Source organism: Sus scrofa, chromosome 1, assembly GCF_054392235.1.
Source record: "Sus scrofa isolate SSC_HxYL_T2T_F1_AM1 chromosome 1, Sscrofa_HxYL_maternal_Yorkshire_Landrace_v2.0, whole genome shotgun sequence".
Lineage (NCBI taxonomy): Eukaryota > Metazoa > Chordata > Mammalia > Artiodactyla > Suidae > Sus > Sus scrofa.
This window is the reverse complement of record NC_139383.1, coordinates 16285917-16409031: the sequence shown is the minus strand read 5'-3', so window position 1 is coordinate 16409031 and position 123115 is coordinate 16285917. Positions and strand designations below refer to the sequence as shown.

General features: G+C 40.7%; 4 protein-coding genes across 20 annotated transcripts; 2 read left to right on the top strand and 2 right to left on the bottom strand.

The window, feature by feature from the left end:
* The first annotated feature begins 14444 nt into the window (after positions 1–14444).
* On the top strand, positions 14445–34197 carry GINM1 (glycosylated integral membrane protein 1). Of its 3 annotated transcripts, XM_021086898.2 has the most exons (8): positions 14445–14649; positions 21934–21993; positions 22163–22259; positions 25271–25422; positions 26542–26698; positions 27715–27848; positions 30110–30273; positions 33190–34197. In XM_021086898.2, the coding sequence occupies exons 1-8, from the start codon at positions 14530–14532 to the stop codon at positions 33299–33301; spliced, it is 996 nt and encodes a 331-aa protein (XP_020942557.1). In that variant the 5' UTR covers positions 14445–14529; the 3' UTR covers positions 33302–34197. The 3 variants fall into 3 exon arrangements, with proteins under 3 accessions (XP_020942557.1, XP_084880125.1, XP_084880119.1); XM_085023999.1 differs by lacking the exon at positions 22163–22259; XM_085023993.1 differs by lacking the exon at positions 27715–27848.
* Positions 34198–35546: 1349 nt separating this feature from the next.
* KATNA1 (katanin catalytic subunit A1) lies at positions 35547–65770 on the bottom strand. 11 transcript variants are annotated; one of them, XM_085023918.1, is made up of 12 exons: positions 65491–65770; positions 65099–65202; positions 60745–60919; positions 58468–58625; positions 54639–54819; positions 43931–44052; positions 41803–41908; positions 40247–40405; positions 39210–39336; positions 38368–38502; positions 37295–37421; positions 35547–35897 (listed from the first exon to the last, which is right to left on the bottom strand). In XM_085023918.1, exons 3-12 carry the CDS (start codon positions 60910–60912, stop codon positions 35699–35701), a joined length of 1482 nt encoding a protein of 493 aa, XP_084880044.1. In that variant the 5' UTR covers positions 60913–60919; positions 65099–65202; positions 65491–65770; the 3' UTR covers positions 35547–35698. The 11 variants fall into 11 exon arrangements, 9 of the variants coding, with proteins under 9 accessions (XP_084880044.1, XP_084880101.1, XP_020942535.1 ...); XR_014844714.1 differs by lacking the exon at positions 65099–65202 and having other exon boundaries at positions 39127–39336; XM_085023975.1 differs by lacking the exon at positions 65099–65202 and having other exon boundaries at positions 41803–43149; positions 43425–44052.
* Positions 65771–75660: 9890 nt separating this feature from the next.
* LATS1 (large tumor suppressor kinase 1) lies at positions 75661–121691 on the bottom strand. Of its 5 annotated transcripts, none has more exons than XM_085023827.1 (9): positions 121474–121691; positions 113549–114023; positions 106313–106460; positions 95444–96954; positions 92355–92937; positions 88974–89156; positions 88671–88777; positions 79391–79854; positions 75661–78219 (listed from the first exon to the last, which is right to left on the bottom strand). In XM_085023827.1, exons 2-9 carry the CDS (start codon positions 113888–113890, stop codon positions 77976–77978), a joined length of 3582 nt encoding a protein of 1193 aa, XP_084879953.1. In that variant the 5' UTR covers positions 113891–114023; positions 121474–121691; the 3' UTR covers positions 75661–77975. The 5 variants fall into 5 exon arrangements, 4 of the variants coding, with proteins under 4 accessions (XP_084879953.1, XP_084879968.1, XP_005659206.2 ...); XM_085023842.1 differs by lacking the exon at positions 75661–78219 and adding an exon at positions 93970–94032 and having other exon boundaries at positions 79144–79854; XM_005659149.4 differs by lacking the exon at positions 75661–78219 and having other exon boundaries at positions 79203–79854.
* On the top strand, positions 120607–122152 carry LOC146405941 (uncharacterized). The gene is made up of 2 exons (XM_085012902.1): positions 120607–120615; positions 121223–122152. Exons 1-2 carry the CDS (start codon positions 120607–120609, stop codon positions 122012–122014), a joined length of 801 nt encoding a protein of 266 aa, XP_084869028.1. The 3' UTR covers positions 122015–122152.
* The last annotated feature ends 963 nt before the right edge of the window (positions 122153–123115 follow it).

Sequence of the window (123115 nt, the reverse complement as noted above, 5' to 3'; positions counted from 1 at the left end):
ATCTCTCTGCTTGAGCTGAGATTCATCATTGCCTGCCTTTGGTCATCAGAACACCTGGTTTCCTGGATTTCAGACTCAGCCCTTCAATTCTCAGGCCTTTAGATTTGGACTGAATTATACTACATGATTCATGGTTCCCAGCTTGCAGAGAGCAGATTATGGAACTTCTCAGCTTCCATAACAACATGAGCCAACTCCTATGATATCTCTATACAGATCGATAGATCGATCTCCTATTGGTTCTGTTTTCTCATTTTCTTTGGCATTTTTCAGTCACATCCAAGTTGTAACAGGACCTCATTTCCAAACCATTAGGGATGTTAAGTCTTTTTTTTTTTTGGCCACAGCGTGGCAGCAGTTTGATGTGGGATCTCAGCTCCCAGACCAGGGATTGAAGCCAGGCTGCAAAGGTGAAAACACTGAGTCTCAACCACTGGACTAGCAGGGAATTCCTAGAACTGTTAAGCCGTTAAGTCAAAACAGAAAGAGGGGAGTTCCCACTGTGGTGCAGTGGGTTAAAAATACAACTGCAGCGGCTCAGGTTGCTGTGGAGGCACAGGATTCTTCACCAGCCTGGCACTGTGGGTTAAAGGATGTGGTTTTGCAGCAGCTGCAGTGTAGGTTGTGGCTGGGACTCAGATTCAATCCTTAGCCCAAGAACTTCCATATGCAGCCATTAAAAAAAAAAAAGGGGGGGGGAGTTCCCATTGTGGCTCAGAGGAAAAGAATCTGACTAGTAATCATGAGGTTGTGGGTTCAATCCCTGGCTTCGCTCAGTGGGTTGAAGGATCTGGCACTGCTGTGGCTGTGGCGTAAGCCGGCAGCAACAGCTCCAATTAGACCCCTAGCCTGGGAACCTCCGTATGCTGCCCTAATTGCATTGTTATTGTCTACAAGCATCATGCCCAAAATGAGGAGACACAGACATTCCATTCCATTCAATAAATGATAAAAAAAAATGTTAATAAGGAAGATCATGTAAGATAATTATAGGAATTTAGGATGTAATTGTCAAGAACTGTGAAAGGTCTGAGATTTTTTTTACTCCTTTCAGACTAATAGGTTAGCCTGCCACAGTTTTATGGATGCTGGTAGATATATGAGACTCCTGGGTCAGAGACAAGAGATAATTTATTACTCAGCCCAGCACATTAAGTGAGTACCAGCTTGTCTGTGTCAGTTCCATTGGCTCAAAGTCCTGCAGAGGCAACGTGAAGGGCCCAGATGAACCCACACGTTCCTGAGCTTAGTAAGGAACCTGACCTTCTCTAAAGGGCATAAACTTGCCTGTTCTTTGCTGTGAAAAGAGACCACTCTTTCTCAAGTTTTGATATGTGTGTTTATACAATCTCCTTGAATGATCGTCTGGAAGAAAATGCAGTAAGTACCTTCATCACAAGATATATGGAAACACTATAGTGAATTAGCTTCCAGTAGTAATCTTGCAGAATCTAAAGAAATTATTTTTTCCAAAAATCTTTGAAAACTGAAACATGAGTTCATCCTAATTGCTTGAAGAATTCAGCTCCAGGTGGGGTAGTCTTAAGCCCAAACTAGAATAACTTATTCATTACTCAGTGTGTAATTTACTGTATCTTTATTTTAAATCTATCAATCTATATCTATCTGTCTATCCTGATATATTATACCACTAACTATCCAATACTCTCCCTTAATAGAAAATATATTATTTTATGATAATTATATACATCATCTTATTACACTTTGAGTTTATTTTTTAAATTTTTCTCAAAATATAGTTGATTTATGATGTTGTGCTAGTTTTAGGTGTATGGTAAATTACTTTAGGTGATTTATGTATGTATTCCTTTTTTTAACATTCTCTTCCATTGTAAGTATTACGAGATATTGAGTATAGTTCTCTGTGTTAAAAAGTAGGTCCTTGTTGCTTATTTATTTTACTAATAGTAGTTTGTATAATTTAATCCCAATATCCTAATTTATCCTTCTCCCCTCTCCCCTTTGGTAACCATAAGTTTGTTTTCTATGTCTGTGAGTCCATTTCTGTTTTGTAAATGAGTTCACTTGTATCCTTTTTTAAGATTTCCCACATAAGTGATATCATGTGATATTTGTCTTTGGTTTACTTCACTTAGTATGATAATCTCTATGTTGCTATAAATGGTATTGTTTTGTCCTTTTTATGGCTAAGTAATATTCCATTGTACATATGTACCACATATATACATATATGTGCCATTTCATTCATCTGTCAGTGGGCATTTTAGGTTATTTTCATGACGTCTATTGTAAATAGTACTGCTATGAACATAGGGGTAAGTTATCTTTTTGAATTATATTTTTTTCCAAATATGCATCCAGGAGTGGGATTGCAGAATTATGTGGTAGCTCTATTTTTTTAAGGAACCTCTGTATTCTTCTCCATAGCAGCTGCACCAATTTATAGTCTCACCAACGGTGTAAGAGGCTTCCTTTTTCTCCCACACCCTCTCCAGCATTTAACATTTGTAGACTTTTTGGAGTTCCCGTCGTGGCTCAGTGGTTAATGAGTCCAACTAGGAATCACAAGGTTGCAGGTTCAATCCCTGGCCTTGCTCAGTGGGTTAAGGATTCAGCATTGACTTGAGCTGTGGTGTAGGTTGCAGATGCGGCTCGGATCCCGAGTTGCTGTGGCTGTGGTGTAGGCCGGCGGCTACAGCTCCAATTACACCCCTAGCCTGGGAACCTCCATATGCCACAGGAGTGGCCCTAGAAAATGCAAAAAGACAAAAATACTAATAATAATAAAAAAATTTTTTTAAATACTTGTAGACTTTTCGATGATGGCCATTCTGACTGATGTGAGGTGATACATCATTGCAGTTTTGATTTGCATTTCTACAATAACTAATGATGCTGAGCATATTTTTCTGTGCTTTTTGGCCATCTGTCTGTCTTTTTGGAGAAACGTCTATTTAGATCTTCTGAGCCTGAGAGGTCTTGAGGTGACAGCAACGGCAACTGCGACTCCAGCAGGAGGAGGATAAGACGGACAAGAGGAAGGCCAGGCAATGGCGAACTTCATCCGAAATCGTCACAGAAGGAAAAAGGAAAAAGTCTTCATCTTCGAAGTTACATAAGGGCCACACCCGGGGCATATGGGAATTCCCAGGCTAGGGATTGAATCAGAACTGCAGCTGCCGGTTTACACCACAGCCGCAGCAACATAGGATCCGAGCTGTGTCTGAGACCTACACCACAGCTCAAGGCAATGCTGGATCCGCAACCCACTGAGCAAGGCCAGGGGGCCTCGTAGACACCAGTCAGATTTGTCTCCAATGCGCCACAACAGGAACTCTTGGATTATCTTCTTTTTTTTAAAAAAAATTCATTAAAGTATAGTTTATTTACAATGTTAAAAAAAATAGATCTTCTGTCCATTTTTTGATTGGGCTCTTTGTTTTTTAGATATAAAACTGCATGAGATGTTTGTATTTTTTGGAGATTAATCCTTCGCCGGTTGCCTTATTTGCAAGTATATTCTTCCATTTTGTGGGCTGTCTTTTAGTTTTTTTATGGTTTCCTTTGCTGTGCAAAAGCTTTTAAGTTTAATGAGGTCCCATTTGTTTATTTTTGTTTTTATTTCCATTCTTCTAGGAGACGGATCCAAAAAGATATTGCTGCGATTTATGTCAAAGAGTTTCCCTGCCTATGTTTTCCACTAGGAGTTTCATAGCACCTGGTCTTACATTTAGATCTTTAATCCATTTTGAGTTTCTGTTTGTGTATGGTGTTAGAGAATGATTGAATCTCATTCTTTTACATGTAGCTGTCCAGTTTTCCCAGACCACTTATTGAAGAGACTACCTTTTCTACATCGTGTATTCTTGCTTCCCTTGACATACATTAATTGACCATATTGTGTGGGTTTATTTCTGGGCTTTTTATCCTGTTCCATTGATCTATCTTTCTGTTTTTATGCTAGTACACACTGTCTTGATTATTCTATCTTTGTAGTATAGTCTGAAGTAAGGGAGCCTGATTAATCCAGCTCAGTTCTTCTTTCTCAAGATTGTTTTGTCTTTTTGAGGTCTTCTCTGTTTCCGTATAACTTTCTTTTGTTCTAGTTCTGTGAAAAATGCCATTGGTAATTTGATAAGAATTGCATTGAATCCGTAAATTGCCTTGGGTAATATAATCATTTTGACAATATTGATCCTTTCGATCTAAGAACATGGTATATCTTTCTATTGTGTCATTTTTTATTTCTTTCATCAGCATCTTATATTTTTTGGAATATGGGTTTTTTGCCTCCTTAGGTAGGTATATTCCTAGGTATTTTATTTTTTTTGATATAATGATAAATAGCATTGTTTTCTCTCTTTTTTTAAACTACTCAATGAATTTTATTACATTTATAGTTATGCAACAATCATCACAACCAAATTTTATAACATTTCCATCCCATACCCTCGGTGAATTCCCCCCCCGCCACCTGTCTCACTTGGAAACCGTAAGTTCTTCAAAGTACGTGAGTCTGTATCTGTTCTGCAAAGTTCATTGTGTCCTTTTTTTATTTTTTTAGGGCCGCACCTGCGGCACATGGAAGTTCCCAGGCTAGGGGTCTAATCAGAGATGTTGCTGCCGGCCTATGCCAGAGCCACAGCAATGCCAGATCCGAGCCATGTCTGCAACCTGTACCACAGCTCATGGCAACACCGGATCCTCAACTCACTCACTGATCGAGGCCAGGGATTGAACCCACAACCTCATGGATACTAGTCGGACTCATTTCCACTGTGACACGATGGAAACTCCTTGTGTCCTTTTTTTAGATTCCATATGTAAGTGATGGCATTTGATGTTGGCATCTCATTGTCTGATTGACTTCACTTAACATGATAATTTCTAGGTCCATCCATGTTGCTGAAAATGCCATTATTTCTTTCCTTTTAAAGGCTGAGTACTATTCCATTCTCATATGTGGTATTCTTATATGTACCACATCTTCTTTATCCACTCCTCTGTCACTGGGCATTTAGGTTATTTCCATGTCTTGGCCTTTGTATATAGTGCTGCAATGCACGTTGGAGTACATGCGTCTTTTTGAGTCGGTTTTCTCTGAATAGATGCCCTGGAGTTGGATTGCTAGATTAGATGGTAATTCTATTTTTAGTTTTCTGAGGAGCCTTAATTTCTCTTTATGACTTTCCATTGTTAGTGTATAGAAATCCAACAGATTTCTGTGTATTAATTTTATATCCTACAACTTTACCAAATTCGTTGATGAGCTCTAGTGGTTTGCTGGTAGCATCTTTAGGATGTTCAATGTATAGTATCCTGTCATCTGCAAAGGGTGACAGTTTTACTTCTTTTCCTATTTGGATTCCGTTTATTTCTTTTTAGTCTCTGATTGCTGTGGCTACGACTTCCCAAACTATGTTGAATAAAAGCAGTAAGAGTGGACATCCTTGTCTTGTTTCTGATCTTGGTGGAAAGGCTTTCAGCTTTTCACTATTGAGTATGATGTTAGCTGTGGGTTTGTCATATATGGCCTTTATTATATGGAGGTAGTTTCCCTCTGTAACAACTTTCTGGAGGGTTTTCATCATCAACGGATGTTGAATTTTACTAAAAGCCTTTTCTGCATCTATTGAGATGATCACATGGCTTTTATTCTTCAGTTTGTTAATGTGGTGTATCACACTGATTGATTTGTGGCTATTTAAAAAAATCCTCCGAGTTCCCGTCGTGGCGCAGTGGTTAACGAATCCGACTAGGAACCATGAGGTTGCGGGTTCGGTCCCTGCCCTTGCTCAGTGGGTTAACGATCCAGCGTTGCCGTGAGCTGTGGTGTAGATTGCAGACGCAGCTCGGATCCTATGTTGCTGTGGCTCTGGCGTAGGCTGGCGGCTACAGCTCGGATTCGACCCCTAGCCTGGGAACCGGGAGCGGCCTAAAGAAATAGCAAAAAAAAAAAAAAAAAAAAAAAAAAAAAAAATCCTCGCCTTCCTGGAATGAATCCCACTTGATCATGGTGTATAATTCTTTTACTGTATTTTTGGATTCAGTTGCTTTCTCTTTTTTTAGGGCTACACCTGCAACATATGGAAGTTCGCAGGCTAGGGGTTGAATTTGAGCTGCAATTGCCAGCCAATGCCACCGCCACAGCAACGTGGAATTCAAGCTGCATCTATGACCTATACCACAGCTCCCGGCAATGCCAGATTCTTAAACCCCTGAGCGAGGCTAGGGATTAAACCAGACACCTCGTGGATGCTAGCCGGGTTCATTACTACTGAGTCACGATAGGAAATCCTCTATTGTTTTTTTAGTCTCTATTTCATTTATTTCTGCTCTGATTTTTTTTTTTTTCCCTTGGGCTACTCCCACGGCATATGGAGGTTCCCAGGCCAGGGGTTGAATCAGAGCTGTAGCCACCGGCCTACTCCAGAGCCACAGCAACTCGGAATCCGAGCCGCGTCTGCACCGCAGCTCAGGGCAACGCCGGATCTCGTTAACACACCGAGCAAGGGCAGGGACCGAACCCGCAACCTCATGGTTCCTAGTCGGATTCGTTAACCACTGCGCCACGGCGGGAACTCCTTTTTTCTTCTTTTTTAGGGCAACACCTGAGGCATATGGAGGTTCTCAGTCTTGAGGTCGAATCAGAGCTGTAGATGCCGACCTATAGGACAGCCACAGCAACGCCAGATCCAAGCCATATCTTCGACGTACTCCTCAGCTCACGGCAATGCCAGATCCTTAACCCACTAAGCAAAGCCAGGGATTGAACCTGCATCCTCATGGATCCTAATCAGCTTCGTTTCCACTGTGACACGACGGGAACTCCTCTGCTCCGATCTTTAAGATTTCTTTCCTTCTACTAACTTTGGGTATTGTTTGTTCTTATTTCTTTAGTTGCTTTAGGTGTAACTTTATGTTGTTATGCTTTGAGTTTCTAATGTTGTAAATATTTAAGGCGTCTGTGCAGTAGTCACAAAGGTGAACAGAGTTGAGATAGGTTCTTAACTCCACCAAATGTAAATACTAAAGTAGATTCTGTCTGGAGGACAAGATTAGTCAACTTTTTTTAGTGATTTCCAAACATGAACATCACCAACCATCATGACTAATTTCTCATATCGACATCATAATACCTAATACGCTCTTTTCCCCGCTTTTTCTCCGGAGGCCCTGAGGAATCCAGTTTGGTGAACTGGGATTCATCCTATTCACTGTTGCCCATCATGTTTATAGTGGGGTATCTGGAACAGTGCAGGTCCAGGGGTTTAGAGGACATTTTGGCTGTCTGGGCATTCTGCCCTCTCTGGAAACTATCTTCGCCTGCTTCTTCATCTGGCGGGACTTGTCGAAGATTATAATTGCTCTTTCTTAATTGTGATTATTTTATTTATTTGTTTGTTTATTTATTTTTAAATGTGACCCCGCCTGCAGTATACGGAAGTTTCCAGGCCAGGGATCGAACCAGACCCATTGCATAGGCAACACCATAAAGAGTTATGATGTGAGCCACAGGGGAAGTCCTATTGTGATTATTTTAGCATGACCTTTTCTGTAGATATCAGTATGATGTTTTAAAAAGTGAGTTTTCTTATTATTCACATATGGTAAAACCAACAGATCAGGTGACAGTTTGCCATTGAAAAGATAGTTTGGGAGTTCCCACTGTGGTATGACAGGATTGGCGGGTCTCTGGAGTGCTGGGATGCAGGTTGGATCATGGCCCAGCACAGTGGGTTAAGGATCTGGTGTTGCTGCCATTTCAGTGTAGGTTGAAACTGCAGCTCAGATTTGGTCCCTGGCCCAGGAACTCCATATGCCATGGGGTGGCAGAAGAAAAGAAGGAAGGAAGGAAGGAAGAGAGAGAGAGAGAGAGAGAGAAAGAAAGAAAGGAAGAAAGAAAGAAAGAAAGAAAGAAAGAAAGAAAGAAAGAAAGAAAGAAAGAAAGAAAGAAAGAAAGGGGGGGGGGAGGGAGGGAGGGAGGGAGGGGGGGGGAGGAAGGGAGGAAGAAAGCAAAGAAAAGAAAAGAAAAGTTTGTTACTCATATTTTCCAAGAGGAGCGGGGGTCCACCTTGCCCTGAGGGGCCACATGAGAAAGCACCAGGACGGGTCAAAAGGCTGAAGAGCAAGAGGAAAGCAAAGACAGAAGTCTTTACTGTGATTTTCAAGGAGAAGGCAAGACAAAGCAGCCTAAGCAGACTTAGAATAATTTCAGGCTTATCTCTAGTTCTCTGGTACTTGCCCCTGGGATGATGAGGGCAGAGGAACATTGCCTCCTGGAGTTTAAAAGCCTGATCCTGCAGGTGATTTGGAGCACAGGCTCTGGCTTGGTTGGTTTACATGAGAAAGGCAGACTCACAGGGGAGAGGATTACTGTCTCTAGAAGTTAGCTAGCCCTGGGAGTCTCTCCAGAGTCAGCCAGGCCCCAGACAAGAGCATCAGGAATACAGAAAATAAGAAAATAGAGTTTATACACGTAGATTATGAAGTTGCCCATCATTGTGGGTCCAAATGAGATAGAGGAGTGAGGCTCCTGTGTTCTGGTGACTCAAATCAAATAAAACGACTCAAAAGAAGAAAACCCACTCACAAATACTGGAAAATCAATGAAGGCAGAGGAAAGATATCCAGCAATTTGGTTCTGCTTCCACATTAAAAAAAAAAAAAGTCTGTTCCTAAAAAAGTCTTTAAAGGTCGATAAAGACAAATAAAGATGGGGACTTACCACAAAGTATTACCTACCTATCTGTGTCACTGAATATGAAACATCCTTAAATAGGCCCTCAAAATGGTTTCTGCCTCCACCACTGAATTCTTCTAGCAATGTTTGTCACAGGTGTTCTATATTTTTGAAATTGGATAATATTTTTGAATATTTTGGATGTTTATTTTTATTTTGTGTGTGTGTGTGTGTGTTGTCTTTTTGGGGCCGCACCTGCGGTATATGGAGGCTCCCAGGCTAGGGGTCACATTGGAGCTACAGCTGCCGGCCTACACCACAGCCACAGCAACACTGGATCCCTAACCCACTGAGCAAGGCCAGGGATTGAACCCACATCTTCATGAATACTAGTCGGTTTCGCTAACTGCTGAGCCACGACGGGAACTCCTGGATTTTTTTTTTAATCTTTTATTTCCAGAATTGTTATCCAAGTACCAATCAAACTTTAATTTAATATACATTTTTTAACATCCTTCGACACAGATATCTCTGCACACTTTCATCTCTTAAAATTTAATTTTAATTTTTTTATTTTTTGCTTTTTAGGGCCACACCTGTGACATATGGAAGTTCCCAGGCTAGGGGTCAAATCTGAACCGTAGCTGCCAGTCTACGCCACAGCCACAGCAACGCGGGACCTGAGCCACATCTGCAACCTACACCACAGTTCATGGCAACACCGATCCTTAACCCATTGAGCTAGGCCAGGGATTGAACCTGCATCCTCATGGATACTAGTTGGATTTGTTTCCCCTGTGCCACAAATGGGAACTCTACTCTGCACCCTTTCAGAGTGTTGGAACTGGTTAGCTGAGGGAGCAGGGAGCCGGAAAGGCCTCTTGATCCAGGGGCTGCTCTGGCTACAGCTGTGGTGGAGAGGAGGCAAAGATCTCCCACACTTTCCTGTCTCTTTGTTTCTCTCAATCCAGCTCATGTTTTTACAAAGTCCACTTAACAAAACATATTATCATAATCTCCATAAACATATAAAAACAAACTAAATTGCAGTTCCCTGGTGGCCTAGTGGTTAAGAATCCAATGTGTCACTGCTGCAGCAGTGGCGTGGGTTCAATCCCTGGCCCTGGAACTTCTGCATGCTGTGGGCACAACCAAAAAAAGAGAAGACCAAATTTGGAGTTCCCACTGTGGCGCAGCAGGATTGGCAACATTTTTGTAGCAGCAGGACACAGGCTTGATTCTGTTCTGCAGCACCAGGACACAGAAACGGTGTGGTAAGGGATCTGGCATTGCCACAGCTGCAGTGCAGGTTGCAACTGTGGCTTGGATCTGAGCCCATATGCCACAGGGTGGCCAAAAAAGAAAAAAGGGGAAAAAAAGACCAAATTATGGATTTTACTTTTTAAAAAATTTTATGAACCAATAGAACATGTTCATTCAGAATAACAATATTAGGAGTTCCCGTCGTGGCGCAGTGGTTAATGAATCCGACTAGGAACCATGAGGTTTCGGGTTCGATCCCTGGCCTTGCTCACTGGGTTTACGATCCGGAGTTGCCGTGAGCTGTGGTGTAGGTCGCAGACGCGGCTCGGATCCTGCGTTGCTGTGGCTCTGGCGTAGGCTGGTGGCTACAGCTCCAATTCGACCCCTAGCCTGGGAACCTCCATATGCCGTGGGAGCAGCCCAAGAAATGGCAAAAAGACAAAAAAAAAAAAAAAAAAAGGAGTAACAATATTAAAAACTACAGCTCCCTCCCTTACTACTCTGTAACTCAGGGCAAAAAGCCTAATCTCTATAAATACACAAACAAGAAGGGTACAGTATAAGCAGTTTTAAAATATATTAAAAGAAAAATAAGGTAAACTGTGTGAATGGATTTACATAAACTGTGTAAATCTCCTTTTTATCATTTCCTGAGGGTCTTCAGGAAGTTCGAAACTATGTAATTGAGTAACTCTGGAAAATAATGGACTGGATTGTGTTGCAAGAGAACTGCAGTGACTCACTCACTCCCAGAAATTGGAAACAGACACAGACCATGTCCCAGATTGTCCTTTGGTGCTAAGTCTGCTTTTGGACTACAGAAAAAGAATTCAAGTTTTGATTGTAAGAGTGATAAAAATAATGGAATCAGTTGCTGCAAAAGGAAATATGTCAAAGTTTGGTGTCAAAAGTACTATTTTGTGTGAGAATAATGATAATTTTTATTTTTATTTTTGCTTTTTAGGGCCACACCTGCCGCATATGGAAGTTCCCAGTCTAGGGGTCAAATCAGAGCTCCAACTGCCGGCCTACACCATAGCCACAGCAACTTGGGTTCAGAACCATGTCTACAATCTACACCGCAGCTCAGGGCAAGCATGGATCTTTAATGGAGGAGGCCAGGGATTGATGGAGGCCAGGGATTGAATCTGAATCCTCATGAATCTTAGTCAGGTTTGTTAACTGCTGAACCACAAAGGGAACTCCCAATGATATATTTTTTTGTTTTGTCTTTTTGCCATTTCTTGGGCCGCTCCCACGGCATATGGAGGTTCCCAAGCTAGGGGTCTAATCGGAGCTGTAGCCAGCGGCCTATGCCAGAGCCACAGCAACTCGGGATCCGAGCTGCATCTGCAACCTACACCACAGCTCAAGTCAACGCTGGATCCTTAACCCACTGAGCAAGGCCGGGGATCGAACCCGCCGCCTCATGGTTCCTAGTTGGATTCGTTAACCACTGAGCCATGACGGGAACTCCTCCCAATGATAATTTTTAATATACTTTATACACTTTGTTTTCTATGTATAAAAATTTCTTAGGAGTCCCCTGGTGGCCCAGCAGTTAAGGATCCAGTGTTGTCACTGCTGTGGCACAGTTTCCATCCCTGGCCCAGAAACTTCCACATGCCACGGGCAAAGCCAAAAAAACCCATTTTTTAAAAGAGAATATCTTCTCCTATCTGAAAGATTATCTTCAAAGAACATCAAGCATCTAATGTGCACAGAAATAAACTGTTTGGTTTTTGGCCGTAGCATTCAGCAGCTTGATGTGGGATCTCAGCTCCCAGACCAGGGATTGAACCCAGGCCACAGGAGTGCAAGTGCCAAGTCATAATCACTAGACCCCCAGGGAAGTCGCCACGCTAGGCTTTGACAGTTCTGCTAGATTTGAACTCTTTTGAAGACAAGTGAAAGAATAATGGAACAACATGCAGGCCTCTTTGGGGAGATACAAACTATGCCACCAACTTCCCCACCTGCTTTTCCTTTCAAATATACTTTGGAACCTAATACATATATTACTAATTCAAATTACACAGATGCACATATGGCACAGGTTCTGACCGTCAGATTTGATTTGTGTTTAATCCCAGCAGTTTGAGACAGAATGAAAAGGCCAGTGATTGCAGTTGAAACCCACCAGCAGGTGAGACATCATTGCACAAACCACTTGCCCGTTCTTAATATTGTTGGGTATCTCAGAGTAGGCAAGGAATTAGTTAAATGACTGCAGTTTACTGTTCAAAGATCTTGTAGTTTACCCTGGGGGAAAGGGTTGTTAAGAGGAAGAGGAACTAAAAGAGAAACAGAGATTTGTGTTTTTAACATCAAAAGTTTTATGTTTTATTTTTATTTATTTATTTATTTATTTTTGTCTTTTTGCCATTTCTTGGGGCGCTCCCGCGGAAAATGGAGGTTCCCAGGCTAGGGGTCGAATCAGAGCTGTAGCCACAGCCACAGCAATGCAGGATCTGAGCTGCGTCTGCAACCTACACCACAGCTCACGGCAACACCGGATCCTTAACCCACTGAGTGAGGCCAGGGATCGAACCTGCAACCTCATGGTTCCTAGTTGGATTCCTTAACCACTGAGCCATGGGGAACTCCCAAAAGTTTTATTTTAAAGAAACACTGTTTCTAACTCTGCCTGAATGGCAACACCTCCAAGTTCTTCCCTATGCAATCCTGTTAACACGAAATGCCTAAATTTCTTGGCATTTTCTCTGTTAACCTTAAACATAAAATAGCTAGTTATTTTACCATCAAAATGAGTTTATTTAGAAATAACAGAAGAACTGCAGTAAAGGCCTTGCAAAGTAGGTGAACCGGAAATTACATTGCAGAACAAAGGAGAGGGACTGGCTTTTATAGAGGAAAGGGGGAAGTTGGGAGGGGCTATTTTGAGTAAAAGTCCTTCGGAACAGAGCAGGAGTTCTAACTTTTTTTGGGGGGGGGCACACCCATGGCATATGGAAGTTCCCAGGCCAGGGAATGCGAGGCTGCAAGACCTACCTGGATCCTTTAATCCATTGTGCGCAAGGAGGAAGGAACCTGGCTGTAGAGATGCCACCACTCCCATTGTGCCACAGCAGGAACTCCTCTCAGGCTTTATTTTAAATGGAGTTTCTCCTATTTATTTTCACATCTGCTTTAAAGGGTTTCATAAAACAATTTTTCAAAATTTTTATTATAGTTGATTTACAGTGTTCTGTCAATTTCTGCTGTAAACTGACCCAGTTATACATATACATACATTCTCTTTCTTACATTGTCCTCCATCATGTTCCATCACAAGTGATTAGGTATAGTTCTCTGTGGATTAAAAAAAAATTTTTTTTTTAATCTGATGGGGGGAAGAAAAAAATCTATCATCTCCAATTTATAGATTAAGAAACTGACCAGAAAGGCCCTGAGAGCTCAGGGGGCCCAGCTTCCAGTGGAGAGTGTTGTTCCCTTGGGTTGCCAATGATCCTCAACCTTGGCACAATAAATCACTTGGGGAAATTTGAAAACTACCAATGCCCCAGTGGCAGCCCAAACTCATTAAATCAGAAGCTCCAGTGCCCCCAAAGACACCAGCATTGGTAATTTTTATTTGTTTATTTATTTTTTCTGCCTCACCTGAAGCATAAGGAAGTTCCCAGATTAGGGGTCCTATCTGAGCTGCAGCTGAGGCCTAAAGCCACATCTGCTGGATCCACCCCACGCCCTCCCCCTATGCTTTCCGCCCCCAGCTTTTGGCTACACTGGATCCCTAACCCACTGAGGGAGGCTAGGGATGGAACTTGCATCTTCTCATAGACAACAGTTGGTACTTAATGCGCTGAGCCATAACAGGAACTTCTAGAATCAATTTTTTTTGGGGGGTGTCTTTTTAGGGCCGCCCCTGAGGCACATGGTGGTTCCCAGGCTAGGGAGCTGTAGCTGCCGCCTAAGCCAGAGCCACAGCAATGTGAGATCTGAGCTGCTTCGTCTGCAACCTACACCGCAGCTCATGGCAACACCGGATCTTTAACCCACTGAGAGAGGCCAGGGAGGGAACCAAGTCTTCATGGATGCTAGTTGGGGTGAGTTAACCGCTGAGCCACGACGGGAACTCCCGGAATCAGTAATTTTTAAACGTACTCAGGCAATTACCAAGAGCAAACAAAGGTGAGAAGTACCTATTTAATAAAATTTCTCCTCAAACGTGATATACCTTTATTAATATGTTTACAGCAGTGTTCTCATATATTACCATATTTTCACTTTATAGATATGGATAAATACACACAGACATAGCTATATCCATATACAGTATACATTAATTCAAAAATAATGGCAACGAAAATGTTTACACTCAGTTAAGGAAATTCTCTCCAAATCAGAGGGCTGGTTTAAGGGCAAAAACAGACTTTCTGAGACTTGACCCCGCCCCTAACGTTGCATCGTGGTCCTGCAGCCCCGGACCTCTGAGGCTCTCGGAGTCTTCCGGTCCCGCCTGGCTCTCGCCCCACCCCCTCCAAGCCCCGCCCCCAGGAGAGGCTCCGCCCCTCGGGCCAGCTCTGCCCTCGGCTCCTTGTTGCCCGCTGACCCCGCCGCCCCCCACCGGCCGGTCCAAGATGGAGGGCGCTTCGCGGGCGCCGCTGGCCCTCCAGCTGCTCCTCCTCGCGGCCCTGCCGGCCGCTTGCTGGTTAACCAGGGGGACCCTTGAGCCGCCGCTGCCTCCCGGAGCCCTAAAGGTAGGGCCAGGCGAACACGGCTCGGCCGTACCTCCCCCGGGATCCTGGGAGGAATCCCGGGCCGGGTATGTGGGACTGCGGCGTCCCCATGGACACCCTGCACCTCTGGCGGGCGGGCCTGGCCTCGGGGACCGGCCTCCAAAGAGGGAGCGGGGAAAGGCGCCCCAGGAGATGGGGACGGCGGGGGAGAGGCGACGCGAGAGAGCCAAGGGGGCTCTTTAATGTGTGGTTAAGTCCGGCGCAGCCGCACTGGTTGTTACTGCAGTCCAAGTTGTCGCCATCCGGAAGGGGTTTTTCTGTCCAAAGTAGCCGATCAGAAGTGATCTCGACCTTTTGTAATGGCGCCTTCTTGGGGTAGAGCCAGGCTCTGGGGCAAGGCAGTGTTTATGTGCCGAGGAAATGTGGAAGTTGCTCAATGAGAGGGCGTGAGAGCATTTCCAGGCCACCTGTCTGCTCCCACGGGTGGCGGGAAGGGATGCTTTCCCCCGGCGCGCCGGGCTCCGGGGTGCAAGCAAGCCGGGTCGCCCGGGCGGGAGAGGGGCAGAGGTTGAAGACGCCAAACTGACCCCGACGCCGTCCCTTTGGCGGGTGGTGTTAGAGGCATGCCTTGGGAACCTGGTAGAAACGGACTCATCCGAGCGCTGGGTGGGGACCCAGCCATCTGTTTCAGCAAGGTCTCCAGGTGATTCCGAAGCCGGCTAAAGTCTGAGAACCACTTCGTGCTTGTACTGAAGGGTGGCTGGTTCTCACTGCTTTCTCCATGCTTTCTTACTGCTTTTTCTCACTGCTTTCTCATTGCTCTCGCCATGTGGAATCCGGCTGTTCTTAACCAATATTTGCCTTTTCATCAGTTGAATGTGTGGTAAGGAAAAGTCTGGACTTTAAAATTCGATTTTCCCAGAGAAAAGATACGACATTGGTGCACCTTTTCTTACTCATCAAGACTTGAATACTCAAAACTCAGGAGTGGCGGACACCATAAATACCACCTTTTTTACTTTCAGTGTATTAGAGTTTCGTCAGCCTCTTGGGTATAATAATAGTATATCTGGGTTTCAGTTCTATTGGGACATTCCAAGAAGCCACACCATCCTAAGCTCGAAGAACCACTTGTATCTGAGATATGTCACTGCTGTTGCAGCTGTTCAGAAATATGAATGTGAGACCAAATAAAAGTGAAGTAATTTCCTAAAGTTCTGGAAATAGAGACATAGTTTTCCCCTTTAACAGATTTTAAACATTCATCACAGTGAAAGACAAATGTCCCTAGAATCTGAATGGAAAAAAAATGCATTTTGACTGCAAGCTGAAAATACACTACATTGTGGGTTCTTAGCGAGTTTCATTTCAGTTCTCCTAGTGACTTTATTGCACTTTTGGAAAGTCCAGACTTACACTCAGAATTTCATAGATTAAATGAATGTTCTGCAGCTAGAAGGAGAATCTCATTCCTTGGGAATGTGTATATGGGAGGCTGAGACCTCTTGATCTAGACATTTGTTAGTGTTTGTGAAAATTTTCAAAGGTGCAGAACATTGAAAAGAATTTCACAGGAGTTCCCATCGTGGCACAGCAGAAACAAATCCTACTAGTATCCATAAAGATGCGGGTTCGATCCCTGGCCTTGCTCAGCGATCTGTACTTGCTGTGAGATGTGGTGTAGGTCACAGAGGAGGCTCATATCCCTGTGGCTGTGGCTGTGGTGTAGGCTGGCAGCTGTAGCTCTGATTCAACCCCTAGCCTGGGAACTTCCATATGCTGAGAGTTTGGCCCTAAAAGGCAAAAAAAAAAAAAAAAAAAAAAAATTACAGTGGTCACCCATATTAGATTATAGCTGTCCAAAAAATGGAAAAAAAATTTTTAAGTAGATAAGAGCTGTCCAGTTGACCTTGGTACAGTGATGATATGTGTCTGCTCTTTCCATTTGCAGTAGCCTCTAGACTGTTGTGGTTTTTGAATGTTTGAAAAGTGGCCAGTGCAATGGAGGAGCTGAGTTTTTCGAACGTTATGTAGTTTTCATTAACTTAAATGTAAATAGCCACATGTTGTTAGTGGGTACCATGTTGAATAATCAAAAACTTAGACTCCATTTATATCACTATACTTTATTACACATCTGTTCACTTGTTCATCTCTGTATCCAGCCTGATCTAAGTGTGTAAAAAACTGGTTGAAGTGAGGAAAATATTCCCTGTATCTTTTCAGTGACACAGATTTACTGAATTATAAGCACTTTTCTGTTTTGTTTACATGTGTAGTCAAGTCAGAAGTTTAGTTTACACACATTGTGAAATCATACAAGTTTTTTAGTACATTCTTCTAATGTTAAAATTACTCGATGGAATTCCCCTTGTGGCACAGCAGAAATGTATCCACGAGGACATGGGTTTGATCCCTGCCTTGCTTAGTGGATCAAGGATCTGGTGTTGCCATGTCCCAGACGCAGCTCAGATCCTGAGTTGCTGTGGCTGTGGCCTAGGCTGGTGGCTGCAGCTCCAATTTGACCCCTAGCCTGGGAACTTCCATATGCCACAGGTGCAGCCCTTAAAAAAGCAAACAAACAAAAACCCACAAAAAACTTGATCACCAAAGAGATATCCAGAGAACACTTATTTTCTTGTACGTGTAAATCTTTATTTCCTATATTTCCCTTAGACTTAACTTATTTTAAACCGGGTATCTATTACCTTTGTCCTTAGAAAGCCATTTTGTCCCAGATGGGCATCCTGGGAATGAAGGAATTAGGGAATTGAAAATGAGCAGGGATGGGAGTTCCTGATGTGGCACAGTGGTTAACGAACCCGACTAGGAACCATGAGGTTGTGGGTTTGATCCCTGGCCTCGATCAGTGGGTTAAGGATCCGGCATTGCTGTGAGCTGTGGTGTAGGTCGCAGATGTGGCTCAGATCCCGCGTTGCTGTGGCTGTGTTATAGGCCAGCAGCTATAGCTCCGATTCGACCCCTAGCCTGGGAACCTCCATATTGCCATGGGAGTGGCCCTATAAAAAGGGGAAAAAAAAAAAAAGAGCAGAGAGAAACTTCCGTTCTGCCACTCACTTGTTAAGTATACACTGCCCTGGCCCACAAGCCTGAACTTCCAGTTCAGTCAGAGGCTCTTAAGAACAAAAATTATGACCTGGCTCTGAACTTTGCGTCAGGAGGCAGTAAGGGATAAGAGTTTCTCCTGATATGAAATCATTCAGCAGGACCAAACGAATTTAATTGAACTTGGTTCTCTGGAAAATATAGTGTACCAGTGTCTGAATTGTCTGTCACAGATTCCATATTCTCCTGGGCAGGTGATCCATGTAAGTAATCAATTGCTAACAATATAGTGTGTGTTCTCTACTGAAAGGCAGAAGCTGTAAAAAGGTTTCTTAGAGCATATCATTTGAGAGTTAATCTGTGGGCTGTTAAAAGAACGACAGTCCAGGAGTTCCCATCGTGGCGCAGTGGTTAACGAATCCGACTAGGAACCATGAGGTTGCGGGTTCGGTCCCTGCCCTTGCTCAGTGGGTTAATGATCCGGCGTTGCCGTGAGCTGTGGTGTAGGTTGCAGACGCGGCTCGTATCCCGCGTTGCTGTGGCCCTGACGTAGGCCGGTGGCTACAGCTCCGATTCAACCCCTAGCTTGGGAACCTCCATATGCCGAGGGAGCGGCCCAAGAAATAGCAACAACAACAAAAAGACAAAAGACAAAAAAAAAAAAAAAAAAAAAAAAAAAAAAACGACAGTCCATAGTTAACAGATCCTTTAGCTTGAAAAGAGGAATGAATTCTTGGCTGGACTTTGGGCATAAAATGATACAACCACCAACTTGGTGGTATATTGAATGTTGGTTTGTTCTAGCCCACACTTCATTCTAGGTGAGGGTGGGCCAGGCGAAGGCCAGGCTGGGATCTGCAGACTCACTAGTCTTTATGCTTCCTGGGCTCCTGTGGGAATTGAAAAGTATTCCAAGTCATCTAAATGAATGGTCTGGGCTTCCATGTTAGAATCCTCGACCTCAGGTTGTCCCAGAAATCAGTCGACCTCATAAAATTGCTTCAGTCTTAGCCTCTCATTTGTTAGAAATATAGAAGGCATTAGGGTTGCTCACCATGCCAAGAAACACACCTGTATATTAGTTTGATGTTTATGAATGATTTTTCTCTTTTTGAAATTAAGAATGTCCACTGAAAAATTATTTAAGAGGAGTCTTGTTTTTATTCTAGGATAATGTCTGTCTGTGAATAAACTCAGGAAAGAATTTGACTTACAAATGACAAATTATAGTTCCTGTGATCCTGAATACTTAAAATAGTACTTTCTTCTCTGTAGGAAGTGTATCATGAATAAACTTAAATATTTGACTGGACTTTTGAGTATACCAATGAGAGGCACTAAAACTGATTGTTTAGGTCCTTGTCCATGGGCGGGAGGGGACACAATTAAGAAGAGTTGGAGCACCTTTGTGTATGAAAACAATAAAGTTGGAAACATTTTGAATGTTTCAAATGATAGTGGAACAAATGAGTAAATTGATGGTATATTACATCAATATAATATGCATCACACAATTGATACGTTACACACACTGTAAATAAATGTCTATAGCTGCAGGCATTAACTTTTATTCTATTATAGTTGATTTGCAATGTTGTGCTAACTTATGCTGTATAGCGGAGTGACTCGGTCATACATATATACATTCTTTTAAAAAAATGCATATATAATTTTCTATCATGGTCTCTTCCAGGAGATCGGCTATAGCTCCCTGTGCTATATAGTAGGACCTTGTTGTCTATCCATTCTAAATGTAATAGTTTGCATCTACTTATCTCAAACTCCCAGTCCATCGCACTCTCTCCCCCCTTCCCCTTGGCAACCACAAGTCTGTTTTCCATGTCTGTGAATCTGTTTCTACTTTGTAGATGGGCTCATTTGTACCATATTTTATTTTTTTATGAAAAAATTTTAAATTATAGTTGATTTACAGTTTTGTGTCTGTTTCTGTTGTACAGCAAAGTGACCCAGTCATACATATATGTACATTCTTTTTCCCATATTACCTTCCATCATGTTCTGTCACAAGAGACTGGCTATAGTTCCCTGTGGTGTGAAGTAGGATCTCATTGCTTATCCATTCTAAATGTAATAGTTTGCATCTATTAACCCCATACTCCCCATCCATCCTACTCCTCTGCCCCTCCCCCTTAGCAACCGCAAGTCTGTTCTCTATGTCTGTAAGTCTGTTTCTATTCTGTAAATAGGTTCATTTGTGCCATATTTTAGATTCCACATATAAGTGATATTATATGATACTTGTCTTTCTCTCTGTGATTTGACTTCGCTTAATATGACAATCTCTGGTTGTATCCATGTTGCTGCAAATGGCATTATTCCATTCTTTTTATGGTTGAGTAGTATTCCATTGTATATAGGTACCACATCTTCTTAATCCATTCGTCTGTCAGTGAATATTTAGGTTGCTTTCATGTCTTACCTATTGTGAATAGTGCTGTAGTGAACATAGGGGTGCATGTATCTTTTTGAATTCTGGTTTTGTCTGGATATATGTCCCGGAGTGAGATTGCTGGGTCATATGGTAGTTCTATATTTAGTTTTCTGAGGACTCTCCTACCGTTTTTCATTGGTGGTTGCACCAGTGTGCATTCCCACCAGCATTGTAGGAGGGTTCATTTTTCTCCATACCCTTTCCAGCATTTGTTACTTGTAGTCTTATTAACAATGGACATTCTGACCAGTGTGAAGTGGTACCTCATTGTAGTAGATTTGCATTTCTCTAATAATTAGTGATGCCAAGCATATTTTCATGTGCCTACTGGCCATCTGTATGTCTTCAAAGAAATGTCTATTTAGGTCTTCTGCCCAGTTTTTGATTGGGTTGTTTGGTTTTTTTGTTGTTGAGTTGTAGGAGTTTGTATATTTTGGAGATGAATCTCTTGTTGGTTACATTTTTGTAACTGTTTTTTCCCATTCTGTAGGTTGTCTTTTAGTTTCTCTCTCTCTCTCTTTTTTTTTTTAATGGGTTCCTTTGCTGTGCAAAAGCTTGTAAGTTTGATTAGGTCTCATTTTATTTTTGTGTTTATTTCTATTGCTTTGGGAGATGGCATTAACAATTTTAAATAAAAGAAGTTCCAGAAGAATACATACTGTATTATTCCACTTACATAAAGTTCAGGAACAGATAAAACTAAACAATATGTTGTTTAGAGACAGGTACACAGGTGAAGTATTAAAAAAGCAAGAAATGTTAACAAAGAAGATGATATAGGGATTCCTTCTGAGGCGCAGGAGGGAAATGTGGCAGAAAAGCTTATGCAGGAGTTCCTGTCATGGCTCAGCGGTAACGAACCCGACTAGTATGCATGAGGACGTGGGTTCGATCCCTAGCTTTGCTCAGAGGGTTAAGGATCCAGCGTTGCCATGAGCTGTGGTGTAGGTCGCAGATGCAGCTCGGATCCTGAGTTGCTATGGCTGTGGTGTAGGCTGGCAGCTGCAGCTCCGATTGGACCCTTAGCCTGGGTTCTTCCATATGCCTTGGATGTGGCCTTAAAAAGACAAAGGAAAGGAAGGAAGAGTAAAGGGTCATGCAGGGAACATGTAGAGTGTGGATGATATTCTAGGCTTGAACTTAAGTGGTAGATGTGTGAATGTGAATCTTTTTTGTTTTTTAATTATAGTTGATTCATAATGTTGTGTCAATGAATCTTTCCTCGTAAACTGTATTTGCATATTATATGCTCAGGTGTGTGATATATTTCATAATTAAATGGAAAAGTATATAGATTATGGGAGTTCCCGTCGTAGCACAGTGGTTAACGAATCCAACTAGGAACCATGAGGTTGTGGGTTCAATCCCTGGCCTTGCTCAGTGGGTTAAGGATCCGGTGTTGCCGTGAGCTGTGGTGTAGGTTGCAGATGTGGCTCGGATCCCGCGTTGCTGTGGCTCTGGCGTAGGCTGGCGGCTACAGCTCCGATTCGACCCTTATCCTGGGAACCTCCATGTGCTGCGGGAAGTGGCCCTAGAAATGGCAAAAAGACAAAAAAAAAAAAAAGCATATCTTTAGAAAAAAAAGTATATAGATTATGAAAAACTGGAATTGTGAATAAAGGCATTTAAAAGACTGCAAAAATGGAATTGATGAGTTTTTAAAAGTGTTCTGTTAATGTTGCTGTAAGTGATCTACAGTAAGTGTAACTGAGGGAGAAGAAAAAGACTGAATTATTCTCAGTTTGGGAAATACATATCTATCCAGTTGTGTGATGCTTGTTTTGCAGGACAGCATCAGGATTAACGTAACGACCCTGAGAGACGATGGGACGGAATCCAAAGAACAGGTCTGTCTCCTTTGGTCGTGTTTTTATTCTTTAGCTAGGTACTATGCAGCCTCTTTTCTTTTTTTTTAATCTGCATATCTAATTTAGTTAGATGTTGTGTTTTTGACATGAAGAGTTTGTCATCATTTGTAAACCACTGGAATTAATGAATATGCTGCTTTATTTTAAGGTTGTTCTTAACATAACCTATGAGAGTGGACAGGTATATGTAAATGACTTCCCTGTAAATAGAGGTGTAACCCGAATAAGCTGTCAGACTTTGATAGGTAAGTACTATTACTGAATTACTTCCATAATTGTTTTGTTTTTAGTAACACTAAATTAGTGAAGCACAATTTTTTGATGTTACATATTCCCACTTTAAATTAATAATATACACTGGGAGTTTCCGTTGTGGCTCAGTGGTTAACAAACCCTAGTAGGAACCATGAGGATGCAGGTTCAATCCCTGGCCTCGCTCAGTGGGTTAAGGATCTGGCGTTGCTGTGAGCTGTAGTATAGGTTGCAGACGCGGCTCGGATCCTGTGTTGCTGTGGCTGTGGTGTAGGCTGGCAGCTGTAGCTCCAGTTCAACCCCTAGCCTGGGAACTTCCACATGCCACAGGGGCAGCCATAAAAAGACAAGATAATAATAATAATAATAATAATAATATACATAATTACTAGAGTATATAGTAACACTAATGTGTTTAAAACTTTTCCCTTTTACATTGGTTATTTCTGGCGTATTCGCATTTTCTCTGTCATAAGATAGGTATTGCTTGGAACTGCGTGTCTGGGAGGTTGATAACAATGTGAGATGTGCCTATAGGTAGTAAATGGAGCTTTACAAGCAGGAGGCAAAACCTCTGGAAGTATGCTTATTACAGCTGTAAAAGATAAAGAGAAAAGTGTACCGTCTTTCTGATTCTCTAGTTTTCAATTCCTTCTACCTTTATGTCCATATGTCCATATATAACATTTTCTTTTTTAACTTTTTAAAATCTTGAATTGTTTAAAGACAAACAAACAGGTTACATTGGGATGTACTATTATTTGAATGAGATAAAGAATATGAGAATTTTGTATAGTATTCTTTTTTTTTTTTTTTGGTCTCTTTCAGGCCACAGCCGTGACTATGGAGGTTCCCAGGCTATGAGTCAAATTGGAGCTGTAGCTGCCGGCCTATACCACAACCACAGCAACGTGAGATCTGAGCCGGGTCTGTGACCTACACCACAGCTCATGGCAACGCCAGATCCTTAACCCACTGAGCGAGGCCAGGGATTGAACCTGTGTCCTCATGGATACTAGTCAGATTCATTGCTGCTGAGCCAGAATGGAAACTCCTTGTATGCTATTCTTATTATCTGTTTTGATATACACATTTAAGGTGGTAAATGTTTCTCTGAGCACTTGTATCCTATACTTGATTCATTATATATCTTTATTATCATTCCATTTATGGTGCTTTCTAAGTATTTGTGATATTTCTGGAAGTATATTGTTTAATTTTCAAACAGTTGGGGACTTTTTTTTTTAAACTGATTCTACCTCTATCATCAGAGATATATTCTGTATAATTTTAAACCTTTGAAGAGACTTAATATATGGTTAGTTTTAGTAAATACTGCTTTCCATGTATACTTGCTTAAAAAAAAGAAAGAGGCATGAACTCAGAATTCCTGCTAGGCGTTGTTGGTTAAGGATCCAGCATTGTCTCTGCAGTGGCTCAGTTTGCTATTGTGGTGTAGTTCAGTCCCTATCCTGACACAGTGGGTTAAGGATCCAGCATTGCTTGGATTGGATTCTTGGCTGGGAACTTCCACATTCCATGAATGTGCCCCTCCCCCCAAAAAAGGCAGGAACTCAGCATTGTAGGGCCATGGTATCTAGAACTTCCTAAATAGGAGTTTTTAAAAAAATCTTTGGGGAGTTCCTGTTGTGGTGCAGTGGTTAATGAATCCATCTAGGAACCATGAAGTTGCAGGTTCGATCCCTGGCCTTGCTCAGTGGCTTAAGGATCCGGTGTTTCAGTGAGCTGTGGTGTGTAGGTCGCAGATGCAGCTCAGATCCTGAGTTGCTGTGGCTGTGGTGTAGGCTGGCAGCTGCAGCTCTGATTAGACCCCTAGCCTGGGAACCTCCATATGCCGCAGGAACGGCCCAAGAAATGGCAAAAAGACCAAAAAAAAAAAAAAAAAAAAATCTTTAGGAAGAGGAGTTCCCTGGTGGCTTACTTGGTTAAGGATCTGGCATTGTTGTGGTTTAGGTCACTGTTGTGATGCAAGCTCAATCCCCACAGGTACTGGCCCCCCCAAAAAGCAAATAAAATGTATGGGAGGAGCAGTTTAGATCAAGGGAATAGCTCTATAAAGGCACAGAATCAGTTTAAACAGCTGAATTTCCCAGCACAGCGTCCATCTGGGCTCCTTTTTGGCAAATAATCCTCAGATGACAACATTTGAGGGACAGAAATAAAATACTTCTTTTGCAAAGCAGTTTCATTGGTTTATATTGCTTTATCATTTTCTATAGCACTTCCAGCTTTTTTTTTTTTTTTTTTTTTGATAGAAGTTCCTAGGCCAGGAATTGAACCTAAGCCTCTGCAGAGACCTGAGGCACTGCAGTTATATTCTTAACCCACTGTGCCACAGCAGGAATTCCTGTTTTCATAGAGTAGCCATTGGCTTTGCAGACCAGCTGCAGCTGCTACCACCCATTGTCACTGGGGCGAGGGTGGGAGTTTTCAGCAAGAGAACATGGCCAGTAGCTAACCCTACCCCCTCGTCCATTCGTGAAGAGTAGTTACAGGGCTTTCCCACCCACTTCCCCATGCTGCCCTGTTGACAGTGATGAGTACTGCCTGGGCCCTTCTACCACTGGCTTTTGGGGATGAATGGATGGGTGGATGGATGGAGGTCCTCACTTTGCTAAAACATGGGATTCTGTCTTCTGGCCTGCTTTTTTTTTGGTAAATAGTTAAGCCTTGTAGGTTCATTGACAGCCTGTTTAAGAGAGTGGGAAAGATGTTGCCAGGGTGGCGTTCTTTACAAGATCTACAAACCATCCAACATTTTTCCCTTTTCAGATGAGTATAGGCATTGTAAGGCTTTGTCAGGTTGTCTTTGTTTTCATAAATCTGAAACATCAGTGAGGTCCGAGAGGAAGAAGGCAAAGATACTGATGTGCAGCTGTCTTGTTCCACGTAAACATCATCAAAATAATCAAATTCAGTAACTGATTTGGTGGCGTTTTTTACTCAAAGCTGTCACTCCTTTTTGTTTTTTTTTTTTTTATAGTGAAGAATGAAAATCTGGAAAATTTGGAGGAAAAAGAATATTTTGGAATTGTCAGTGTAAGGATTTTAGTCCATGAGTGGCCTATGACATCTGGTTCCAGTTTGCAACTCATTGTCATTCAAGAAGAGGTAGTAGAGATGGATGGAAAACAAGTAAGATGGTATATTCTTATTAATTGGGAATTAAATTATAAAGATTTGTGTTCAGTGTCAGGCATGTGTTCAGTTATTTTGTTATTTATTTCTGACTTGATAAGGAAAAACGTCCACTAATGTCATCTGTATCCAATCATTTAGAACTTTTTACTTGTTTTAAAATGGCATTTACTTGTTTATCATTAAAGTCCTAATTTTTATTTATTTATTTATTTTTAGGGCCACACCCCTGGCAAATGGAAGTTCCCAGGCTAGAGGTTGAATCAGAGCTGTAGCTGCCAGCCTACAGCACAGCCACAGCAACGCCAGATCCGAGCCACGTCTGCGACCTACACCACAGCTCATGGCAACGCCAGTCGAGGTCATGGATCGAACCTGCTTCCTCTTGGATACTAGTCAAGTTCCTTACACTGAGCCACAACAGGAACTCTAAGTCTTGATTTTTTTTTTTTTTTTTGTCTTTTGTCTTTTTGTCTGTTGTTGTTGTTGTTGCTGTTGTTGCTATTTCTTGGGCCGCTCCCTCGGCATATGGAGGTTCCCAGGCTAGGGGTTGAATCGGAGCTGTAGCCACCGGCCTACGCCAGAGCCACAGCAACTCGGGATCCGAGCCGCGTCTGCAACCTACACCACAGCTCACGGCAACGCCAGATCGTTAACCCACTGAGCAAGGGCAGGGACCGAACCCGCAACCTCATGGTTCCTAGTCGGATTCGTTAACCACTGCGCCACGAAGGGAACTCCTAAGTCTTGATTTTTTAAAAGGTCATATTTATACATGTTTTAAAATATTGCGAACACCATTAACCAGAGCAAGTAAGTGAAGAGGCTGAATTTGGTTGGTAGCTCTGCTACCATTTCCTCTGGCTGAGTCTCTCTAAGTCAATGAAATGGAACTGAGAGCAAGCTTACATAGTGAGAACCAGAGCACACAGGCATATGATTCAAGTTGCAAATTAAATGCCTTAAATGCAGTGGAGGGTGATAAAGAGGAATTGTGTGAATAGGACAAGTTTTTCAGTTTCAAAAATCAGGGAGGAAAGTTCAGTTTTTTTAGATTCTTACCAGATTGTGCCATTATTTAAAATAAACTGTTAATTGCCTATCCTTTTTTCATAGGCTCAACAAAGAGACGTTACCGAAATTGATATTTTAGTCAAGAATCAGGGAGTACTCAGACATTCGAACTACACCCTGCCCCTGGAAGAAAGCATGCTACACTCGATTTCCCGCGACAGTGATATTTTATTTACCCTTCCCAGCCTCTCTAAAAAAGGTACTTTAAAAGACTGTTATTTAAAGTATTAAGGAAATTATTGCTTTAGTTGCTAAGTTTTTAATCCTAGTGAATATGTTTGGAAGTAAGCTTCTTTTAGAAATGCTTTAGGGAGGGGGAGGGCGTGGGATGGTCCAGGAGTCTGGGGTTAGTAGATGCAAAGTATTGCATGTGGAGTGGATAAGCAGTGAGAGCCTGCTCTGTAGCACAGGGAACTATAGTCACTTATGATGGAGCATGATGGAGGATAGTGTGAGAAAAAGAATGTATATATGTGTGTGACTGGGTCACTTTGCTGTATAGTAGAAAAATGACAGAACACTGTAAACCAACTGTAATAGGAAAAAACTCATTTTAAAAAAACAAAATGCTTTATTATAACATGTATCGCTTTACAAATCCATCTGAGGCCCTCATAGATTGTGATCAATGCTGATTACATAGCGACATTTTGCTGTAATCATCTGTCTACTCTTACTTGGTAATGATCACAAAATACATGGTAAGAATATTGCTCATTTAGAGGTGGAAGTATCCATTTTTTTCCATTGAAAAACAGAACTTTAAAAAATTTGACTTTCTATGTGACAGAATTGTGGCTGCTGTAGCTCCCTAATAACTGTCTTAATTTGGAATTCCTTTGGGGCATTTAAATACAGACCATCAAATGTTTGTTTTTCTCCAATGGAAAAAAGTATGTTCTTGCTATACAGTAAATGCCATTGGGGAGTTCCTGTTGTGGCTCAGCGGTCAATGAATCCGACTAGCATCCATGAGGATGCAGGTCCAATCCCTGGCCTTGCTCTGTGGGTTAAGGATCCTGCGTTGCTGTGGCTGTAGTGTAGGCCGGCAGCTGTAGCTCCAATTAGACCCCTAGACTGGGAACCTGCATATGCCATGGGTGTGGCCCTAAAAAGCAAAAAAAAAGAAAGGTCATTGGCATAGTGACCTTGGGACTAGTGGGAGAGATTCCAGCACGTGCCTAGCGTTTTGATAACTCGGCTCTTTCTCCTCAGGAGAAAGTGTTAGTTCTTTGCAAACCACCAGCCAGTATCTCATCAGGAATGTGGAAACCACTGTAGATGAAGACGCTTTACCTGGCAAATTACCTGAAACTCCTCTTAGAGCAGAGCCTCCGTCTTCGTATAAGGTAAATCAGGTATTTGGGATTATCTCTATCTGCATTACAAGCATTTACGGTTATAGTAAAGAACATTTTTTTTTTGTCTTTTTGCCATTTCTTGCGCCGCTCCCGTGGCATATGGAGATTCCCAGGCTAGGGGTCGAATCGGAGCTGTAGCTGCCAGCCTATGCTAGAGCCACAGCAACTCGGGATCCGAGCCACATCTGCGACCTACACCACAGCTCTCTGCAGTGCCAGATCCTTAACCCACTGCGCGAGGCCAGGGATGGAACCTGCATCCTCATGGTTCCCAGTCAGGTTCGTTTCCACTGTGCCACAACGGGAACTCCGAAAATAAATATTAGCATTTAAAATGAGGTGGAAAGTATGAGGATTGGATCCAGAGGATATCGCTAATAGTGAACTCATCAGTGTTTTAATGTGATGCTTTTAGGTATTCCTGTTTTGAAGTTTCACTTCAAAATGATATAGTCAGATAATGATTATCAAGGCAATGGATTTCATTTTGTTTGGGGTTTCAAAGTCTTTCTCATATCCCCATTTGTCTGTTTATTCTGTAACTTCAAACACACACACACACACACACACGCACACGTGGTCCATTCAGCATCTTTTGCAGTGACTAAGCAATTCTTGGGCTAGCAATGTGGGGTCCAAGCTGTGTCTGCGACCTACACCACAGCTCATGGCAACACCAGATCCTTAACCCACTGAGCAAGGCCAGGGATTGAACCCGAAACTTCATGGTTCCTAGTCGGATTCATTAACCGCTGAACTCCCCCCTAGCCTTATTCTAACTGCAGTTCCTTACCATACGATGGGACCCACACTCAAGTGAGCAGGATCTGTGGTTGGTCTCAAAGGATTCCAGAGCTGGTTCTTTGAAGAGGTTCTCACTGAGGGTTAGGATTACTTACTGGGGCTGCTGGAGAAACCTGAGTCACTTTTTGCACCAGAAGGATAGTGCCCTCTTTGTCCCCATTTCCCTCAGAGCAAAGCAGCCCAAGAACAGATTCTTCAAAGCCCATGCCAGCTGCAGCTCCACTTCGACCCCTAGCCTGGGAACCTCCGTATGCCACGGGTGTGGCCCTAAAAAGCAAAAACAAACAAAGGCAGCAAAAACAAAGCCCATGCCATCACTGCATGCCTGAGCTTCCTCTGTCACTCTTTAAGTATAGAAATACGTTTGGCGCACAGTGAAATCTCCATCTGTTCCAAAAGCTACTAGTTTCTTTGTGTTTCTCACCTTCTCTTGCACTCTGACTATTGGAAACACATAGCTGATGGGTCCGTTTTGTGTAAGTGGCCACCCTTCTTGTGAGTTAGCGATTATTTTCTCCGGGTTTATAGTTAGACCACAGTGTAAATAATTGTAAAGGATAGTAACATTTCTGTGCCTGTCTTGTTACACATAATTTTAAAAATTGTAAATAGCTTTGAGGTACATTTGAAAATAAAATGTACCCATTTAAATGGTAGGGTTACCTTAAAAATAAAATGTAGCCATTTAAATGGTAGGGTTAGATGAAGTGGCGCAGTGGAAATGAATCCGACTAGGAACCATGAGGTTGTGGGTTCGATCCCTGGCCTCACTCAGTGAGTTAAGGATCTGATGTTGCCGTGAGCTGTGGTGTAGCTCAAAGACTCGGCTTGGGCGGCTTGCATCCAGCGTTGCTGTGGCTGTGGTGTAGGCTGGCGGCTGTAGCTCTGATTAGACCCCTAGCCTGGGAACCTCCATATGCTGCAGGTGCGGCCCTAAAATGACAAAAGACAAAAAAATAAAAAAGAAAGGTAGGGTTAGATAAGTTTTGTCAAGTGTAGACATCCAGGTCACCGCCAGGATAGTCAAGATATGTGATATTGGAGTTCCTGTCGTGGCTCAGTGGTTAACAAATCCAACTAGCATCTATGAGGACTCGGGTTCGATCCCTGGCCTCGCTCAGTGGTTTAAGGATATGGAGTTGCTGTGAGCTGTGGTGAAGGTAGAAGACGTGGCTCTGATCCCACGTGACTGTGGCCGTGGTGTAGGCCGGTGGCTACAGCTCCGATTCAACCCCTAGCCTGAGAACTTCCATATGCTGAGGGTGCGGCCCTAAAAAGACAGACAGACAGATACACACACACACACACACACACACACACACACACACAAAAGATATGTGATGTTATCATCACCCCAAACAAGAAAATAATTTTTAAAATTTCTTAGAGCTGAAATGAAACTTGCATATCTAATCAAAACTCTTTTTTTTTTTTTTTTCTTGTAGGTGATGTGTCAGTGGATGGAAAAGTTCAGAAAAGATCTCTGCAGGTTCTGGAGCAGTGTTTTCCCAGTATTTTTTATGTTTTTGAATGTCATGGTGGTTGGAATTATCGGAGCAGTTGTAGTAATAACTATCTTAAAAGTGCTTTTCCCAGTTTGTGAATACAAGTAAGTATTTCTTATTTTTGAACTACATTAGTATTTTTAAAGATTAAAAAGTAATTATCTTTACTATATTTTAGAGTAGAAAATACAAAAACTAGGAGTAAGACAAGTGGAAGGGAAAATAATCATCTTTTTTTTTCTGGCCCATCTTTCAACTTGAGCAAAATTAAAAGACATTTATTAGATACCTATTATGGTCAAGACACCTGTCTTGGGAATTCAAATATGGGTGGGCAAACTCTACTCTGTAAGAACCTAGTTTATTAGAGAAAAAGGAAACCAACGTCTTTAATGGAAAACACAGTGTGTCTAATAAGGAAGAAATGAAATAAGAAGGTTCCCTCTGTATTTTCAACCTCAAAGTGTCAATTTAAAATGATATAAATTTTTGGAGAGTAGCAGGATATTCACTGCAGCACTGCTTGTAACAGAAAACAAAAGCAGAAGAGGAAACTCTGAACTATGTATCAATGAGGGCTGACAACTAATGGTTCACAAATAATATGCAGTGGGGATTTCGTGCAGCTTGTAGGAGAAAGAAGTCCAAGATGTATTAATTAGATGGGAAGAATTCTGTAACTTGGGAGTTCCCATTGTGACGCAGTGGAAACAAATCTGACTAGGAACCATGAGGTTGTAGGTTTGACCATTGAGCCACGACGGGCACTCCTAAAGTCTTAAAAAGTTTATCTTCTCTGTGGTGCCCCTGGGAGCCATCCCAGGGGTCTCAGTGCAGTCTGGGAACTGTGGCTTAAGATCTTTTCCTTTCAGAACATCTGTGGGCTTATTCATTCTCTTTATGGCTGCGTAGTGTTTCACAGTATGGCTGTGCCATAAACCATTCCTCTACTAGACATTTGGGTCATGTCCAATGTCATTTAACTTCTACAAATGCTCTAATGCATATTCTTAATGTACATATATCTCTGCACAGGTACATTAATGTAGAATAGAGTCCTAAAAAGTGAAAGTACTGGATCAAAAAGTATATGTATTTAACATCTTCTCAACACCTGATAGCAGTCTTTTTTGCTTTTGTAACTGTGGGGAAAAAAAAAATCTCATTTTAATTTCCATTTTCTGGAGCTCCTGCTGTGGTGCAGTGGATTAAGCATCTGCAGTAGCTCAGGTTGCTACAGAGGCACGGATTCAGCCCTTGGCCTGGTGCAGTGGGTTAAAGGATTTAGCATTGCCACAGCTGCGGCATAGGTCACAGCTGTGGCTTGGATTCAGTTCCTGGCCTGGAAACTTCCATATGCTATGGATGTGGCCATTGAAAAATAATAATAATAAATAATTTCCATTTTTTTCTTAATGGCATCTTTCCCTATCTAGGTCTAGCCAAGTCTGTCATCTTTGTAATAGTTGGCTGTGTGGATTTCTCCTGTGACATGCCTATTGATATATACCTTTGCCCATTTTTCAGTTGTATTGCCTTTTGTAATTATCACTATGTAGGAGCTCCTTTGTCTATTCTACATACATAATATATATTGCAGATATACGTATATTTTTAAATCCCAGATTATGATTTGCCTTTTGCTTTTATATATGGTATTCTATATTACACAGAAGTTTTTCATTTGGAGAAAAAGCAATTCATGTTGTTCCTTTATGGCTTTTAGGGTTTTAATTTTTTTTTTAATAGGCCTTTCCCATTTTAAAATTACATTGTTTTCTTAAAACTTTTTACCATCACTTTTGTGTACAGTTTGAGCTAGAGTTGATTTTCTGAGGCCATTATTCTGTTAGTAATTTGCCTGTTGACTTGGAATTTACTGTCACCTACATTCCTATGTGTTAGTTTTGTTTCTGTGCTTTCTTCTTCCACTGATCTACTTGTCTGTTCCTGTGCCAGTACCATGGTTTTAATTACTATCATGCTTTAACAAAACCTCTGATAGCTGCTTAGGTCTGCTGTCTTTTCACTGCCTTTTTCTTTTTTTAAAAAATGTTATGGGAGTTCCCCTCGTGGCGCAGTGGTTAACGAATCCGACTAGGAACCATGAGGTCGCGGGTTCGGTCCCTGCCCTTGCTCAGTGGGTTAACGATCCGGCGTTGCCGTGAGCTGTGGTGTAGGTTGCAGACGCGGCTCGGATCCTGCATTGCTGTGGCTCTGGCGTAGGCCGGTGGCTACAGCTCCGATTCAACCCCTAGCCTGGGAACCTCCATATGCTGCGGAAGCGGCCCAAGAGATAGCAACAACAACAACAACAACAACAAAAAGACAAAAGACAAAAAAAATGTTATGGCTATTGCACAGTTTTTTCTTTGTGAAATTTAGAAATCAGCTTGTTTGGTTCTATAAACAGGTAACTTCTGTTGATGTTTTTGTTTTGACGGCACCCATGGCACATGGACATTCCCCAGCCAGGGATCGAACCCACCCATAGCGGCAACCCAAGCCGCTGCAGTAACAATGCCAGATGCTTAACCTGCTGTACCACAAGGGAACTCCTATTGATGTTTCGATGAGGGTAATATTGAACTTGCAATACAAGATTTTGGATCCAATCCAGAGGTCTCCCTGATCAGGTACTTCAGCAGCAGAAGGAAAAATGCTGTCTAAAGATCTGCGTAAAGGCTGCATTCCAGAGGAGTGGTGCTTAGAAAGCTGCTGGGGCTTCGCCTTTTTTGCCCAGCTTGTGCAAAACAAGGTCTTTGTTTGCCTTGGGGATCTTTACCTCCCCTGTCCTCTTGTCCTCTTGTAAGGAGCTCCCTCTTTTTCCTTTCTGTTCTCTCAGTTAGTTTGGTTAAAGTGAACTTTGGACCTAAGAGTTTATACAGCCATCATAAACGAAACCAAAAGAAGCAAACGCACCTACCCCCAGGTATAAACTTAATTATAACCTCAATGTAGCCCTGTTTTACTGCCAAACTAGACAGAAGAAACATTTAATTTTCCTTTTTGTATTTCAGAGGAATTCTTCAGTTGGATAAAGTGAATGTTATACCTGTGACAGCTCTCAACTTATATTCAGATGGTCCAGAGAAAACAGCAGAAAAACCTGGAGATAAAACATGTATTTAAGACACCACCTCGAATCATGGACTCTGCATTAGACTGTTGGTTCAGATTTGCCACTCGAATATAATTTTCTTTAAATCATTAAGAATCAGTTTGTATACTAGAAAAATCCCTAAACTCCTAAAACTGCCAAAAACTTGACCTTTAAAGTCACAAAGCTCATCTTATTCTATAATAGGGCTGGCTGTTCAGATGATGAATTATTAAGGGAAATTAAAATGAAATGGAAGACATGAAGAAACTCGAAACAACCAAAAAAAAAAAAAAAAAAGGCAAGACAAATGCCATGTGCCAATACTTTTCAAGGTGCCTTTTGTTAGGGAAATTATATCCACTTAATTACTATAATATATGACTTTATGAAAAGCACTTTATGAAATTCTAATTTAAAAGCTCAAGAACTTAACACTTATTTTTTTATTCAGTAAAATGTGCCTTTATATTAAGTATGTGACTCAGTATAAAAGCATTGAAGCGTATCATGATTTGATTGTATCCTGTACCAAGACTACTTACCTTCAATGAACCAGGATTTTAAAACAGTGACATGTTCTCACTCTAAAATAAACTTTTCTTTTTTTTTGAAGGAATAAAAAAGTCTTTTTGGAATAAAAACTTTGCCCAGGTGACAATTACATATATAACAGCTCCTTTCACATAACACTGGCTGAAACCAAGTTTCAAATTAGTTAATGAGTCCATCAGTGTCATGGAATTAGAATGTGCCTTTGCTCCTGTGGTTCCAAGTATAATCCTATTGACCCTACAGTGGTGTTTGGTTTTTTTTAAACCATCACCCATATTGATGTATATTTTACAATGTGATCTGGTACATAATACATATCTTTACTCCATGTGATAGATACTTTGTTTTAATAAAAAAATTTTTTTGATTGCAACCTTTCATTTAAAACATTGTTTAGGGACTTCCCATTGTGGCTCAGCAGTAACAAAACTGACTCATTTCCATGAGGATGGGTTTCAATCCCCGGCTCTGCTCAGTGGGTTAAGGATCTGGCATTGCTCTGAGATGCAGTGTAGGTCACAGATGAGGCTCAGATTTGGCATGGCTGTGGCTGTGGCTGGCAGCTGCAGCACCGATTTGACCCCTAGCCTGGGAACTTACGTATGCCGTGGGTGCAACTCTTAAAAAAAAAAAAAACACACACATTGTTCAAGAAAGAAATGATTGGGTTTTAAAACCACCTTAGATTTCTGCTAAATAGGTAAGTATAGAGTGGAAGAAGGATGGCAGGTAGTAGAGGGAGGGAGGGAGGTTTCATTCTGCTTGTTTTTGTTGAGGAATAATAGCCCTGTGTGATGGACTGTCTCAATATTCTAGATGAATAAATAATAGTATACCGTTCAATTTAACCCTAAAGTCACCTAGCTAGTAACACTTTTTCCCATGTCCTTCATCATTCTCTAAGTTGCTAGAAATCACTAGTTCTAACTTTAAATGATGGCAGAGTCTTGGTTAATCAGTTAAGCAGGAGCTTGTAGACTCTTGGAAGAACAGTGTAGGAGGTTTTCCTTGGAGAGTGCAGGCTTGTGGGCAATGATTCCTATCCCTCCTTCTCTCCTTAGCTGTGAGACCTGGGGCCTGGCCAGTCTCCCCGAGGATCTGTTTTCTATGGCTGGGATGACACAGTATTTTCTTTTTTTTAGCAAGTAATTATAAATGGAAATCCTTCCTAAAATTTTATACCATACACTTTATCTCATTTATTAACTTTCACTTGCACCCTTAACTATTATTTTAATTACGCTTTGTATCTGTGAGTGATGGGTTAATGAGTGCCATTAGAGTACAGCCAACAGCATCCACCTGCCTACAGTGCAGCCTCTTACTCAGGCAGAATAAAGTCAGACGGATAAGGCTGTGTATAAATGTATTTTTTTCCTTCCTTTTAAAAGCACAGGAAAATGAAGAGCCTTTTCAAGTTCTCTCAGGAGGAGGAGGAGGAAGTTACCACAACACCAGGCAGGAAGGAAAGTATGCTGGGTGTGGTTTATACATCAGTTGACTGTGTGTTAAAACGTTCAGGAATTTTCAGTTATCCACTAGCACCTAAGGAGCTAGAGCCAGTCTTATTCCCTGGAGGAATGGCGGGCAGTGGAAGAGAAGATGATATACTCTGAAGTGCACATAAAGACAGTTTTCCAAGCTAAGTGATAGAATTTATGGCAACATCTGTCGTCAGTGAAAGAGAAATAGAGTAATGCTAAAGTAAAACAAATCTACTTCTAGCTTTAAAAAATTGTATTTATTCAGAATCATACTTTGTTTTTTTACTCCTACCATTATGAAAGTTTAAAAAAATATAGCGCTCGGTGCAACGAAATACTAATTTTAATTATTATTCAAACACTTAATGCAGGTTTCCCACATGTGAAAATTCAGCATGATCCAAACTCATATATCCATTTCTCATATCTTTCAATGTCTGCAGCAGACACCGATTTAGAAACCTTTTTTAAAGCCATTTCAAAATCCTCCATAGTTGTAGGCATGTGCATTTCTTCTTTTGAAAGATTTCTGATTTCTTCTGGGGTCAAACCTTCAATACGCCTTCTCATTGCCATCAAGGATGCATCCCTGGGTTTTAAATTAAAACAAAAATGGAACAAAACCAAGAAATCATAAAATTACGTTTTGCTTGAATAAAAACCTGTGAACAGAATTTTCCAGTGTGTGTGTGTTCTTCTGTAATTATCTTATTACACACACATATGTGGTACTGCAGAGAATCCAGTGTTGGACTACAAAGCGTGTTCTGAGTTATTTTTTTTAGCAGTTCAATCTTCCATTATGAAATGCTACTCATTTTAAAGAACTGACACTGAGCCAAAAGCCCAAGAAGTAAAAGGATATAATAAAGAGAGCAACTGAATTTTATTAAAAGTGTAACATAAAGTAATGAGCATCACAGAGACAGTACAGAATCTGTTAGCTAGAAAATTAAATATTTCCTGGAGTTCCCATTGTGGCTCAGTGGTTAACGAATTCGACTAGGAACCATGAGGTTGCGGGTTCCATCTCTGGCCTTGCTCAGTGGGTTAAGGATCTGGCGTTGCCGTGAGCTGTGGTGTAGGTCACAGACGTGGCTGGGATCTAGCGTTGCTGTGGCTCTGGTGTAGGCTGTTGGCTACAGCTCCGATTGGACCCCTGGCCTGGGAACCTCCATATGCCGTGGGAGCGGCCCAAGAAAAAAAAAAAGGCAAAAAGACAAAAAAAAAAAAAAAAAAATTAAATATTTCCTACTACATGTGTAAGAAAAGCTGATCAGGTTAGGAGGTCTCTCCCTTCCCCCCTTTGTATTAGTGCTATTTTTTCTTAAAGGAGAAACTTCAGATTCAACTCTTTTCTTTCATTCAGTTTCATCCTTAACAGCGGTCACCATTTGTGCAAAAGGACGGCAACAAAGCTGTTTCATACACGTTATTGCTAGTCTTAACAGCCCTGCATGGTACACTTAACTTTAGAGATGAATAAACCAGTGTAGTCATTGCTACACATTGCTAATAGGTGCCTGAACTAATACTTAGAAAAAAACCTACCTGAATCAGCTGGATTAGAGACTGCCTTTCCTTTTTACTGCTGTTCCTATTACATTTGGGACACTCACTGAAAACGAGATTGTATTCCCCTTCAATATGCCACATCAACCTATTTCAAATTATATTTTCTGTGTAACAGTGTGCTGAATGAATGCACTAACATGAATCTTTCTGATCCAAGACAATTATTTTCTAAATTTTACACCAATTGTTCAAACATTAGGTTCTTGAACTTGTAGCTTTTAAACTGTAGCTACTTCACTGACATGCAAGACACCCAAATGACCTATCAGCACTACCTGACCCTAACTTAAAACCAAAACTTAGGTCTCTAACTAGATTATAATATGGGTCTTTATTCTTCATCTTAATTCAGCATGAAAACTATTGTGAGTTTATACCCACAAAAGCCTATGCTTCCAAAACAGTTCATACCTGCACACGTTGGTAATGTCCGCACCAGAATAACCTTCCATGTTTTCTGCTATACTTGCAAGATCAACATCATCAGCCAGTTCCAGCTCACGCAGACTGATTCGTAAAAGCTCCTCCCTGCCTTTTGCTAATGGTAGAAACAAATTTTAAAATGTAAGCCTTCAACGTAAGTAATGTTTTACTTTTCTCCAGTCCACCTCGAGAATTTGTCTTCCAATTCTTACAGCTTATTTGCTTCAAAAATTTAAGAGCTGTTCCTCAATGAATTTATTTTAAAATTTTTAATTAATTTTTTTAAATAGAATTATTTCATTGAATTTTATTTTTTATTTTATTTTTTTTAAATGTTATCTGTCTTTTTTTTTTGTCTTTTTGCTATTTCTTTGGGCCGCTTCCACGGCACATGGAGGTTCCCAGGTTAGGGGTCGAATCAGAGCTGTAGTCACCGGCCTACGCCAGAGCCACAGCAACGCGGGATCCGAGCCGTGTCTGAGACCTACACCACAGCTCACAGCAACACTGGATCATTAACCCACTGAGCAAGGGCAGGGACCGAACCCACAACCTCATGGTTCCTAGTCGGATTCATTAACTACTGTGCCACGATGGGAACTCCTTTACTGAATTTTAAATTCCCTAGTATCAAGGCTTTAGGCTCCAGATATAGCCAAACCAGTTAATATAAGGAAAGACATCCTATATTTGTCTTTTAAAGGAAAGTTCAGAAATTCCCTTTGTGGTACAGTGGAAACGAATCCAACTAGGAACCATGAGGTTGTGGGTTTGATCCCTGGCCTTGCTCAGTGGGCTAGGGATCCGGTGTTGCTGTGAGCTGTGGTGTAGGCTGCAGACATGGCTTGGATCTGGCATTGCTGTGGCGCTGGCGTAGGCCGGCAGCAACAGCTCTAATTCGACCCCTAGCCTGGGAACCTCCATATGCCGCAGATACGGCCCTAAAAGGACAAAAGACAAAAAAAAAAAAAAAAAAAAAAAAAAGTTCATTAATACCAAAATTCTTAATTTCTAAGCAAAACTAAGAGTTAATATGAGCTTTCTGATTCAAATGAAGATACCTGATGGTAATGGGATATAGATTCTTTTTTCAAGACGTCTTCTTAAAGCCTCATCAATATCCCAGGGAAAATTAGTAGCTGCCAGAACCATAACCATTTTGGAAGGGTCATCATTTTCAGAAGCACCTCCAACACCTTAACGAAGGGTAAGAATATGGTAAAACAGACACAAAACAAAGCTCAACTACTTAAAGATCATCAGATACTTAGCACAACAATAAAAGGAGTATAATCATCAAGCCTCCTTAAGACTTAATAAAGCTAACTAGTACATAAATGAATTTGTGGTCCTGAGAAGCATAAGTTTTTGTAAGTATGCGAAAAACATGACTTAAAATAGTTTTAATCAAAAGACTAATTCATGAGTTCCCACTGTGATGCAAGGGGTTTGGTGGCCTGTCTGCAGTGCCAGGACACAGGTTTGATCACCAGCCCGACACAGTGGGTTAAAGGATCTAGCATTGCCACAGCTGTGGCATAGGTCACAACTGTGGCTCAGATCTGATACCTGGCCAGGGAGCTCCATATGCCATGGGGCAGCCAAAATAGGAAAGGAAAAAAAAAAAAAAGGCCAGTTCAGCTTAGTTACACAGCAATTTAAAAAATTATTCAAAACCAAAACCATACATCTCCCTTTCTAAGGCCAATTTATCTGCATTTATTTCAATTTCATGGCTAAAAATGAGATCAGTGTGTGTGTCCTATGAATGAAGAGCCATTATTTCCGGTGTGTCACCGCTGTCCATCTCCAGGACCTACTTGGCAGCCCCTCCCGTTATCTGGATGTGTGGGTTGGCACTAGGAGGAGAGCTCAGTCAGTTCACGCAGATACACATGCATACCATCCATCTGAACCAGCAGCTCGGCTTTCACCCTTCTGCTTGCCTCGTGCTCTTCAGAAGTCCCTCTGCGACTGCAAATGGAATCTATCTCATCAATAAATATGGTGGCTGGAGAATAAAATCGAGCCTAAAGAAAGAAACCAGGTTTTTATTTCATTCAAAAGTAACCTATAGGAGTTCCTGTCGTGGCGCAGGCGAAACAAACCTGACTAGGAACCATGAGGTTGCGGGTTCGATCCCTGGCCTTGCTCAGTGGGTCAAGGATCCGGTGTTGTTGTGAGCTGTGGTGTAGGTCACAGACATGGCTCGGATCTGGCGTTGCTGTGGCTCTGGCGTAGGTTGGTGGCTATAGCTCCAATTAGACCCCTAGCCTGGGAACCTCCACTGCCTCGGGTGCAGCCCTAAAAACGCAAAAACAAAACAAAACAAAACAAAAAACCCCCCAAACCCAAAAGTAACCTATAGTTTAGCAATTAGAAAACAGCTCAGGAGTCTGCCACACTGGGCAGCTGTCTCTTTTGTCCTAATACTGGGGAGGGAAGACAGAGCTGGAAAAGCTAAATTACAGCTGCTAAGGTGGACTTATTATATACTTAAATATTAATGGCACTTTTTGTGCTATTGAATACTGTAACTGGTTCTATCTATTTGTTTAGGAGTCATAGGAATACAGGATTATCTGTATACTACAGTGACAGGGATAACAATGGTGGGAAGACATTTACAGACACTGCTAAGTGTTCTGAAGTTCCAGGGAAAAATTTGTTAAAGAGAACCACTACCTTAAATAAAATCACACAGATTCCCTCTAAGAAAGTTTAATTACATTCATTTTTCTTTCTTTTTCTTTTCTTTTTTTTTCTGTCAGCACCCAGAGCCTGTGGAAGTTTCCAGGCCCAGGACAGAACCCGTGCCATAGCAGTGACCCGAGCTGCTGCAGTGACAACACTGGATCCTTAACCTGCTGAGCCACAAGGGAACTCCACTTTCTCCCCTTTTAGTAGTAAAGAATCATTAGCGCCGTCTCAAACACTTGCCATTTCGAACAGAAGACGAACAAGCTTCTCAGACTCTCCTCTGTATTTGGAAGTCAGGGTTGATGACGAGACATTGAAGAATGTTGTCTTGCATTCCGTAGCCACCGCTTTGGCGAGAAGGGTCTTTCCTGTACCAGGTGGGCCCACCATCAACACTCCCTGTTGGAAATAGAAGAGCATCAGCAAAAGATTTATCCACCATTGTTCTAATTCACAGGAATTCCATTACTAAGGATCAGTTTTCAACCAACTTACACATAATATTAGGACAAAAGACAAAGAAGGATACTTTATCACAAATGTAATTTTTCCATTATAAAGGCAAGGAAGTCATACATTATTATTAATAATCTGGAACTAAGAGAAGAAATATAATAAGTATTAATGTACTGATATTATATCATACCCTAACACAGGTGCCATTAGTATCTGGATCCATTTCCTACTAGTCTTTTCACTCAAACAAATTAGATACTGTTTTTTTTACTTAGTTGGACTCAAAGTAGGTCTATAATTTTGTATTCTGCTTTTCACTGAACATTTCAAGAATAAAAAATAAGTACAGGGAGTTCCATGGTGGTGCAGTGGAAACAAATCCGACTAGTTAGTATCCATGAGGATGCAGGTTCAACCCTGGCCTTGCTCAGTAGGTCGGAGATCCGGCGTTACCGTGAGCTGTGGTAGACACAGCTTGGATCCCGAGTTGCTGTGGCGTAGGCCAGCAGCTACAGCTCCAATTCAACCCCTAGCCTGGGAACTTCCACATGCCGTGGGTGTGGCCCTAAAAAGCAACCAATCAATCAATCAATGTACAGCGTTAGTCATTAGCACATTTCCCAAATCCAAGAGTGTTTTGGAGAGTCTTTTTTTGGACCAGCACATGGTTTTTAAAAAGTACTCATGAGGAGTTCCCGTCATGGCTCAGTGGTTAACGAACCCAACTAGGAACCATGAGGTTGTGGGTTCGATCCCTGCCCTTGCTCAGTTGGGGAAGGATCCGGCGTTGCTGTGAGCTGTGGTGTAGGTTGCAGATGCAGCCCGGATCCCGCGTTGCTGTGGCTCTGGCATAGGCCGGTGGCTACAGCTCCGATTCGAACCCTAGCCTGGGAACCTCCATATGCCGCGGGAGCGGCCCAAGAAAATGGCAAAAAGACAAAAGAAAAAAAAAAAAAAAAAAAGTACTCATGAGATCCAAATATGTCTTATTAATTTCTTAAGAACAATTCCAAGAAATACAGATATAAGTTCTACAACATGACACATAAAATGGATTATTTTTGGATTAGGCAACGTGTTCATATTTGCAAATATAAGTTCATTATAAATCTGCTGTGTGTCCAACTTTCCAAAGACCTCACTCCACCTGTTTCTTATTCTGGGAACCTTGCAATAGCTTTCAGTCGAAAGTTCTGAATAACACAATATAGTTTTCAAGTTGAAATTTTCTTTACCTACTCTTTTCTCCTCTCACTTACCCCAATACAGATAAATAATGGCTTTCTACAGCCATGCACCTGCCATTTGCTTTGACGATGCCATAATAGTGGTAAACTTACTTTCCACGGTCTCCTAATGCCCTTAAAGAACTCTGGCATCCACATTGGTAACACCACAGCTTCCTTAAGCAACTTTTTAGCTTCTACTAAATCAGCAATATCATCCCTGAAAGAGAAGATATTTTACCAACAAGCTTAGGTTATATGCTTAACTCATGTAGTCATTTTTGAGAATCACTGAATCACACAATTTTACACTACTGACAGAATGCTACGCTTCTTCTAGGCACTTGTGAACTGACACCCGTGATGAGCCCTGCCACGCCAACCAGTATATGGCCAGAGCCCTATCTGAGACTTCAATTATTGGCAGTAATGATTTTCAGCTTGGTGGATGAGAACACAGGTCTACGGCCGACCCTTAAGTGTTATGATGCCATCTCACTTTAAATTCCTCCTCTTAGGGAGTTCCCGTCGTGGCGCAGTGGTTAACGAATCAGACTAGGAACCATGAGGTGGCGGGTTCAATCCCTGCCCTTGCTCAGTGGGTTAACGATCCAGCGTTGCCATGAGCTGTGGTGTAGGTTGCAGACGCGGCTCGGATCCGGCGTTGCTGTGGCTCTGGTGTAGGCTGGCAGCTACAGCTCCGATTAGACCCCTAGCCTGGGAACCTCCATGTGCCGCAGGAGCGGCCCAAGAAATGGCAAAAAGACAAAAATAAATAAATAAATTCCTCCTCTTACAAGGCTCATTCCTCAAACTCCATGATTTAAAAATAATGAACCTAAGAGTTCCCATCGTGGCTCAGTGGTAACACATCTGACTAGTGTTCATGAAGATGCACGTTTGATCCCCTAGCCTGGGAACTTCCATATGCCGTGGGTTTGGCCCTAGAAAGCTAAAATAATAATAATAATAAAAAAATAATGAACCTATTAAAAAACCATAAAGAATAAAAAGGGCATAAAGCAGACACAGGCTGCAAAACTGCCTCTTTGACCTCAATGCTATAAGAGGTAGACACCAAGGTTAGAGAGCACCATAGAGACTGCTGTGAAGTCATCTCCAACCACTAGAACACAACCACTACTACAACTACTGGTACACATGGCATGCTAATATATTATGATATATGATAGGACAATATATTTTAAGATGCCCCCCAAATGTACCTAAAAATAATTAAAGTTTTAAAAAATATACACCAGAATGTACCTAACTTTGTGGGAAAGAGTGCTTTATAACTCGCTGTGATAAATTACAGGTATAATATTAACAGAGAACCACTGCTCTGAGTAATAGGAAATAAAAACAACATATATTAGATAAACCTAAAGATAACAGCAACACACATGCATAAGAATGACTGCCAGAGTTCCCTCTGTGGTGCAATGGGTTAAGAACTGACTGCGGGAGTTCCCGTCGTGGCGCAGTGGTTAACGAATCCGACTAGGAACCATGAGGTTGCGGGTTCGGTCCCTGCCCTTGCTCAGTGGGTTGAGGATCCGGCGTTGCCGTGAGCTGTGGTGTAGGTTGCAGACGTGGCTCGGATCCCGCGTTGTTGTGGCTCTGGTGTAGGCCAGTGGCTACAGCTCCGACTGGACCCCTAGCCTAGGAATCTCCATATGCCGCAGGAGCGGCCCAAGAAATAGCAAAAAAAAAAAGACAAAAAAAGAACTGACTGCGGCAGCTCAGGTCATTACAGAGACACAGGTTTGATCCCTGGCCCAGTGCAGGAGGTTAAAGGATCTAGCCTTGCTGCAGCTGCGGCACAGGTCAGAGCTGCAGCTCAGACACAATCCCTGGCCCAGGAACGTTCACATGCCACAGAAGCGGGTATTAAAAAAAAAGAATGACTACCATTTTACCATTAGAGAGTGTCCCAAAAAGAAGATGAAATTTCTGTGACCTTATTTCCATTTGGTATATAGGATTTTTTTATTTAATAAAAACGTTATTTTATTGTTATCATTTATTTCATCAAATTTAAAAATCTGAGACAGAAACTGGCACAGACTGAAGCAAAGTGAAGTTTTTTCATTCATTATGTGCCATGCCAGATAGTATATATGTACTCCATCCAGTTCAACCCTCAAGGACTGATCCTCAGTACATGCTCACATTTGCTCCATTTTCTGTTCCAAAAAGCATCATCAGCACCCAATTATTTTCTTGTGATATAACTTACCATCGAACATTGGGGTTCTGAGAAATTATATCTCTTTCCAAAGCTTCTACTAAGTCCTTATCATATCCAGTACTATCAAATTTATTTGTCTCTGGTTCTGTAACTGCAGCAGGAGATTTGTTCTACACAAATAGAGGGAAAAAAAAGTGCTTTTGATTGACTCACAAATTATATTTTGTTTCTATGAGTCAGAAGAAAGACTGGACTCAAGTGACATTTTTGAAAAAGTGACTAGAACAGGACAAGTAATAAGGACAGAGTCAAAGACTGTTAAGTCATCCTTCTACATCAACATCAGTTTCATACTCAACTTATTTTTACATAAAAGTGACAAGTATTAAAGAAAAAAGAAAAATATTATGCAAAAGAATTGACAAGAACAGAAACAGTTAATACTGACTGAGATCAGAGTTCCCGTCATGGTGCAGTGGTTAACGAACGAATCTGACTAGGAACCATGATGTGGCGGGTTCAATCCCTGGCCTGGCTCAGTGGGTTAAGGATCCGGTGTTGCCATGAGCTGTGGTGTGGGCTGCAGACGCAGCTCAGATCCCGCATTGCTGTGGCTGTGTTATAGGCCAGCAGCTATAGCTCCGATTAGACCCCTAGCCTGGGAACCTCCATATGCCGCAGGAGTGGCTCTAGAAAAGGAAAAGAGACCAAAAAAAAAAAAAACTGAGATAAACCGTAGTTACTAACGAATACTGATATACTGATATACATGACATTCATCTCAGAGCTTTAGAAGAGATAAGGTTAAACACAAATGGTTTATTTAGCGAACGCTATGGGAACGCTATGGCTCGATCTTAACACCCCATGGATGCTCCTAAAACATCCCTTTCACTATTCCCACACCCCTCCTAGAGACCCCTAAGTTCTTGGCTGAGATTTCCCGCCCCCCTCACCCCATGATGAGCCATTAGGGCGGCATTCCCAAGGTGACACAGAAGCACTCCAGGGCGCAATGACAAACCCACAGGGCACTGCAGGACGTTATCACATTTTTGAGGGAAACACAACACCTGTTTGCATACTGGGTGAACACCAGCTTGAGGTAGTTCACAGTTTCTCCATTCAGACTGCTATATTCATTTCAATAATGTCGTGTTTTTGCGAAGCTGGGTTTGGGACTGTTGCTGTGATAAAACAAATACTGGGAAAGAAATCACTGTGGAAGAGGAATGAGAGAAGAAGGTTCACGTCAAGGTCTGAGAAACCGCAGTGTCCAACAGGGGTTCTCAGGACAAAAACAGCTGCTGGAACTTAACTTCATAAACGGACAGGTATTCTTTTAGTCCTAGAGGTCCTGCAGAAAAACTACTCAGACACTCATGAATTTTGAGTTAAGAACATTTATAAAACTTCTTATTAGTGTAAATAATCACTTACTTAGTCTTATACTAGGATTGTTACCCCATCTCCGTAACATTTTTTTGCCCACAACATGATTTGTCAATTTTGCTGTCTAAAATCAGTAATAATTATGATAATCAAAGTCTTACACTAGAATATCAAATAAGCTCCTTTCTCACAATTTACACATTTAGTACCCAACAGGAAAACAGAGAAGACGCAAGGAAGGTGTTGTGTAAGCTTTAAAAGAGGAGGTGATCTTTTCTTAGTATTTATGAAGTTGTTATTCATTCACAGATATTTATCAAGGATCTATTCTGTACCGGCAGCTTCGGGGACAGAAAGAAGACACTGTCCTTGACTACTGGGAACTTCCACTGCCAGCCCAGAGAGACCCGAATATAAGGCACTTTCTAGTTCTCGTTCTCTTCTCCCACAGAACACACTGCTGAGGGAATGTTTGCAGACAAAGCAAAACAGATTTAAGTGAGGCAAAAAGGGGAAACCATTCTGTAACAGGTCAGCCAACGGGAGCTATGGAATTTCAAATTTGGAAATTTTGCTCTAAGAGAAAATACTAACAACTACTAGGAGGTAAAAGAATGCAGGAGAAAGGGGAAAAAGAGTGTAGACTCCATTTTGGTGCTCAAAATAAAGCTGAAGATGGACCAATACACAGGAGGAGATAAAGAGCTGGGTTTAAAGCCAGTTATTTTAAAAGCTGGCAAAATTATAAAAACACAATACAAATTCATCAGTCTCAAACAGATTTAATTAAAAATGACAGATAGGGAGTTCCCATTGTGGCTCAGTGGAAATGAATCTGACAGGTATCCATGAGAACACAGGTTCGATCCCTGGCTTTGCTCAGTGGGTTAAGGATCTGGAGGTGCTGTGAGCTGTGGTATATGTCACAGACATGGCTAGGATCTGGCGTAGCTGTGGCTGTGGCGTAGGCCAGTGGCTACAGCTCCTATTTTACCCCTAGCCTGGGAACCTCCATATGCCACAGGTGCAGGCCTAAAAAGACCAAAAAAAAAAAAAAAAAAATGACAGCTAGGCTTCTATCTATAGGAAGATGGAACAGATATTACTCTTCACTGTTCCTCTGCTAAGGAGAACTAAAAACCTTGGACATTATGTATTAAACAAAGATAAGACTTTGAAAGGTATAGAGAAGGCAGACCAGCAAGGAAAGTTGGACATGGTGGTGAATTCTCTGGGTTTTCTTTTCCTTTCATATATTCAGACTAGCAGCTCAAGAAGCTCACAGCCCAGAAACAACATGATCAAACAAAAGACCCAACCAAAGCTTGCTTTCTCTAGCCACAAGACCAAGAAAGGGGTAGGCTAGCAAGAAAACACTTCTAGACAACAGCACTCTACCCCAACAAAAGCACCACAGAAAAATCTATGGCCCCGGTCCGACCCAGGCCAGCAAGGGCCAAGTGAGGAGCCTAGATTTCCATCCTGGGGAGAAATGAGGTGTCCCAAACCCCAACCAGGGTGGCATCAGAGGCCAAGTAGGGAGCTGGAATTTTCATCCCTGCCAACCGGGAGCAACACCCCTAGTCAATCAGTTGGGTCACAGAGGGAACCCGGACTCCATCCCCACCCAGCACTAACGAGGCACTGGGGTTGTGTCAGAAGAAGACGAGCAGAGAGTGGAAACAAGGGCCCCACCACCAGTGTCAGCAGAGTTCACGTGGAGAATGTCTACCACAGCTCAGGGGTAATGAGAAGACACCTCCCATTACTCAGGTGTCAAGACAGGCTAGGGAGTGGGGGAGCCTGGATTTCTACCTTTATCTAAGAGCTCCATTGCCCGAGCAGTGTCAGAACATCACCTAAAACAGTAAGTTTAAATTTAGATCTAGAGTATCGTAACATAATACGCAAATGTCTATCTAGGTCTCAATCAATCAAAAATCACTTTTTATAACAAGAACCAAAAATACCAAGAATCAAAAATCACTTTTCATACTAAAGTTTTCAAACTGATTTTTTTTTTTTTTTTTTTTTTTTGTCTTTTTGCCTTTTCTAGGGCCACTCCCGCGCATATAGACGTTCCCAGGCTAGGGGTCTAATCAGAGCTGTAGCCGCCGGCCTACGCCAGAGCCACAGCAACGCGGGATCCAAGCTGTGTCTGCAACCACAGCTCACGGCAACGCCGGATCCTTAACCTACTGAGCAAGGCCAGGGATCGAACCTGCAACCTCATGGTTCCTAGTTGGATTCGTTAACCACTGCGCCACGACGGGAACTCCTCAAACTGAATTTTTAAAGAAGCAATCAACAGGTGCCAAGAGTAAGATGACCGATAGTAGAATTTTCTGACAGATTGTTAAAACTATGCTTCAACACACATTTTTGAATATGCATGAAACAAACTAATTTAACATAGAAAACTTCAGAAAGAATAAAAAAAAACACAAATTAATCCACTCCAACACACATTATAATTAAATTTATGAAAACTAAAGACAAAAAAATTGAGAGTGGCAAAATAACACACTGCTTATAGGGAAAAAAATGATTCAAATAAAACAGATTTTGCTTCAGAAACCAAGAAAGCCAGAAAGGAGTGGCACAGAATTTTTCAAGTGCTCTAAGGAAAAGGACTGCCAACCCAGAATCCTCTACCCAGTAAAAAATATGCTTCAGGAATGAAAGAGAAATCGAAACATTCTTAGATAAAGGGAAAATAACTGAATTTTGCTGCCAGGAGAGACCAACCCAAAAGAATAGTTAAAAGTTCTCTAAATAGAAAAGAAACATATTTAAGAAGGAACCCTGAAATATCAGGAAGGTGGAATGAACATGGTAAGCAAAATATGGGTAAGTACAAAAGGCTTTTTCCTCCTGAGTTTTCTAAATTATGTTTGACAGTTGAAGCAAAAGTTATGATACCAATGGGGCTCTAAATGAATGGAGAAAAAAAATGTTTAAAACAATTATAAATGGGAAAAGATAAAGAGATGTAAGGAGAGATACAATTTCTATACTTCATTCAAATTGTTACGATAGTACCAGTCAACCATTACAAATTCCATATAGAAACTATCTAGAACCACCCCTAAAAAAAGCTAGTACAGGCACATCATTTGCAAATACCTTCTTTCATTCAGTAGATGACCTTTTCGTTTTGATGATAGTTTCTTTTTTTGCTATGCAAAAGCTTTTTAGTTTGATGTAGTCCTATTTTGTTTATTTTGCTTTTGTTTCCCTTGCCTGAGGAGATATGGCCAAAAAAACACTGCTGAGACTGATGCCAAAGAGAATACTGCCTACTGTCTTCTTCTAGGAGTTTTATGGTTTGGGGTCTCATATTTTAAGTCTTTAATCCATTTTGACTTTATTTTCACATACAGGGTGAAAAAGCAGTCTAGTTTGATTCTTTTGCATCTAGTTGCGTCCAGTCTTCCCAACATCATATATGGAAGAGACCATTTCTTCATTTATATTTTTGTTCCCTTTCTCACAGATTAATTGACCTTATAAGTGTACATTCATTTCTAGGCTCTCTATTCTGGTCCATGGATCTATGTGTCTGTTTCTGTGCCAGTACCACACTGTTTGGATGACTGCAGCTTTGTAGTAAAGTCTGAAATCAGGAAACATAGTACCTCCAGCTTTGTTCTTCCTTAAGACTGTTTTGGCTACTTTGGGTCTTTTGTGTTTGCATTAAAATTTTAGAGTATTTGTTCTAGTTCTGTGGAAAATGTCATTTGTCCTTTTTTTTTTTTGAAGTCTGACAAGGACCATTTGGGTAACTTTTTCTTTTTAGGGCCATACCTGTGGTATATGGAAGTTCCTGGATGAGGGGTCTAATCAGACAGCTGACCTATGCCACAGCCACAGCAACACTGGATCTGAACTGCCAGATCCTTTTAACCCACTGAGTGAGGCTAGGGGGTCAAACCTGCATCCTCACAGACACTGTGTCAGGTTCTTAACCTACTGAGCCACATCAGGAACTTCTGATTTGTCTTTGATAGGGATTGCATTGAAGTTGAAGACTGCCTTGGGTAGTTATGGTCATTTTAACAATATTAATTCTTCCAATCCATGAACACAGTATATCTTTCCGCTTGTGTCATTTTCAATTTTTTTCATTAGTGTCTTATTTTTATCTAGTTTTCTGAATACAAGCCTTTTACCTCCTCAGTTAGATGCATCCCTGGGTATTTTATTCTTTTTGATGCAAATTTAAAACTGGATTGCTTTGTAAATTTCTCTTTCTGATAGTTCACTGGCAGTGTGTATAGAAAGGAAAATAATATTCTGTGTATTAACTGTGCATTCCTCCACCTTTTCCTTCCCATGTTCATTTATTCTAAGAGTTTTCTATGGTGTCTTTGGCATTTTCTGTATATAGTATGATGTCATCTGCAAACAGTGACAGTTTTACTTCTTCCTTTTCAATGTGGATTCCTTTTATTCCTTTTTCTTATTTGATTATTTTTACTCCTGGCAATCTACAGAGTCAATGCAACTGACATCACTTTGCCAATATTATTATTATTTTGGCTATGGCATGTAGAAGTTCTTGGACCAGGGATTGAACCTGAGCCACAGCAGTGATCTGAGGCACAGCAGTGACAACACTAGATTCTTAACTGCTGAGCCACCAGTGAACTCTGAAAACCTATTCAATATTCTTGTTCTTTGGCAGTCAAATCCTGAGGATTTTAGCAAGTAAGCAATGTCTATACTCAGCGGCGATACAGATAAGACCTCCTCATAATATAGCTGATTTTAAGTTTATTTATTACACTTTCTCCCCTCACCCTGTTCTTGAAACAGTAGAGAACCAAAGAGTGGTAGAAGCATTATACGTTTCACTCATAAACAAGAACTTTCTTAAAAAGCAAACCTCAGATTTCCCATTGTGGTACAGCAGAAACAAATCCGACTAGGAACCATAGGTTGTGGGTTCGATCCCTGGCCTCACTCAGTGGGTTAAGGATCTGGCATTGCTGTGAGCTGTGGTATAGGTTGCAGACGTGGCTCGGATCTTACATTGCTATGACTGTGACATAAGGTCTGCAGCTACAATTGGACCCCTAGCCGGGGACCTCCATATGCCCCAGGTGAGGCCCTAAAAAGCAAAATAAAATAAAATAAATAGAGGAGGTTTGTTTAAAAAAAAAAGTGAGCCTCCTTTTTGGGTTATTATTATTATTATTATTTTATTTATTTATTCATTTTTGTCTTTTTGCCTTTTCTAGGGCCGCTCCCGAGGTATATGGAGTTCCCAGGCTAGGGGTTGAATTAGAGCTATAGCCGCCGGCCTACACCACAGCCACTGCAACACAGGATCTGAGCGGTGTCTGCAACCTACACCACAGCTCACGGCAACGCCAGATCCTTAACCCACTGAGCAAGGCCAGGGACCAAACCCACAACCTCATCGTTCCATTAACCACTGTGCCACGATGGGAACTCCTGGGTTGTTATTTTTATCCTACTTTTAACCGAATAATTCTACTTTTGCATTTAGATACATTAAAGAGCATTCTGAAAGTAGTCATCAACCTCTAAAATATTGCATTAAAAATTTTAAAAATGCAATGGTGAAATTGTTTAAGCCAACTGCAAATATAACAAAAATCTCAGTTACCCGAAATGTTTGGGAAATAATAGCTAACATTTATTGAGCACACACCAGGTACCAAAAAAATGTTATCTCATTTATCCTATAAAAACTCTATGAGGCAAGTGTTAAAAATAATTTTACATATAAGAAGATAAAATTTAAAAAGACCAAATAGGAGTTCCTCTTGTGGCTTGATGGTAACGAACCCAACTAGTATCCATGAGGATGTGGGTCCATTCCCTGGCCTCCCTCAGTGGGTTAAAGGATTCAGTGTTGCCATGAGCTGTGGTGTAGGCTGCAGACGCAGCTCAGATCCAGTGTTGCTGTGGGAGTGGTGAAGGCCAGCAGCTGGAGTTCTGATTTGACTCCTTGCCTGGGAACTTTCATATACTGCAGGTTTGGCCCTAAAAATATAGCAAAAAAAAAAAAAAGACCAAATAGTTCATGGTAATACATCCAGAAACAGCAGAGCTGCTGCTTAAATACAGGTCTACCTGATTCCAAAGCCCACACTCTTAATCATCACGCTATATTTTTTAAAAGTTTTATATGTTCCTGCTTTAACAAGCAAATCATATTAATTCAATTTAATTTATCCTGGACAACGGATTTGCTGAACATAGTACTTCAGGATCTACATAAAATTTCTTAGGGTATAAAAGTATAGCTATAACATGAAAAAGGTAAAGGACGTTGAGCTCTATAAACCACAGATGGTTGTAAGGCTTACAACCCAAACCTGAGCTGACAGGCCAGGGCAACCCTGGCACTGATAATACTGCCTAAGGCCCGAGGTATCAGTTACCTTTCCATATCCCTTCTTGTTTCAGGAACTAACACAGAACTGCGCTGCTAAGAGTACAGAGATGAGGACTACAGCACTATGGTGAGAGGGACTCGAGGGAACTGATCATTCAAATGTACAAAGGCAAGTGACCTCCAGAAATGGAGAGGAGAGGGAATATGACGATGGCACAAAATCAAGAGCTAAATGCACATGTGGGAGTTCCCTGGTGGCCTACTGGCTAAGGATTTGGCACTGCCACTGCTGTGGCTCCGATTGGATCCCTGGCACAGAAACTTTCACATTCTGTGGGTGTAGCCAAAAAGAAAAAAGAAAAAGAAAGAAAAGAACAAGAAAAAGGAAGAGCTACATGCACATCTGTACTTTTATCAACACAGACAGTTGTGTTCAGAGGTGTCAGCTGGCTGGTTACTGGATGAGGTTCTCAAGCAGAATTACAGAGATTGCAAATTTAGAAAAAAGAACTTTGAGTAGGGGCTAATATAATGTTTTGAAGAGGAACAGATGGGCCACACTGGGGGCTTTACATTCGCTGTGACCCAGTTTCTCCTTTGCCCAGGTGGTGTGGAGTGGTCCTTTTGGTACTGCAAGTCTGACAAGTTATCCTGTACTTTAGCATTTCGCAGGGGACAGGGAAAGGTGGAAGCAGAAGCGACAGAAACTGAGTCCTTAGATTCCCACATGCTTCTGACTCCAAGGGAGTACAAGCCCTCAATTAATATTAATTAGCACTGAAAGCTTAGTTTTTAAATCTCTTTCCCATCAGTAGGAACCAGAGTTTCCTGGGGAAATGGGGGAAATACAGTAAGAGCCCGAAACATCCTATCGTGTCAGAAAATGAGGAGGTGCTCAGAGAACAGTGACTACAATTCAAAAAGACTTAAGATCCAGTTTCAAGAGGCTACTGCTCCTCAAATCTTGAACAATTTTAAGCATCAAAAAGACAGTGACAGACTTTAATTCAGTGAATAAAATAAGAATCCTTGAGTCCATAGTGATAAAATTAAATCAAGGAGAAGGGAGAGAACTCTTTCTTATGGTTCAATGTAAATTAATTAATGTAGGTGAGATAATGGCATTAGGAAATTATATTTCAACTATCAAAGGAATAACTGATTCAGGCAAGAATCACTGGAGGCTAGGACAAGTATGTGAAATTTTTTTTTTTTTTTTTTGGTCTTTTTGTCTTTTTTTTGTCTTTTTTTTTTTGTTGTTGTTGTTGTTGCTATTTCTTGGGCCGCTCCCGCGGCATATGGAGGTTCCCAGGCTAGGGGTTGAATCGGAGCTGTAGCCACCGGCCTACGCCAGAGCCACAGCAACGCGGGATCCGAGCCGTGTCTGCAACCTACACCACAGCTCACGGCAACGCCGGATCGTTAACCCACTGAGCAAGGGCAGGGACCGAACCCGCAACCTCATGGTTCCTAGTCGGATTCGTTAACCACTGCGCCACGACGGGAACTCCAGTATGTGAAATTTTAATGAGAGATAGGATATTTATATAATCATAAAGTATCTCCCCACAAATTACCATAAGGGGAAAAAGAGTAACTTTACCGTGGAGAGGCTTGGCAAACACCATCCTAACCAAGTGACCCAATTTATCATAAGCAATAGAACAAAGAAACATCCTGTGCTTCATTCATTACATGATAAACTCAGAAGAACAAAACTTCACTTCAGTGGTATTCTTGCCAAAAATGCACCACCTTAATCTAATCATGAGGAAACATCAGGCCAACCCAAATCAAGGAACATGCTACAAAATAACTCTTAAAACACTCGGACAAAAAAGATAAAGGCTGAGGAAATGTTCACACGAAAGAAGACTAAACACACGGATGACCAAATGTAACACATGCTTCTACAGTGGGTCCTGGGATGGAGGGGGCTGGTGAAAACTATAAATGACATTATTAGGATAACTGGCAAGAATTTTATGAAGGTCTGTGGATTAGATAACAGTTCTATATCAGTGTATTTTTGATCACGGCATTGAGTTTATGTGAAAGAATGCCTCAATACCTGGGAAATCAGCCCTAAAATATTTAAGGGTAAAAGGGCATGATATCCACAACTTTTTTTTTTTTTTTTTTTTTGTCTTTTTTAGCCTGCACCTGCAGCATATGGAGGTTTCCAGGCTAGGGGTCGAATTGGAGCTGCAGCTGCCAGCCTACGCCACAGCCACAGCAGCACAGGATCCAAGCTGCATCTTCTACCTACATCACAGCTCACAGCAACACTGGATCCTTAACCCACTGAGTGAGGTCAGGGATCAAACCTGTGTCCTCATGGATGTTAGATTCGTTTCTGCTGAGCCATGAAAGGAACTCCTCCACAACTTACTCTTGATGCTTTTAGAAAAAAAAAGTATACGCAGAGAGAAAATGATAAAGCAAAAGGGGCTATTAACTAATAAAACTGGGTAAAGAGTATGTGGAAGTTCCTTATGCCATTCTTGCAACTTGTTTGCAAGACTGAAATTACATCAAGATAGAAAGTTACAGGAGTTCCCGTTGCAGCTTAGCAGAAACAAATCTGACTAGTATCCACAAGGACACAGGTTCAATCCCTGGCCTTGTTCAGTGGGTTAAGGATCTGGCATTGCCACGAGCTGTGGTGTAGGTCACAGATGTGGCTCGGATCTGGTGTTGCTGTGGCTGTGGCGCAGGCCAGCGGCTACAGCTCTGATTCGACCCCTAGCCTGGGAACCTCCATATATTGTGGGTACGGCCCTAAAAAGACCAGAAAGAAAAAAAAAGAAAGTTACAAAGAGCACCAAAAAATATTTGTTGAATGGTGAGTGGGAAGAATCCCAGCCTAGGTGGAGAATGGCTATGGCTTTACTATAGCAGCAGATATAATTACTAAAAATTATTAAAATTTGTTGTCTTCATTTTTAAGGATGACAAATAACTCTTTCACTTATGAAAATCAGTAACATTTACCTTTTCTTCCCTTCCTTTATTCTGTTCTTTCTTTTCCCGACAACGAACAGTTTTCCCTCTGTCATTGTGAAGACTGTGTGTAGATGGACGGTGACCTCTGACAGCCGTACTTGGACGATTACCGTGTGCTTTGGCGTCACTGTACTGAGGAGACTGACGTTTTCTAGGTCCTGGGGAGGGTCTAATCAAACACAAGATCATGAAAATCGTATCAGCTCTTGGAGTTGGTCCAACTGTAGGTGAACACACATAGTGTGTAAGTTAAGAGCCTATGAATTAAAGAAGCGAAGGCAATAAATGAACCCAAGAAGAAATGAAAAACCTGAGGTCACTGAAATCTAAGATCTAACATGATAGCAGACACAGCTGTCTGCAGGGCAGTATGGTTACATGGTGGAAATAGTGGAAGGCAAATGACCATCACCTCTCTTTTGAAAGGAGATAGCTGATATCCTTGGATATTGAGGATAAATGAAAAATTAGTCTGTTTCTTGGAAACTTCAAAGAGAGCAATAATCAGAGAAGAGAGTTTTATCAAAATACAGCATTAATCAGAATTCCCTGATGGCTCAGCGGGTTAAGGATCCAGCATTGTCACTGCTGTGGCTCTGGTTACAGCTGTGGCACAGGTTTGATCCCTGGTCCCAGGGAACTTGTGGATGCCAGAAGTGTGGCCAAAAACACCAAGAGCAGCAATACACAACTTGACCTATCTATTATTAGTTCTACTCTGAAATTAAGAAAATGTAATCATAGCAGTTCCCACTGTGGCATAGTGGGTTAAGGATCCAGCATTGTCTCTGCAGCAGCATGGGTCACTGCTGAGGTGTGGGCTTGATCCCCAGCCTAGCACAATGGGTTAAGGGTCTGGCATTGCTGCAGCTATGGCTCAGATTCGATCCCCAGCCCGGGAATTTTCATATGCTGCAGGCATAACCAGGAAAAAAAAAAGTAATCATGAATGCAGGAAAATATTCACTTTATTTCTAACAACAAAAAAGGGAAAAACAACCAATAAGAGCATGGCTAACTATGTAGGTTATATCCATTAAAAGAATATCAAGGAGTTCCCGTCGTGGCACAGTGGTTAACAAATCCGACTAGGAACCATGAGGTTGCGGGTTCGATCCCTGGCCTTGCTCAGTGGGTTAAGGATCTGGCGTTGCTGTGAGCTGTGGTGTAGGTTGCAGACGTGGCTTGGATCCCGAGTTGCTGTAGCTCTGGTGAAGGCCGGCTGCTACAGCTCCAATTCGACCCCTAGCCTGGGAACCTCCACATGCCATGGGAGCGGCCCAAGAAATGGCAAAGAGACAAAAAAAAAAAAAAAAAAGAATATCAAAAAACAACTTTTTTTTTGCTTTTTAGGGCCACACCTGCAGAATTTGGAAGTTCCCAGGCTAGGTGTCAAATCAGAGCTACAGTTGCCAGCCTACACCACAGCCACAGCAACGCCAGATCCAAGCTGCATCTGCGACCTACACGACAGCTCACCGCAACGCCCCATCCTTAACCCACCAAGCGGGGCCAGGGATTGAACCTGCATCTCCATCTCCATGGAAAATAGTTGGGTTTGTTACCACTAAGCCACAACAGGAACTCCCTCAAATAACTCTTTAGAAGCAGCAGAGAATAAAGTCTGAAATGACTTATAAATTATCAAGGTTTACAGTCTGAGGAGTAAATTACTTAACCTATCTAAGCTTAAGTTTCCTCACCAGAAACTGGGGCTAAAAAATTTAGTACCAACCTTCTAAGACTGTTTTGAGAATTAAATAATATATGTAAAGCAATTAACATGGTACTTGGCACACAGTGTATGATAATTGTTGTCTATTATTAATTTTAAAAAAAAAGGGTACAAAGTTATACATTATGGATACAGCACAACTACAACTATGAAAATAAACAATGTATAAAAGACAAGAAGTTGTAGAGTTCCTGTTGTGGCTCAGTGGTTAACGAATCCGACTAGGAACCATGAGGTTTCGGGTTCAATCCCTCCCCTCGATCAGTGAGTTAACGTGAGTTAACGATCCGGCGTTGCAGTGAGCTGTTATGTAGGTCGCAGACGTGGCTCAGATCTAGCGTTGCTGTGGCTCTGGTGCAGGCTGGCGGCTACAGCTCCGATTAGACCCCTAGCCTGGGAACTTCCATACGCCTCAGGTGCGGCCTTAGAAAAGACAAAAAAAAAAAAAAAAAAAAAAAAGACAAGAAGTTGTGCTAGGGTGACTATATGATTTTTCCCCTACTTTTATGCATTTTCTAATTTTTCTTTAATGAGCAATGGCTGTACTTTTTAAGAAGTATATTCTAAAGTAAAACATAAAATATATATAAAAGTGCCTAAGAGTAGGCAAAAATTTTAGTATATATTCAGAAGACATCAGAGTCAATAACAGAATGTTAGTACTTTTATCTGGAGCTGAAGAAAAAGTGGCTAAGAAACACTCAGTACCCATTAGCTGATTTTAAACTGGAGGAGGAACACTTTGGTATGTATGGTAACTTTTCAAGGTGTGATCCACGGACCACCTCTAACAGAATCACCTGCAGATTCCCAGGCTCTACCTGCTATTATACCAGAATCAACATTCCTTTTTTTTTTTTTTTTTTTACTTCTATTCCAATTTTTTTTAATTACTCAATGAACTTTATTACATTTATAGTTGTAGAATCAACATTCTTAATGAGTACCCCAGGAGATCTTTTAGGTATGCTGGAGTGTGAGAATGACCGGTATGGCAGAGAGTACCTGCTCTGTTATTAAATATATCTTGGTTCAAATCCTGGCTCCACCAGTTATTAGCTTTGTGATAATAGGAAAAGGCTACTTAACCTCATTGTACCTCAGCTATCTTATCCAAAACACAGAGAAAATATGACTTATTTGGAAGGCTTATTGTAAGAAATAAATATTGTGTAGCCAATATTAGTGCTTAGAACCCTGTGAGCACTCAATATCTAGCCCCGTCATAAAATATGAACAGGAATTAACAATTACCATGACAGAATCTTTGAAAAACACCTGAGCAATGTCCTAATACAAGATTCTCAAACTGGTTAAGGGGAAAAGAACCTGAAAGTCAAGGTTCTTTGTAGAATGTTATTACACATTAATACACTTAAAATCACAATTCAAACTGGGAAATCTATCATGTCAGTAAAACAGATAAACAACATCCACTTGCACATCAGTCAGTTAAAAAAATAAGCAGTGAAACTAAGTATAATTGGCTGTTTAGAGCATTTCAGTAAATTGTTCACTAACTGGTTCATTTGCTGGCACCAGGTAATAGGCAGCTGAGGGGAAAAAAATGCCAGAGAAAAACCTACAATTGAGAATACTCAATCTTTTTTTTTCTGTGAATTAAAAAGCCCATTCTTCCATTTTAGCAGCAGTATAGCTTAATAAATAGCAGTATTTTGTGGTAGCTTTTTAAGAACTGCTGTTTTAGTCTAATTCCCTCATGTGACATAAGGAAAATATGGGCCTAGAAAGGGTACATGATTTTTCCCAAAGCTACACAGAGTGGCAAGAATAGAGCTAGAGTCCAGATATTTCAATCTCCAGCTCCATGCTCTTTCTATAAGATAACAGTGTCTCCACTACTTTAAGCTCATTCATAAAAGCATATTTTTGGTCAATTTCCACCTAAATTAATTTATTGAAATGGGTCATAGAGTTATATGATATACAATTTAAGAGTTACAAAAGGTACTCAGTAAAAAATCCTCTCCCATTCCTGTCTCTCAGCCCCCAGTTCTCCCAGACATAAACAATGCTATTAGTTTTCTATGCTAGTCTGTTTCTTAAAGGGTCTTCACTTACCTTCGTTCAACAGGCACAGGCAAGGACCAGACTTCTCCCTCAGATGCTGGAAGCTCATGTTGTGCAGCTTTGAGTGGAGTGCTGTCTAGTTTAAAACTCTCTAGTGTTTTCATGATATCCTTAACATGTTTAGCTTCCACATTTATTTCCTGCCAAACCTGGTTTTAAAGGAGAATATGGCTCTTTAAATTTCTATAATTAATATATCACTGCTAAGATTAAGGTGGGCCATTTATTAAAGATGTTATAAGCCTCCATTTTGACACGAGATATCCTAAGCCATACCAAAGTATTCTGTTGAAATTTTAATAGTGGTTCATGAATCCTTTAATTGGAAAATTAATTCTGAAAAAATAAATATTCTGGCTAATTAAGCCATGATACTGACCTATGGTTCTTGTTCAAAGTGAACATAAAGTTCCAATTTGGCTCAGTGGTAATGAACCCAACTAGCATCCATGAGGACTCGGGTTTGATCCCGGGCCCTGCTCAGTGGGTTAAGGATCCAGTGTTGCTGTGAACTGTGGTGTAGGTCACAGATGAGGCTCGGATCTGGCGTTGCTGTGGCTCTGAGGCAGGCCAGTGGCTACAGCTCTGATTAGACCCCTAGGCTGGAAACCTCCATATGCCACGGATGTGGCCCTAGAAAAGACAAAAAAAAAACAAAACAAAACAAAACTTAAAATAAATAAATAAATAAAATGCTGATCAGAATTCACTAATTTCATAATTCACTAATGGATTACATCCCACAGTTTGAAAAATATTGCTCCAGAAGATAAATGGCTAAATTCACATTCAACCAATTTTTTTTTTTTTTTTTTTTTTTTTTTTTTTTGTCTTTTGTCTTTTTCGTTGTTGTTATTGTTGCTATTTCTTGGGCCGCTTCCGCGGCATATGGAGGTTCCCAGGCTAGGGGTTGAATCAGAGCTGTAGCCACCGGCCTACACCAGAGCCACAGCAATGCGGGATCCGAGCCGCGTCTGCAATCTACACCACAGCTCACGGCAACGCCGGATCCTTAACCCACTGAGCAAGGGCAGGGATTGAACCCGCAACCTCATGGTTCCTAGTCGGATTCGTTAACCACTGCGCCACGACGGGAACTCCTCAACCAATTTTTTTGACTCAACTTAAAAAACCATTTATATATATACATGTGTGAAATACTGAATGAAGTTGCTAATGTTTGGTTTTAAAACTAAATGATTTAAATATCTTTATAAAAAAGCTTAGACTTTTTAAGTAAAAGTCACTGGCCTAAGTCTCTTAGTGACAAACTTAAGACTATGATATAAAGTATTTTCTCCATCTAATGCAAAATTTTCAGAGACAGATTTAGGGAAAGAGATTCAAAGAGGCAGGATATTTCTGTATTTAAAGCAATTAAGGACAAATATGGAATACTATCAATAAAGCAGTTCAGTAGAACCTGAGGGGTAAGATTCTACCTAGAACACCAGCTCAAAGAGACTAGTAATTTCCATAACATTTTCTTCCCACGACACCATTGAACCTTACTATAAATGCCACATTCAACTGGGCCTATAAATCCTATACTTTCTACCTATGAATTCCTACCGGTCTTCAATGACTAAAGTTCCTCACATGAGATTCAACTGTGGTCTGCTTCATGATCTTCTATGGAGAATACAGTACATACAAGGATCAGGTGTCTGGAGTTCCCGTCGTGGCTCAGTGGTTAACGAATCTGACTAGGAACCATGAGGTTGCAGGTTCGACCCCTGCCCTTGCTCAGTGAGTTAAGGATCTGGTGTAGCCGTGAGCTATGGTGTAGGTTCCAGATGCAGTTCGACTTGGCATTGCTGTGGCTGTGGTGTAGGCCAGCGGCTACAGCTCTGATTCGACCCCTAGCCTGAGAACCTCCATATGCCGCGGGAGCGGCCCAAGAAATGGCAAAAAAAGACAAAAAACAAATAAATAAATGAATGGATGAATCAGGTGTCATCTGCACTTTCAACCACGGCTTAATAAAGTCAATTCTAATCTTATCAGGCAAAAAAAAAAAAAAAAAAAAAGATCTAGAAAAAAGATTTTAAAACTTTACTATTCGATTCCAAAAACTGGAATAATTGAGTAAAACTCATCATAGTGATGATAGTGAATATGGACAGATATAACAAATCAAGCATTAAGTAACATTATATACATATCCATGTAATAAATTATTTCAAGGTGTAGCTGGAGAAGCACTACTTAAATCTTTTCTTCTGAATATTTTAAACCATTAAAACAAACAGCAGTCATGATTCTTACCTGTTGCCATTTCTGCTGGAGGTATGTGTCTTTGACTGAGTACAGATACTTGTTCATTTGGTCAAGAACTCCCTGATAATAAACCATTGCAGAATCATAATTTCCCAGTAATGCATATTCACGGGCCAATTTTACATTCTCACTAATCATAAGCAGACTCATGCTCATTCATAAGCTAAAAAAGAAAGAAACATTTCATATTTTATGTCTCTTAAAAATAAGCACTACAGTTTTTTTTTTTTTTTTTTAAGTACACTTTCAGAATTCCCTGATAGCTCAGCAGGTTAAAGATCTGGCATCGTCACTATGGTTCTGGTTGCTGCTATGGGGTGGGGTTTGATTCCTGCCCTGGGAATTTCTGCATGCTGTAGGTGTGGCCAAAAACAACCAACCAAAAGGTATACTTTCCAAGGATTCCCAAAGAAGCTCACAGTCACACACACTGTATTTTCCATCTCTGCACACTTGCTCATGCTAATTTCCACTCCTTCAAAGAAATTTCTCAGTTCCCACAGTCAAACCCTACCTATGTGTCAAAGCCCCACTCAGATGGCAATTCTCCCAGTATGTGTACCCTTTGAACTTCTCAGCTTGAAATAGGCTCTCCCCCTTTTAAAGTCCCCCAGCACTGCACTGGGCTTTCACCTCAAGGTGTTTGTCTACCGTGAATCTCCAAGTCTTTTGAGACCAGGATTTACAGCAGAAAGGACCAACGAGGTAACTCAGTACACGACACAGAAGTCTTACTGAACAGCTGCAGAACAAATGTAGAATGCTACATCATTTTTTGGAAGGCAGTGTGAAACAGCAGAAAACAAAAATGTGTTTTGCAGCCCTGCCTGATACCTTGACTATAGCCTGTGAAAGATCCTGAATCAGAGGCACCCAGCTAAGCCATGCCCAGAGCCTGACTGAGAGAAACTGTGAAATTTTTGTTTGTTTCTTTGTTTTGGCCACACCGGTGACAAGCAGAAGTTCCTAGGCCAGGGATCAAATCCAAGCCACAGCTGTAACCAGAGGTGGCTCTCACAATCCTTAGCATGCTAAGACACTAGGGAACTTCAACATTTACTGTTTTAAGCCATTAAGTTTTGGGGTTATTTGTTATGAAGCAATACAGCTAAGAACTGAGGTCTATAAGTAATTCAAGACTAAGCATCTGAGGTCCTAAAGTAAAGGAGAAAAATCCCATGACTTTCCGGAGTCATGACCACTGATAACATTCCACCGCAATAAAAGCTCCATGGCCAGGGACCATGGCTCTTTGTTGTGTGATGGATATGTCCCCAGCACTTTGATCATGCGTCCTTCCACACAGCAGATACTCAGTGGCAAATCTTTGAATGAATGAACACTGCCAGGTTTTGTCAACGACTCCTTACCTTTGTCCAGTTTCTGACCGTCAGCACTCTCACATTCCTTGATCCTCAGAACTGTCAGAGACTGCTTCTGCTCTGAAGCTATTCATCCCTAACAGTGACACCTAGTCTGAGCAGCAGGTTAGAAGAGCACAGCTGGGGCCAGCTGCTGAGAGTATATAGTAGAGCTGGATGAGCATGGACAGCAAGACTCTTGCATCTTTTCCTTCTCTCCCTCTTTTCCCTAACAGACTCCCTCTTTCTTCCCTCCCTACCCCACTAAAAAAAATCTAAAATAAGTTGTTACTTTTATCTAGGTGGTCTTTTGCTTTTTTGAGGGCCATGACTCAAGGTCCAAAAAACTCACAGAAGCTACTCCAGACCTTCTTTAAGGGTTCTGTGCTATGGATACTTCTTTCTGGTCAGATAAAATTCCTTAGGAGCCAATGAATTGCCATTTTCTAACAAACAAATGTAAAGTCAATCCAAGGCCACATTAAAAATGACCTGAAAAATTCTTGGTTATCAAGAAACAATGTGTTTACTGAAAATGTATCAAAGTACCAAGCAATGGGTGGGGGGATGTGCTTGGGTTGTGGGATGGAAATCCTGTGAAATTGGACTGTGATGATCATTATACAACTACAGATGTGATAAATTCATCGAATAATAAAATAAATAAATAAATAAATAGGCATGACAATCTGGAAGAGAAAGAACAAACTTGCAGATTATACTACCAAATTAAAATATTTAATAAAAATTACAGTAATTAAAATAATGTGGCATTGGTACTAGAATAGACAAACCAATAGAAGAGAGTAAAAGTCCAGAAACAGACTTACGCATATGTGGTGGGGGAAAAAATGTTCTTTTCAATAAATGATTCTGGAACAATTGGATAGTCTTATAAAAGGAGCTTTGACCACTACTTCTCTACTTCTTACCATACACAAAAAATTAACTCGAGATGGATCATTTACTTACATGGTAAAACAATAAAGCTTCTGAAGCAGACCAAAAAAAAAAAAAAAAACCATGCAATGACTAAATGTTAGACAAAAATAAATCTTTCTATTCCTTTAGTATCTCTAAGATATTCTTCTTCTTAAATGAATGTCAACACTATAAATTCATGAGATTCTTCAATTTTTAAGAATATATCAGAGTTCCCATCGTGGCGCAATGGTTAACGAATCTGACTAGGAACCATGAGGTTGCAGGCTCGATCCCTGGCCTTGCTCAGTGGGTTAAGGATCCGGCGTTGCCGTAAGTTGTGGTGTAGGTCACAGACGCGGCTTGGATCCCACATTGCTGTGGCTCTGGCGTAGGCTGGCGGCTACAGCTCTGATTCGACCCCTAGCCTGGGAACCCCCATACGCCGAGGGAGCAGCCCCAGAAAAGGCAAAAAGACAAAAAAAAAAAATATATATATATATATACATATATATATATATATCTTTATTGTTGCTAAAATTACATTACGAAGACAGAAACTGGGTCTACCCGACCCTGTATCTGGCAATACTTGAATATATGTGAAGAAAAGCCTCTAGACCAAATTTTAACCACAGTGAACTGTAAACATTACCTATTGGTTCAATTAATAGAACACAAATGAGGAAGTCCCTGTTGTGGCTCAGTGGGTTAAGAACCTAACTAGCATCCATAGGATGTGGGTTCGATCCCTGGCCTCCCTCAGTGGGTTAAAGATCCAGTGTTGCTACAAGCCACGGTATAGGTCACAGATGCCGCTCAGATCCTACACTGCAGCTCTGATTTGACCCCTACCCTGGGAACTTCTATTCGCCTGGGATGTGGCCCTTAAAAAAACAAACAAAAACAAAAATGAGATTGCCCAAAAACGCTGACTACTAGTTTTTAAAGAAAGACTATTACAGAGAAAAATAACCAAGAGTTCCCTTGCGGCACATGGATTATAGAACCAGCACTGGCACTGCAACAGCTTGGCTTGCTGCTATGGTGCAGGTTTGATCCTTGGCCTGCGAACTTCCACGTGCCACAGAAAAGAAAAAGAAAAAAAAAAAACCATAGCTGATGTATGTGTTACCTTTTTAACCAGTCAAGAAGCTTAAAAAACAAAAAACAAAACCTCAAACCATTGTTGTAAAAATAAATTCAACATTGTTGTTAATACAGCAAATTCTACAAGATTCTCCAATCCTTAGTATTTGTCAGAATTGTGATACCAGTTTCAAAATAAGATGTGGAATCAGTTGCAGACTGCGTGCCTAGTACTGAATCCACAGAATGTAAAGCCATTTGAATTACAAATGCCATAAAGGAGCATTATATAGCTTTTCATAGCCTGAGAATGTTGGAAAGCCAAACGGCACTGCTTCTTTTTTTCCGGAGGCATGATGTAGGCCACAAGTTATTAACACAAGACAAAGAGTTTTTCTACTACTTCTCTGTGTGAGAACTCACTGATTACAAAAACCATCTCCTCTGGAAAAGGAAATAAGGCTGCACACTAAGATATTTAAGCCTGCATGACCATCACAAGAATCTTTCTTAACACCCTGGTGTTCTATCATTATGACTAGGTGGCAAAGATCTATGGCACACATTCTAAAAATTAGGAATGTCCTCAGCAGAAAAAAAAAAAAAAAAAAAAAAGAGGAAAACATAAATGAGTGCTTTCAAGAAAGAAGGGTGCAAACAAGGATGTACAGATGGAACTTAGTAACTGATACCAAAACAGCACTTCGCAGTTTAAAGGAAATTAGTTTTGATTAAATACGGGCTTGAGACTATCCACTGCAAGGCATTAAGGATCCACATGCACCTCTAACGTCATTACCACATGGTATACAGTATGAAACAAAGTTTCCAGGGATATGTTTTCTGAAACATATCAACTCTAAACAAGGTATCAACTCTAAACAAAAAGGGCCATAGGCCTCCCAGAGGACGCCCGGCTCCAGATTAAACTAAGTAGAAAGAAATAACATCCTCAATAAAATCACACCTACCTCACAAAATGTAAGAAAGTAAGCTGCATCGCCCAAGTCAAGGCTTTGGGAGTTTTTCAGGAGAGAGGGTTTCAGGCAGAGGAGTGGACGAATTTGGGACAGGACTGGTCAAAAAAGCAAAGAAGTAAAAACAGGTTCTCTGGGCCGAAGACTTCTCTAATGACACAGGCCTAGTGTGGGATTGGCAGAAGCCCCAAAAGTCTCTAGCTGGAGCGGATTCCTCCGTCACCAGAGCCACAGGTGTCAGCAACAATAGCGAGGACCTAAGACCTCGGCGCAGGCACCGTCAGGTTCACAGCAGAATGCGCAGCGGGATCGCATCACAGACTCCCGAGTCCCTTTCCGACCCGGGGTCGGGAGTCCCCCAGGACACCGGGAGGACGAACACTCACCTGTGGCGGCCAGGCTCCTCGGGAAACCGCCCACCGCCAGGCGGAGGGGAAGGGCCGAGCCGGGTTCGGGGCAGCGAGGAAGGAGGGCCCTGCCCTGCCCTGTCCTGCCCGAACCACCTTGCTCTGTGATCACTGAACCAGCACTGCCTGATCCAACCGCCACCAGCCCCTGATGCCGCTTCAGCTCGCCGAGAATTTGAACGCAAACGCGCCACGGCCACTTCCGGTGCCGGAGGTGGCCTCAGTGACTCGGACACTCGCGGGGCACCGCCCCGGGAGCGAGGACGCCGGGCGGCGTGCGCGCGCCGGGCGCCGGCTGGGCGGGGCCGAAGGAGGCGCTGCCGGAGAGGGCGCGCCTGCGCAGTCCCGCGTCACCGCTTCCCCAGCGGATTCGGGGGAGAGGGGCTGAAATTATGCGCGGAGTTGATACTAACCGCCTCGCCGTTCCTCAATATCTTTTTCGAAGTACCTGCTCACTTTTCCTCCAGTTCGATTTTCATCACACTCAGAGGTTAGGAGGTCAGAGTGTCTATTTTAGGAGTGTCGAAGGTTCACCAATTCGTTTATGACAATCCTGTTTTTAGAACCAAGTACTCAGAATTTGGCCGAGGCGCTTGTCACCACAAAACATGAATAAAATAGGGAATGGGTAACAAAGATATTCGGACGCAGTGCTGGTGGTATTTTATTTTCTTGATTTTTGTGGTCACCGTTTCAACACAAACAATATAAAATTACGTTGCACGACGTATGGAAACATATATACTCTAGAGTCTCCAGTCTCAATCTCCATCCTCTACCTGCCACGGAAGATGGAATAGAGGCTCTTAAGACACGTTTTCCTCTAGGAGTGCATGGTAATTAAGATTCTAATTTTAAAGCATCCCATTAACTTAATACAGACTTACATGAAGACAATTCAAGGAAAATACATCCATTCAGTCCACAAATATTTGTTGAGCAACTACTACGTGACAGATAGCATTGTAGGCACTGGGTATATAGTAGTCAACAAAATAGAAATGTCTCCTGGCGTTTAAATTCTTGTAAAATTCGCAACTAAGTAGAAAATAATAGTTTTGCTATGATGAATATGAACTCTATTGTAATGGAGCACAGGAAAGTATAATTAGGATATCTTTTTGAAATTAAAAAAAAGCAATTCAGGGAGGTATAGATTAATTACCCCAGCTAGGCTTCATTTTTTTTTATGAGTGAAAAGGTATGTTGAATTATAAAGGGAATTTATAGTTTAAAAACTTCTCAAAGGGGACAAAATGAATACATATTAAATGACTGCATTTATATGAAATTCTAGAACAGGCAAAACTAGTTTACAGTAACAGAAAGTTGGTTGGTGTGTGCTTAAGGCTGGATTAAGGAATGGGAGAAATGGAAAGGATTGGAAGGCAAAAAGTCCTGAGGAAATGTTTTGAGGTGATAGAACTAGAGTAGTGGTTAAGCAGGTGAATATGTTTATTAAAAACTCATTGGGAGTTCCTGTTGTGGCGCAGTAGTTAACGAATCCGACTAGGAACCATGAGGTTGCGGGTTCGGGCCCTGCCCTTGCTCAGTGGGTTAGGGATCTGGCGTTGCTGTGAGCTGTGGTGTAGGTTGCAGACGCGGCTCGGATCCTGCGTTGCTGTGGCCCTGGCGTAGACTGGTGGCTATGGCTCCAGTTAGACCCCTAGCCTGGGAACCTCCATATGCCGCAGGAGCGGCCCAAGAAATGGCAAAAAGACCAAAAACAAAAAACAAAAAAAAAAAACCACCTCATTGAACAGTACCCATAAAATGGATGCATTTTATTGTATGTAATTTATACCTCAATGAAATTAATTTTTAAAATTAAAAAAAAAAAAAACCCTCCCAGAGTTCCCATCGTGGCTCAGCAGATTAAATACCTGATGTGGCCTGTGTGGTTGCTGGTTCCATCCCCTGCCTTGTTCAGTGGGTTAAGGACACAGCACTGCAACAAGCTGCCCCTGTGATTTGACCCCTGGCCCTGGCACTTCCATATGTCTCTGGTGTGGCTGTGAAAAAAACACAAACAAAAACAAACAAAAACCATCCCGAGAGTGGCTTACACTTACTACTTCTGTTTCCTCGCTAGTAGTACTAGTCCAGGAAGACTAGGGTACCTTGTAGTAACCAGTAAATTGAACAGATTTCAAACAACAGGAATTTTTTCCTTCTCATGTATTCTACATGTTCATAGTAGAGCAGATGCAGACACTGGGACCTCTGATAATGAAAAAAAGAAAATGAGATAACTTGCATTACTTCTGCCTGCATATGAGAGATGCCACTTCTGTCCACATTTCATTGGCCAGACCAAGGCATGTGGCCAAACCCGATTTCAGAGGGATGGGATATCGAGCTCCCCAGTGTGCCCTTAAAGAGAAACGATATCTGTGTACCGCCTTCATGACCACGACACCAGTCATTGCTTCTTTTACAGGGTGGCTTCTACAACCACCGTCCTTCTAAAATCATTGTGTTCCCACTGGGACTCAAAAAATTGGAGATTATTTTGTTCCTGGTGAATGGTGAGATTAATTTAGCAGGATCAAAGAAGACATAAAGGGAAGTTATGGGAAAGTAAGTAAAAAGGTAGGTGCCAATAAAGAGTTTCATCAGTTGGCACAACGGAGCAATCTCGAACATGTTCAAGTGAAGGCCTCATGTATACAGGAAATAGATTAATTCAACAACTGTGAGTAGAAAGGTTTGAAGGGGAGAGAGAATAGAGTGGGAGACTGTTGTAAGACGTGCTGTGACCTCTGAAATTACACAGAAGGGAATGACATGAAGACCATCTCTTGGAGTTCCCATCATGTCTCAGTGGTTAACGAACCCAACCAGTACCCATGAGGATGCCGGGTCAATCCCTGGCCCCGTTCTCCGGTGTTGCTGTGAGTTGTGGTATAGGTCGCAGACGAGGCTCGGATCTCGAGTTGCTGTGGATGAGGTGTAGGCCACCAGCTACAGCTCCGAATCGACCTCTAGCCTGGAAACCTCCCTATGCCGAGGAGGGTGCAGCCCTAAAAAGAAAAAGACAACCAACCAAACAAAAACCCACCTCTTGACATTATGCAAGTAAGTAAACTTAATGAAGTTACTTACTTCCTCCATTTAACAGGGGTAATATCTGGCATATTGTAATTAGATAGTTGTAGAATGAATTAATATGTTAAGTCCTTTAAAAAAAAGAATTTGGAGACACTTTTTACATTTTCTCAGAGAAATCTAAAAGGACTTTCAGGACCAGTTTTAATCACCTGGTCTACTGCCTGTGGCCGTCCCCCTCCGCCTACATCAAAAATTTAAGCCATCTCTTGGGATACAGAATATGTATAAGACTAGAAAATTGTAACCATGATTTAAAATATGCTGAATCTTTAGATTGTTACAGTGTTTGCAGGAACAAACTAGCACAGATCCCCAGTGCTGTTCACTCACCTTATGCACTTTAGGAAGAATGTGGAATTCCAGCTTCTGGAGTTCCCACCATGGCTCAGCAGAAACGAATCCAACGAGTATTCAGGAGGATGTGGGTTCGATCCCTGGCCTTGTTCAGTGGGTTAAGGATCCGGGGTTGACCTGCGCTGTGGTGTCGGTCAGAGAGGAGGCTCAGATCCTGAGTCGCTGTGGCTGTGGTGGAGGCCGGCTGGTGTAGCTCTGATTCGACCCCTAGCCTTGGAACCTCCATCTACCTCAAATGTGGGCCGAAAAAAGAAAGAAAAAAAAAAAACAAAAAAACAAAAAAAAAAAAAAAACAAGGGAACAAAAATAACAGCTCCCATCACAGACTTGCTACTCCCAGATTGCTGAATGCCATCGGAAAAAAATCAGACCACCTTGAAAACGGATGCACCACAATTGCATGATGTCTGACCCACCTGAAAGGTTTTTTTCCCTGCATATCCCACCTCTGTTATCTATCTTACTCTTCACATTATTTCAAAACTTTCACCACTGACCTCAAGCCGGCCACCTACCCCTCTCATCCCTTCAGTAAATGACTGTCTCCACCTTCAGAGAAAACAGAAGCTATCAGCTTGGAATTCCCTCAACTTGCTCACTGAGGCAAAGCCGGCCGTCTGCCCGCCACATACTCATTCTCCTCAGAACAGAACCTAGCTTGATTAAATGGGGCTACCTGGAATGAGTAGTTTTGAGTCCCACTGCTTGCCACTGACAAAATCAAACCTCAGAGATGCTTTTAATTAGAATGCTAGCATGTGGCATAGGCCAGTGGCTACAGCTCTGATTTGACCCCTTGCCTGGGAACCTTCTTATGCCATGGGAGCAGCCATAAAAGACAAAAAAAAAAAAAAAAAAATTACAATGCCAGCAATATGAGATGGTGGACTCAATGTCCGTACCTCCAAAAAACCACCTTCGAAGATTCTGCTTGGCCATGAGTTTTAAAGGGACAGTGGGGAGTAATCTCGGTTAACCATTGAGATAGGTCGGGGGGTCAGAGTCCTCGAGATGCCCCAGCACATGCAGGCTCATCGACGCTGTGTGCTCTTCCTCCAGATGTTATCTGGTTCACACTGTTTGGAGATGACTGAAGGGGAGGCTAGGGAAGAGATCTGGTCATCTGTTAATTACTTACTCTTCATTTCTACCTCTTTGATCTATGGAAAGAACCAACAAGTTAGGCAAAGTATTGTGTGATCAGTTCGTTACAATATTGCTTTGCTTAAGTGGCAAGAAAAGGGGCTTCCTGCTGAGGGTGTTTTCCTGTAAAGAGCTGCTTACTCAGGGACTGCGTTTTCCAGAGTCATAGGCAGCTAGGTGTGGCCGTGGATCTAAGGTCTAGCAAGTGGAAGAGCTGAATTCCACTTTTAGGAAGGTATCTGAAAGGGAAAGGCTCTGAAAATCCCCCTTTTACTCACTCCATCCCCTCTTTTCAGCAGAACAGGGAAAAGTGTAAGCAGCCAGCTGCTGACCACAAATGGCCTTTACTATATGGCCATACGATGAAGATGGAAGTGTGGAAGAGAGGAAGTGTGAGCTGACCTCGTGGAGCTGCTGCACTGGGTGTGGACAGATGGCTAACTCTAGATATTGAAGGTCTAAGCAGTGGTTGTTTTGGGGTTTCATATGCAGCGTAACCTAATCCTAGTACTTTTACTCTCCAATTTACAAACGTCTCCACCTCATACTTGACCTTTGGTTTTTTTCCTTTTATCTCAATTAAAGTGTATCTTCCTTTGTCTAAGTCCAGATCATCCACTAGAACTTAAAGATTTTGTTTTTTATTTCCATTTTAGGTACGTATAGTTGGATAAGCAATGCATTTACATGGTTCAAAATTTAAATGATACAAAACCTTATATAGTGAGAAATCTTTTTACTTCTCTTGCTGCCTAAGAAATCCAGTTCCCATTCCCAGAGACGATAACATCAAATTCATAAACTACCTTCCAGAGATACTTTTATTTATTGGCCCTCTCACAAGCTTTCTCATCATCTGCCAGTTTATGTCTTTAATCAAGGAAAATTTCCTTCTGGTAACTTCCTATAGCTTCTATATTCTTGTGGGATTCTGTCTTTACACTTGGAAGAATATTTTTCTTTACATTGTCACAGTTATAAGAGCCATTGTACTGTCTTTGTTTGCCAACTCTAGATGTAGGAAATAGGATCTAGAGGTGACCGTGACAGTGTTTCCTTTTGAAACTGGGTCGTTTTTATTTTTTTTTAATTTTTATTTTGTTTTTTGCTTTTTAGGGCTACACCTGAGGCATATGGAGGTTCCCAGACTAGGGGTCGATTGGCGATACAGCTGCTGGCCTACACCACAGCCACAGCAATGCATGATCCAAACTGAGTTCGAGACCCACACCACAGCTCACAGCAACGCCAGATCCTTAACTCACTGAGTGAGGCCAGGGATTGAACCCTCAACCTCATGATTCCTAGTCGGATTTGTTCCCGATGCACCCTGACGGGAACTCCTAGGTCATACTTTTATATTTTTTTGTAGGTCAGGTAAATCTGGAGTGTATCCTGGATGTTGGATATATTACGTTACACCTGGATTGTGTGATATGACTCTGGGAGTGTTTTGTTTTGTTAAGCAGGTCAATTTACTTGGTTTGATTCTCATCTCAAATGTCAGGTCAATTCTTTGATTCTTAGATAGGATGCTTGAATTCATCCCTACACGTGCAGTTCATGATTCAGCTAGAAAATAGGGCCTTTCTCTGGCAAGATCTCATGAGAATGAGACATCTAGTGCCATTCCTCTCCTTTGGGGGTTGTCCAACCAGAATCTGCCTGCCTGCTCTAGTTCCACTCGAGTATCTCCCCCTGCCCCCCCGCCGCCACAGCTGTGGCAACACTGGATCCTTAATCAACTGTGCTGGGCTGGGAATCGAACTCACAACTCTTGAGACAACGCTGTGTCGTTAACCCGAAGCGCCACAGCAGGAACTCTGCACTTGAGTATCTTTAGGAAGGTTTTTCTTTTTCATTTTTTCCCCGAGTTTATAGTTGTTATACATGATAAAGACAATCCATCAGGAGCTTACTGGGTTATACCAGAAGCAGAATCTGGAATTGTCTTTCAATTATGTCATTCGGTTGTCAGTTGGATAAAACTTGAAGGATGAGAATGAAATCAAAGCCTCCAGTTAGAAAGTTACTTAAGTTTCTTGGTAGCTCAGCAGGTTAAGTTTCCGGAGTTGTCACTGTTAGAGCTTGGGTTGCTGCTGTGGCACAGTTTGATCCCTGGCCCTGGAACTTCTGAATGCCACAGGTGGGGGCCCCCAAAAAAAGTTATTACGGGAATTCAAGCAAGAGCTGATGAGGGCCTTAACCAAATTAGTTTAACTAAACAATGAGGATGATGATAAATTAGAGAAAAACATACCAAGAAACTGCATTTCATGACTCACTGCATGGGAGAGAGTCAAAGTGTAAAATGACCTCCTTAAATTGTTTTGCAAATCAGATTACACACTAACACAGATTATACACTATATTGGGGTACAAGTTCAGCATTAACAAATTACACATACACACACATATATGACTTTTTTTTTCCCCTGCTTTTTAGGGCCACACCCATGGCACATGGAAGTTCCCAGCGAGGGGTCGAATTGGAGCTACAGCTGCTGGCCTATGCTACAGCCACGGCGTCTGCAACCTACACCACAGATCACAGCAATGCCGGATCCTTAACCCACTAAGCAAGGCCAGAGATCGAACCTGCATCCTCATGGATACTAGTCAGATTTGTTTCCGCTGTGTCACAATGGGAACTCCCTTCTTTTCTAACTTTTCTTTAAGTGTTGGCAATTGATCAGACCAAGCTGGACAGACAGCCCTGCCTCACACAGTCTTTCAGGTAATCAAGTTTTATTAATTTTGTTAGTCCACCATCACTAGGGTGTTTTCCCAGTTTTCGTGGTCAATATAAAATCGCGACTCTGTCCATGTTGCATCTTGTGGGAAGAGGGAAAGAAGTGGAGGAGTTTCCGTCGTGGCTCAGTGGTTCCGACTAGGAACCATGAGGTTGCAGTTTCGATCCCTGGTCTTGCTCAGTGGGTTAACGATCTGGCATTGCCGTGAGCTGTGGTGTAGGTCGAAGACTTGGCTCAGATCCTGAGTTGCTGTGGCTCTGGCGTAGGCCAGCAGCTACAGCTCTGATTGGACCCCTAGCCTGGGAACCTCCATATGCCGCAGGAGCGGCCCTAGAAAAGGCAAAAAGACAAAAAAAAAAAAAAAAAAAGAAAAGTGGAGAGCAAACAATAAAATTGAAATGTATCAAGTCAAATTAGCATATATCACACCTGCTCACATCCCAGTGGCCAAAACCTAGTCATGTGGCCACAACTAATTACAAGGGAATAATGAGAAACATGGGCTCTAGTGGGACAGTCCTAACATGAACAGGGATGGGGGCTCTGTTAGTAAAAGGGAACCAGAGAATGGAAGCTGGAGAACAGGAGCAGCCTGCGTCATTGGGCAACGCCTCTGGGAGCCGGGTACTCAGGAGAATCCTTTTCCTCGACAGAACAAGTTTGACCCTTCTGCAGGGGAAACAACTCAAAAGAATCACCCGATTCTGAATCCAGCAAAATGCTCAGGATCTCTGGGTGAGTTCATGGAAGGAGGAAGGAACGACTGGATACTAGCAAGGACAGTAACTGCCTATGTTTCAAGCATATATTTGACATCCTCCCTTACCCTTCACATGCATAAGCAGATATATTTTGTGTATTTGCTTCTGGCCTAACAAAGGACAGTCACAATTTTAAGCATGCCAAATATGGATCCAAAATGTAGTAAAATGAGGAAGCTAGTGAGCTGGAGAGAGGGCTCCATGATCATGCCCCCAGTACCAAGATCCACTCAGTAGAAAGAGCTCCCAAAAGGGGCTGCCACCAGTGTGTGTCCCCCGAGTGAGCTGCAGCTGTCCCTCCACCTCTCCACAAGGCTCTCCAAGACCAGCAGTGTATTCCACCATTCAGTCTTCGGCAAGAAGATGCTATGGAAGTCAGGGAGAAGTAGCTTGGACAAAGGAAGAAATGAAATTGCGATGCAGGTCTGCTGAAACGATAACCAACCTCACCAAGGGCTCTCAATGATAATGATGATGATGATATATGAAGGCAAAGACAATTTTTCCTGGAAACATATAATCAGAGCTAGAGAATTAAAAGGGAAGTTGAATTGCGTGGAGCCCTTATCACCTCCCATTCACCAACAATATACTAGCTAAATAAAAGGATAAATACAGTAGTTGTTTTTTCCAATTTTTTCCAATGTAGTAAAATGAATCATAGGCAAAATATAATTTGCATCAGTTATACAACAGCCTCATGTAAACTAAATTTTAAAAGTGATGGTAAACAAGAGGATAAAAAGAGACCCAAGAATGATGGTAATGCTTGAAAAAGGGAGGGGGGAAGAACCTAAATATTTGTTCATCCATGTAAAGTTGATTTAAGATAATAACATCAACATATATATTTGGTAGGCAGTTCATATGATAAAGTAAAAGACTGTAAATAAAGGAAAAGAGATTTGACAATAGCTTCAGATTTAAAAAAAAAATTATAAATTGGACTTGATACTAAATGAAGAGTTCATAATTAAAAAGGTTTATACCTGTGCTGATATAAAGGGAGTTTTGGACATGAAATATTTATTGTTCTTATGTTGGACAAAATGAAAACATTTTACTGGGTTATACTAAATCTATACAGCTTGCTTTAACCTAAAGAGTTTTTATCATTAGCTATATATGTATTTTAAATCCAAAGTATCAAATTTTTAACCATAAATTTTCTAATAAAAAGATTAAAACACATTTTTGAATTAAAAAATCAACTTTCTTTCCCATATTGCAAGATGGTGGGTAGAAAAAGCTGAGAGGTCAGAATAAAAAGAGAAAAAACCTGAAGCCGAGAAGAATGATGGCGGTGGCAAGGTTCAAAAGGGTAAGAATGTTTAGGGGAAGCCCTGCTGTGGGTGAAACCCTGTCCTGGTCAGAGGAATTAGCAGATATTCCCAGCCAGCTATGTACTCCAGAGAGGCCTTGTGCAAGAAAAGGTATTTTGGAGTTCCCGTCGTGGCGCAGTGGTTAACGAATCCAACTAGGAACCATGAGGTTGTGGATTCCATCCCTGGCCTTGCTCAGTGGGTTAAGGATCCGACGTTGCCTGTGAGCTGTGGTGTAGGTTGCAGAAGTGACTCGGATCCTGCGTTGCTGTGGCTCTGGCATAGGCCGGCGGCTACAGCTCTAATTAGACTCCTAGCCTGGGAACCTCTATGTGCCTTGGGAGCAGCCCTAGAAAAGACAAAAAAAAAAAAAAAAAAAAAAAAAAAAGGTATTTTACAGCTAAATCCTTAGTTGAAAAGAAAAAGGTAAAATTCTTCACCAGAGAAAGAGGGATAGGAGATTACAGAGCAGTGCGAGGTTGATCAGAAAGCTGCGGACGACAAATTCTGTGAAGGATCAAAGCTGTTCCTCAGCTCCAGGGCTACCTCTGCTCTGTCTGCCCTCACAAATCAGTGTTCTAAACTTCTTACAAAGAAAGCTATTAAATAACTGATCCATTAAAAAAAAAAAAAAAAAAAAAACCCAAAACTACTTAACTAAGCAGCTTAAAAGTCAGCTTTCCACACATAATTTAAAGATCTGAATTTTGCTTTTTTTTTTTTTTATTATGATCCCAGCAAATGTTACACTAGAGAAAATGATTGGGAAATACAAATAGATTCATTAAAAACGCAGGCTGATTATTCATATCTACTACATTCAGAAGTATGCCAAACGATTTAGTTATATTGCAAAGCTGTAATTCCTTTCCCTAACAAAGCATTATTTTATAAAATTGTAGTGTTGTATTGATTCAATTTTAATACAAAATACTTATATACACAATATAATATAAAAGTAAACTGTAGTGCCTTCACAAAGGGATATATTAAGGCCCTTTACAAATATACCAATATGTTGACCCAAATTATTTTGTTTTAGATTAAAACAAACAGGCTAAATGTTTCACTTTAAATACCAAAGGGATTTTTGTTTATTTTTGTTTATTAAAGAAAATTTTCTAAAGTACCTAAGGTAACAGCAGCAGCAATATCTAGAAATCCTCCCACTGTATTCTCTAATTTCAACATATTATTAAGTCAGAATAAAACATTTCCACTCACAGTTTTGCACTTCGCAACAGCAGAAGGTAATAACTTTTTAAAAAAGTCAATCTCAAAGTGACTTCTTAGTCATACATTCTATAGTTTCTATTACAAATAAGGTAGAAAAGATACAGCAATAAGGCCTGCCTTAGGACATCACTGGACAATACGTAACTGTATCTACAATTACACAATTATAGAACACATTCCATAAATACTATTGATATGCATAAAAGGGGGTGAGTATAAGAAAGACAGCAAGTTTTTTTAATGAGTGGGAAAATGATTTTAAAAAGAAAACATGAATAATCAATGTTTTCACTCCATTTCAACAGAGAGCATATAGATTTTTGATGTCATTCTCACCTTTTTGGTCAGGAAGCACCAAATTCTATACGGGAAGAACTGGATATAGTTTGGGAATAAGACAGCTAATAAGTACATCCAAACTGTTAAAAATGCAGATGCTAAAGGCTTGTACACTGCTCCAGATAAATACAAAAAGCTTATACGATTAAGAGGAAATTTAAAAGAATATAAAATTTGTAGTGTTTGTTACATTTGAGGAATAAGGGCAACACAAATTTTGTGGTGGCTGCGGGTAGTGGTGGTGAAGACAGCACCTTAGTTTTCCTACAAAGTACACGTAACAAAGTTGGTTTTGTACTGTTTTGCACCATAGTCCAGAAGTAAAACAACTAAGCGGAAACTTAAATAAATCTGACTGAGAAAGCCTGGGAGCAAGAGAGATAATTTTAAAATTTGAGTACTGAGTTAAAGTTCTTGAACTGATATGTTTCAGAGAATTTTAAAGGACTAATCAAATGTTCCATGAAGTGAAGAATGCCATCTTATATAGTGCATTTTCTTACAATTCTCTGAGTAGAAGTCCTTCAGAAATATTTCCATATCAAACCTGTTAACAAGCCAACATCTATTTCAGTGCCCTCAAAATGGTTTGTTTAAAATGTCTGAGTTCTGTACCCACAAGAGAGGCATTCAAAAGGATATCTTATCACATGGTACAGACCTTTTCCCATCATAAATTATCAGTGTTTATACAAGATGTGCTAATTTGAGTACTAATCAGTAAATTTAAAACAAAGTTCTTAGTTTAACATATCAGTGTTCTTATAGGACAGAGGTTCTTAACTAAGAGTTGGTGACAGGTTTCAACAGGTCCCAAATCCCTAAACTGCATGCAACATTTTATGTGTATGTATTGACGTGCATTTTTCTGGAAAGGGAGCCCACAGCTTTCATCAGATTCTCAAAAGGAACAATGACTCCCAAAGACCCACCATTACAGTGGGTTAAGCAATGGTTTACAAGTTGAGCTCTAAGAAGGCCACCTATAAACAAGTGGGAAGTGTGAGCTAATAAATCTTCTCTGCCCTTCCCAATTCGACTGGAACAGCTCTGCCTTTAATTCTACTTAGATATATGATTCCATTAGCTTTTCTATGAAGAAAGCTAAAGGTTTGAAAAAAAATCACTAAAATTATGCTCTTATCCACAAATATTAAGTTTTCATAAAACAATTTCCTATCAGTGGAGCTTAAGAAAAGGAAATAAAATACAAATTTTACTAATGTCAGAATACAGCCCTTTCCCCCTTCCTAAAAGATAAGCTAAATGTATTTTGGTATGAAACCACAAGTCGTCCTTAAAATCTAAGTATTATATATAATAGTAATGCTGAAAAATGTATCCAACCTTAAATAAGTTAGGATTTGAATTTTCCACTATGACCACTAGGTATTTTTTTCCTAATTATTAATGACCACCTTAATTAGGAGTTAAATAGTAAGTTTTCACCAATTAATCTGCCCACAGGTAACATACAGCCAAACAGCCAGATTTTCCTTTGCCAGTAACAATTCGTGTACGCAGCACTGTTCTGAAAGAGGAAATCTATTACCATCACAGATGACATAAATCAGGAGTTCCTGCTGTGGCACAATGGGATGAGCGGCATCACTGAAAGATGCAGGTTCAATTCCTGGCCCGCCAGAGTGGGTTAAAGGATCTTCGGTAGGTTGCAGCTGCTGCTGGGATCTGATCCCTGGCCAGGGAACTCCATATTCCATGGAGCAGCCAAAAAGAAAAAAACAAACAAAAAAAACTGTATAGAAAAAGTCCTTTTCTAGTAAGTATCCAAAAATTTCTAACCAAAGTTTAATATAATATTGAAAGTAATCTCTCTGCTAAGGATGTGGAATTTTTTTTTAATTTCAAATATGAAAGATCTTAGCTTATTTATTTTTTGGCTGCCCCACTGCATATGGAGTTCCTGGGCCAGGGATCAGATCCATCCACAGTTGCGACCTTAACCTGAACACTGCATCACTGCAGTGCTGCAGTGATGCTGAGGATCCTGTTGCACCACAGCAGGGACTCCATGAAAGATCTTAGCTTTGATTATTGAAAAGTTAAATTTATGGCAGCTTTGTTCCCTTTAAAACTGAAAGCAGCATTAAAAGTACCAATACAGAAAGAAAAATGGTAGTGCTTTGCTTCTTTTAAAGCCAGTAATTCTTGAGATACATTAGAAAATTAAATATTCCACAGAGGGGAAAAAAGATAAACTGCATTATTTTTTGTTCTCATGAACATATTGTTTCAACCTTGTATTTATTAGTTCCTAAATGTGAATTATACAGATTACCATTAGTCTAGGAATACTCACCACCATGATGGCTTAATTTCTATAGCTTATTTTTTTCTCCAAAAACAAAGGTATGGGGGAACAAAAAAAAGAGCTCTGTATATGTGGGATATATTTCATATTTGGTTAAAGCAAGGTAAAACTAAAACTGTCTTTCAAAAAAATTTCAAAAATTCTTGTCTTTTAAAATTATTTAGCATTATGTACAAATAGATACCAGGCTCTTCTTTTAAAAAAAGCACTATTTTTTAAGTACTTTAAGTACCAAGAACTGACTATAATATTCAGCTCATAATTTACTTTCTTTATAACAATTTTTTTCTAAGTTACTGATTAAAAAGGCTGAAATAAATTATCATTTTAAAAGGGTTTCCCATAATTTAGGAACATAAAATATTGTACACAGAGCAAATATACAGAGCCCTGTCACACTTGCATAATTTTACTCTGAGTTTCAAAAAACCTTGCATTTCAGGCCTTTTTGCAAATCCTCATTATAATTATTTCCTACTGTGTTAAACATACACTAGATCACGATTTTTGATCTCTGAGCCTGTGTGCTGATCATCTTCATCTGACTGTTGCTGTGAGCCTTGTGAATTAATATATTCATACTCAATAGGCTTTGGATAATTATATGGGTAGCCATTGTCATCAAAAAATCTCCGAAAGGTAAATTCATAGAAAGCATGTTCAGGGTGCTTTCCATTTTTATACCATCCATTGAGAGTGTCATTTACATTTTCTTCCTCATTATCATCACTCCATAACTTATCAGGATCGACAGGATCAAAATTTGATGTATCTGTTGGGTGTGTGATTTTAGGAATGTATGAAGCAGACTGCTGTCTCAGGTCACTGGAGAAATCAATTGTTTTAAAAAACGGATGAGCTTTTATTTCATCAGCACCATTCTTGCCTAAGCGATCTTCTGGTCCTCGGCAGAGTTTAATAATAAGATCAGAGGCTTCAGGACTCAGTTTAGCTTGTGGTGGGATATGAAGAGATGTTTGCCAGTTGATTACCTTTAAAGAAGATTTTCACAAATTAGGAGGAAAGAAGAAAACCAAAAATTTCCTTTCCTCAAGTTTTATATGAAAAAGCCTTATGGACAACTTGGGATTTTTATCTCACCCTCTTTACTTTTAACAATGAATCACTGGTGGAAAATAACCTTTCCTCCCATTCTTTCCTCTCCAGGCAACTTATACTCATATTACATGACTCCCTTTAGGTTTCAGCTCCCCTCCTAAGCCCTTCTACCTATGGTAGAAATGACTTTCTTTTGTGCCTCCCCGGTTTGATACATTTACTTGTATCATAGTATCTTTAACACTGTGTGGTACCTATTTATATCTGTGTCTGGTTATAGCATAAAATTCCATAATGCTTTAGACCATGTTTTGTCTCTGCATTTCCTAGTGCTTGGCAAACTGCCTGGCACATAATTAATAGAATAGATATTCAATGGAGTACCCATTGTGGTGCAGTGGAAACAAATCTGATAGGAATCATGAGGTTGCAGGTTTGATTCCTGGCCTTGATCAGTGGGTTAAGGATCCGGCGCTGCCATGAGCTGTGGTATAGGTGGAAGATGTGGCTCGGAACCCTCACTGCTGTGGCTATGGTGTAGGCCGGCAGCTGCAGCTCTGATTTGACCCCTAGCCTGGGAACCTCCACATGCCACTAGTGCAGCCCCAAAAAGCAAATATATATATAATAATACATATTCAATAAATAATCCTGTTTTGAATAAACTGGAATGAAGGAGGAAGGAAGAAAGGAAGGGAAGGAACGGGGTAGGTAGCTCATAAATATTAAATAAATGAACCTCATCTTCCTTATTCATACAGGAGCTTATCAGAGCTATACAGGGAAGAAAATTAACCCCCCTCTTCTAGTGTTGTTCATCTTAGAGTCTTCTAGAAAGGGAAATGCCTCAACTAATAACAAATAATATTTCTTTGGATTCATTTTGGAAAAAAACCCCATGATAGTCGTTATTTATGCCTGGTTCCATATCTATTTCAAATAGAGGAAATGAAAATATACAATCAGCTGGATGTTCTTTATTTAAAGTTACATTCAGGATTTTTTAGTAAGGTAAAAAAATAAAGGCATAGCAAAAAAAAAAAAGATTCAGTTAATCTAAAGATCAAATTCATTAGAGATTAATGTAGACTGAAGCTCAGAGACAAAATAAATGGAATAAAAAAAGAAAAAAGCATACGAGACATGTAGGACAATATCAAATGTCTACCATGGATACTAATTCAAATCTCAGAAGGAGAGAAGGAAACAGAAGAAATCTCTGAAGAGGTAATAACAGAGAATTTTCCCAAATTGGTGAAAGTCATAAACTCTTAATTCAAGCAGCTCTGTGAACCTGAATCAAGAGGAATGCAAAGAAGAAGCAAACCTAGGCAACATCATGGTAAAACTGCAGAACAGCAAATTTAAAAAGAAAAAAAATCCTAAAGCAGAAAGACAGTTCTAGTTCTAAGTAAGATGCAATAGTTGTACTTCGCCCTGACTTTCCTCTGAATATAGATAGCTACACCAAATGGACAGAATGCATGAAGCAGCTACCTGAGGATCCTGAAAAGGACACAATAACAGGCAACCTGGAGACAAGGATGCGAATTTGAAGCACCAATCAACCGGTGGTGCATTTACCATTTTTTTCCTCTAATATACTCTGGCCTGGACTCGAGATAGCCCAGACCCTGAAGAGGTTTAACACAGACGGAGTGAGTTCCAGGAAAAGCCCCCTCTGCACAGGCTCAGGGAGGGAAAGGAACTTCCTGGCCATAAGAGGTGCAATAAGGGCCACCTCAAACTTTGAGAGAGGGGACCCTTCCTTGCCGACTGAAAATCAAATCACACAGAAAATGGTCCCAAGAAGATGGATCGAATCCCTGTTACTTTTTTTTTTTTTCACTCTTTCTGTCCACTCACTACTCTGTCTGGATATAGGCACAGACATGAGACATGTATGGCAGAAGAGGATAAATAAAGCATTATTTTTCTGGTCAAAGGACTGAAAAAGTAAGCCAGAAGGAACTGCAAAGAACCTAGGACATAGCAGAGAAAGAGGAGGTTGGGAAATCAACCCCGTAAAGTTATTTACAAACTGCTGGGCTCACCTTCAAATTCTGTGTGGATCTAACCCCAAAGAGCATATCAAAGACTCTGAGAACTGAACTAAGGAAAAGACTACAGATCAGGGAGAGAGCTGTCCAGTCATGCAAAGGCTTTGATAACAAAACTTACAATGAAATCACAAGCCAATAAAGGCTCATTGGAACTTGTAGTCTATATCCAACCAGGTTTATTGCTCGCCAAAACAATATCAACACTGCCCATAAGATTTAAATAAGAACCAGCATCTCATTAATATTCAAAATGTCCAGGATATAACCCACAATTACTAGGCGTACAAAGCACCATGACAATTTCAATCCAAGGAAGTTCCTGGGGTGGCTTGGCAGTAACGAGCCTGACTAGTATCCATGAGGATGTAGGTTTGATCCCTGGCCCTGCTTAGTGGATTAAGGATCCAGAGTTGCCATGAGTTTTGGTATTGGTCACAGATGTGGCTCAGATCCTGTATTGCTGTGGATGTGGTACAGGGCGGCAGCTGCAGCTCCGATTTGACCCCTAGCCTGGGAACTTCCATATGCTGCAGGGTGTGACCCTAAAAAGCAAAAAAAAAACTTCAATCCACATAGGAAAACAAAACTAATAATGTCAGTGTTGACAAGACACTGATGTTAGAATTATCTGACAAAGACTTTAAAGTAGCCATTAAAAAAATGCTCTAGGAGTTCCTGCTGTGGTGCAATGGGTCAATGATCTGACTTGTCTCTGTGGAGGTGCCAGTTTGATCCTTGGCCCAGTGTAGGCTGTAGTTCTGGCTCAGATTTGATCCCTGGCCCAGGAACTTACATATGCTGCAGGGGCAGCTGAAAAGAGAAGAAAAAAAAAATATATATATATATATATATGAATACTCTTGAAATGAAAGAAAGTCTGAGAAAAGAAACTGAAGATATGAAGAGGTTCCAAGTGGAAATTTAGAACTAAAGAATACTACAACCAAAATAAAAGCTCAGTGGATGGGCTCAATAGCAGAATGGAAATGTCAGAGGAAAACAGTGAATTTAAAGAAAAGTCAATAGAAACTATGCAATCTGAGCAACAGAGAGGAAAAAGTTTGGAAAATATGAGAACCTTGGGAACCTGTGGGACTATACCAGAAGGTCTAAGATTGGTGTTATTACAGCTACAAAAGGAAAAAGTATGTGGTGCAGAAAAAATATATGAAGAAATAATGGCTGAAAATTCCCCAAATCTGATGAAAGACAAACCTGTAAATTTAGGATCCTCAGAGAAACCAAACATGATAAGCCCTAAGAAATCCATGCCTAGACAAATCATAATTACAACACTGAAAGCTAAAGAAAATCTTGTAAGTGGCCAGTGAAAAACGATGCATTACTTGCAGGAACAATGATTTGAGTGACTGTAGATTTTTCTCTATTTTTGTTTGACTGCGCCCACGGCATGTCGAAGTTCCTGCGCCAGGGATCAAACCTGCTCCACAGCAGTGACCAGAGTCACTGCAGTGACAATGCAGGATTCTTAACCCACTGCACCATAAGGGAACACCTGAATGACTGTAGATTTCTCATAGGCCAGGAGGAATAGGATAACTTCTTAAAGTGCTGCAAGAACTGAATCCCAAACCTGTTCTAGGGAGTTCCCGTCGTGGCTCAGTGGTTAACAAACCTGACTAGGATACATGAGGATACAGGTTCAATCCTTGGCCTCACTCAGTGGGTTAAGGATCTGGTGTTGCCATGAGCTGTGGTTTAGGTCACAGACTCAGCTCAGATCCTGAGTTGCTGTGACTGCGGTGTAGGCCGGCAGCTGTAGCTCTGATTTGACCTCTAGCCTGGGAACCTCCATATGCCAAGGGTGTGGCCCTAAAAGGGAAAAAAAAAAAAAAAAAAAGGAACTGATGTTGCTGAAGGCTGAAGTGTAGATTGCAGATGCGGCTTGGATCCTGTGTTACTCTGGCTGTGAATTAGGCCGGCTGCTATAGGTCCGATTTAACCCCTAGCCTGAGAACTTCCATATGCCATGGGTGCAGCCCTAAAAACAAACAAACCTGTTCTAAAATATTTGCCAAAGATAGAAGAGATATGATATAGAAGGAATCTTAAAACATCAGGAATGCAAGAAAAGCAAGGAAAATGCTAAATACCTGGGTAAATATAAATGACTTTTTCTCATCTCGAGTTCTTTAAAACAAGCTGATAAAATAACCTCTTGGATCTGGCGTTGCTGTGAGCTGTGGTGTAGGTCACAGATGCAGCTCTGATCCCGAGTTGCTATGGCTGTGGTGTGGGCTGGCCGCCTTAGCTCCAATTAGACCCCTAGCCGGGGAACCTCCATATTCCACGGGTGTGGCCCTAGAAAAGACAAAAAACCCAAAACAGAACAAAAAAAAAAACTCTTGGATGAGGTCGAATGGGGTTTTAAATGTATATAGATGTAATGTATAAGATAACTAAAACAGAAAGGGTAGAGAATAAAGGGACCTACATGGTAGTAAGGTTCTACACTGAACTTTTAGTAGTAAGGTATCAATTCAAAGGAGACAAGGAAAACTTAGCACGTGTTCTGAAATCACTAAAACAATGTCTAACAAAACTATACACAGAGATAACGGTCAAAAACACAGCAGCAGGGGAGTTCCTCTTGTGGCTCAGGGGGTTAAGGACCCAACACTGTCTCTGTGAGGATGTGGGTTGGATCCCTGCCTCAGTTAAGGATCTGGTGTTGCCATAAGCTATGGTGCAGGCCTCAGCTGCAGCTCTGATTCAACCCAAGAATTTCTATATGCCACAGGTGAGGTTGTAAAAACAAACAAAACAGTAGAGGGAGATCTCACAAAAACTGGCGAATCGGAAGCCTCACTGGTCAGTGCTTCCACAAAAAACCCATTAAACTGGGAAAAAAAACAAACTATTATCGTAATCAACTGTTTTGGAACTCTGGAACCTGATCAGACACTTAGAGCAACAAAGAGAGTTCTTCATGAAGAGGAAGGCTGCTAAAATTTGGTAAGAGAGCAGTGTGCACAAACCAACTACCATTCACCACTCCTCGGCTCCACTGTACTCATGGAGGGGCAGCCCGTTTTCTTGGAATGGCTGTATGGTGCCAAGGTGGGTAGTAAGGACCTTGCCTTCCAAAAATTTGAAGTTGTGCATTTTGGTTGGTCTTGGGGACTGGCTGAGGAACCAGCCCAGAGGCCTGTCTTTCTTTTGACCCTCTCAAATATTTAAAGAGACAGACATGCTTTTCTTTTTGGATCCAGACATAGAAGAAAATATCTATCAGGTTATTTGGCTTAGTCTGTTTCTTTGAGTTTTGAGAGTTATATTCTAAATATGTGATCTACAAATATTTTCTCCAAAATCCTGGCTTGTCTTTTCATTGTCTTGACTGTGTCATTGGTTGGCTGAAAAGTTTTAAACCCCCCTCACCCCTCTGCACTCGTGGCATGGGAAGGTTCCTAAGCTAGGGATCAAACTCCCACCACAGCAGTGACCCAAGCCACAGTCCTCACAATGCTGGATCCTACCTGCTGACTACCAGGGGATCTCTGAAAGGTTTTAATTTTGATGTGGTCCAATTTCTCAACTTTTTCTTTAATGGGTCATGATTTTGATGTCATTTCTAAGAACTTTCACCTAACCCCAAGCCACAGATTTCCTCCTACATTTTCTTCTAAAGTAAAGCTCTATGTTTTATCTTTAGAGCTATGACCCACTTTGAGTTAATCTTTGTTTGGCTTTTGGTTTCTTTTTGGTTTTTGTTTTTGGCCATACCTGTGGCATGCGAAGTTCCCTGGACCAGGGATCAAACCAGTGCCATAGCAGTGACTCAAGCCACAGAAGTGACAATGCCAGATCCTTAACCCACTGGGAAGGGAACTCCCCAGTCTGAATTAATCTTTGTGTAAGGTGTGAGGTTTATGTTGACATTCAGTATTTTTTTATATGGTTGACCAATTTTTCCATCTCCATTTGCTGAAATACTATCTATCCCTTCTTCCATTTGCATCTTTGTCAAAGATTAAATGGCCATATTTGTGTGCTCCTTTGTATTTTTTTCTCTTTAGGGCCACACCTTGGCATACAGAGGTTCCCGGACTATGGGTAGAATTGGAGCCACAGCTGCCGGCCTACACCACAGTCACAGTAATGCCAGATTTGAGCTGCAACTATGACCTGTGCTGTAGCTTGTAGCAACGCCAGCTCCTTAACCCTCTGAGTGAGGCCAGGGATAGAACCCACATCCTCATGGACACCGTGTTGGGTTCTTAACCTGCTGAGCCACAACAGGAACTCCATATTTGTGTGTTCTTACTTTTCCATTCACTATCCTGTTCCATTAGCTGTGTGTGTATACTCTTACCAATACAGCTTGTATTACTGTAACATCATAGTAAGTCTTAAAATCAAGTAGTTGATTCCTCTTTGTCCTTCTTTTAAAAAAAATTCCTATCAAGATCCTTTGTCCATTCATGTACATTTTAAGAACTGATTCATCTGTTTCAACAAAAACCCATGTTGGGAATTTTTACTGGATTTGAGTTAAATCTGTATTATTTTGAAGGAAATTGATAGCCTTACTATGTTAAGTCTTCCATCCATCACATAGTATGTTTCTCCATTTATTAAGATCTTGACTTTTTTTTCATCAGAATTTGCTTGTTGCTTTTGGCATTCAGATTTGTTTGTGTTCCGTTAGATACATCACTAAGAGAACTACAGGTATAATATAACCTAATACTATACTTAATAGAATTACATCTAAGTAGTTTATTTCGGGACATCTACCATAAATGGTATTGTTTTAAAATTTCAGTCTCCAGTTGTTCACTGCTTGACTACAGAGATACGACAGACGTTTATTGTTACCATTATCCTCCACAACTTTGCTAAACTCACTTATTAGTTCTATGATGTTTTTCAGATTTCCTGAGATTTTCTATACAGAAAATTATGTTATCTGTGAATAAAGGAAGTTTTAATTTTTTCCTAATCTTTATGCCTTTTATTTCTATTTTTTGTTATATTACGTTGGCTAAGACTTCCAGAATTATGTTGAACAAGACTGGTTAGAATAGATATCTTTACTTTGTTCTGGATCTTAGGGAGAAAGCATCCAATTTTTCACATGCAGCGCCCACATAATCATATATATATTTATACAGATGCATATGTTTACATATATATGAAAATCAAGGTGAAATAAAGATAATTTCAGACGAGGTAATGACACAAACCTGAGAATGCATTAGCAGTAGACTTGTACTAAAAGAAATTCTAAGAGAGTTTAAATAGAATATATTAAATGCAATGACAGAAGTTATACTTGAGGGGAGCACTACAGTAGTGATATCACAAGACATTCTCGGAGAATGATTAAAAATGATCATAAGTGAACCAGAAAGGGAGGAAAGGAGTTTCTGCTGTGGCAGAGTGGGTTAAGAATCTGACTGTGGCAGTTTGGGTCAGAATAGAGTGTGGTGGTGTGAGTCTGATCCCTGGCCTGGGGCAGTGGGTTAAAGGATTTGGCATTGCTGCAGCTGTAGTGTAGGCTGCAGCCTTCAGGAACTTCCCTATGCTGTGGATGCGGCCATTAAAAAAAAAAAAAAAAAAAAAAAAAGAAAGGAAGAAAGAAAGAAAGGGAGGAAAGCTGTAAAACATGGGAGAGGAGGAAAGAAGGACATTCTAGACAGAGGGAATGGGATGAAGAAAGAAACAGAGGACAAATTTGGACTTTAATCCACAGACAAGGGCCACTAAAGGTTTTTTTTTCAAGGGTCACATCAGTGGCATACAGAAGTTCCCAGGCTTGGAACTTCTATATGTCACAGCCACAGCAATGTGGGATCCAAGCTGCATTTGTGACCTAAGCCACAGCTTGAGACAAGATCAGATCCTTAACCCACTGAGCGAGGCCAGGGATCAAACCCACTTGCTCACAAATATTAGTCAACTTTTTAACCCATTGAGCTACAACAGGAACTCCCACTAAAGGTTTTTTTTTAATTAAAAAAATTTGTCTTTTTAGCACTGCACCAGTGGCATATAGAAGTTCCCAGGCTAGGGGTCAAATCAGAGCTGTAGCTGCCGGCCTATGCCGCAGCCACATAGGATCTGAGCCACATCTGCGACCTTCATTGCAGCTCATGGCAATGTCAGATGCCTAATCCACTAAGGGAGGCCAGGGATCGAACCCGCATCCTCATGGATACTAGTCCGGTTCGTTATCGCTGAGCCGCAATAGGAACTTCTAAAGGGTTTTTAAATGGGACAACTTATGGTCAAAATCATGACAAGCTTCTCATTTAAGTGCCAGAGGTAATTTCAAGTGGAGATACAGACATTTGTTTGTAGTTTGGGGCTAGAATGTGCATGGAAGGAAAGGAAATGTACAAAGCCAGTAGTCAATAGAAAGACAAGGAGCAAACTGGAATAAAACTTCAAAAGGTCCTAAAACTTTCTATGAGAATGAAATATGAGTGTAGTACATGAGTGAGGAAGGATACAAGAATACGCTAACAGTGATGTGATGGAGATGAGTTCATGCATGGCATTTTAGTGGGCTCCTCTATCTGTACAAATTCATTCTTTAGTTCTAGATTAAGACGCTCTAAGTAAAGGACTGATAAAGGTCTACGCTCTAAGTAAAGGACTGATAAAGGTCTACGGTGTTGGGACCTCTTAACTCTTTCGGTACAGATTTTCTATCTTACCTTCATTTGTGTTTCAAATGGTGTTTGTGCCAAGAAAGGAGGTTGTCCCACCAACATTTCAAAAAGAATGACACCAACACTCCACCAATCACATAACTGTGTATAGCCTAAAATGAGATACCAAAGTTATGGTTATTCATAAGCACTTTAAAAAAATGCTCAGAATATAATCAAAGTTAATATTAAACCACCAATTTATACTGTAAAATTAATACTTTTATTATAAACTTGAAAAATAAGTGATATTCTAATGTAAGTTTCAGTTGATCTAAAGGCATATTATTTATGAAACAAACATTTTACCTGTTCGTAACAACACTTCAGGTGCAATATAATTGGGAGTCCCAACCAAAGAATGTGCTAGACATCGTTGGTGCTGGCGTGCAGCTCTCCGCTCTAATGGTTTCAGTCTATCACCACATCGACAGTTAGAGGGGTCACCCCATTCATTACTGAAATCCATGCTATCTTGTCGTGGATGGTCACCTGTATAGTAAAAAAATAAATGAACAAAAATAACAAGAACAAGAGTAAACCTTGAGTCTGTTTACTCTTTTGACATCGTGATTTAGAGTTAACAACACTCTCCCCTGTTGACAAGACATAATGTATGCCATATCACTGATGGTGTTTATTAATGACTAGGGCCTGCACTCTTGAAATATCAATAGGAAAAGTTCTATGCTAGGAAAAATTAGCCTAAGATGCAGTAATTTGCTCAATATTAAATGATGACAATAAAGTCATGAGTGGGTAGGATTGAGAATTTGTTTTCCAGATTGCTCCCCAATACTATTCTGGACAAAGTTTCAAACATACTAGATTTGTGTTTCATTCATTAAGAAAAAGACAATGATAATAATAAAGGCAGTATTTTTCTCTCAGGCAGCTTCTCTGTAGGAAATACAGACACACACGTGTATGTAAGAAACATGGTGATGCCTCCCATGCAGACCATCAGCAGGGGGTGATATGGCAAAGTGTGCTGAGGTGGCTTGGAAAGACCAATTTAGGTGACATCTGTAAACAAATAAGAGGAACTCAAGTATAGTTCAAAAACCAGAGCAAGGCATTCTACATGCTCACAACAGCACCTGGGAGTTCAGCATGGTTAGTAGAGCAGAGAATGTAGGCGAGGACGTGGGAGCCCGTGCATATGGGTTTCGCAAGCAAAAGAAATGGTTTGCCTTTTACTTCAAATACAGTGGGAAGAGGGAGTTTCCATTGTGGCTTAACAGAAACAAATCTGACTAGTATCCATGAGGACGCAGGTTTGATCCCTGAGCTCACTCAGTGGGTTAAGGATCTGGGTTGCCATGAGCTGTGGTGTAGGTTGCAGAAGTGGCTCAGATTTGGCTGTGGCTGTGGCTGTGGCGTAGGCCTGAGGCTATAGCTCCCATTCGATCCCTAGCCTGGGAACCTCCATATGTTGCAGGTGCGGCCCAAAAAAGACAAAAAAAAAAAAAAAAAAAAAAAATACAGTGGGAAGATACTAGAGACTTTGAGGCAAGAGAATGGCAAGATCTGACTGATGTTTAGAAGAGAAAATTTTAACTGCTATATAAAGAATATATTATAGGGAGGACAAAGGTGAAAAGAGACCATATAAGAGGCTATTAAAGTTAAGCTTGGACTATGATGGTGCAGATGAAGAAGAGTAAACAGATTCAGGATACATTTAGAGGTAGAGTAAGCAGGTAAAAAAAGAGAATCAAGATATCTAGGTGGGTGGTGGTAGTACAATTTATTAAAAGGGAGGAGGAACAAATACGGAGGGGGAGAAATTAAGAGTTGTTTGTTGGCAATGTTAAGTGTGAAAGGCCTATTAAGAATCCTTGGGAGAGGGAGAGGCAACTTCTGAAGAGAGATTTTCAAGTCATCAATGTAGCAACAACAGTAATTAAAGCCATAACCAGATGAAATCACCTAGGAGAAGAATATCTGAAATTAACCTAATTGTAATAATCATCTGGGATGTTTGGTAAAAATACAATTTCTACACTCCAGTGAAGATTTTCAAGCAGAAGACTGAAATAGAGCCTGAGAATCATATTTTTAAGATGAACTCAAAGTAATTCAGGTGACTCTAGGGAGAGATTAAATTATGTTAAACTGAACATTACAGTAGGTTCAGGAACGTCAGTTCTTTTTACTTAGAACTACTAAGCAGTTCAATCCACTTGCGTTTGCAGAAACACAGGAGGTCAATAATATTTACCTCAGAGGACTTCTGTGAGCATTAAATTAGCCTATATGTAAAGCACCTAGTCATAGTGAGCATTCAGCAAATGTTAGATGGACTTCCATTAGTGCTTGGAGGGATCTTGTGAGGCAACGTGATATAGTAGAAATAACGTGGGCCCTATCATCAGACAAACCTGGGTTCAAAGCCTAGCCCTTATACTTATTTTCTGACTGTGGGCAAGTTTCTTATTCTAAGCCTCAGTTTCTTCATTCTGCCTTACAGTGACGTTGTGAGGATTAACCACAATCATGTACATAAAATGTTAAAGTTAAGCAAGTTGTGTAAATCATACAATGGAATCCTAAATAGCTATGAAAATAAATGCTACATGCAGGAACACAGAGGACTCTCAAATAAAAGAAGTCAACATAGATGAATACATATGGAATGATTACACTTAAATAAAGCTTGAAGAGTAGGCAACATGAAATACATTGTTTAGGGATGTATATACATATGTGGTGAAAGTATAGAGAAAAGAAGTGATTATAAAGCCCTGAAATAAAGGTTACCTCTGTAGAAGAAAATGATTTTTCAGGGTCTTCAAAAGTACTAATAATCTAGATCTTCAGCTGAATGATGGGTATGGAGCTTCGTTTAAAAATTACTTTCAGGAGTTCCTGTCGTGGCACAGTGGTTAACAAATCCTACTAGGAACCATGAGGTTTCGGGTTCGACTTCTGGCTTTGCTCAGTGGGTCAAGGATCTAGCGTTGCTGTGAGCCGTGGTGTAGGTCGCAGACGCGGCTCGGATCCAGCTTTGCTGTGGCTCTGGCATCGGCCAGAGGCTACAGCTCCGATTAGATCCCTACCCTGGCAACCTCCATATGCCGCGGGAAGCAGCCCTAGAAAAGATAAAACAAACAAACAAATAAATAAATAAATAAAATAAAAATTACTTTCAGGAGTTCCCGTCCTGGTGCAGCAGAAACAAATCCGACAGGAACCATGAGGTTGTGGGTTTGATAACTGGCCTTGCTCAGTGGGTTAAGGATCTGGTGTAGCCATGAGCTGTGGTGTAGGTCACAGACGCGGCTTAGATCTGGTGTTGCTGTGGCTCTGGGGTAGGCTAGAAGCTACAGCTCCAATTCGACCTCTAGCCTGTGAACCTCCATATGCCGCAGGTGCAGCCCTAAAAAGGTAAAAATAAATAAATAAATAAATAAAAATTATTTTCAAAATATTGTTAAAATTTGAATGTTAACATTTCAAATTAACAAAATGTAAAGGGGTTAACAAAAATGCTAATGATATTTAGATATAATTAATCCTAACATTCATTTTGTAAGTCTTAAGTGTCTAAGGGATTCACCCACATTTATCCAACAGAGTTGAGACCTGACCCAAGACTTCTGGCTTCTATCCAGTGATAATACCATTTTATATGTTGCTGCATTAATAAACTGTATAAATATGTACAAATTTTATGATTTTACTCACCACTCTGATAGTACTTAGAATCATGTGTCCATCTGAAGCCAGTGCAGAGGCCGAAGTCAGTCAATTTAATGTGACCATCACGATCAATCAAAATGTTATCAGGTTTAATATCTCTATGAATAAAACCCATTTTATGAACACTTTCAACTGCACAGGTAAGTTCTGCTATGTAGAACCGTGCCAGATTTTCTGGAAAGATGCCCATTCTAATTAATAGGCTCATCATATCACCCCCAGGAATATAGTCCATTACAAAGTATAAATTGTCCTTATCTTGGAATGAATAGTAAAGACGAACTACCCATTCGTTGTCAGCTTCGGCCAGGATATCTCTCTCAGCTTTAACATGAGCAACTTGATTTCGAAGCAGAACATCTTTCTTTCGAAGAGTTTTTGTTGCATACAAAGCCTTAGTATCTACTTTTCTTGCTAGACAGACTTCACCAAATGCTCCTATTCCTAATGTCTTTATCTTCACAAACATAGACTTGTCCATTTTAGCCCTTTTAAGACGGATGTAATTAGACTCTTTTTGGCAAAGCATCTTTCTCATTTGATCTTGGGCATCTTGAGATAATCCAACCTAGGCAAATAAACTAAATATTAAATGAGGAATTATCTTCTATACTGAGTATTAAGAAATCGCTTGGAAAAAATTCAGGCATATATTTAAAGGTTAAATGCATAATAATTTTTAATAAAGCATGTTAGAAATCTAGAATATATTTCAGAGAAAATTATCAAAAGTGCAGCCTAAGAGATAGTTAACAGGATATACAAAGTGAGTTATATATGCAGTCTGCTGTGGACAGCAAGAAGACATCAATGGTCAGCTTTCTACTCCTCTCTAATGCACTCAAAAAAATGCTCCCAGTGCAATAACCAAACATGTTAACATGCACCCTCATCTCTCTCTCCATGCATATTCAACCCAAACTACATAATTAGATTGCCTTCATCATATGCTTCTCTTTGTGGAATGCCTAGGAGTACACAGTCCCTTACAGAGTATAAATTGTCCTTATCTTGGAATGAATAGTAAATGAATTAATTTTATCCTTCATGAAAAGAAATTCTTCCACTCCAGGCTCATTTATTCTAAAATACTGATGTATTAAGAACAAAAGAAATGTCTTCTCTAACCTAAACCCTCATTAAATAGTCAGTCTTTCCTTTTGTAACTCTCAGGGCATCGGGGTAATAAGGGTAGGACTCACAGCCACCACTAACGCAAAATGCAAAGGGTATGTCATGTCTTAGTTAAAAGGGACAACTTGTTTGATTACAAGGTATCTGTTAGATATTCTGCAACACTTCAAAGAATAGTCAGTGTGACTTATGAAGATTAACAAAAAACCAAATTCTAAGTACATATGGAATACCTAAATTTAGATGGAAGGAACGGTTTATTTTTGACTAGTTAATAAATAATTTAAGGATTTAAATAGAAAAAGAATTTGATTTGAAAGGTAGAGTATAATTCTAGAAATGCAAAACTAATTAAAATATAGCAACCTCATGCTTCTGTTAGGATGCACATTTGCATGCAAAATCTTTTAAGAAAGGTGGCATGCCAGACTTAGTATAGAACTGTTTCTCTTAAAATCTTACTTGCCTACACAGTAATGGAGGCTACAGAAGTCAGCAAAGCTTCCAACACCATAAAAGTATAAATCAGCTATTAGTGAAAGTGAAGAGGAAAAAGGAAAAATAAACTAAGAAAATACATACAGACAAGACCTTAGTAAGAAATCCTAAGAGCTAAAATGCGGATCAGTTATATAGGTAATCATGGTATTTCTCATCTAACAAAATTCAACTTATAGCAGGAATAACTACACTGTGAAATCAGATTTAGAAAAATTATTTTGCGAGAATGGCTCTCAGAAGTTCCCGTTGTGGCTCAGCAGGTTTTGAACCCAACTAGTATCCATGAGGATTCGGGTCCATCCCTGGCCTCAATCAGTGGGTTAAGGATCCGGTGTTGCTTAGCTATGGTGCGGGTCACAGGTGCAGCTCGGATCTGGCATTGCTGTGGCTATGGTATAGGCCGGCAGCTGTAGCTCCGATTTGACCTCTCGCCTGGGAACTTCCATATTCTATTGCAGGTGCAACCCTAAAAAGCAAAAAAAAGAAGAATGGCTCTCACCGGAGCTCCCACTGTGACACAATGGGATGGGCAGTATCTTGGGAGCTCTGGGACACGGGTTCAATCCCCAGCCTGGCAGAGTGGATTAAGGATCTGGCGTTGCCACAGCTGCGGCTTAGGTTGAGACTGTGGCTTGTATCTGATTCCTACCTGGGAGCTCCTTATGCTTCGGGTTGGCCAAAAACTTAAGAAAAAAAAAAAAAAAAAAAGAAAGAAAAGAAAAAAAAAAGAATGCTTCTCACAAATTTAAGCCTCTTGGATTCTGAGCAATAGCAGATTAGGAGTCAAACCTTTGAACTGTAAACATATGATAAAAATAATAATGGTAATATAATATCTAGTGAAGTGATCGATATGGAACTACAACAGATATTAAGCTACAGTAAGTGTTTACTTATTCTGATCTCCTTTTTAGTAGAGTTTGGTTTAATAATTTCAGTACATTTTTCTAGACATTATAAAAATAAAATCAGAAGGGAAAATAAATGAAAGGAGATGTCTCTGACACTTCTTGTAAGACCAACCTAATGAAAATCCCCCAAGTCCCAAACCTACTCTTAAGTAAAAATAAATGTTTCATAAGTTTTTCAAGAGTTGGGACCTAGATAATTCTAGTTTATTTTGAAATGTAAGATAACATGTAACCTCCAGAAAAGAGCCCTTGCTCCAATTTCCATTAAAGGGATTATTCATACCTAAACAGCACATTTTAATTTTTCTTTTTAATTTATTACAACTTTATTATAGGAAATTGAGTACTTCTTGAAAGACTAAAATAAAATGCTATATAACTAAAGTACTTTAATGTTTACTGACTTTTAAATAATTGATAATATATTTAGCAGAAAAATAAAGAAAAATACTGGACCATAACATTTTAAAATAAACACCAAGCATATACATAATCAAGTGTAAAAACGGACATTTTAAAAGGTTTTACCCGCATCATTTCGTTCTCTAATTGTTTTTTGCGATGTAGACGCTGTTGATGAGATTTGAGTACATTTTCTACATGTTGCTCCATAAAGAATTTAAACGCCTGAGGAGAATAACTTTGAATACGCGATTCCCTCCGCTCTTCATCTTTCTTGTTTTTCCTAACGGTGATAGGTGAGGTGGTAATCTGTTTCTTTTCTTTATCTCCATTATCAACATTTTCATAATTTTTTTCAGCCTCGTCTTCCTTGGACAAGGTCGGCTGATCCTCTTTGCTAGATTTATTGACTGATTCATACGGAGGGACAGATGGGTTTTGGTGGAGCAGATGTTTTGGATAAGGTGGTGGTGGACCTTGATAGTTTGGAGCTTCAGCAACAGGTGGCATAACGGTCATATTTGAAGCAGTACCCTCAGAAAAGGGACTAGGTTGAACAGTTTGGATTGGCTGTGGTATCCAAGAAGGGTGCGTGGGTGCTAAAGCAGTCTGTAACTCTGGTTTTAATACACGTATACTTTTCACAGGCTGCTGAATGGGAGCTGGTGTAATAGCAGTGACTGTGGTAGCCGAAGGCTGAGAATTAGCAGAATGACTTGTTCTATTTCCTAATGGGTTATTAAAAGAATTTGACCTCACTGGTATGTTAGGTTGCCATGCAGGGATTTCATGCCCACTGTTCGGGGATGACTGGGTTGGAGCAGAAGATGACTGAGGCCAAGCCGTTTGCAGTCCGGGTACGTTAATGTTATAAAGTTCCATGTTATGACTATTTCTGTTTGGCACCATCATAGACTGAGGAATATTTCCATTAGTATATGATGAAGGAGTAGCAGAGCCTCCTGTCTGTAAAGCAGAAGGGCTCTGTCCATTAGTTGGGGTCAGGGGATACGGAGGGGGTGGCTGCCGATTCACAGCAGCAGGAACAACATTTTGGTGCATCATAAAGTCAGTCTGACCACTACTGTTCTGAATTCCAGGTCTCCCTGGTGGAAAGTTATATTTGTTAGAACTCTGCATGATGATTGGTTGTCTGCCAACAGGCACAGAATTAATGCCTCTTTGTCCCTGATTAGGAGGATTCATTGGGGACGTGTTAAGAGGTGGTGGAGGATAGCCCTCTTGCCAGGCTCCAGGTGGAACAGGAGAGATTCGGGAGATGACATATTCCATGTTTCCAGAATAGCGCTTTGTCTGAGAGTTTGGTTCCCATGATGGGGGAGGCGGAGTTGTACCTCTTGGAGGGGGAGTCTGGCCTCTTGGAGGTGGTGGAGGAGTGACACTCCTTACTTGAGGAGGTGGTGGGGGATTCACTCTCTGTCCGTTGCTAGGATGAGCTTGAGAGAATGCTGTTATACCAGATCCTGACAAAGGTCTTCCTACATCTGTCTGTGAGTTGGGACTTTCAGAACGATAGGCAACACTTTCTCCTAGTGGTGGGCCATGTCTCTGAGGAACTAAGGATTCTTTAGAGCCTTTCCAGCTTTGTTTGCGGTTAACTGATTGTTGCACATTCCCTATGGTAATAAAATAGACAAAATAAATATTTTTAACTTTTTACTACTAAATGATAATTCTCTTTCAAGAATTACAAAAATAAAATTTCAGTATATGGTTTTATTTTACCTTTCAAAACCTCTCTTTATTTTTGACTAGGTAACACACACACACACACGTTTGTATTTTTACGGCTGCACCCATAGCATACGGAAGTTCCCAGGCTAAGGGTCCAATCGGAGGAGTAGCTGCCAGCCTACGTCACAGCCACAGCAACTCCAGACCTGAACCATGTCTGATCTACACCACAGCCCACAGCAAGGCCAGATCCTTAACCCACTGAGTGAGGCCAGGGACTGAAGCCACGTCCTCACGGATACTGGTCGGGTTTGTTACCACTGAGCCACGATGGGATGCCTCGACTAAGTAATATATTTTCATAACTCAAAATTCAAGAGGTACAAAAGAATACCCCCTCTGTCCCTTAACCAACTGTTTTCTTTCTTGAAGGCAACCAATGTCATAAGTAAGATATTTTAACAATACACAAGTAAACAGTATAGCTCCTATATATATACATTGTGTCTGGCTTTTTTCATTAAAAAAATGGAAGGTTTTGGAGCTCTTGCTGGGTGCAGTGTGTTAAGAATCCAACTGCAGGAGTTCCCATCGTGGCGCAGTGGTTAACGAATCTGACTAGGAACCATGAGGTTGCAGGTTCGATCCCTGCCCTTGCCCAGTGGGTTAAGGATCCGGCATTGCCAAGAGCTGTGGTATGGGTCGCAGACGCAGCTTGGATCCTGCGCTGCTGTGGCTCTGGTGTAGGCCGCTGGCTACAGCTCCAATTTGACCCCTAGCCTGGGAACCTTCATATGCCGTGGGAGCAGCCCAAGAAAAGGCAAAAACAAAAAAAACAAACAAACAAAAAAAAAAAGAATCCAACTGCAGCGGCTCAGGTTGCTGCAGAGGTGAGGGTTTGATCCCTGGCTCAGCACAGTAGGTAAAGGATCTGGGTTATGGTTGCAGTTCAGATTCAATCCCTGGAGCAGGAATTGCCATAGGCTGTGGGTATGGCTATAAAAAAAAAATTTTAAATAAAGAAATAAAAAAAATTGAAGATTCTGTATCAGTACATAAAGTGTTTCTTAAAAAATATTTTTTTTCTTTTTACTTATTAGCTTATTGGAATTACATTTTTAGCCACAAAACTATTACTATAAATTCTACCAATGATAATTTTGATTTATTTTTTTTAATATAATGATTTTTATTTTTTTATTATAGCTGGTTTACAGTGTTGTGTCCATTTTCTACTGTACAGCATGGTGATCCAGTTACAGATTCTTTTTTCTCACATTATCATGCTCCATCATAAGTGACTAGACATAGTTCCTACTTAAAAAATATTATTGGAGTTCCCATCATGGCGCATCAAAAATGAATCTGACTAGGAACCATCAGGTTGCAGGTTCGATCCCTGGCCTTGCTCAGTGGGTTAAGGATCTGGTGTTACCATGAGCTGTAGTGTAGGTTGCAGATGTGGCTTGGATCTGGTATTGCTGTGGCCATGGCGTAGGCTGGCAGCTGCACCTCTGATTAGACCCCTAGCCTGGGAACTTCCATGGGTATGGCCCTAAAAAGCAAAAAAAAAAAAAAAGTTATTATACTTTTTCACTATATGGATGTACCCACATTTATTTAATCAGTTTCCCTACTGATGGCTGTTAAGGTTGTTTCTAGTTTTTTGCTTTACCCTATCCTGCAAAAAAGGCAATGAAAAATTATGTACAGGTATCATTTCATGTATAAATGTTAAGTAAATAAAGTATTAGAAAAGGCATTGAGCCAAAAGATGTGTCCATTTGTAATTTTGATAGATATAACACTAATTTTAAATACATTTCAGTAGGGCTTTTAAAACAAAAAAAAATACCAGGGGTCATTAGATGAACACTAAATGGGGTTGAAATTTTTACAAAGTCTCTCTTTAATGTAATTTCCAAATAAATTAAACAGGTAAGAAAACATATGATACCAAAAAAAGACAAGTATTTAAAATAAGCTGGTTGCTTAGAAAAACATAATACATTTAAAATATATATAAATATATTTGTATAAAATACTATATAAATAATACATCCCAGGAGGATTAAACATTTAAATGTTAAAGATGAAACATATCATACAAGTACTAGAAAAAAAATGAGTGACCATTTGATAACCTTGGGGTACCTCTTTGTACCTCCTGGGAAGGTCTTCCCAAGTATGGCAAAGATAGAGGACATACAGTAAAAGACTTAAATACATGAAGATTTAAATACACGAAGCATTCAGCACCATTCAAACCAAACCAAAACAAACAAGAAACATCCACAAATTTCAAAGGTCAACATTACCCTGGGAGAAAATACATTTAAATAACACATGGGGAAAAAGTGGTAAATATTAAGAATGTACAGTTTAACACTCTATTTAATCTAGGCTGGCCAGCATCTTGCGTCTATAACTCATTTCAGGAAAAGTTGTCATTGTGGGCGAACTAGCTAAGTTCTCTGACCACCGGCTCAGCCTCACCTTCCTCAGATTGGTCAGTGGAGGCCAAATGCAGCAGGTTACTCTCCCAGCTTTTACCATTAAGATGAAATCTCTGCAACCCTAAAGGATACTATCATGCCTATTGCTCCACATCTCCTCTGAAGTTCTCTGTGTTCTTCCACTTATCAAACTCTCTGACTACTGCCCTCTAGATGCGCTCTTTTCTATAACTAGAAAAATGCTCCTGGAACACCAACCCCTGCTCTAAGCTTTCCCACCACCTCCTTAACCTGGTTCTCGTCTGCTAACAGTACTTTGCTTTCAGTACTTTGTAATTCAGGTTTTCTTTAAAAATAAACTGGTCTAGGGAGTTCCTGTTGTGGCGCATCAGAAACGAATCCAACAAGTATCCATGAGGACACGGGTCTGATCCCTGGCTTCGAACAGCGGGTCAGGGATCTGGTGTTACCGTGAGCTGTGGTGTAGGTCAGATGTGGCTCAGATCCCGAGTTGCTGTGGCTGTGGTGTAGACCAGTAGCTGTAGCTCTGATTCAACCTCTAGCCTGGGAACCTCCTTATGTCACCAGTGTGGACCTAAAAGGCAACCTCCCCCCCCCAAAATAACTGGGCTAGAAGGTGAAACTACACATCTCTGCTCTCCATTTATGCTTCTAGACCACTGTTATTTCTTCATACGCTTAAAAAGCCAGCTCTCTGTGGGAAGCCACATTCATTCCTGTAATGTTCACTGAATGAACTCCTGTTTGCTCCCCCCTCATTCACCTGTAACACTGGCACGCGACCCTAAGCCCTGCCAACTTTGTATGACTTCAACGTCCACATGGACAAATGATCCATTACTCTCACCTCTCAGTTTCTTGACCTCCTCCCCTCCACTTCACTCCCAAGGTCACATTTCTAATTGTCATATCACCAATATCTGCTTCTTTTTCAAAATCACTTAAGGTTTATACTCTTGGACTACAAATTCTTCTCCTTCTTGTGTTTAACTGCTACTACTACCAAATGTTCTTCAACCTCATCAAGATCTCCAGTATTAACCCCTTAGTCCATCAATAGTCCATCAATCCTGCTTTTTTTTTTTTGTCTTTTGTCCTTTTTAGGGCCACACCCGTGGCATATGGAGGTTCCCAGACTCGGGGTCGAATTGGAGCTGTTGCTGCTAGCCTATGCCAGAGCCACAGCAATGCCAGATCTGAGCTGTGTCTGTGACCTACACCATAGCTCATGGCAACACTGGATCCTTTACCCACTGAACGAGGCCAGGGATCAAACCCACAACCTCACAGTTCCTAGTTGGATTCATTTCCACTGTGCCACGACGGGAACTCCAGTCCTGCTTTCTTTTTTTTTTTTGTCTTTTGTCTTTTGTTGTTGTTGTTGCTATTTCTTGGGCCGCTCCCGCGGCATATGGAGGTTCCCAAGCTAGGGGTTTAATCAGAGCTGCAGCTGCCAGCCTATGGCGGAGCCAGAGCCACAGCAACATGTGATCCGAGCCGCGTCTGCAACCTACACCACAGCTCACGGCAACGCCGGATCGTTAACCCACTGAGCAAGGGCAGGGATCGAACCCGCAACCTCATGGTTCCTAGTCGGATTCGTTAACCACTGCGCCACGACGGGAACTCCCAGTCCTGCTTTCTTTATGGCACACTTGAACTGATTTAAATCCATGGTCCATGTCAGTTCATTCGAAGAAAGAAGTATTCCTTTTCTCATTTTTTATTCTTTTATTAAGTATGTACTGAGCATTTAGATGCCAGGCACTGCTCTAAGCAATCCAAGTACCCTGATGAACCAGATAATATACCTGGCCCATGGAATCTACTTTCTTCAGGGAAGAGACTGACAATAAGCAAATGAATAAGTAAACAAAGTAACATCTAGACACGATAAATGCTATTAAGGAAAACATAAATGGTGTCAAATATAGAAAGTAATAAGAAGATAGAAAACGATGAGATTCAGTGGTCAGAAAAGGCTCCACCAAGGAGATGACATGACCTAAGACTGGGCACCCAAAGGCCCTGAGGTGGGAGCTTGGTATATTCCAAGAACAAACAAACAGAAAAATCAATATGGCTAGAGAGCTGTAAATGGGGGAAGAGTGCTACTGCATCAAGTCTGAGAGTTGCAAAGTCATGGAGAGTGGTCTGGAAGGAATGAGAAGCCACTAAAGGCAGAGAAGGAGTAGGCTCTGCTTAAGAATTTAAATTACCCTTTCAGCAATATTCTGAACTTCATCTTTCTATTATATTTTGAACTTGTTTAGTAAAAGTCTTGTCACAGATTGATTCTAGCTATCTATTTTTCTCATGCCTACTGAGAGATGATGTAAAGAGCAGACTGATTCTACCACAAATTCATGATCGGCTTCATCAAACTGCCTCAGCACTGCCAGGAAGTCCCACAACTCTTCTTGTTAGGCCTCAGTCCCCTCAGATAGACTGCTCCCCATCAACTGCTCTTAGCAAATGACTTGATTTTCTATTTCTGAGAAAACTGAAGGCTTCAGAAAGGAACTTCCTTATATTCCTTACATAAATTAGGCCCATTTGCTCCAGCAAAATGATTGTTTCCCTTCCTGTGTAAGTCTAATAATCTCATCCTACGCTTTGGATCCTGTCTTCTGGTTTCTCAGCAATCTTACTGGATCTTTCTCTCCTGAACATTTAAATTTATCTCCTTAACTGGAGTCTTACAATTATCTTTTAAACATGCCTATCTTTCCTATTGAAAAAATTAATAAACAAGGCTCTCTTTCCACTCCCATATGGACAACTACCTTGCAGTGTTATTTGGCACTGGTCCACAAACTGATATTGGCCTACCATGAGATAAGTATGAAAGTTGAAAGTAAAAATTTTGAAACTTTTACAAAAATCTGACCGAGTCTGATTTTATGTCTGTTAAATATAAAATATTTGGAATGGGAGTTCCCACTGTGGCTCAGTGGTTAACGAATCCGACTAGGAACCATGAGGTTTTGGGTTTGATCCCTGGCCTTGCTCAGTGGGTTAAGGATCCGGCATTGCCGTGAGCTGTGGAGTAGCTCGCAGACGCGGCTCAGATCCCGAGTTGCTATGGCTCTGGTGTAGGCCAGCAGCTACAGCTCCGATTAGACCTCTAGCCTGGGAACCTCCATTATGCCGCAGGAGTGGCCCTATAAATGACAAAAAGACAAAAAATAAATAAATAAAATAAAATAAAATAAATAAATAAATAAAATATTTGGACTTTAATTTTCTAAAAATTCGTTATTATTGTAACTTCATAGAATTATTAATCTGTAATGAATTGGAAATTTAAAAAAAAAACTTCATCACAGATAAGGACACTACTTCTGCTAATGTCCTCATTGTACCCTCAGAGGAAACCTTATCAAAGAGTTTTCTATGCTTGAGTTCTTTAACTCAGATCCATTTTATTCCACAACCCACTCCAAAATGAATAATGTTACCCCGTGCGTTATGGGCTGAACTGTGTTCCCTCCTAAAATTCATTAAGGCCTAACTCCCAGGATCTCCGAATGTGACTGTATTTGGATAAGGCCTTTAAGAGGGAAATAAGGTCATTAGGGTGGGCTCTCATCAAATATGATGGACATCCTTATAAGAAGAGGATGTTTGGACATGGAGAGACATGAGACACATATGCATATAGATGGACAACCATGTGAGGACCTAGTGAGAAGGTGGCTGTGTGTGAGCCATGGAGAGAGGCCTCAGGAGAAACCAAACCTGCTGTCTCTTTGATCTCAGACTTCTAGCCTCCAGTTTGTGATATTTTGTTATGGCAGCCCTAGCAAACTAATGCACCATGTCAGTAAAGGCAACAAGCTATTTTCTAGTTCTCACCTTGGCTGACCTCTCTTATCTCCCTTAAGTGATCTAATTCATAATCACGGCTTATTTTATATATATGTGTATGTGTGTGTATAAAGCAACTCAACCTTGTGTCTAGCTTAGCATCAGACTCAGCATCTTTCTCCACTTACCATTTTATTACTTAGCATCTCTTCTCCCTTATCATTGCCTTTCATAATGTGAGATATCACCATCCGTTTTTCTACACCAGAAGCCTGAGTCATCCCACTCCATTATCACTACCCGTATGCAACCTATCACCATGTCTCTTCAATTCACACTCCTTCTTTAATTCATTCAATTTTATCCACCACCATCTCTCTAATCCAAATTACCTTCATTTTCTGTGAACTGTGTTTCTTATCAAGTTTATGCAGACATGCTACCTTGCTCTCTCTGATCCATTCTCATCCACTCCAGCTATCTTTTTGAAACACAAAATTATCATGTTTGATTACCTGCTTGAATCATTGCCCTGCTTGAAAGGTTTCCATAACTTTCTGCTGCTCTTATGATAAAATCAATAGGGAGTCCTCCCAAGTCAGGCCCCTATGTACCTCTCCATTCATATGTTATACTCTTGTTTTCAGTGCTCTAGTCACTTTCACTTTTTCAAATGTGACATTGAAACCTGCCAAACTTTGTTCCTGCGGTTTTTTTGGCACCAAAACAAACAAACACAAAAAAGTAAATCAAACCTAAGAAAAAAACCCGCCAAAGCCATGCTTAGGAACACACTTCCTCACTAAACCCATCCCCATTAACCCTTGCCTTTCTTCAGGTATCAGCTCCTTCATCAGTTTCAAAGGAAGATTTTCTCTTATCTCCTTGATGAGGTCAAAAACTCCTCTTACATATTTGATCTCTTTACTAGAATTTCAGCTCCACAAAAGGGCAAGAACTTTATACCCAATGCTAAGCAAAGGGCCTAAAATAGTGGCTGATCAATAAAAATTTGTTGAATGAAAGAATGACTGGAAGTTCCCATTGTGGCTCAGCGGGTTAAGAACCCAACTAGTATCCACGAGGACTCAGTTTTGATCCCTGGTCTCGATCATTGGTTTAGGGATCCCATGCTGCCGTGAGCTGCAGCACAGGTTGAAGATGGGTCTTGGATCCCTTGTTGCTGTGGCTGTAGCATGGGCTGGCAGCTGCAGTGCAGCTTTGATTCAACCCCTAGCTTGGGAACTCCCATATGCTGCAGGTGCAGCTGAAAAAAAGAAAAAAAGAAAAAAAAAAAAAAAGAATGACTAAATTAGGCCTCTTACAAATCAAGTTAAAAAAGACAAACACAAGATTAAGAATTAAAATGTCAACTAATCAAAACACAAATGTTCAAGCTTACCAGTGATCAAAGAGATGTAACTGTAAGATGATAATATTTTCATACGCACTAAATATACAAAAGGATAATACCTAGGATTTAGAACTATAGGCATTCTCATAAAACTGATTTGGAGAATATAAATTTGTAACAGCAATATAGGCATAGCTCGGAAATATTGTGGGTTTGGTTCCAGACCAGTGAAGTAAAGTGAACATTGTAATAAAGCGAGTTGTGAGAATTTTTGGGTTTCGCAGTGCATATAAAAGTTGTTTACACTACACACACACACACACACGCACACACACACACGCACACACAGTAATCTAATAAGTGGGCAACAGCATTATATCTAAAAAATAATGTACATATCCTACTAAAAAATACTTTATTGCTAAAAAAATTGCTAACCATCACCTGAGTCTTTATCTTTACTGGTAGAGGTTTGAAATATTTAGAGAATTACCAAGATATGACACAAGACATGAAGTGAGCAAATGCTATTCAAAAAATGACAACAGACTTGCTTGACATAGGTCTGCCACAAACCTTCGATTTGTAAAAAATGAAATGGATGTGAAATACAATAAAGTGAAACACAATAATGAGGTAGGCCTGTAAGAAAAACCTTAAATTCTTGCAAGCCTTTGAAAATTTACTTTTACCAAATATACAAAGACTTAGGTACAAGGGCATTTACTGCAGTGCTGTCTATAATGGAAAAAAAAAAAAAGGAAAAAAGGCAAATGTCAAAAATTGAGAGACTGGTTAAACAACATTATGTGATAAATCTATCTTAATGTAACTAATTATTTTGTAGGACAAATGGACAAATGTAGGACAAACAGTACACTATGTGAATAAAGTGAGTTTTAGTATGCCATGTTTTTTTTTTGCTTTAACAATAATAATCTAAATATGTACATATAAACTCACTCTAGTTTTCCACAGGATAAAAGACTGAAAAACAAAACATACCAAAGTCTTAAGCATATTAATAGTGGTGTTTTGGGAGTTCCCATCTCGGCTCAGGGTTAATGAACCTGACTGGTACCCACGAGGATGTGGGTTCGATGCCTGGTCTTGCCCAGTGGGTTAAGGATCTGGTGTTGCCGTGAGCTATGGTGTAGGTCACAGATGAGGCTTGTATCCCATGTTGCTGTGGCTGTGGCATAGGCTGGTGGCTGATTTGACCCCTAGCCTCCTGGGAACTTCCATATACCACAGGTGCAGTCCTAAAAAGCAAAAAAAAAAAAAAAAGTAGTTTTGTTTTTTTTTTTTTTGCATATTTACTTTCTAAATATTCTATGATAAACATGTTTTACAAGAAAAGATGACATACATAAAAAAGGAATAGCCTGAATGATGATATTTATGGTTAAAAAACAGAAATATTTCAGTTGCTTTATACATAATCAGGTAGTTCTCAACCTAGACTCCTGCTTATTGGGATTACCTATGGAACTTTAGGGCCCCATCTGCAAATTCATTTTGGTGTAACACTATCATGTTATTCTAGCTTGAGACTTACACTTACTATAATGCTTTTAACAACTGCTAAGAAAAAACATTTCATATAAATATTTTTAAATATTATGAAATAAGAGACTAGAAAACAATTTGATTAATCACCTGACTTCAGGTTGGCATTAATAGGTCTGGGAGCTGCTGCAGCCATCTGTTCCCGTCGAGGATCTTGGTAACTCATTTTACTGATGAATTCAATTGCGGCTTCTATACTTCTGTTATTAGTTTTCTGAAGAGCTTGTATAACCATATCCTGATATGAAGTTTAAAAAAAAAAGAAATAAAATTTAAATTTTATACTAAGAAGTTAAGAACACTACAACATCCATTAGAGAAATTCATAATTTTGAAGAACAAGGCCCCAAGCCATAATATTAAATGTCTTGTTTGTAAAACCACTAAAGGGGAGAGGGGCAAGATAGGGGCAGGGGATTAAGGGGTACAAGTTACCCCTTATGTATAAAATAAATAAGCTCCAAGGATTTACTGTACAGAACAGCAATACTATAAAAATCCATACAATCTCAAATTACTAAGGACTAAAGAAAACAAAACAAACCCTCGAATTCTTCAAATGTTACTTTAATATTTTCACTTTTGTGTAACATTACTCTTTTCTTCTAGGGTTTTCTTTCAGCTACAGTCACAGCAACATGATTCTAAATTTTTCATTCTTTTATTTATTTATTTACTTATTTATTTTTGGCCACCCCAAGGCATGGAGTTCCTGGGCCAGGGATCAGATCTGAGCCACAGTTGTGACCAACCTATGCCACAGCTGTGGCAACACCAGATCCTTAACCCACTGTGTGGGTCCAGGGACAGAACCTGCATCTCAGTGCTGCAGAGACACTGCTGATCCTGTTGTACCACAGCAGGAACTCCTAAATATTTCATTCTTTTTTTTTTCTTATTTATTTATTTTTATTGAGGTACAGCTGAGGTATAACATTAGTTTCAGATATACAATGTAATAATTTCAGTATAAATATTTCATTCTTAATTTCACTCTTATATAAACAGAGACTAACAAATTGTTAAAAAGGTATTAATCAACATACTGCAAACCAGTTTTTTGTATCATTAAAGTACCTTTTATTAAGCACCTTTGCCACTGTGCTTACCGGTAAAAGTGCTATGTATTTCTGGTTCCTATCTTCTTAGAGCTTACATTTTCAGAGAATTTTACTTACAAGGACACAAATATAGAACAAACAGTAGAGAAAAAACACTCAGACTATACATGATTATGTGATGAAGATTTTAGGAGGCTAGATGGTATGGTGGAAAAAGCAGGGAATGTGGAATCAAACGGTGAGTTCAGGCAGCCCTGCTTTACCATGCTTTGTTTTTCATGCTTAGAAGCAAAAATATACTTGAGCATGCCCCACTTTAGAACTGTGTGAACTTCGGTAACTTAAAGCATTTCAGAGTTCAGTTTCATCTGTAATACACTTAAGAGTTGATGTGAGGATTAAACAAGAAAACATGTAAAAGCACATAAGCACATTACTTGAAGCTCAGATATTGGCTGTCCTACTCTGTTCCTTGTCCTTTATGTTATATGCAAACATAAATGATACACTAACATACAGAAAGTATACTGATATGCATTTTTCAGGGGGAGGCAGGTACTTACTTGTCCTAGAGGATTTAGTATTTCAAATTATATATACATACATATATATAATTATTACTTTTTTTGTCTTTTGTCTTTTTAGGGCTGCTCCTAATTGGAGCTGTAGCTGCCAACCTATGCCACAGCCACAGCAACGCCAGATTCGAGCCGCGTCTGCAACCTACACCACAGCTTACGGCAAAGCTGGATCCTTAACCCACTGAGCGAGGCCAGGGAACAATCCCGCAACCTCATGGTTCCTAGTAGGATTCATTTTTACTGCGCCATCGTAGGAACTCCCAAACAATATTTTTAAATCAGAAGTGGCTTAGTAAGACTAATGGGTGAACAGGCTACTGACAGATGATCCCCTTCGTGAAATGACTGGAGATGACTTTGAGGCCAAGCAAAAATAGGGCAGAGACTTGTTGCCACTCTAGATCCATCCAAACTTTCTTAGAAAAAGTTACTGATTTTATTGGAAGAATCTTTCTTATAGCTACAGTTGCCACATGACAATTCTGACCAATGAGACAAGAACCAAAGATTTCTGGAAGAATATTGCTATCCCTGATTTATATACTAGTCCTTCATGCATCTTGTTTCCTAGACAATAAATATGACACCTGTGCTAGAGTTTGCTGCTACCAAGAAGGAAAATTCAAGAGATTCATTAAGACATTAATCTCTTTTTTTTTGGCCACCACAGCGTGGTAGTGACAACATTGGATCCTTAACCACTAGGTCACTAGGGAACTGGTTTCTGCTATCTTTAAGAAACTGAACTAATGGTCACTATATTAACTGAGTCACTATTTTGTTTAAAGCATTATTATTTGGATTTTTATTAAAAGCAACCAAACTCAAACCCGATAAAAAGGTAGAATGCAGTCACATTTTATGCCAGTAAGACTTTGTAAATCTGTGGTGAGATACAAAGGATCAGTAAGTCTCACTGTTTGTACAAATTTAAAATAATACTAATCATCCAAATTAAAATTCACCAGGGAGGGCTTCACTTTGAAACTGGTTAAACCAAGTGAATGTATTTAGGCTATAATCACAAGCAGTGCCATCTCAGTTGGTAAGAAAACTAGCACCCACTATTCTTTTTCAACATTGGGGAAACCATATTCTTGTCTTTTTGGGGCCACGCCTGCAGTACATGGAAATTCCAGTCTAGGGGTCAAATAGAGCTGCAGCTGCCAGCCTGTCACAACCACTGCAATGCAGGATCCAAGCTGCATCTGAGACCTACACCACAGCTCACAGCAATGCTGGATCCTTAATCCACTGAAGAAGGCCAGAGATCAAACCTGCAACCTCACGGACACTAGGCAAGTTCTTAACCTGATGAGCCACGATGGGAACTCTAGGAACCGTATTCTTTTATTTTATTTATTTATTTTTTTGTGATTTCTGGGGCCGCTCCCGCGGCATATGGAGGTTCCCAGGCTAGGGGTCCAATCGGAGCTGTAGCCACCGGCCTACGCCAGAGCCACAGCAATGCGGGATCCGAGCCGCGTCTGCAATCTACACCACAGTTCACAGCAATGCTGGCTCCTTAACCCACTAAGCAAGGCCAGAGATGGAACCCGCAACCTCATGGTTCCTAGTCGGATTTGTTAACCACTGAGCCATGACGGGAACTCCCAGGAACCATATTCTTAAATGCGCTAAAACTTCAGCCTAAGATTTTGGTGATTATTAGGCTGGCTTTTATTTTTAAATTGTATTGCTGTGTATTAAAATTTTTGTTGTTGTTGTCTTTTTGCTATTTCTTGGGCCGCTCCCTCAGCATATGGAGTTTCCCAGGCTAGGGGTCGAATCGGAGCTGTAGCCACCGGCCTACGCCAGAGCCACAGCAACGCGGGATCTGAGCTGCGTCTGCGACCTACACCACAGCTCACGGCAACGCCGGACCGTTAACCCACTGAGCAAGGGCAGGGACCGAACCCGCAACCTCATGGTTCCTAGTCGGATTCGTTAACCACTGCGCCACGATGGGAACTCCTTAAAATATTTTTGACATCTGTAACAATATCAACCAAATGTTCCTTAAGTGGGGGTGTTAATGCCAGTATGAAAAAGAGCACCCTCAAAGGAGTAATTTTGGAAAAGAAGTCTTAAGTGATAAGAAAACATTATGTCCACATTACTATGTCTTTTTCATGCTTAGAAACAAAAATACATGCCAGTGATTGCAACTTGATGTGCCCCAAGAATGCATCAATCCTATTTACATTCATTCCTATGAGGAAATCAATCTTGAAATATTGGAGTTTTCTTTTCTTTCCTTTTTTTTTGGTTTTTATTGCCACACCTGCAGCAAATGGAAGTTCCCAGGCTAGAGGTAGAATTGGAGCTATAGCTGCAGGCCTCTATCACAGCCACAGCAATGAAGGATCTGAGCTGCATCTGAGACCTACACTGAAACTTGTAGAAATGCTAGAGCCTTAACCTGCTGAGCAAGGCCAGGGATGGATCCTCATGGATACTAGTCAGGTTCTTTTTCTTTTTTTTTTTTTTTTTTTGTCTTTTTGCCATTTCTTGGGCCGCTCCCACGGCATATGGGAGGTTCCCAGGCTAGGGGTCGAATCGGAGCTGTAGCCACCGGCCTATGCCAGAGCCACAGCAACGCGGGATCTGAGCCGCGTCTGCAACCTACACCACAGCTCACGGCAACCCAGACCGTTAACCCACTGAGCAAGGGCAGGGACCAAACCTGCAACCTCATGGTTCCTAGTCGGATTCATTAATCACTGCGCCATGATGGGAACTCCTAGTCAGGTTCTTAACCCGATTAGCCACAATGGGAACTCCTGGAGGTTTTAATTTTATAGAGCACTATAAACATTCTCTAAAATTGCAAATGCCTTGAACTTGGCATACCTAAAGGAATAGATTAAAGCATATGAAATGATGAAAACAGGAACACTGGATAAGAATTTTGAAGTAGCACATTAGGACTTAAATTATGCAATATAACGGGAATGAGTAATTCAGGAGGTAGTAGACATAAACTGCCATATTTTTTATATCACTGTGAATATAATACTGTTCCTTCATTATTTGAATAAATAAGGACTGATAAATGTCTAAATGCTTTTAATAAAGCAACCTTGCATAAGGAGTTATTAATGTCATACGGTAAATAATTTTGAAATGTGTGACTGCAGCAAAGCTAACGTATATTTCTGTAATGCAAAGCAACTATTGTTATTGCTTGGAGTTCCTGTCATGGCTCAGTGGTTAACAAATCTGACTAGGAACCATGAGGTTGAGGGTTCGATCTCTGGCCTTGCTCATTGGGTTAAGGACCTGGCATTGCCATAGGAACCATGAGGTTGTGGGTTTGATCCCTAGCCTTGCTTAGTGGGTTAAGGATCTGGCATCGCCGTGAGCTATGGTGTAGGTCACAGACGCGGCTCAGATCTGGCGTTGCTGTGGCTGCGGCGTAGGCCGGCTGCTACAGCTCTGATTGGACCCCTAGCCTGGGAACCTCCATATGCCAAGGGTGCGGCCCTAGAAAAGACAAAAAATAAATAAATAAATATAGTTATTGCTAACAGACAAAGAACAGGGCATTGGCCAGTGCCTACAACACAACTTAAAATTATCTGCGTTAGAAAAAAATTTTAAGTTCCTTAAAGGTATGGACCATCTTTAGTATGATTCACTATCCTGACTGATGGTTTACACGCTGTAAAAGCTCCACTGTTGAAGCAACGCTGAGTAGTTATGTTGTGAGCCACACAGGAAGTCCTGTAAGAGCTCCAGAAATATATATTTACCAATGTGACTTGCTCGCCATAAACATTACCACTTAAGGCCCTTTGTAGCCAGCCAGGTGATTTTCTCAACTCCCTTTTCCTAGCAATATGTAAGAGGAAAGAGTAAGATCAATGATTCAGCCTTCTCTTCATTCTTTGCTTTTTCGCTAAGGGATTAGGAAGAAAGTACTGTAGAGAATCTCCATTCAAATCATTTTCTTAATCCTCCAACTACTAATCAGGAAAACACCCTAGTCCTCTCCTCCTCCTTCTCTCTCTCTTTCTATTTTCTGGGGCAACTCCAGTATTTTTAGAACACTTAAGTATTAAAATTAACAGGAAATAATATTAATCAAATAGATGAAGAGAATGGGCCAGAAAGAATAATATCTTTTCTTGCTAGTTTAGTTATATAAAATCTCCCTTTTCAAATCCATTACCATACTTGGGTTCTCACTTTTAAAATTAAATACAGGTGGAGTTCCCGTCGTGGCGCAGTGGTTAACGAATCCGACTAGGAACCATGAGGTTGCGGGTTCGATCCCTGCCCTTGCTCAGTGGGTCAAGGTTCCGGTGTTGCCGTGAGCTGTGGTGTAGGTCGCAGACGCGGCTCGGATCCTGCGTTGCTGTGGCTCTGGCGTAGGCTGGCAGCTACAGCTCCGATTCGACCCCTAGCCCGGGAACCTCCATATGCCGCAGGAGCGGTTCAAGAAATGGCAAAAAAAAGACAAAAAAAAAAAAAAAAAATTAAATACAGGCGTTCCCATCAACATAACTCATGCTTTTGGAGTTCCTATCATGGCTCAGGCTCAGCGGAAACGAATCCAACTAGGAACCATGAGGTTGCAGGTTTGATCCCTGGCTTCGCCAGTGGATTAAGGATCCAGCGTTGCCATGCACTGTGGTGTAGGTCACAGATGCGGCGTGAATCTGGCATTGCTGTGGCTGTGCTGTAGGCCAGCAGTTGTAGCTCTGATTCAACCCCTAGCCTGGGAACCTCCATATGCTGTGGGTGCGGCCCTGGAAAGCAAAAAAATAAATAAATATAGAAAATATCTGAAAATGTGGTCACTAAAATATTAACAAGGTGAAAGAATTTTAAGGGTAGTTATTTTTGTGTAGTGGAGCTATAGGTAATTTTCAGCTTCCTTATATGTTTTAATTTTTAACAGGGAACAGATATTACTTTTATAATCAGGAAAAAGTTATAATTTTAAAGGAAAATGTAATCAGTGTTTGATTATTTGCATTTAGTTACAATTTCCATGGCCAATTTTTACCTAAAATGAGTTCTGCCACCTAGTCATATAAAGTACATAATCATAGAAAATAAATGTTTTAAATAACAAAACAAAATATGATTAAACAATATACAGACTATGAAAATGTTCAAAATGAGTTCTGCAGGTAAATACTTAAGATTTAACATAACATGAACTGAAATTTCATCAAAAAAAAAAAAAAAGCCTTTTGAAATTCTTGGAGATGGATCAACAATTTCTAGTTTTTGTGAATTTAAGATTTAAGTCTGAAAGTGATGTGAACATAACTGCTTAATGATAGCTCTGTCTGTACTTTCTTCTCTGTAGTAGAAACTTAAATTTCATATACTTAGGGCTATCATTTCTACAATAGCCACTCAGCTCACCAAAGCTCCTGTGGCAAACAAACATATGTCCTCACCCTCACCTGTGGCTTTCGTCACCTGCACTTCCACTCTTGACTTCATGATGTGACCTTTTAAATCCCAGAACCACAGAGAAAACTACAGAAATAATAATTATTTTGTCTTAATAATTAATGGAATTATAACATTTTTTGCTGATAAAATACACAAATCTGTATACACAGTTAAATTCTCTCAAAGAAAACATTTAGGCACGAAATCTCTAAAGCATTATGTAGTATAAGGTAAGAAAAATCCTTTCTTTTGTTTTTAAAAATTCTTACCTCATCAAATCCAGCAGCTTGCAAATCCTGAAGCATCTGAGGATTAATCTCTGAAGTACTCCGACTTGTTTCATTTGCAAATGGTTGTAAAGAGTTTCGAATTTCCAGCAAGGCTTTATGATGCGTCCCAAATTTGGGTGGATTTCTGACTTGTCGAGGATCTTCAGCTGACATTTTACCCATGGTATGCTCAGCCTTAGCAGCATCAGATGGTTTGGATAAATTCCTAAGGGATTCCCGAATTTCTTGCAGCATCTGCCGGCTGCTGCCAGTGTAGTTACTGGCAGGAAAGGTCTTAGGCCTCATTTGTCTATATCCTTCTGGCTTTTCACTTCTCTTCATGAAAACATCTATATATATAACCCACACAAAGGACTTCTTTAAGAGATACTTGATAGATTCAGAGCTTTTCCTTGAGCAAAACTGTAAAAGATCCTTTGTAGAAGTCCCCAGGAATGTTAAAGTTCTTTACAATCTAAACAAAAGAAAAAATAAACAAAAGCTATAAAGTGACTGACTGATAAAGCAGTACCAGGTCCAGGAGCCACTCCCTGATCTGCATGCTCTGTCCTCCAAGACCAACCAGTGGATACCTGAAACCTCAGACAGTACCCGACCCTACGTATACAGCAGACCCCTAAACAACACGGTTCTAAACAGCATATACAGGGATGCACATACATGGATTTTTTTTTCCAACAAATATGTACTACAGTACAACATGATCTGAGGTTGTTTGAATCTGAGAACTGTGGATATGGAGGGCTGACTGTAAAGTTATATGTGATTTTCACTGCACAAAGGGTTGGCACCCCAACCCTTGTGCTGTTCGACAGCCAACTGTACAGTTTTTTCCCTATACATACATACCTAGGATAATCTACTAATTAGGCACAGTAAAAGATTAACAATAATAAAACAGAACAATTATAACATCATATAATAAAAGTTATGTGAACATAGTTTCTCTCTCAAAATATCTTACTGTATAAATATAATGCCTTTTCCATCTTGACTAAGCATTTATATATTGTGGCCCTAACTTTTACAGTTGTAGGCGTGACAGCAAAATTAGCTCAGGTTGATGGCTTCAAGGGAACTGATACTGGAGGCTAGAAAAATGGAGAACCATATTTCACAGTGGCAAAATATTTGATAAAGTGGTTTGCCTGTTACAACTGACAAGGTAACAAAGAGCCCACGGAACCTGTAGTTTAGTTCTATGAAAATAGTTTAGAAAAGAGAATCTTAGAAGTGTATGTTGGCTGCTACTGGCTATTTAGCAAAGCATTATAAATAAATGATCAGTTCAGGAAAGAAGCAGCTTATTCACAAGCATAAACATAAAGAGTTCAGAAATTTAAAGTCTTGCAGAACTGGAAAAGCAACTTGCTTCTAGACCCCAACAGGAAGAGAAAGGATTAGAAGACCGAGCAGAGATGCCTACTGACACCTCTTAGCTGACTAAAGTACCTCAGTAATTAAAAACCACAAAAACCCAACATTAGGTATGGCCTTCCCTCAACCAATTGAGAAGAGAAATGGGAGTTCTCAAATCTTTGGATGAGAACTTTGGTTATGGTTACTGACACATGAAACTGACTGGAACTAAACACATCAGAGACTTACTAACTATGAGAAAACTGTTTTGTTAAAAATTTTTTTGTTTTAAACCACTTGTCAAACTAAAAAGCCTTCAACTATTCAAAAATTAAAACCCTTGGGCTCTCAACTTCTTGAGCAGTAACTTAGTCAACAAAGATTTGTACCTTCCAAAGTGGGAATATTCCCCCAAAAGTCACACTTCATATGTGGCCAAGGATGATAACTGAAAAAGAAGTCTCAAGAGGTTCTTGGAGACCAATGGCAAAAAGTCATAGAGAACAACAGATGAGGAAGTTCCTGCCAGATAATTGAAACAAGGTCCAGTCAAGGACTCACCCTTTCCTCCAGGGCTGGCTGCTTTTAGGAGATCTGCCCATGGAGATTTTAAAATTATTTCATCGGCAACCACTAGTTCCCACTCTTCTGCTTTTCTAATAACAGTGCTTATCCTGACGACCCTCCAGTCCTTCTTCTACCATTGTGTATGGTGGTGAGGGAGAGGCAGATAGAGAGAAGCACAGGGAAGATAACTTCACAGGTCTCTGGACCAAGAGGAGCTAAATCTGACCTGATGGAGAGATTACTGGACATACGCACCACCTGACCTGTGAATCTAGTTCCTGCTGCTTAAGGCCCAATATGCGAGCAAAAGAAAAACATAATACTATCAAAATCTTTCTAGAACAGAAAGTATAGTGTTTTCTTTCTTTCTTTTTAGGACCACACCTGCTGGATATGGAAGTTCCTGGTCTAGGGGTCGAATCAGACCTGCAACTGTTGGCCACAGCAACACCAGATCTGAGCCGTGCCTGCTACCTGCACTGCAGCTCACAGCAACTCTGGATCCTTAACCCACTGATCCGAGCCAGGGATCAAACCCATGTCCTCATGGATACCAGTCGGATTTGCTACTGCTGAGCTACAAAGGGAACTCCTCTTTTTTTTTGTTTTAATTGAAGTATAGTTGACTTACAATATCGTGTTAGTTTCAGGTGTATAGCACAATGATTAGATACATATTTTTTTCAGATTCTTTTCCCTTTTAGATTATTACAAAACATTGAGTAGTTTCCTGTCCAGTAGGTCCTTGTTGGGTTATTTTATATATAGGAATATAGTGTTTACTTGATTCTAAGATATGTTTTCCACATTCTAACATTTCTGGAATTGAGTATATCTTAAAATCAATATTAAAAGGAATTTGCCAGCTCCAAAGCAGAGAAGTTCTGGAATGGCAGACAATACACATAACTAACCTGATCATAAATAAAAGGTGAAATTTCCTTGTCACTTCAATTACTTCATTATCATTAGTAGTGGTAGTGGCATTTTGCTTTTTAGGGTTGCACCTGAGGCATATGGAGGTTCCCAGCCTAGGGGTCTAATCAGAACTATGGCTGCCGGCCACAGCCATGCAGGATCTGAGTCGCGTCTGCAACCTACACACAGCTCATGGGAACGCCAGATCCTTAACCCAACTGAGTGAGGCCCGGGATCAAACCAGAAACCTCATGGTTCCCAGTCGGATTCATTTCTGCGGCATCACGATGGGAACTCCTACATTATTTTCACTGACAGCATCACATGTAGTTGAATCTAGACCCTTGATTAATGCTCAGAATGTCTTCAAAAAGATTCCACTATGAAGCAGCATCACGTACTTAGAAATTGTCATCTAATAGGCAATGCAATTAAAGGCATAAACGACTGCCAAATTTAGGCAAGATCGCAGAATTTTCAAAAGTAAGAGTCTTTTATGAAGTACAAGTACTCAGACATGAAATGCCTGTCAAAACATTTTGAAGTAGATATATATATATGATTTATTTTGCTGTATACCTGACACTAACACAAATTTATAAGTCAACTAAACTACAATAAAATGTATTAAAACAAAACAAAACTTTGTGAGTTACCCAGAAGAGGCTGTTTGATTTCCAGCACTACTCTTTCAACTTAGGAGAAAACAAAACTAAGAGTTTAAGCAAAAAGGAAAGGAAGACAAAACCCAGTACTCTTCAATATGCCTCAAAATTATATATTTAATCACAAACAATAAAGAGGTTCAAGATAATTAGCTGGGTTTATGAAAAGCAGCATGTCACCATGATGTTATTGGTTAACTAATCAAATCGCAATGTAACTCAGAAGAATTCTAGATTCTGAATGTGAATAAAGCTGAGGCTCAAATTTCATTGTGACTGAAAAAAAAATTAATGGCAAACGACTGAATGAATAAATGTATGCTACTGAAGGTTAATAGAAATTGTTTATTTTCTTCCCTGAAAAACTTACTAAATAGATTGCTTGTTTTAGACTTAATGGTATCTTAGAACTGAGGACATATGACAATTCAACCTCATCTCTTAAATAACTATATATTGAAATACATCATGTAGCTGTATCACCAACTGATCTATCCCCTACTGATGGGCCTTTTACTTATTTGCAATTTTTTGCTCTTATATGTAATGTTTTAAACACTGATAACTTCAATTGTATTGTTAATATTCTAGTTCTGAGGATGGATAGTGAGTTCACGGATGTACATATTATGCTACACAGCTTACATATACATAAATATTCCTTGTAAGTAAAAACAAACAAACATTTTATATTATCTAAATTAGGCAATACAAAATGTAGCAATAAAAATTCTTATGCACACATTGTTGAGCTTTTCCCTTAAGATAAATTCAACTAAGTGGAACTTCTGGGTCAAACAGAATGCACATTTAAAATTCTGATATTTATTGTCTGATTGCCTTCCAGAAAGGCGTACTAATTTACAATCCCTCCAACAAGGTATGGTTGACACTGGCATTAAGAAATCTCAGTAATCTTTGCTAATACGATATTTACAAATTAGTAAAAGGATTTTTAAAAGAACCCTTTAACGCTAAAACAGCTTACCTCTTTAACCGGTGGTATACTTGCGCCAGATCTATCTTCCTAATACGTAATTCCCATCATATAACCTCCCTACTCCAGAACCCTCAATGAAAGAACTTACTAGTGGAATTCCCATCGTGGCTCAGTGGTTAACTAACCCAACTAGGATCCATGAGGATTGGGGTTCGATCCCTGGCCTTGCTCAGTGGGTTAAGGATCTGGCATTGCCATGAGCTGTGGCTTTTTCGTAGACAAAGCATGGATCTGGCGTTGCTGTGGCTGTGGTGTAGGCCAGCAGCTACAGCTCTGATTTGACCCCTAGCCTGGGTACTTCTATATGCCGTGGGTGTGGCCCTAAAAAGACAAAAACGAACAAACAAAAAAACTTACTAGTTAAAGTCAGAGACCTGGGTCAAACACCAGGTAGGGTATATTGGGATGGAAATGCTATAAAATTGAGTTGTGATGATCATTGTACAATTATAAATGTAATACATTCATTGAGTAATACTAAAAAAAAAAAAAAAAAACAAAAAAACAGTAGGGTACAAATCCCAGTTCTATCCATAACTAGCTTTGTGATCTAGGAAAGGTGTGCCTCAGTTCTTCATCTTCAAATATGGACAATAATGGTCCTATTTAATAGGGTAATTTAAAGCATTAAATAAGTTTAGAATACATGCCTAACTAAATAAATGTTAGTTATTATCTTATTATATCTTTTTCCACTATCTTACCCAGATTCTCCCTGTATAACATATATTCTAACCAAGCCAAATTACTTGCTTTCTGCTAATGTGCCTTGTGCTTCTCTACCTTCATGTTCTTACTCTTCTTAGGAGACCCTCTGCCATATTCCTTCTTGTAGAAATTATACCCAGCATTTATGGTGCCATTCAAATGCTTCCTTCATGAAGCTTTCATTGAAGTGCCAGCTGCTATCCTCCTCTGAACTTCAAATGCACTTTACACAGGCAAATAAAACTTGTTTTTGCCCTATTCTTGTACTTGTCTTATTTTTCCCACTAAGCACAGACTGACAAAGCAGAGGTATCTTGGATATTGGATGTGTGTGTGTGTGTGTGTGTGTGTATTTTATTTTAAATTATAATTTGAATTGATCCAGAGTAAATGGATCCAGAGAGGTAAAGTGGCCCCATTAAAATCATACAGCCAGCTGGAGGTCATGCTAGGAATGGACTCCACATATCCTGAAACAGCCCAAGGCTCTTTTTTCCATGTCATTTTTTTTGGTCTTTTTGCCATTTCTTGGGCTGCTTCTGCAGCATATGGAGGTTCCCAAGCTAGGGGTCCAATCGGAGCTGTAGCCACTGACCTACACCAGAGCCACAGCAACTCATGATCAGAGCCGCGTCTGCAATCTACACCACAGCTCATGGCAACACGGATCCTTAACCCACTGAACAAGGCCAGGGATCAAACCCGAAACCTCATGGTTCCTAGTCGGATTCATTAACCACTGAGCCACAACAGGAACTCCCCAAGGCTCTTTTTTATCATACCTACATCTTAGTTTTCCTAAGGGATCATGACTCACATTCTTTGAAGGGATAACTTGGTTAGACTGAACAGACAAAACCTCCATTTCTTAGAAAGTTCGGACCTTCATCAGATGTACAAATGTCAATAAGTACAAACAAATACTGCTGATATCTTACCCAACTTAGGAAAAGAACAGAGCCCATTACATAAGAAGATTTCAAATTGATACCTTAGGTTGAACTAGGCTTGTAAAAAAGATGGTATCTTAAAGCTTTGACTAAATCAGTTATGAGAAAAGCAACAGTACTGTCTTAGCAGTATAGTCTTAGCTGTCCATATGGTAATATGTAAGAATCTCTGCATTCTGATGACATTTTCTCCAATTCACTTTCTAAGAGTTAACCTATCAAAAGTGAGAACAATCATTATATTTTATCATCATTTGAAAAATGACTGCCATTTCTACTTGATAAAAATGTTGTTCAATGACTAAATAACTTTCATAGTCTACAAAAATCCACCACTAATCTAAATATCACATCTAGAGCAAAAACTAAATAACCAGAGCTGGAACTGTTCTAAGGCTACACTATGTAGAGTAACAAGGAGGAGCATTAAAAACAAAAACAAAAACTCAACCTAAAGAAAGAAATCCACATGTGCCATATCATGCCAAATATATCTAGCAGAAATATTTTTATTTGCTTTTGAAGGCTGTCACCATATTTATTAAATACTCAGGCACAGGAAAAAATGCGCCTTTTCTAGCCTGTATCATGATCTAGTTTCTTGCAGTAACAGCCGATCAGAGGAACACAATGCTACTTCTTTCACTGTTAAATCAAATTCCTCCACTGCCTTAGGGAATCAACTAGCTCATTTTACCCGTGTGTCAACTAATTAAAGGAAAAAAATAAACGTAGTTAAATCACGAACATAGATACCTTAGCAGAGCACATTCATTACAATTATAATATCCGACTTTTTCTTCTATATGGTGGAAATCTGACAAAAAATTCTTAGTCCTCAATAACAATCCATAAGACCTGACACCCTTCATGGTTCAAGTCCATTTCCAAAATTGGAGTGATACAATACTGTGTGCGAGATTATAGTTCTCACTAGATTTATGAATTAACTTCTAGATAACGATGTAATATTTTGAGTCGTATTAACATATGGGTCAACAGACATTAATTTTTGTTCCCTTAGAAAAGAACTTTAAACTGAAGAAGAAAATAGCTTCCAACTGGAAAGAATGGGGTTAAATCACTTCACCTGAGAGTCATTCTTTGTGGCACAAAGTCTTTTTGAAGTTACAATAAACAATGTCCCCTGAACTTCCTTTCCTTCATTTTCTGAATTTACAGACATACTCCCTCCATCTCTCCTATCCCTTCCAACTATGAACAGCAACCTATTTACAGTGGACTGTAAATAGAAATTCTCAGAATTTCTTCAAGGTATATCCAGGAGCAGGTCCTTCTGGAATGAAAGAACTGTGGCTCCTTCACTGCACATTTCCTTCACAATCACCTTTCGCTATCCGTTCCTTCCTGAACACCGCTGACCGGTGAGGGTTGGAGACAAGGGTGGAGGGAGGTGTGAGCGAAAACAGTCCGCGCAAGGCCTCCAGTGAGACAGGATCTTCCCGGGCTAACCTGAACCTCCAAGGCCGCAAAGCCTGGGGCTCTTCCTCCAGCCCCGGGCGCGGCCAACCCTCGCTTCCCCAGGGCAGGGCTCCGCTCAGGTCCATGCAACCAGCCAAATCGGGCCCGTACCGGGCCGGCCCGGCCCGCCCGTCCGCAGCGGCCGCTGGACCCCCGCCAGCGGGGATGGGCGTGGGCCCCGACGGCCACCGCCCCGCCAACGCGGGCTCCGGAGGAGAGAGTGAGCCCCACCCGCTACGCCAGCCCCGGACCTACCTGCAGAGAGCGGGGCTCCCGGACAGCGGCCACGGGCCCGAGGGCGGGCGTCGAGGCGGCCGGAGCCCGTCCCAGGGACCCCAAGTGTCCCCGGTGGGGCAGGGCGGGCAGAGACGCCGGGGGGCTGCCGCGGGCCAGCGCGGCCCGTCGCGGAGGTCGCGGGGACCTGGCTCTCCCCTCAGCACCAGGCCGCCGCCGCCGCCGCCATTTTGCCTTCCACTCGGTGTCGCCGCCGCCGCACTCCGCTGCAGGTTTCCCGGATGTGGGCATTTCCCGGCGTCGCTTGCGCGGGGGCCGAGGACTGGGGGCTTCTGCCCGCCCGGCCGTGGGGAGCGGGCGCGCCGCCGCCGGCCTCCCGCCCTCCGCGGCCGCCCGTCCCCCTGCGTGTGCCCGCGCGTCGCCCCGCGTCGCCCCCGCTTTGCGCTGCGCAGGTGACTCGCCACGGCTGATGGCGTTCGGCTCTCCGCCTCCCAAGCCCACTCATTTAGTTCAGTGTCTTTCTCAATTGAGCGCTTTCTGTGGAAGGACGAATGTAGAATAAAAGGTGCGCCTCTGCAAGAGTTTAATTTCCAAAAGGTAACAGCCGTGAGTTGCTCTCTGAAACCTCGCGGTGGACCTCGGGATTCGGAATTTCTAGAGGCTTTGAAATAAACTGATGTTTGCTTAGCACTCTTTCCCCGAGTACATCCGTGAGTTTGTTTTCTGAATCAGTCAGATTAATATATTCGCGAACACGAACAGACTAGGGGTTCAGAGATTTCTGTCAACTGAATAATCTGTCAACTGAATCGGTATAAAAGGAAGTCATTATTACCATAACTGGAATAATTTTGACTGCAGCGAAAGAGGCTTTATCTTGTTAGATGGAATTGGAAGTTTGGGATGGGATCGTTGGGTTTATGATGTTTGAAGATCCCCTCCACTCTCTGCCCATGGCCTTTGCCAATTTTGCCTCTAGAAAATATATGCAGTTAGTACTTTCAAATATCTCCTTTCATCACATTTATGCTGGAGACTAGCTATTATTCGTTTAAACCAAAGCCTCTTTTTTTTCTGATGTTGAGTTAGTGGCTGGCTACTATTTCCAGAAGTTCAAATATGAAAACTTATGATGAAAGAAAAGATTACATTCCAAGAGCATTTGGTTGAAAGTCTCTTCCACAGGTAGAGTTTGTAAAAGGTATGATCTAAAGGGAGTCATTTAAGGGAGTTCCTTTTGTGGCTCAGCGGTAAGGAACCTGACTAGGATCCAAGAGGATGAGGGTTCAATCTGTGGCCTCGCTTAAGGATTGGGAGTTGCCATGAGCTGTGGTGTAGGTCGCAGACTTGTTGGATCCCTAGTTGCTGTGGCTGTGCTGTAGACCAATTGCTGCAGCTTGGATTCCACCCCTAGCCTGGGAACTTCCATATGCTGTGGGTGTAGCCCTAAAAAAGACAAAGGAAACCAAAAACAACAACCAAACAACAAAAACAAAGGGAGTCACTTAATAGCCCTGGGTCTTTCTTCAGCTGGAGAACTAAGTGACCAGCAGGGTATCTTTCAGCCTCAAAACTATATACATTTTATGAATCTAGTATGTCCACAGGCCTGCTTGCTCTTTCCAGGATTATGTATCTGGAAGAGCATGCTGCCCCCCGAAAC

Coding starts and splice junctions, on each gene's coding strand:
- GINM1 (XM_021086898.2), top strand. CDS start 14,530: ATGGAGGGCGCTTCGCGGGCGCCGCTGGCCCTCCAGCTGCTCCTCCTC. Junction 14,650..21,933: donor TGCCTCCCGGAGCCCTAAAG/GTAGGGCCAGGC, acceptor CTTGTTTTGCAG/GACAGCATCAGGATTAACGT. Junction 25,423..26,541: donor TAGAGATGGATGGAAAACAA/GTAAGATGGTAT, acceptor CTTTTTTCATAG/GCTCAACAAAGAGACGTTAC.
- LATS1 (XM_085023827.1), bottom strand. CDS start 113,890: ATGAAGAGAAGTGAAAAGCCAGAAGGATATAGACAAATGAGGCCTAAG. Junction 96,955..106,312: donor TAATGCCAACCTGAAGTCAG/GTGATTAATCAA, acceptor TTATTACCATAG/GGAATGTGCAACAATCAGTT. Junction 79,855..88,670: donor CATTTGAAACACAAATGAAG/GTAAGATAGAAA, acceptor TCTTCTTTAAAG/GTAATCAACTGGCAAACATC.
- KATNA1 (XM_085023918.1), bottom strand. CDS start 60,912: ATGAGCATGAGTCTGCTTATGATTAGTGAGAATGTAAAATTGGCCCGT. Junction 54,820..58,467: donor CCTGTGCCTGTTGAACGAAG/GTAAGTGAAGAC, acceptor GTGTTTGATTAG/ACCCTCCCCAGGACCTAGAA. Junction 41,909..43,930: donor CAGAACCCCAATGTTCGATG/GTAAGTTATATC, acceptor CTTCTCTTTCAG/GGATGATATTGCTGATTTAG.